The sequence below is a fragment of the Staurois parvus genome, unplaced genomic scaffold, assembly GCF_062004578.1.
Source record: "Staurois parvus isolate SC_StPar_1 unplaced genomic scaffold, SC_StPar_1.0 ptg000276l, whole genome shotgun sequence".
NCBI lineage: Eukaryota > Metazoa > Chordata > Amphibia > Anura > Ranidae > Staurois > Staurois parvus.
The window spans coordinates 6,623,858-6,768,036 of record NW_028318072.1 but is presented as its reverse complement, the minus strand read 5'-3'; positions in this window follow the sequence as shown (position 1 = coordinate 6,768,036).

Below are 144,179 nucleotides of genomic sequence, written 5' to 3'. Positions count from 1 at the left end.
GGCCAAGTAATAAAAGTGTGCATATAGGGTAGTACTCAAGTTGTAGAAGGATTTTTTCATGGTGTTGGTGTATTTCTTTACTTTCGAGGGAATTTGTAATAATGTGTACTAGTCTACTTTTGTACTCACATCACTGGGAGGGGGAAGATATCTGGGGCCCTCCATATTTTAAAGAGACCTCCAGATTCCGCTATGTCCTCCATCACAAATCCCAACATATCGTCTGGGGAGCCAGTTGTGGGGAAGATGCACTTGTTCCTCAACATTGGGAATAGGTGCCATGCAATGGAGGGGAGGATTTATCACATCCTCCATTTGCAAGGTATACTGGCAATGTTATATGGCAAAGACATGTGGCCTGGTATGGTACAGGAAGGGGGGGAGATTCACACTCATTGCCCACCCTTTCCATATCACGAGGGTTACATGGCTGGATAAAGGTCCAGTTGAAATACTAAGGAGAAAAAATCTGAACCCCCAAAAATTAAAAATAAATTAATCAGTCTAGTGATGGGAAGTCTCTTTAAAAAGGTCTGTAATAGTTTTAAAAAAAATCCATAACACTCAAAAACCATTTAAAGCCATTTGTACCAATACGTGTGTAGTTAAAGTGATATTAATTTATTTATTTTTTTAAAGCTGTTATACTTACCTGCTCAGTGCAACAATATTACACAAGGTGGCCACTTACCTCCTGTTCTGGAGTTCTCCTCTGGCACTGTCTGCTCTCCCTTTGCTGCGGGCCTTCAGCAAGCCCTGTGCTAAGAGGACACCTGTGGGGGCCTTCTCTCAAGCTGGGCTGTGTGCATCCATAGACATAAAAGGCATGGCTCAGCCACACCCCATATTCCCTCCTCACATAATTTGACTAACAGCAGCAGGAGCCTATGGCTCCAGCTGCTCTCAGAATCTCCTGTGAGACCAGGAAGAGAGGGAAATGCTGTTGAGGGGAGGAAACAGTCAGTGGGGTGTTTTTTTACCTTAATTCAGGAAATGCATTAAGATTAAAAACAGCTAGCATTTAGAACTAGTGAAGGGCCAAACACCCCGCTGTTCGGTTCGGAGTCGAACATTCAAAAGTTTGACAGCAAACTTCGAACAGAGGGGACAATTCACTAAGCGGTATCTTACTGCGCCTGAGTATACGGTAAGTTACTGCACAGCTACTAAAAACATTCTTTAATGTTTCAGTGGGGTTCCCCACTGACAGCTGAATGTAAAAAGAACTGACGGCATTGTCCGGCAATTAAATTTAGAAAAAGAAAAAAAGCGTGCGCTCCCCCCCATTCATACCAAGCCCTTCGGGTCTGGTATGGATTTTGACGGGAACCCCTATGCCAAAATTTTAAAAAATGGCATGGGAGTCCCCGCAAAATCCATACTAGACCTTATCCGAGCATGCAGCCCGGCAGGTCAGGAAAGGGGGGAATGAGCAAGCTCCCCCCCCTCCTAAACCATACCAAGCCACATGCTCTCAACATAAGGGGGTGCTTTGGGTCAAGGGGAGCTCCCTCCAAAAACACCTTGTCCCCATTGATGGGGTCAAGGGCCTCTTCCCCACAACTGTGGCCAGTGGTTGTGGGGGTCTGTGGGTTTGGAGCTTATCAGAATCTGGAAGCCCCCTTTAACAAGGAGGCCCCCAGATCCCTCCCCCCTCCAATGTGAATGAGTATGGGGTACATGGTGCTGCTACTCATTCACAAAAAAAAGTGTAGTGTAAAACATGACTGAAGACTGTCTTTGACAAGTCCTTTATTAAAAACAAAAATAAAAAAATGTCCCCTGAAGTAAATCCAATGTCAATCGTGATGCCCACCACCACTGCTGACCCGAAAATAGGAAAAAAAAAACATACTCCACTCTCAGCTCTGGCTCCTGTCATCTGACAGCTGCACTGGGATGTGAGGAAGAACAACAAAAAGAAGTGCACCAACCGTGCACATTACCTCAGTAACCAAAATTTATTAAATAAAAGAATGGTACTCACAAACAGCGAATAAAAACAGGCATGTAAGTCCTCAAAGGGACTTTAAAGGCAAGATGCAAATGCGAATCCCATCATGGAGGAAGCCACTTAGTACAGCTGACGCGTTTCGAAGGACAAGCCTTCTTCCTCAGAGCTGACTGGACTGAGAGTGTGTGTTCCCATTTATGCCTCCAGACAGAAATAAGGCCCTCCCCAATGGGTTGGGCTGTCCTGGGCAGGGAGGAGGGGCCCAGGTGTCCACAAAATGCAATAAGTAATCATCAAGGTTACATAGAACCATATAGATAATAGACATAAAAGATAGGATAGAAATACAATGTATATACATATATGGAATCAAATAATGCTAAAAAATGCTAAAAAATTCATTCATTAATAAATGCAGCTTGTAAATGCATGAATAAAAGTTAAAAAGTTTAAAAAATTAACTAATTAATCTCTTAATTAAAAATTATATTGTTATTATTATTGTCATTGCACTAACGGTCAAAATGCATACAATAAATATAGAAAAAGAGAGGAACTCACACAGTTAAATGAGCCATTCATGGCCAATGATGTCAGGATTGTTCCCACAAGGTGGGCAATGCAGCCAAAGTATTTTGCTAAAAATAGTAAGATTAATGGTAACAGTTTGAGGAAAAAGCAATGTTGCTATAAAAATATATAACTGGATATAACTGTAGGAGGAGCTTTTTCTATGGACATACATTCATGTGATCCAGCAGGGGATAACTCTTATGGATGGTAGGGAGGAGACAGTATATTCTAAATGAATCCGTATTACCTGTGTTGTTAGTGGTGTGTGTTGGTTGTTCGGCAGCAGAGGGAGATATTGCTTACATGTAGAGATGAGCAAATCGAACTAGGCGAAGTGGAATTCGCTTCGAATATTAGAAAATAAAATTCGCGCCGAATCCGAAAATAAGCAGACTTTGGATGCGCGAATCGAAGTTTTTCCTAAAATGGCGGTGACATGTGCGGCGACGGAGCGGGGATGTCTGGGAAGGCGCGCAGACAAGGCGCGCTGACCCATAATGCATTCATTCATGACATGTGATCGCATTAGCCAATCAGCAGCCAGCCAGCCAGCACTGTGTAATGGTCGAGCTATAAATGGCGGCCATTTTAGAATTCTCCATTTGCCTCCAGTCATTCAACAGAGGCAGACCTGGCTGTATTCAGGGAGAGAGTTAGGGACACAGAAACGTTACTTAGGGACATAGAAACGTTAGTTAGGGACACAGAAACGTTACTTAGGGACATAGAAACGTTAGTTAGGGACAAAGAAACGTTACTTAGGGCCACAGAAACGTTACTTAGGGCCACAGAAACGTTACTTTGGGACACAGAAACGTTACTTAGGGCCACAGAAACTTTACTTAGGGACACAGAAACGTTACTTAGGGACACAGAAACGTTACTTAGGGCCACAGAATCATTACTTAGGGCCACAGAAACGTTACTTAGGGCCACAGAAACGTTACTTAGGGCCACAGAATCGTTACATAGGGCCACAGAAAAGTTACTTAGGGCCACAGAAACGTTACTTAGGGCCACAGAAACGTTACTTAGGGCCACAGAAACGTTACTTAGGGCCACAGAATTGTTACTTAGGGACAGACACAGAATTGTTACTGAGGGACACAGAATTGTTACTGAGGGCCACAGAACTGTTACTTAGGGCCACAGAAACGTTACTTAGGGCCACAGAATTGTTACTTAGGGACAGACACAGAATTGTTACTGAGGGACACAGAATTGTTACTGAGGGCCACAGAACTGTTACTTAGGGCCACAGAAACGTTACTTAGGGCCACAGAATTGTTACTTAGGGACAGACACAGAATTGCTACTGAGGGACACAGAATTGTTACTGAGGGCCACAGAACTGTTACTTAGGGCCACAGAAACATTACTTAAGGACACAGAATTGTTACTCAGGGACAGACACAGAATTGTTACTTAGGGACAGACACAGAATTGTTACTTAGGGACAGACACAGAATTGTTACTGAGGGACACAGAATTGTTACTGAGGGCCACAGAAACGTTACTTAGGGCCATAGAAACGTTACTTAGGGCCACAGAATTGTTACTTAGGGACAGACACAGAATTGTTACTGAGGGACACAGAATTGTTACTGAGGGCATCAGAACTGTTACTTAGGGCCACAGAAACGTTACTTAGGGACACAGAATTGTTACTCAGGGACAGACACAGAATTGTTACTTAGGGACAGACACAGAATTGTTACTGAGGGACACAGAATCGTTACTTAGGGCCACAGAAACGTTACTTAGGGCCACAGAAACGTTACTTAGGGCCACAGAAACGTTACTTAAGGACACAGAATTGTTACTCAGGGACAGACACAGAATTGTTACTTAGGGACAGACACAGAATTGTTACTGAGGGACACAGAATTGTTACTTAGGGCCACAGAAACGTTACTTAGGGCCACAGAAACGTTACTTAGGGCCACAGAATTGTTACTTAGGGACAGACACAGAATTGTTACTTAGGGACAGACACAGAATTGTTACTGAGGGACACAGAATCGTTACTTAGGGCCACAGAAACGTTACTTAGGGCCACAGAAACGTTACTTAAGGACACAGAATTGTTACTCAGGGACAGACACAGAATTGTTACTCAGGGACAGACACAGAATTGTTACTTAGGGCCACAGAATTGTTACTTAGGGCCACAGAAACGTTACTTAGGGCCACAGAAACGTTACTTAGGGCCACAGAATTGTTACTTAGGGACAGACACAGAATTGTTACTGAGGGACACAGAATTGTTACTGAGGGCCACAGAACTGTTACTTAGGGCCACAGAAACGTTACTTAGGGCCACAGAATTGTTACTCAGGGACAGACACAGAATTGTTACTTAGGGACAGACACAGAATTGTTACTTAGGGACAGACACAGAATTGTTACTTAGGGACAGACACAGAATTGTTACTTAGGGCCACAGAAACGTTACTTAGGGCCACAAAAATGTTACTTAGGGCCACAGAATTGTTACTTAGGGACAGACACAGAATTGTTACTGAGGGACACAGATTTGTTACTGAGGGCCACAGAACCGTTACTTAGGGCCACAGAAACGTTACTTAGGGACACAGAATTGTTACTCAGGGACAGACACAGAATTGTTACTGAGGGACACAGAATTGTTACTGAGGGCCACAGAACTGTTACTGAGGGCCACAGAACCATTACTTAGGGCCACAGAAACGTTACTTAGGGCTACAGAAACGTTACTTAGGGCCACAGAAACGTTACTTAGGGCTACAGTAACGTTACTTAGGGCCACAGAATCGTTACTTAGGGCCACAGAATCGTTACTTAGGGCCACAGAATCGTTACTCAGGGCCACAGAAACGTTACTTAGGGCCACAGAAACGTTACTTAGGGCCACAGAATTGTTACTTAGGGACAGACACAGAATTGTTACTGAGGGACACAGATTTGTTACTGAGGGCCACAGAACCGTTACTTAGGGCCACAGAAACGTTAGTTAGGGACACAGAAGTGTTACTCAGGGACAGACACAGAATTGTTACTGAGGGACACAGAATTGTTACTGAGGGCCACAGAAACGTTACTTAGGGCCACAGAAACGTTACTTAGGGCTACAGAAACGTTACTTAGGGCCACAGAATCATTACTTAGGGCCACAGAATCGTTACTTAGGGCCACAGAATCGTTACTCAGGGCCACAGAAACGTTACTTAGGGCCACAGAAATGTTACTTAGGGCCACAGAATTGTTACTTAGGGACAGACACAGAATTGTTACTGAGGGACACAGATTTGTTACTGAGGGCCACAGAACCGTTACTTAGGGCCACAGAAACGTTACTTAGGGACACAGAATTGTTACTCAGGGACAGACACAGAATTGTTACTGAGGGACACAGAATTGTTACTGAGGGCCACAGAACTGTTACTTAGGGCCACAGAAACGTTACTTAGGGCCACAGAAACGTTACTTAGGGCTACAGAAACGTTACTTAGGGCCACAGAATCGTTACTTAGGGCCACAGAATCATTACTTAGGGCCACAGAAACGTTACTTAGGGCCACAGAAACGTTACTTAGGGCCACAGAATTGTTACTTAGGGACAGACACAGAATTGTTACTGAGGGACACAGATTTGCTACTGAGGGCCACAGAATTGTTACTGAGGGACACAGAATTGTTACTGAGGGACACAGAATTGTTACTGAGGGACACAGAATTGTTACTGAGGGACAGACACAGAATTGTTACTGAGGGACACAGAATTGTTACTGAGGGACACAGAATTGTTACTCAGGGACAGACACAGAATTGTTACTCAGGGACAGACACAGAATTGTTACTGAGGGACACAGAATTGTTACTCAGGGACACAGAATTGTTACTGAGGGACACAGAATTGTTACTGAGGGACACAGAATTGTTACTGAGGGACACAGAATTGTTACTCAGGGACACAGAATTGTTACTCAGGGACACAGAATCGTTTAATTAAAGAGTATGTCAGACAACATGCATAGGAGTGACAGAGGAGGCAATGTTTTAGGAGCGAGCAGACGTGGCAGCAGAGGAAGCGGTCGAGGCAGCACTAGTCGCAGCCAGAGGCCAGTGCTCCCGGTGTCATCCAGCAGTCGTGTCTCCACCGACAACCCTGCCGTCATCGATTGGTTGGCTCGGTCGTCTTCTTCTTCCCAGGTCACTTCTGACACCTACAGCCAACGGTCGGTGGGCAGGGGCAGGTCAAGCCCACTGAAAATCACGTGTCCTCGACCTGCCCCTGTCCTTTGGTGTTCCCTCACCAAGCGAAGTATCGTATGCTGTGGGCTCAGCCCCACTGTACAGTGAGGAAGAGCTAACAGAGGGCGGTCGGGAACGGGGGGAGACATCCGCCTCTTCAGCAGCCAGGCGAAGAAGTAGTGGCGAGGAGAGTGGCTCGGTAGCCGGTCTAGAGACAGGTCTGTCTCCTGACCCACACGCAGCCGAGGGGGCTAGTAGTGAGGCGGAGACCCTAATTGATGATGATGAGGCTGATCGCACTTGGCAGCCTCGTCGTCATCAGGCTATTGCTTCCGCATCATCAGGAGAAGAGGGTGGCAGCTTGGCAGCGAGCAAAACAGTCAGTGGGTTGCCCAGGAGGCAGCAGGGTCGCAGCAGTGTCAGTGGAGGCAAACGGCCACGGAGTAGAGCACCAGCTCCACTGCAGCCTACCACCACGGCCAGTAATGGTGCCGGTGTGCACGGAGGAAGTAGCAGTCAGCCAGTGAGGAGTAGCGGGGGCAAAGTTTCCTACTCGGCGGTGTGGCAATTTTTCGTCAAGCCGCCCGAGGAAGTAAACGTAGCCATATGTCGACTATGTGGCCAGAAAGTCAAGCGTGGCCAGGGGGCCCATGTTGGGACTACAGCGTTGCGGCAGCATATGCAGCGTCGCCATTTGGTGGCCTGGGAAAACCGTGATAAAGATACGGCGGTTCTGCCTGCCCCAGCCCAGGGTTCCCTTTTGTCATAGGGTGCTGGCAGATTACGGGCCTCCCATTGCTGCTGCCAGGCCTTAATCTGCCATGGGCCCCTGTACCGCCTCCTCATGCTGCTGCCAGGTCCACAGTGTCTCATGGGTCCCTGAACCGCCTCCCATTGCTGCTGTCTCCATCGCCACACTCTGCCATGTGCCACTTTCAGGTCTCCTCACACTGCTGGTGTGTTACATTTTTTGTCATAGGGTGCTGGCAGATTACGGGCCTCCCATTGCTGCTGCCAGGCCCGTAATCTGCCATGGGCCCCAGTACCGCCTCCTCATGCTGTTGCCAGGTCCACAGTCTCTCATGGGTCCCTGTACGGCCTCCCATTGCTGCTGTCTCCATCGCCACACTCTGCCATGTGCCACTTTCAGGTCTCCTCACACTGCTGGTGGGTTCCATTTTTTGTCATAGGGTGCTGGCAGATTACGGGCCTCCCATAGCTGCTGCCAGGCCCCTAATCTGCCATGGGCCCCTGTACCGCCTCCTCATGCTGCTGCCAGGTCCAGAGTCTCTCATGGGTCCCTGTACAGCCTCCCATTGCTGCTGTCTCCATCGCCACACTCTGCCATGTGCCACTTTCAGGTCTCCTCACACACTGCTGGTGTGTTCCATTTTTTGTCATAGGGTGCTGGCAGATTACGGGCCTCCCATTGCTGCTGCCAGGCCCGTAATCTGCCATGGGCCCCCGTACCGACTCCTCATGCTGCTTCCAGGCCCGTAATCTGTCATGGGCCCCTGTTGTCGCTTGTTGGCATATTCCGCTCGTTCAGATGCTCCTTCTCCTGCTACTCCTCTTCACGGATTCCGTCAGCAGTCTTTCTTGGAATCCGTTTCCAAGAGACAACAGTTTGCGAGCACGCACCCGACGGTGCAGAAGCTGAACGTCCTCCTGTCCAAGTTGCTGCTGCCAGGCTCGTAATCTGTCATGCGCCCCTGTACCGCCTCCTCATGCTGCTGCCAGGTCCAGAGTGTGTCATGGGCCCCCGTACCGACTCCTCATGCTGCTGCCAGGCCCGTAATCTGTCATGGGCCCCTGTACCGCCTCCTCATGCTGCTGCCAGGTCTAGAGTGTGTCATGGGTCTCTGTACGGCCTCCCATTGCTGCTGCCAGGCCCGTAATCTGCCATGGGCCCCCGTACCAACTCCTCATGCTGCTGCCAGGCCCGTAATCTGTCATGGGCCCCTGTACCGCCTCCTCATGCTGCTGCCAGGTCCAGAGTGTGTCATGGGTCCCTGTACGGCCTCCCATTGCTGCTGTCTCCATCGCCACACTCTGCCATGTGCCACTTTCAGGTCTCCTCACACTGCTGGTGGTTTCCATTTTTGTCATAGGGTGCTGTATGGCCTCCCATTGCTGCTGCCTCCACCGCCACACTGTGGCTCCATACTCTGGTTTTGGCCCCGTGACTGCCCAAATGAGTGAAGTGTGCGGTGATTCTAGATCGACGGCACTCATCTGCATGTCATACTGACTGTCAGTATTATTTCTCTTCCCCAGCAGACTCCAAGGGCATTTAAATTAAAGGTACAGTGTTCTGCACTAATATAAAGGCTCTCTGAAGCCTAGAAACACCCTTTTATAAGTTAAATTCGCAGCGAATATATTCGACTCGAATCAAAATTTTTTCACGAATTCGCCGAATCAGCCGAATCAAATTTTTGAATAATTCGCTCATCTCTACTTACATGATGTAGCTGCAGATGGAATCTGCCTGTGAAACGCACGCCGTAATGGCATGGTAGTAAATGCGCATGCGCCTGCGCACTAGGACGGCAGCAGCGCGATCTCAATGGCACATATCCAATAGCCATTGCGCGCGCAACAGGCAGCGCTGCTACATCACCACAGGGTCCTAGTTTCTCCATCCCCCACTTACTGCTGTCCGATCAAATACATACCAACGGGTTGAATGTGTATGTGTCTCCAAACTACCTATACACAACGAATCGTTGGTGCAAATGCCAACCCCTATAGCTATAATCCCACCATCAAAACTTCTACATGAAGAGTATTTTTCTGAAGTATATATGTATATACATGTGTGTCTCTAAACAATACATGTATACATGCACATGGATATATTAAATCATTAAATAATTAATTAGAAATGTAAAAAATATATATAATAAAAATATATCTATATAAAAAATATATAAAATATATATAATAATAATATATAATAATGATAAAAATAGTAGAACTGGTATAAATGTACACCAATGCACACATATATGAAAAAACCTCTACACCCATATTCACATATACATATATATATATATATATATATATATATATATATACAAATATTGTAAATTGTCCTTTACACATATATACAGTTGTGGCCAAAATTATTCAACCCCCACTGAAATTGAGTGTTTTGGCCAGTTTGACATTGCTTTTGATCATTCAGTCATCTTGCTTACATTTACATTAAAGAGGCACTTGTAGGTCAGACAAATATAACATAACAGTTATAATGAAATAACCACAAATGTCTTTTCTGTGCTCACAGCATTATCAGTTTTATTCAACCCCCAAGTGACATTCAATCTTAGTACTTAGTACAGCATCCTTTTACAGTTATAACAGCTTTTAAACGTGAAGCATAGCTTGACACAAGTGTCTTGCAGCGATCTACGGGTATCTTCGCCCATTCTTCATGGGCAAAGGCCTCCAGTTCAGTCACATTCTTAGGCTTGCGCACTGCAACTGCTTTCTTTAAGTCCCACCAGAGGTTCTCAATCGGATTTAAGTCTGGTGACTGCGATGGCCACTCCAAAATGTTCCAGCCTTTCCTCTGCAACCATGCTCTAGTGGACTTGGAGGTATGCTTGGGATCATTGTCCTGTTGAAAGGTCCAACGTCTCCCAAGCCTCAGGTGTGTGACGGACTGCATCACGTTTCCATCCAATATCTCCTGGTACTGAAGAGAATTCATGGTACCTTGCACACGCTGAAGCTTCCCTGTACCTGCAGAAGCAAAACAGCCCCAAAGCATGATTGACCCTCCACCATGCTTCACAGTAGGCAAGGTGTTCTTTTCATCATAGGCCTTGTTCTTCCTCCTCCAAACATAGCGTTGATCCATGGGCCCAAACAGTTCTAATTTTGTTTCATCAGTCCACAGAACACTATCCCACAACTTTTGTGGTTTGTCCACATGGCTTTTGGCATACTGCAGTCGACTCTTCTTATTCTTTGGAGACAGCAAGGGGGTACGCCTGGGAGTTCTGGCACGGAGGCCTTCATTACGCAGTGTGCGTCTTATTGTCTGGGCTGAAACTTCTGTACCCACATCTGACAAATCTTTTCTCAGTTCCTCAGCAGTCACACGGGGACTTCTCTCCACTCTACGCTTCAGGTAGCGCACAGCAGTCGAAGTCAGCATCTTCTTTCTGCCACGACCAGGTAGCGTTTCAACAGTGCCCTTTGCCTTGAATTTGCGAATGATGCTTCCTAAGGTGTCTCTTGGTATGTTTAACATCTTTGCAATCTTCTTATAGCCATTGCCCTTCCTGTGAAGAGAAATCACCTCTTCTCTTGTCTTCCTGGACCATTCTCTTGCCTTCACCATGTTTGTAACCACACCAGTAAATGTCTAGAAGGAGCTGAGTATCACAGTCATTTTAAAGCTGCCTAATTGGTGCTTATTATGCTTGATTGCTGCTCGGTGACATCCACAGGTGTTTTCAATACCTGATGGAAAGCACCTGTATGAACCTCTGTTCTTCAGAGTGGTAGTCTTTAAGGGGTTGAATAATTGTGGCAATGAAGAAACCACATAAGAACCATTTACTACTGTATTACATAAACAATTGATGTCATTTTAGTTGCATTTGGGTAGTTACAACGTCCTTGTAGGATTTGATTCTGAATACAATTCCAAATGTACACTATAGTCCCTAAACCCCTTTACAGCATTGGGGGTTGAATAATTTTGGACACAACTGTATATATATATATAAAACCAATAAATAATAATTGATATTAATATAACAGGATATACCGGCAAAAAGACATAGAACTATACATACATACATACATACATACATACATACATACATACACATGTATATAGTCCAGTCAGCTCTGAGGAAGAAGGCTTGTCCTTCGAAATGCGGCAGCTGTACTGAGTGGCTTCCTCCATGATGGGATTCGCATTTGCATCTTGCCTTTAAAGTCCCTTTGTGGACTTACATGCCTGTTTTTATTCGCTGTTTGTGAGTACCATTCTTTTATTTAATAAATTTTGGTTACTGAGGTAATGCGCAAGGTTGGTGCGCTTCTTTTTGTTGTTCTTCCTCACAGTTCTGTTTGGGCTTCCCCAGCCTTGGTGTGGAGCTGCACGACCTTGTCTATTTCGGTGGTTCCTTCCTTTTTTGGAGTTTGATTCCATCTACTCACCACCGGTCTGGGTCCCGGAGCGCAGGAGATATCGCATTTAGCTGCACTGGGATGACAGTTCTTAAACAATAGCTCAGCTCCCCACCACCAGCTGTGAGTTGTCAGTGCAGGAAGAGGGAAGGAAAAAAAGTACTTGGAACAACATCTCTGCTTTTATTGTGATTTTTAAAAATTGCTTCACAGTGACCACTACTACGAGGGACCTGTGACTCAAAAACCACACCAAAAATGCAGAACGGGGTGAGTGGAGTGGACCGGTGAACAAAAAGAGTAAAGGGATAGAGAAAGGCTATTTTTTTTTTTGATCATGTGCCCAGCAGCAGATGTCCAGAAGCTGAGCTCCTCCTGCCACTGTTTCCCTGTTGGAAGGCTGGGAAAGAGCTGGATTATATGACAGCTGTATATCGATTAGGAAAAAGGAGAGGAGAGAGTTGGTATTGATACAGCACTTTTGGAGGAACAAGCGGTTACCATTAGCAACACTGTTTTACTGGGATAGTCCCAAAAGCACAAACGACCATCCCAGAGATAGGTGGTCACGAGATGACGGTGAGTGTCAGTCCATGTAGAGCACCATGCTGAGCACAGTGGAGCACCTGTTGTATTGTACAAGGAGTTCACAATCAAGATTTTTGGCACCTTGCACCCTATTTTCACTCATTGGGACTGAATAATCAATATTGTTTTTTATTAATATTGCTTTTCACTTATTGATATAGATATATATATATATATTTATTTTGCACTATTCATGCACGGTCCATATGGTATTTACTTATGAGGTTGTGTGTATAAGTTCATAATTAGGACTGCTGCAAATGGTTATTTGGAATTATTGATTATATCCATAAGCACAGTAACACCTCCTTCTTAGTTCTATGTATGAAGGTAAAATGCCTTCTGTGTGCAGCAACCCCCCAATTCTTACCCGAGCCCCCTCCAGTCCAGTGATGTTCATGAGAGCCTCTGCTCTACGTTGGATTCTCCCTCCTCATTGGCTGAGACATCAGTGGGAACCCATTGGCTTCATTGCTGTCATTCACAGCCACTGATTTTTCAAGGTAACATCTGGGTTTGCAAAAGCATTTGATGCACACAAATTGGATTTATATTTTTGGTAGCTATTGAAGAATATATTTGCATTAAAGTTTTTCTGCCCAGAGTTCAGCTTTAAAGTTAGGTTTACATGTATTCAGATTACAGTTGATCCTCCTTGTAGATCCGCAAGGAGAGAATGAGTGGATACCTGTACAGAGCCCATTCTGGAGTGGAGCCATAGGTGCTGCAGAACCGCCCAGGGGAAGGGGATCCATATCGGTTTATGACCAGACCAGGCTGACTCAGCTCTGAAGGAGATTTTCAGCAGATACCTTGGAGATACACATTTACACATATGCGCTTAAAGCTTGCGCTTCTGGTGAGTGCGTATTCTTTACATTTCTCACAGCACATCACCAGGATATTCACGGAACACTTACCTGAGATTCCACTCAGATGAATTATCACCAATTTACACTTATATGAACTGGCTTTCAGTATACTGCTACTCATAGCATAGTGCTAGTGCTCACCTCTATCACTCATAGAGTTTATGTTTTGCACCTTTGTTACTTTGTATATTTGTGCAATATTTATGCTATAGTTTATTGATCATTTGACATTGTAGCTCTGCACCTTATTTATTTATCCTTGTTTATCTAGAAGATAGTTTTTTTGGTTTACCTTTTGGTGCTTTGGCTGCTTCTTGGACTTTATAGCGCTCACTTTTTTACCTTGACTATATACATGCTAAATGGACTGTAAAGCATTTCTGAAAACTGGAAAACGCACTGAAATCCCCATAAGTGTGAACCTAGGGTAAGTGTGAATGGGCTAAAAAGTCTAATTATGCAAATCACCTCCAGAGTTGATTAAAGCAGCTTGCTCACCTCTTTTGCTAAATCCTTTATAAATAATATATTAGACTGGAGTTCCCCTTTAAACAAAATTTCCAATGTGAGAATTATAATTGATGTAAAAAATCAAACACGCAATGAACATTCAGAATTTCAGTTGTCAGTTTTTCTTTGTTTCAATTGGAAAGACACCGATATGCATATCGAAGGCTTTTAAGTGCCAGAAGCCTACAAAAAGTTGGTGTTTTATGGCTTCCGAGCTCTTTGTTTATGCTGTCTGAGAGTCTTGGCTTGCAGAGCAGATACATGTGCTCTCTCATATTCTGATTGACATTGCAGCAAGAAGCACAGTCCTGTTTCTGCAACAGAGAGCAGTTGCTGCTTTTTTTCAGTATATTGATCAAGTTGTGCAAAGATCTCACTTGGCAGCTTGCCATACTGTACTCCAGTGAATAGTCATGGGAGATCTTAGAACAGCAGTAGCAGACTCCAGTTATCATTCATTGCAGACCAGCCCGTGAGGCAGAGAGATAGCAGGGGAATGGTGCATGCTATACATCACTTATCCTTATTGATTACAGTATCATAAATGGCTGTGATAAGGAGCAGAGCAGACCAAAAAAAGGGACTTTCCAATTGCCGAGAGGGGTAATTGGTCAATGGTGAAAAGGCAGCCCTTCAGATAGGAATATATTAATGGAATGCTATTGGCCACATAGTATAAAACTCCTCTTTGTTTTCATAAATCTGGCTTGAAGTTTTTCATCGATGAGAGCTACTGTGACCATTTCCTAATGGGGCTTCATATGTAGCCTTTAAAAAAATCTCCGCCATAATGAATTCTTTCTCGCCGCCCTATAGCAAAAATACTGCTACAGGGCGGTGGGGTTGCACAAAATCACGTATATATATATATATGATTTCGCATTTCCAGGTAGGGGGCACATGCTCGCCCAACCTGAGCCACCATTGGTGGCCTTGGCTGTCAATCACTGGGTCCCGGTGGGTGATTTCCTCACCAGCACCTGGCAATCACCAAGTATCACTGATGGGGGAGAGACATGTATGTGAACAATGCAGATCTCTCCCCTGTCAGCTTCTGCACATTGCTTTGTATTGCTCTGCAAAGCAATATGCTTACACAGTGAAACAGACACACAGCACACAGAAAACCCTTTGATCGCTCCAGATGTTAACCTTTTCCTGTCCAGTGTCATTAGTACAGTGTCAGTGCTTTTTACTAGCACTGATCACAGTATCAGTGTCACTGGAGATCTCAGTGACAGTCAGTTCCCCCCCAATGCCCGCCGCAGTCCCACTATAAGTCACTGATCTCCGCCATTACTAGTATAAAAAAAAATCCAGTAAAATCCAGTAAATCCACCATTTGTAAGCACTATAACTTTCACGTAGCAAAGACATTAGAGATGAGCGAATTATTCAAAAATTCGATTCGGCTGATTAGCCGAATTCGCGGAATAAATTCGATTTGAGGCGAATATATTCGCTGCGAATTTAACGTGTAAAAAGGGTGTTTCTAGGCTTCAGAGAGCCTTTATATTAGTGCAGAACACTGTACCTTTAATTTAAATGCCCTTGGAGTCTGCTGGGGAAGAGAAATAATACTGACAGTCAGTATGACATGCAGATGAGTGCCGTCGATCTTAGAATCACCGCACACTTCACTCATTTGGGCAGTCACGGGGCCAAAACCAGAGTGTGGAGCCACAGTGTGGCGGTGGAGGCAGCAGCAATGGGAGGCCGTACAGGGACCCATGACACACTCTGGACCTGGCAGCAGCATGAGGAGGCGGTACAGGGGCCCATGACAGATTATGGGCCTGGCAGCAGCATGAGGAGTCGGTACGGGGGCCCATGGCAGATTACGGGCCTGGCAGCAGCAATGGGAGGCCATACAGCACCCTATGACAAAATGGAACCCACCAGCAGTGTGAGGAGACCTGAAAGTGGCACATGGCAGAGTGTGGCGATGGAGACAGCAGCAATGGGAGGCCGTACAGGGACCCATGACACACTCTGGACCTGGCAGCAGCATGAGGAGGCGGTACAGGGGCCCATGACAGATTACGGGCCTGGCAGCAGCATGAGGAGTCGGTACGGGGGCCCATGGCAGATTACGGGCCTGGCAGCAGCAATGGGAGGCCATACAGCACCCTATGACAAAATGGAACCCACCAGCAGTGTGAGGAGACCTGAAAGTGGCACATGGCAGAGTGTGGCGATGGAGACAGCAGCAATGGGAGGCCGTACAGGGACCCATGACACACTCTGGACCTGGCAGCAGCATGAGGAGGCGGTACAGGGGCCCATGACAGATTACGGGCCTGGCAGCAGCATGAGGAGTCGGTACGGGGGCCCATGGCAGATTACGGGCCTGGCAGCAGCATGAGGAGGCGGTACAGGGGCCCATGGCAGAGTGGCGGAGCGTAAGCAGCTAAAATTGAAGGCCATACAGAGGCCTATGTTAAAAAGTCCCCCCAGCAGCAGCGTGGGGAGACGACTATCAAGAGTCCAATGGCAGAGTGTCGGAGCAGAAGCAGCTTCAATTGAAGACCATACACAGGCCTAGGTTTAAAAGTCCCTCACAGTTAATTCCAATAACGAACTCTACTCCTCCGTGCAATCTACTTACGAGACCCTGGGCAGGTCTGGGTCCAATTTGTGGTAGAGACTGGTTTTGTTCAGCCATGCTTGAGCGAGTAATAACAGGTCTGTGCTGCCCTTTGGTGTCTGGCTTAATGCGCACAACACTGAACGTCCCAGCGTTTGTCAACGATTTGCCGTTAAGTGATGCAAACCCGCTGAACCACGTTCATGAGGAGCCGGTACAGGGGGCCATGAATCAGTATGGACCTGGCAGCAGCGTGAGCAGACGACAGAGGCACATGGCGCAGGGTGGCGGTGTAGGCAGCATTATTCTGAAGCCATACACAGGCCTAGGTTAAAAAGCGGAAGCCGTCAGCAGCGTGAGCAGACGACAGAGACACATGGCGCAGGGTGGCGGTGGATGCAGCAGTATTCGGAAGCCAAACACAGGCCTCGGTTAAAAAGCGGAAGCCGTCAGCAGCGTGAGCAGACGACAGAGACACATGGCGCAGGGTGGCGGTGGATGCAGCAGTATTCGGAAGCCAAACACAGGCCTCGGTTAAAAAGCGGAAGCCGTCAGCAGCGTGAGCAGACGACAGAGGCACATGGCGCAGGGTGGCGGTGGAGGCAGCAGCAATGGAAGGCCATACAGCACCCTATCACAAAATGGAACCCACCAACAGTGTAAGGAGACCTGAAAGTGGCACATGGCAGAGTGTGGCGATGGAGACAGCAGCAATGGGAGGCCGTACAGGGACCCATGACACACTCTGGACCTGGCAGCAGCAAGAGGAGGCGGTACAGGGGCCCATGGCAGAGTGGCGAAGCGTAAGCAGCTTAAATTGAAGGCCATACAGAGGCCTATGTTAAAAATAATAACATGTTTGGGGTATGATTCATGGCGGATTTAGTCAGTTGTGTCAGGAACTGGTGGTTTGAAATCCAGACTAATCCACGCCTGATTCATTTTCACAAACGTGAGTCTCTCCACACTTTGGGTGGACTGTCGTGTCCTCCGCGGAGTTACAATACCTCCTGCCGCACTAAACACGCGCTCCGATGCCACGCTACTGGCCGGGCATGACAGGCTTTCAAGGGCAAATTCAGCTAGTTGGGGCCAAATGTCAAGTTTCGTTGCCCAGTAGTCAAGGGGATTGTCTACCTCGGTTGGCAGGGTGCTGTCCAAGTAGGCCCGAGCCTGTTGTTTGAGGTCCTGCTCCAGGTCCACCTGATGCTGCTGCTGCGGCTGGTTAGTAGTTTCCTCACTGCGCTGGTGAAGAAAGCTATTCATCATCGACTGCAGACTGAGGCAGCTGCTGCTGGTGGAGCTGCCACTGCTCCTACCACCCCACCCCTCCCCTGCTGCCATGGCAGCGGAACGCGAGCGCACAGGGCCCACAGTGTCTGAGGATGGACGTTGGCGCAGAAAGGCAGAGACCAACTGACTACATAGGTGGTTTTTATAGTACTTTATTTTGGCCTCCCTCTCAGCAGGTGTGAAAAAGGCCACCATTTTTGAACGGTAGCGAGGGTCCAACAAGGTGGACAGCCAAAAGTCATCCCTCTGTCTGATGGTTATTATTCGGCTGTCGCTACGCAAGCAACCGAGCATGCTATGGGCCATTTGTGCCAAGGAATGCGAGGGACTCCCTGCCTCCATCTCCACAGCATACTGCCACGGTGCGTCTGGGTCCTCTGTCTCCTCCTCCTCCTCCTCTACCAGATGCTCCTGCTCCTCCACTCCTGTCCGCTGAGTGGAAAAACCACCCATTTCACTCAATAATTCCTGAGCACCAATGTCCTCCTCTACCTCCTCCTCTTCTTCCTGTCCTGCCCCCACAGGGGTCATGTGGCGTTGAGATCTGTGCGCCACGTCTACCGCACCCTGACCAGCCATTGTTAACAGCATTTGTTCCAGGACGTGCAACAGAGGAATGACGTCGTTCATCCCATAGTCCTGCCGACTCACGAATAGCGTGGCCTCCTCAAAGGGCCTGAGCAAGCGGCAGGTGTCACGCATGAGCTGCCAATGGCTGACATCGAAGTTACACAGGGGAGTACCTTTATCCGCTTGTAACATCAGGAAATCGGTGATGGCCTTTCGCTGTTCGTAAAGGCGGTCTAACATATGTAGGGTTGAATTCCACCTTGTTGCAACGTCGCAGATCAGGCGATGCTGTGGAATTCCGTTCTGCCGCTGCAGCTCAAGGAGGGTGTGCTTTGCGGTGTAGGAATGGCTGAAATGCATGCAAAGTTTACGTGACATTTTAAGGATGTCTTGCAGTGGGATGGTGGATTTTAGGAACCGCTTGACAACCAGATTGAACACGTGAGCCATGCATGGAGCATGGCACAACCTTCCTTGACGCAGAGCAGACACCATGTTCTTTCCGTTGTCGGTCAACATGGTTCCGATTTTCAGTTTGCGCGGAGACAGCCATCTGTCGATTTCTCTGTTCATTACACTCAGAAGTTCCTCCCCTGTGTGACTACGTTCGCCAAGGCATACCAGGTGCAGCACAGCGTGACACCGTTGCGCCCTGCACATGTGATATGCCGGTCGGGTAATGGGACTTGGCACGGGGGTGGCGGCTGAGGACACGGCGGAAGAAGAGGTGGTAGAGGCGGACATCTTTGCTGGACCAAGGACGTGCAAACGTGGAGGCAAAAGCGGCGTGACCTGTCCAAGTTGCTGGTGCGGCTGTGCCGGCACCACGTTCACCCAGTGGGCCGTAAATGACATGTACTGTCCCTGACCGTAGTTACAGCTCCACACGTCGGCGCTGCCGTGCACTTTGGCAGAGACCGACATGCTCAAAGACTGGCCCACCATCTCTTCTACATGTGAATGCAGGGCTGGCACTGCCTTTTTGGCGAAGAAATGCCGGCTTGGCACTCTCCACCGCGGCTCGGCACATGCCATCATTTCTCGGAAAGGTGCTGAGTCCACCACTTGGAAAGGGAGGGACTGCAGCACCAGCAACTTGGACAAGAGGACGTTCAGCTTCTGCACCGTCGGGTGCGTGCTCGCAAACTGTTGTCTCTTGGAAACGGATTCCAAGAAAGACTGCTGACGGAATCCGTGAAGAGGAGTAGCAGGAGAAGGAGCATCTGAACGAGCGGAAGATGCCAACGAGCGACAACTCCCCTCAGCAGAGGTGTTGGAGCCTTGACTGGCTGATAGAGGGCGATTGACGTCGGGTGACGGAGCAAGTAACGGAGCGGGTGATGGAGCGGGGGCTGGGGTAGGCAGAACCGCCGTATCTTTATCACGGTTTTCCCAGGCCACCGAATGGCGACGCTGCATATGCTGACGCAACGCTGTAGTCCCAACATGGGCCCCCTGGCCACGCTTGACTTTCTGGCCACATAGTCGACATACGGCTACGTTTACTTCCTCGGGCGGCTTGACGAAAAATTGCCACACCGCCGAGTAGGAAACTTTGCCCCCGCTACTCCTCACTGGCTGACTGCTACTTCCTCCGTGCACACCGGCACCACTACTGGCCGTGGTGGTAGGCTGCAGTGGAGCTGGTGCTCTACTCCGTGGCCGTTTGCCTCCACTGACACTGCTGCGACCCTGCTGCCTCCTGGGCAACCCACCGACTGTTTTGCTCGCTGCCAAGCTGCCTCCCTCTTCTCCTGATGATGCGGAAGCAATAGCCTGATGACGACGAGGCTGCCAAGTGCGATCAGCCTCATCATCATCAATTAGGGTCTCCGCGTCACTACTCGCCCCCTCGGCTGCGTGTGGGTCAGGAGACAGACCTGTCTCTAGACCGGCTACTGAGCCACTCTCCTCGCCAGTACTTCTTCGCCTGGCTGCTGAAGAGGCGGATGTCTCCCCCCGTTCCTGACCGCCCTCTGTTAGCTCTTCCTCACTGTACAGTGGGGCTGAGCCCACAGCATGCGATACTTTGCTTGGTGAGGGAACACCAAAGGACAGGGGCAGGTCGAGGACACGTGATTTCAGTGGGCTTGCTCCTGGGCCATGCCAACTAACGGTTGTGTCTGACGTACCCACCGACCGTTGGCTGTAGGTGTCAGAGGTGACCTGGGAAGAGGAAGACGACCGAGTCAACCAATCGATGACGGCAGGGTTGTCGGTGGAGACACGACTGCTGGATGACACCGGGAGCACTGGCCTCTGGCTGCGACTAGTGCTGCCTCGACCCCTTCCTCTGCTGCCACGTCTGCTCGCTCCTGAAACATTGCCTCCTCTGCCACTCCTCTGCGTGTTGTCTGACATACTCTTTAATTCAATAGTGGTTGTGAAGCAGAAAGTAACGATTCTGTGTCCCTGAGTAACAATTCTGTGTCCCTGAGTAACGATTCTGTGTCCCTGAGTAACAATTCTGTGTCCCCGAGTAACAATTCTGTGTCCCCGAGTAACGATTCTGTGTCCCTGAGTAACGATTCTGTGTCCCCGAGTAACGATTCTGTGTCCCTCAGTAATGATTCTGTGTCCCCGAGTAACGATTCTGTGTCCCTGAGTAACGATTCTGTGTCCCCTGAGTAACGATTCTGTGTCCCTGAGTAACGATTCTGTGTCCCTGAGTAACGATTCTGTGTCCCTGAGTAACGATTCTGTGTCCCTGAGTAACGATTCTGTGGCCCTAAAGTCTCTGTGGCCCTAACTCTGTCCCTAATACAGACAGGTCTGTCTCTCTTGAATGACCGGAGGCTAATGGAGAATTCTAAGATGGCCGCAATTTATAGCTCCACCATTACACAGTGCTGGCTGGCTGGCTGCTGATTGGCTAATGCGATCACATGTCATGAATGAATGCATTATGGGTCAGCGCGCCTTGTCTGCACGCCTTCTCAGAGATCCCCGCTCCGTCGCCACACATGTCGCCGCCATTTTTGGGAAAATTCGATTCGTGCATCCGAAGTTTGCTAATTTTCGGATTCGGCGCGAATCTAATTTTTCCTGATCTTCAAAACGAATTCCACTTCGCCATGTTCGATTCGCTCATCTCTAAAAGACATGTAGCAGAATACATTTTGGCCTAAATGTATGATGAAATTTGATTTTTACTGGACATGTTTAAAAGCAAAAAGTCAAACATATTGTTTTTTTTTTTTTTTTCAAAATTGGCAGTCTTTTTTTGTTAATAGCACAAAAAATTAAAAACACAGAGGCGATCAAATACCAGAAAGCTCCATTTGTGGGAAAAAAGGACATAAATTTAATTTGGATGCAGTGGTACATGTCCGCACAATTGTCAGTTAAAGTAGCGCAGCATTGTATCACAAAAAATGGCCTGGTGAGGAAAGGAGGTAAATCCTCTGGAGGGCAAGTGGTTAAACTAGTCATTACTATTGGTGAACTTGTTTTTTCCCATCTAACATACAGTATGATATGCATCACAGTTAATGTCAATGCATACTGCCCTGAAAACTTAATATGACTCTGTTGCTATTTTTTTTAAAAAAAGAAACTAAAATAGAGGACTGCCGGTATAAAAAAATAAAAACAAATCCCACCATCTGCACCATTGATCTTCGTTGTCTTTAACCACTTCAAGTCCGGACACTTTTGCGCCCTTCCTGCCCAGGCCAATTTTCAGCTTTCACTACTGGGATTTTTATTTTTTTTTTGCTATATAAATGAAAAAGGCCAAAAATTTTGAAAAAAAGTTTTTTACTTATTAAATTTTGCAAATAAATAATATTTCATCAGAAATCTTGGCCAAAATTTATTCAGTTATCTTTTTAGCAAAAAAAATAACCCAAATTAGTTTATAACCAAAAATTATAATTTTTTAAAAACATTTTTAATTTTTATTTTAATTTTTTATATTATTATTTATGTTTTTTTTTTTAACATACTGTCACCCTAGCAGTACAGTGTCACCATGGTGTCACTGTACTACTTGTGAGGGTTTTTTTTTTTTTTACACTGATTGCTTTTACACCCATAAAGGCTGTAAAAGCAATCATTTCTCCTTCTCTCTGACTCATTCTTGCAGCCATTGACAAATACTGTGAGAGCTGTGATTGGTCACAGGTTGTGACATGGTACAAGACTGTTGTGAATAGCCTTGTATCATGTGACCTCTGTGATCATTCACAGATTTCACACGTAGTAAGCAATGATGTCAGAAGTGACATCTTGCTTACTACTCTGTATGTGATCACTGATTGACCAATCAGTGATCACATGATCGGGACCTCGCACAGAGGTCCAGTACAACGAATGGAGTTCCACTGTGTCCGGAGGACACAGTTGGCACCGGATCTTGGTGCTGTGCCCTCCCAGGGAGCGCGCACAAGCAGGGGGCGGGGAGGCTGTTTATAAACGGCCACTCGCCCCTGCACTGCCACCGGCCGGACGGAAGTTGGTTAAGCCCTCATGCACACTTGACGTTTTTACAGCTGCTGTTTTTTGTCGTATGATTTTTTTTCAGTCAATAAACCCCCCAGCATGTTATCCTATGTGTCCATGCACAGATAGGATGTAATCAACATTTTTTGGCTTGGATTTTTTTTGGCTTGGATGAAAAAAAAAACAAAACTAGTGGGTTTCTACAGGAGTTTTTTAGCTGTAAAAACGCTCTAATGCTGAAAAACACTGCAAAATGCGTCAAAACGAGATAAAATGCCGCAAACCGGCGTTTTTGGACCTTTTTTGAACAAAAAGTGAAAAAACGCTAAAAAAGGTAATTGTGGGAAAACGCTGCTAATCGTGGCAAAATACCGCTAAACACTAATGCAAAAACGCTAAAAAAAAGCTGAAAAACTCATGTTTTTAAAGTGACTTTATACAGCTAACGTTACAAGCGTTATCAAAACGTCAAGTGTGCACGAGGACTAAGGGATAAGTTTACGGAAAAATCTTCACCAAATGGCACATTCCAGGGTGTGTCAGATTCCTGATCTCCTGCTGCATTCAGCAGTTCCTTACACTAGCCCTATGCCACTATTGTACCTTATAGTGATGTAGGGGCCAGCAGATGAAACCAGTGTAGAGGGGGACTAGGAGTCCAACACTCCTGAAAGTATAACATTCAAGCTTTTCTTTTTAAGTCAGCAAAGATCAATGTCGCATGCAGGGGCGGACTGACAACTCATGGGACCCCCGGGCAATAGGGGAACATGGGGCCCCTGTATCCTTGCCCAAACTCAAAAAAGCCTATGAAAAAGGTACCAGGGGCATCTCATGGGGCCCCTACTGACCCCAGGCCCTCGGGCAGTGCCCGAGTTTCCAAATGGTCAGTCCGCCCCTGGTCGCATGTAGCGGGACAGGTTTGTGCTAATTCTTTTCTTTACAAGCAGGTCTGTATTTTGTTTTTAAGATAGCAACATGCAGTGGTTTTAGTTGAATCAGTCTTCAGACTGGAGGCTGCACTGCTCACGGTTAAAGTAGCAGTTCACCTTAGAAAACCAATTAAAAGGTGAACTAATGCCATATAGCCTCCCCACACCCCTTGTCCCTGCTGTACTTACCTCTGGTGATGCTGAGCTGTCAATGCCCACACAGCAGGTCCACTGGTCCAGGGAATTAAAATACCTGCTCTTCCCTGTGCATCACTTCTGGTGCAGAGCATGGATTTCAGATCTGTAGACTGCTGGACTTGCTGCAGGGGCATTGACAGCTCTTTAACCATGGACAGTGCAGTCTCCAGCCAAGCTGTTAGTTTGGAGAAAGGAGGGAAGAGGAGGAAGGAGTAGCAGGGGAGAGCCTAAGGGGCTGTGTGTTTCTTTTGATGCACACAACTCTAGTCCCTGCATGCAAATAGGATGCTGCAAGAGAAAGGAGCCACCCTGAAACAGGAAACCTAGAGCATCGTTCATGGCATCAGCTTAAAGTGGTTTAAAAGGCTCAAGGTTTTTTATCTTCATACATGAAGCTAAAAACCGTCTGTGTGCAGCAGACCCCCAGCCCCCCCTATACTTACCTGAGCTCCATTGCAATCCAGAAATATGAATGAGAGCCTTGGCTCTCCAGGGACTCTCCTTCCTTATTGTCTGAGACAGTCAATCTCAGATAGTGATCTAATGAGAAGATAAAAGGGGCGAGGTCAAGCCTCAGCTCTATGTGTGAATAGACATGCAGAGCAGCAGCTCGTGAGTGAGCCTGCTCGAGTGCCCCCATAGCAAGCTGCTTGCTCTGGGGGCACTTGGCAATAGGGAGGGATCAGGAGCACCAGCGCGGAACCCAAGGAGAGGAGAATTGGGGTTGTTTTGTGCAAAACCACTGTACAGAGCAGGTAAGTATAACAGGTTTGTTGTTTTTTTTTTTAAATTGCCTTGAATATCATTCTAAACTGGAATATAGGCATGAATTAAAAGATAAAGAAATAAGTGATTAAATAAAACTGCTAGAAGTGCTTAAATAACTGAGGGTTTATTATAATTTTAATAACAATAGCGTATCTTATTTATAGCAGGTTGTGATGTTTAACTGTATAGATTTTGCCCAGCACACCCTTTTTCTGATATTACATTCTTTTATATCCAATTTCTGTCTCCTTTCGAACAAGACTTGGTTATACCTGAAACAAAAATTAATTTAACCAATCACCCAAATACCCTTGACTTGTTCTAGAAACTCCACAAAGATGTTTGAGAATAGAAGCATTCATTTCTCAGGAGAGGAAAATAAAAGTCGCCAGAGAGATAATAGAACAAGAATCAAAATCTTAGAACTGAAATGGAAAAAGTTTTATGTTCCCCTGACTTGGAAAAAAATGGAGGACAGTTAGGAAGTCTTGGTCTTTTAAGTAGTCCAACAGCCAGCTCTAAATAAGAGCATTAAGATGATGGAGGACAGGGAGGGTAATGTCTCGGAGCAGTAATCCGGAAGTATAATATCATTCTGTGTAATGCATCGCTCTGCTCAATGTGTCACAGGGTCTATCTGAGTGACCTTGTGGACACATAATTGTCTTATACGGATCATTTCAATTGAGACACATTAACATAGCAGCTTTTAGGATACTCTCAAGTCATTTAAGAAGAATTACCTGGGTCATGGAAAGGTTGCAACAGAAAGGCATGCTTTTATTTAACCCCTTACAAACCATAGTAGCTGTACACAGAAGAAAAAAATGTTGAATATTTTTCATTTCGAAATCAGTTCTATTGGTAATCAAGACTAAGTGTATGATAACAGACTTAAAGAGTGATAAACAAGCATGTCCAAGTCAAGTTGCCATGTTAAATGTCTTAATAAAAATGTCATTTACTTTTTTTTTCAATTGGTAAATGCAGCTGGTAAAATTAATTCCTGCTAAACCCATAAAAGACAGTGCTGTGGGGGGTGGCAGGAACTGAAGAGGATTTTTACATTATTCAGTAAAGTGGAACTAAACCATCTTATCATTTAGAGCCAAGGAAGCTGCCATCTTAGCCTCTGATTGTTTTGTAGCTGCCATGGTGCTGCACATGTGATCAGTTGTGGCACCAGCCTTTTGATGGCTTGACAGTTCATTGGGAGCACAAGCTACCTGCGGCAGTTATCCTTCATGACATGTCTTTAAGCAGCTATGGTAGCAGGGTGACATTACTGTAGTGAGTTCACTGCAGAAGGAAGAGGCCTGTTACTGTATTAATGGAAGTACATATTCAATGGCTCCACTGGTATGAGCAATGGGTATTTACAGGCCTTACTGGTTTGAACATGTATTCAGTATGATAGATAATCATAGGTGCCACATCACTTAAAATTTCAAAGAACACATTTTCCTTTTTTCTCAGTCTGTGGGATTTTCATTGCTTCTTTATACCACAAAGGCCGAAAAAATATAACTAAATTTATGCTCATATGAAATTTTAATGATTGGACTTACGTTTACTCTAAAAGTAATAAGCTGAATTGTAGGCTCTGCAAATTGCAATTTTTGTAATATATGCAAGAGGATTTGATCTGTCTGTTGCAAATCATGCAATTCAGGAATAGTACCTAGATTCCTGAACTGCAAATCAGACAAACCAACAAAGAAATATTCAAGAGAATCAAAAAGTGAGGAATCTAAAAATGTTATAGATTCAGTCATTACTAGATATAAGTGTAAACCACACTATTGGCTACCAATGTACTCATTTACTGACTTATTGCCATGAACTGTTGGAATGAGATTATATGCTGAACAACACTCATTCTTCTCCAGAGACGCATTGTTCTTGGGCGCCCTCAATAGTAACAGCATTTTCAATTAAAATAACTCAACCCAACTCCAGTGCTGTGATTGCTACAATGTCCCTTGGTTCTCCACTGCTAAAGCTGACCTATACGCCTGGTCTTCTTCCAGGTTTGGTATCTTTGGTCATCTTCACTGACCAGCCCAGCATGGCGTAACTCTTGCTTATGCACATGACAGTTTATTCATCCCAGCACATGGTAGTGGACAGGATTGTACACTGTAAATTCAAGGCTTGTTGTACATTGAAAAAAAAAAACATTGCTGGCAGACAGGTACATATTTTCTTTTGGAGATGAGAAGCGACATGCAGAGTATTTTTCCGCAATAAAAACCTGCATGCCAGCAAATGTATTATAAACTTGAGCTTAGTTCCACTTTAACTTCTATTTCTTTTACTTTGCCTGCTGTTAAGTAATTTACCACCACAAAATGCTGAATCTGTTTATTAAAGATATTATAAACATGATGAAGGGAGTGGTATCTTAAAAACTTTTAACAAATTGAGTCTTTATTTTCTCTATATGTTTTTTTTCTACTACAAAGAGTGTTGAGGACAAGCTAGATTTCCTGCTGACTTAAATGTGAGCTGCTGGGTGTACGTGAAGTTTTGGTATAATGCAGTTTCATGATGGCCCTCTTTGTAGCTTGTCCTTTTTATAAGCTTTCAAAATCGGCAGTAAGACTGCACAATAGTAGAGACAGGGGGCTCCAAACTGTGAATCCATTTATCTTTTGTGCACACGACTACCATATTCAAAGAAATATCCTTTAAAATTCACTATTCGAGGCAACAGTTACAACTAATCATTTTGTCTTTCAAATTTTAAAGGCAAGACTTAAATCTTTCAATTTTTCTTACGAAAAAAAGTACCTTTATATGGATACAGGCACATATTTTAGGAATACAGTTCATGCACATGTTTTTCTTCCTCTTTTTAATTGGATTTCTCTTAAAGAACAGTGGCTAAATGGTTAGCACCTCCGCCTAGCAGTACTAGCGTCATTGGTTTGAATCCCAGCCATGGCACCTCCTGCCTGGAGTTGATATGTTCTCTCTGTGCCTGTGTGGGTTTCCTCCAGGTACTCTGGTTTCCTCCCACACTCCAAAGACATACTGGTAGGTTAACTGGATACTGTGTAAAATTGGCCCTAATATGTGTATGTATGAATGTAAGTTAGGGACCTTAGATTGTACACCCATTGAGGGTTACGAACTGATGTGAATGTACAATATATATATGTAAAGCACTGCATAAAATGACGGCACTATATAAGTACCACACATCTCCTACCCAACAACATACAAAATCCCATTGCTGAAAATTTTTGATGATTGATCATTCTTTCATTTCCAAACAGGGTCATGGATACCATGCAGTGTTGACTTACTTATGGCTAAAATCTAAGAGCCTTTGAGATCATGTTCAGCTCACTTTCAGTGTGTACTGTCACTTTCAGTTCATACTGTTTTGATCTTATGTTCAAAATTCAAACATAGTGATTCACATCCCTCACTTCACAATGTGGTGGTAGATTTATTAATTTAAGCTGGGAACACAAGTGCAGTTGCTCTGTTAAATCGCTAGTTATTGATAAGAGCACTGTGTGATTACTAATGATTATTTGTTACTACATGCTACTTGTAAAAAGAAACCATGCTAGAACCCAAAATTAAATGATGCACAGTAGATAGCACTATACTTCAATACACAGTACTCCAATTTGACATACAAAAGTGCAGCACTAAAAGTTAAATATTAACCAGTTGCTGACCAGCCACAGTACATATACTGCAGCAGAGTGGCACCGCTGCGCAAAATCATATATATATACGTGGTTTTGCATATCGGGTCGGTGATTACCCGCTGGGTCCTGCCAGCAAACACTGACACAGAGCACAGCTGCATTGTTTACAATGCAGCTCTGCTCCCTTTCAGTTTCCAGCACACTGTTCCGGAGAGCAGAGCTTAGCTTTCCGGGACAGCATGTTCCTGTGAAGAACACACCCCCCCACCCCCTAGTGAAACACTCCCCTCACACAGTTAACCTTTTGATTGCCTAAAAATGTTAACCCCTTCCTCCCCAGTGCCATTAGTACAGTGTAAGTGGGTTTTTTTGCACTGATCACTATATTGGTGTCACTGGTTAGTCCCCCCCCCCCCAGTGTCAGAATGTCCGCCGCAGTCTCGCAGTCCTGCCATAAGTCGCTGATCGCTGCTATTATTAGTACAAAAAAAAAAAATTCCAGTATATATACCGCCATTTGTAAACACTATAACTTTCACATAAACCAATTAATTTACACGTATTGGGAATTTTTTTAGCAAAGACATGTCGCAAAATACATTTTGGCAGACATTTATGACAAAATTAGATTTTTCTCAAAATTGACGGTCTTTTTTTTTATAGCGAAAAAATAAAAAAGTAAAGGCAATCAAATACCACCAAAAGAAAACTCAATTTGTGGAGAAAAAAGGATGTAAATTTCATTTGGGTGCAGAGTTGCATGATCGCACAATTGTCAGTTAAAGTAACACAGCGAAGTAACAAACCACTTCTGTAACCGCTTCCTGACTGTCCTATAGCAGAAATACTGCTACAGGGTGGCACAGGTGCGCAAAATCACATATATATACACGTGATTCACACTCCCATGGTTTTCACGCCCCTCTCAGATGGCCTCAAATTGCTCATCAGTACACCAGTAATCCCATTTAACCCCCTGATTGCCAGGAGCATGCTCATATACAATAAACCTCCATTGTTAGTATAGTGTCTGAACGGATCAATATCTTTGATCAGATCAACAGTATATCAGTGTTCACATTAGTCCCCGAAAATGCAGGGATCAGCCCCGGCATCTGCAAGCACCTGCGTTTAGCCCCTTCGCTTACCCCTCCTTCTCCCCAGCAAGTGCAGTGTCAGTAGGTCACTGTCACTTGATACATTGCACACAAAACCGCAGTGTTCGCAGAATCAGTCCTGATCTCTGTTAGCACTTGCAGGCAAATTTTGATGACTCTCATATGCAGAAGAATGCCAGTACTTGTGCCACACTACCTTTTGGTGAATTATCGAGCACTAGTGGACTAGTACGTCCTGGTCTTTCACATACCTCTTAGACTGTAAGCCCAGGACCAGGCCCTCCTAACCTTCTTGTATTGAACTGTATTGTTGCTGTATTGTCTCCCATTATATTGTAAAGCGCTCAGCAAACTGTTGGCGCTATATAAATCCTGTATAATAATAATAATAATACCAGCACTGATATGAATTGGCAACGTGATGAGTCCCATAAGTGCAGTACAAGCTGGTGTGGTGGCGAGCACAAGTATTGTCCTGCAACCACCAAAAGTTTGCACAAAGGCCCATAGAGCCCTTAGTATCCTTCCTTGCAAATCCCGATTGGCAGCCCAAAAATTCTGCAGCTCCCACACTTCCCTTATTCACTGCCCAACCCGAAATTCAGGTGGAAATAGTAAATTTAACTCTTCCCCTTGATTTTTTGGAGCTGTTTTTCACGGAAGATCTGTATGCATTGATTGTGGATCAAAGCAATTTATATGCACAACAATTTATCGCTGCCAACCCAAATTCAAACCTTGCAAGACCATTTGCATGGAAACCCATTACGGTTTCTGAATTAAAATTTTTTTTGGGCCTGACCCTCAACATTGGCATTACTAAAAGAAATGAATTGCGGTTGTATTGGTGCACAGACCCGATTCATCATATGCCCGTGTTCTCTGCTGCCATGGCCAGGCATAGATATGAGAGTATAATGTGTTTTATGCATTTCAATGACAATACACTCTGTCGTCCTCAAGGTGACCCTGAATTTGACCGGCTCCACAAAATTCAGCCCCTCGCAAATCACCTTAACCAAAAATTAGCAGATGTCTATACTCCCAAGCAAAAAAATCTGCATTGATGAGTCCCTCATTAATATTTCTGGCTGCCTTGCATTCAAACAATTTTTGGCCGCCTTGCATTCAAACAATTTCTCCCCAGCAAGCGTGCCAGATATTGGGTCAAGATGTATAAGACCTGTGAGAGGACAACAGGCTATACATAGGAGTTTTGGATTTACGAGGGAAAAGATAGTCACGTGGAGCCCCCCAAATGCCAAAACTTCATGGGGAGTAGTGGCAAGATAGTTTGGGACTTGGTGTTATCCTTTTTCATATGGGGTACCACTTATACGTGGACATTTTTTATTCAAGCGTGCCACTATTTAGACATTTGTACAATCTTGGAACTGGCACATGTGGCAAAGTGTGACCTAATGTGTGCCCACCATTATAAGTGGGTGGATGCAGGGCGGTATATTCCAATGGTGGGCATACCACACACTTTTTCTGGCAGAGATTTCTTCTCTTTTTTTCATTCGGTCCAGAGGCTGCATACTAAAAAAAAAGAACATAGCATATACACTAATACCTCGGTTTACGAATGCCTCTGTTAACGTAATTTTCAGTCTAAGAATGAAAATCCATTGAAAATAAATGCCTCGGTTTACAAATATTTTACAAATTTTTTTCACAATATGAAGTGTATGTCATTGCTGATTTTTAAATGCAACTGCTGTCTTTTTTTGTTCTTCACTATAGCTCACATTAGCTGTCAGTTTCCCCAGAGGTAAAGGAAACATTGTATCTTTTAAGAAACTGAAAGGAAACATTGTATCCTTTAACTTGGGGAAGTAAACTAAAAGAAACTTTCTCTCTTTAGCTGGAGGGGGAAAGTGACTGCTGAATTTCTGAACTACTGTATAATGAATAAAAATAAAAAACAAATGGTAATTACAGTTAAAAACTGGCACCTTGAGTAAATTGCCTGCAATTAAATGTTTTTGTTCTAATTGGCAGCAATTCTTTTACATTCAGCTGTCAATGAGGAACCCTGCTGACAGCTGAAACATTAACACATGGTTGACACTACTAAAATACCGCATGAGTTAATAAAATAACTCCTGCGGTATTTTAGTAGCATTTACTGTTTTTCTGACCTTTGGAAGGGATTAATTGGTTTTCAATGCATTCCTATGGGAAACAATGTTCGGTTTACGAAGTTTTTGCTATACGAAATGCCCTGCAGAATAAATTAAATTCATAAACCGAGGTAATGGTACATCACTGGACTTTGAATGGTTATACCAGGATGATGCCTACAGCTGCAGGCATCATCCTGGGATTGTTTTTTTCAGCCGGCGATCAGCTTTCATATAAAAGCAATCCTAGTGGCTAATTAGCTGCAGGATTGCTTTTACAAGCGGAGGGAGATGATGCCCCCCCTCCCCCACTGCCTTCCACGGTCTTCTTGGGCAGTCCAGTGCCATTGGGGCAACCTAAGAATGCAGCCAGTGTTTCTGCCAGCTGACCATAGAGCTGATTGGAGACCAGAATGGTGCCAATCATCTCTATAGCCTAAGAAATCGGAAGCTATGAGCATTTAATCACTTCAGTTTCACAGGATATAAACAGCGCCATTTGTAAATTGGGAAAGCATTTGATCACACCGATCTTGGTTTGATTAGATAACGTAAGGGCAGAGGAGATATCTAGAGTCTGATAGACCCCAGATTTCTCAAAAAAATATATGACAATGCTCATTGAAGTTATAGGGGATATTTGCATTCCCTGTGATAGCATTAAAGGGTGATAAAAAAAAAAATCTAAATAACTTAAAAAAAAAGTACGCTGCCCCACCCCCCCATGCACGTGTGCATCAAATACGTGAGCGTTGACCCTGTGTCAGTATGTAAACAGCAGTTGCACCATGCATGTGAGGTATCGCCATGAACATCAGATCAAGGGCAGTAATTCTAACAATAGACCTCCTCTGTTAATCTAAAATGGTAGCTTGTAAAGGCTTTTAAAACATTGTGTTTTAAAACTATCGGTATTAAAAACGTATGCAGTTTGTTGCCATTGCAAGAGGCATGCGCAGTTTTAAAGCATGTCATGTTTGGTATCTATTTACTCGGCATACCATCATATTTTATCAAATAATTGGCCAATATTTTTTGTTTTTGTGCATTAAAAGTTAAAAAAAGTGTATTTTTTTTAAAAAAATTGAGTTTGAAAAATCGCTGCGTGAGTACTATGTGACATAAAAAATTGCAGCATCCACCATTTTATTCACTAGGGTGTTTGCTTTAAAAAAATATATAATGTTTGGGGTTTAAATTAATTTCCTAGCAAAAAATACTGATTTTTTTCATGTGAACAAAACGTGTCAGAAAAGGCTTGGTCTTCAGGTGGTTAGAAGAGTGAGTGATTTGTGGCATAACATTCTAATGCTGGACATATAATGCCCCCACTCCCCAAAACGACCCCCTTTTTGGAAAGTAGACACCCCAAACTATTTGCTGAGAGGCATGTTGAATCAATAGAAGAATTTGTCATTTTCCAAAAACTTGTGGTAAAAAAATAAACACATTTTTTTTGTACACAAAATTGTCACTTAAATGATTTATTGCTCACACATGCCATGGGTATATGTGGAATTACTCCCCAAAATACATTCTGCTACTTCTCCCAAGTATGGGGGTACCACATGTGAGAGACGTTTTGGCAGTCTAGCCAAGTACAGGACCGCAAAATCCAATAAGCACCATCAAGCTTTTAAAGGGCTTTATTTCCTCATTACACTTCCAGACTACCTATCACAGTTTCGGAGGCCCTGAAATGCCAAGATAGGACCAACCCCCCCCCCCCCCCATAACCACTTTTTGGAAAGTAGACACCCCAGGGAATTTTATTAGAAGCATGGGAAGTATTTTGCAGATCTCGTTTGTTGCCACAAGTTTTTGAAAATTGAAGAAAAAAAACAAAAACATATTTTTTCTTTTTTTTTTTATATTTCAAAACCTTGTGAGAAAAAATGAGATCTGCAAAATACTCACCATTCCTCTTTTTAAATTTCTTGGGGTGTCTACTTTCCAAAAAGGGGAAATTTGGGAGGTTTGGTGCTATCCTGGCATTTCAGGGCCTCCGAAACTGTGATAGGTAGTGAGGAAATGAAATGAGGAAGTTACACACCTTCAGGCTTTCAAAGTGGCTATTGGATTTCAGGCTCCTGTATGTGGCTAGGCTCCCAAAATGTCTCACACTTGTGGTACCCCCATACTTGGTAGAAGTAGCAGAATGTATTTTGGGGTGTAATTCCACATATACCCATGGCGTGTGTGAGAAATATATCATTTAAATGACAACTTTGTGCAAAAAAAAAAGTTTTTGTCATATTCCAGAAACTTGTGGGAAAAAAATAAATCTTCCATGGACTCAATATGCCTGTCAGCAGATAGCTTAGGGTATCTACTTTCTGAAAAAGGGGTAATTTGGGGGTGTTTGTCCTATCCTGGTATGTTAACACTTCAAGAAATGTGATGGGCAGTCAGAAAGTAAAAGCGGTGTAAATTCCATTATCTATACCATAGTTTGTAGATGCTATAACTTTCACACAAAGCAACAAATATACACTTATTGGGATTTTTTAACCAAAAACATGTAGCAGAATACATTTTGGCCTAAATTTATGATGACATTTTAGTTTTTTTTTTTATATTTTGTATGACAGAAATGAGAAAATATTGTTTAAAAACAAAAAAAAATTCTCAAAATTTTTTTGTTTATAGCACCAAAAATAAAAAGTGCACAGGTGATCAAATGCCACCAAAATAAAGCTCTATTTGTGTGAAAAAAAATTCATAAATTTAATTTATGTACCGTATTGCATGACTACGCAATTATTAGTTAAACTAGTGCAGCACTGTATAGCAAAAAAATGGCTTAAATTGCAGTATCTATACCATAGTTTGTAGATGCTATAACATTCACACAAAGCAATCAATATACACTACAACAAAAATAGAAAAAAGCGCCAATCTATATGTGTCAAAGAAAAATATATAAAACTTGTGTATAAAGCAGCAACACCCCACCAAAAATATAAATAATAAATTTGGCAAATTTAAAAAATATATCATATAGGCATGCGCTAAATATATACAACACCAAATAATTAAGTGTCCATATTAAACTGTGAAAGTCCAAAAAAATCAATTTAAAATTCCATTGTGAACTGTGAATGATCCACCACCAAATGAATTAAATAAACTCACCAGAGCTAAATGCTGATCAGATTATAGACCAGCACCAGCGCTTGTGCTCTGGGAGCGATGAAGGCAACGATTTCCAAATATTAGATGAAGTAAGTAATCAAATCCTGATGATCAATAATGGCAGTCGGCATAAAGAACAGCATATCTCTATCAGAAGCAATACTCTGCAGCCAAAAGGTCTTATATTATATCTCTCCTTTCAACTCCATCTCTCCATAATATATAGGGTGCACTCAGGGACAAAGAGAGAAATATAATGGTGCAATATATTTCATAAAAAGTATATATTTAATAGAATCTCCAATACACTCACAAGAAAGGTGTCCAGACAGACACCAGTTTAAACAGCGATACACAGCAACTGAGGAACGAGGATCTCCGCTCACCACAGATCACCTCCGACACACAATAGGAACAGAACGTCCTGACGTCAGCATCGAGTAGGCCACACCCAATGTGTTTTGTCACCACACCCCTTGATGACGTCGTGGTGACGAAACGCATCGCTCCCAGAGCACAAGCGCTGGTGCTGGTCTATAATCTGATCAGCATTTAGCTCTGGTGAGTTTATTTAATTCATTTGGTGGTGGATCATTCACAGTTCACAATGGAATTTTAAATTGATTTTTTTGGACTTTCACAGTTTAATATGGACACTTAATTATTTGGTGTTGTATATTTTTAGCGCATGCCTATATGATATATTTTTTAATCAATATACACTGATTGGGATTTTTTTTTACCAAAAACATGTAGCAGAATACATTTTGGCCTACATTTATAACTAACTTTGAGTTTACTACATATTTTTTATAGCCGAAAGTAAAAAAAATATTGTCATTCTTCAAAATTTTCGGTCTTTGTTTGTTTATAAAAAATAAAAAGCGCACAGGTGATCAAATACTACCAAAAGAAAGCTCTATTTGTGTGAAAAAAAGGACATAAATTTTGTTTGGGTACAGCATTGCATGACCGTGAAATTATCAGTTGAATTAGTACAGCATCGAGTAGCAAAAAGAGGCCTGGTCATTAAGGGGGGGTAAATCCACTAGAGCAGGGGTGGGCAACTGTGGCCCTCCAGCTTTTGGTGAACTACAAGTCCCATCATGTCTCTGCCTTTGGGAGTCATGCTTGTAACTGTCAGTTTTTCAATGCCTCATGGGACTTGTAGTTCTACAACAGCTGGAGGGCCACAGTTGCCCACCCCTGCTCTAGAGGGCAATTGATTAAACTACCTAAAAGTGAAAATAATCAGTGCTTATATAAGAGTTGTTCAAAACGTTTCCACACATTAAAAAAAAAAAAAAAAAAAAAATATATATATATATATATATATATATATATGTGTGTGTGTGTGTGCAGCAACCTTTTGAAGACCCTCCGTATATGTGAACATATGATCTGTTCCTTACTCCACTAATTCATACAAATAATAATGAGTAAATCATAGACCAAATATTAATTGAAATAAGTAAAACATGTGAGTCCCCATGAAGAGCCAAGGAAAAATGGTGATCTTCATAAAATACAGCAGAAGACAGATGTGAATCCCAAAGGCCTCCCTGTACCCCCAGTCCTAGAACAAACCAGTCTATTGGTGACCTGAACTCTAAGTGACAGTGTGTTGATGTCTGCAAGCCAACATGCTGCCAGAGTGAGGTGATTGCCTGGTGGAACATATTCAGCACTGTTTGACTACCCTTGATTGGGGGTCATTCTATTCTGTTTTATGGGTGGTGTTGATGTGTTGAGATCTGAAGTCCTTTGGGATTCACATCTGTGCTCAGCTGTATTTTATGAAGATCACCATTTTTCTTTGACTCTTCACCAGGGCTCACATTTTTATTTATTTATTTCAAATATTGATTGGTTTATGATTTACACATTAACCGCTTGCCTACCGCCCTATAGCAGAAATACTGCTACAGGGCTGCACAAAATCACATATATATACATGATTTTGCATTTCCGGGTAGGGGGCACACACACGTTGCCAGGGCTTTTTTTCTCAGAGGAAAGGTGGTGGAACTCCCCCACCCAAACCTGGCCACGCCCCCATCAAACCCTAGGACCACCCCTTTAGAGAACAGGAATGCAAGTAAAATTTGGGAGGGGCTTCCGATGACATCATTTCCCGTACATACCATATAAGGGAAATGATGTCATCGGACCCCCGGCTGCCTCTTGCATGATCTGCATGAAACACATGCATAGATATAAAATGACTAATGTACTGACACCAGAAACACATGCATAGATATAAAATGACTAATGTACTGACACCAGAAACACATGCATAGATATAAAATGACTAATGTACTGACACCAGAAACACATGCATAGATATAAAATGAATACCGTACTGACACCAGAAACACACGCATAGATATAAAATCAGTACCGTACTGACACCAGAAACACATGCATAGATATAAAATGACTAATGTACTGACACCAGAAACACATGCATAGATATAAAATCAGTACCGTACTGACACCAGAAACACACGCATAGATATAAAATCAGTACCGTACTGACACCAGAAACACATGCATAGATATAAAATCAGTACCGTACTGACACCAGAAACACACGCATAGATATAAAATCAGTACCGTACTGACACCAGGAACACATGCATAGATATAAAATCATGGCAGGCCGTTTGTAAACGTCCAGCATAGATATAAAATCAGTCTAGCATGCATGTGTACCCTGTCTGGTAGATGTGCCTGCTCCTACAGGCTCCCCTAGGGTTGCCACCTTTTCCTCCAAAAAATACCGTCCATCACTGAATTTATCTTTCCTGTTCCTCATGCACAGGAGGGGCGCTCTCGATCGGCGCCGCTGAGCGCTGAGCAATTGCGTTCTGAAATAGTTTAGGTGGGCTCAGGTGGGTGAGGATAGTTTAGGTGGGCTCAGATAGTTTAGGTGGGCACAGGTGGTTGGGATAGTTTAGGTGGGCACAGGCTGGGGAGAGAGTAAAAATTTAGAGCAATACATGATACTGCAGTCAGTGACAGGGAGCCGAGCGCAGCTTACCTACTCCAAGCTGTACGGCCCCTGCGTCCACGCTGTCACTGCCGTTGATGTCGCCGCGCCGCCCCCGATGTTTACACGCCGGCGGGGGGGGGCGGTGAAGCGTGCATAGTGTCCTCGCCCATCGTCCGCGCCCCCGATGTTTACACGCTGGCGGTAGAGGGGGGGGGGGTGAAGCGTGCATGTCCCCGCTCACCGGCTGTGAGCAGCGGCAGTGACAGGTGCCGGGCACGCGCAAGCATGACATAAACAAGCCGCGTCCGGCACCTGTCACTTTCGCTGCTCTGCATAGCTTGTCAGCTCTGCAGAGGCAGTCGGTGAGCGGGGACAAGAAGAAAAAGGTGGCGGAACGCAGTACCGCCGCGTTCCGGCAGAAAGAAAGCCCTGCACGTTGCACATTAGCAGCTTCAGCTGTCGATCACCGGGCCCGACGGCATCCGGAGATCGCCGTGTTTCATAGCTCCAGCATACTTCTTTGTAATGCTCTGTAAAACACACACACACAGCACAAGTAAAACAGCACACAGTTAACCCCTTCCTGCCCAGTGTCATTAGTACAATGTCCATGTTTTTTATTAGCACTGATCACTATACTAGTGTTAGTGGGGATGTTAGTGACAGTTAGTCAGTTCCCCCCAGTGTCAGAATGCCCGCCTCAGTCCCCCTATAAGTAGCCGATCGCCACCATTACTAGTATAAAAAAAAGTAATAATTCCAGTATATATACCGCCATTTGTAGATGTTATAACTTTCATGTAAACCAATTAATTTACACATATTGTGATTTTTTTTAGCAAAGATATGTAGCAGAATGCATTTTGGCTTAAATTTATGACGAAATTAGATATTTCAATTTTTTTACTGGGCATGTTTATTAGCAAAAAGTCAAAAATATTGGATTTTTTTTTCAAAATTGTCAGTCTTTTTTTGCTTATAGTGCAAAAAAATAAAAAAATCAGTGGCGATCAAATACCACTGAAAGAAAGCTCCATTTGTTGGAAAATAGGTTCATCCTTCCGCCCCGTAAAGACGTTGGATGATGAAACACATAGGGTGGAGCTTCGGACTAATGTCACTATGTTCTGTAAGAGGCTGGCGTGTCCGGCTTTCTGTGATTTTAAGGAAATGTGTTTGTTGCTAGTGTCGGCTATGACACTGTTCCATGTGAGTGGATTATGATGAGTTTTTACGAATAAACATGTCGTACGGTATCACACGATCATTTTCTTTGTTTTTTCTTTCTTTTCTGAGCCTGTGCATGAAGTTCTTGGAATTCGGTGTGGAAGATTTTGCTGATGAGTTTATAGATCTGCAGAGCATTGCTCCCACAGAGGATAAATACGTGTCTGGGTTTCCCTGACCTGCAGAATATTACATCAACAAGCTTAGAGAGGAATAATTTGAAAAGTTGGTCACCGCTGAGTCTGCCTGCAGAGTATTGCTCCCAGAGCAAAAAATTGCAATTGCTGGTTTATAATTTAACTGGCAATTTGCTCTGGTGAGTTTATTCATTTCTGTTGGTGGTGGATTTGCACAAATCTGTTCTTGTGGTAATGAACATTGTTCACTGTTGATAGAAAGAGAAAATTCTTAAAGACAATTTTTGGTCGCATAAAATAATTTTTTCACTGTTTAATTTTACCAATATTTAATTTGTACATTTAATTTGATAGCTCTACCTTTTTTGTTTTATTAATGATTCATTTTGAGTTCAGGATGAACTTTAATCATATATAAAACACCTGCGCTCGGTGCACTACTCTGCCTTTGTTAATATTACACCCAGCTGCTACCAAAAACTGTATTAAACCCACAGTACTCATAAAATTTAATAAATTAATAAAATTAATATATGTGACTTTAAAATACAATGAAATTCATATGTAATAATTCCAAAATCCATACACAAACAAATCCATAAGCTTCAATTCATAATATTGTGTCCATTAAAAAAAGTGTTTTCTTCTAATTGTGCAATTTTTGCAAATACAGTACTTAAATGATGATTAAAGTGCTTTCAAATTGTTCTGTATATCATCATTTCATTGAGTAGGGAGCCATCTATTGGGTGTTCACTGCAACTGCACCTGTTTTTAATATTCCCTTCCACAAGAACAGGAAATGTTTCATGTTTGTTAATAATAAAGATTTTTCATGAACCACTGCAGTCATTTCAGCTTCTATAAAATCACTAGTGAAGGTCTCCTTCATTCTCCCTTTGATACACATATAAATAAAGAAAAGATCAGTGCTAAGACACTAATATAAATAAACAAGCAGCCGCTAAAAACTGTGATACTAGTTAAATAGAATATATAAAACAAAAAGCAGTGCTGAAAATCAATACACGATCAACATACACTTATGTAAAAAAAGTGTAACCAATAATTCATATATACTGTATGAATACACAGTGTGGTCATAAAACAATACAAAAAGTGTCCTATACAAAGAATAGTCTCAAAAACTTCTTCATGTTGTGATCCCTTTTCTCTAAAGGAAATAAGGAAATCCAGTCCACAATGTAAAAGTACCAATAGTGATTTCTGCCTCTGTAGTGCCAAATGATGATCCAAACAGTATTAAAGACTCCACCACCTCCACTACAATGCGAATGGGCCTCTTACCAAACCAGATGGACTATAAAATATAAATGATCATAATGCACTCAGGATATATGTTGTATGGATCCAGCTCCACCACAGCAGAGCGATAATCGCAATCACGGATGACAGCAGCGGATAAAGAACAAAGGTGAATCCATGGTGTAGTATGCTCAAAGGCTTCTTTATTAAAAATTAAATTCCCATCCACAAATAAAAATACACAAATAAAAAAAGGGTTTTGCTTACATAAAAGCAGTGTGGCAAGCTGATGGCTCAGGAATTTAAAAGGCCAAACTCACCCGGCAATCGCACGGACTGACATAACTACGCAATGACGTCACACATGCAAGCCATGCCCCACATGTTTTATCAAACAGATGTCTTTGGAGGATTTGGCTGTCCCACAAAACATGTTGGGCATTGCCTGTATGTGTAACATCATCACCCCATACGTCAGTAAGGGCTGCAGGGATGATAAACAGAGAGAATGATCCCAATTTCAGTGGGTGTAGACAGGAGAGTGCGCTTATGCACAGGTCCTACACCAGGAAGCAGCATACCAGTACGTTGCTGTGGTTGCACAGGCCACTCATCTGCAGTACATTGCAGGAGGGCAGTTCAGAAGGGGCTAAAACAGCACACAGACCTTTACAAAAGTCCCCCGAATATTATGCAGGAGCTCTGTAAGGGTCTGTGTGCAATTTCTTTTTTACATAGAAACCAGAAGGGTTTTTTCCTTTGTAAAAGTCAGTTAAACTCATTGTATCAAAAGGGATTTAAAAAAATTTTTTTTTTGTGCTGGTACATGTTCTCTGGGGCAACCCCCCTCCCCCTCATGCTATTTTTTTAAAACCATTTGCCTATTACCCTAGAACAGGGGTAGGCAACCTGGGAGCCGCGGGACTACAAGTTCCATCATGCCTCTGCAAGTCATAGCTGTAACTGTCAGTTTTGTAATCTTTGCAATGCCTCATGGGAAATGTAGTTCCACAACAGCTAGAGAGCCAGGGGTTGCCTACCCCTGCCCTAGAACATGGGCATTTTTTATTTGAAAGATTAGGCTCCCGTTAACCTCAGTGGGATTTGGTATCCAAAATCCGATGATGTTTGCCAAACCCTGCTCAAACCAAATTCAGGCCAGTTTGGCTCATTGTAGTGAGAGGAGTTGTGGTTCACAAACTTTGCTCTCTCCATTGTCAACTCTGTGACAGAGGTCACCCCTGTCCAAGGTACTTTGTTATAATACAGCTGTTTAAAATCATCATCTACAATGCCATCCTTTTGTTAACATGCAGTGTATAGGATTGCAACAATGCCGTAGATGAGAGGAAAAGTGACAAAAGAGTTTTTTTCCTAACATACATCAAATTACCTGTATATCATCAAAATGAAAGACATAACTTTCATTTATTAAAGCAAATGAGCAGAGAGTGAAATGTGGAATATACAGATAAAAAAAGTCAGGGTATAAAATGAAGTGCTGCTCTCCTGAAGCGCAAAATAGAGTCTGTATCTGAAATGCTAATAGAAATTATTGTACCTTCCCTAAAGAATTAAGGCACGTGACATCAAGCTAGACTAAAACAGATGAAAATAACTTATTGAAAAAAAAAATACATGAGTGAAACAAGTCTACCAACAGAATTTCTAATATTCCATAATTGTCTTCATAACTTCAACTGAATAAGTCAGGTGAAAAAAAGCAGAGACAAAGTAGAATTTACTGCTGCTTTTTTCACATTTGTGCAGTAATTGTCCATTAATTAAATGTTTAAAGACAACACTTTCAATACCTTTTATTTAAATTCTAGACAAGTGCAGAGAGTTACTTAATCACATAAGGATGTATTTATAAAAAAAATTGCAGAGCTATTCGTTCTGCAAATAACATGTTGCTCAGAGCATAAGTATGCTATTATTATTGTTATTATACAGGATTTATATAGCGCCAACAGTTTGCTCAGAGATTTACAATATAAAGGGAGATAATACAGCAACGATACAGTTCAAAACAAAAGGGTTAAGAGGGCCTGGCTCCTTGGAGCTTACAATCTAGGAGGGAGGGGCTAGTGGTACAAAAGGTAATAACTGTGGGGGATGAACTGATAGGAGAAATAGAAGATTTGGTTATTAGCTGAAGGTTATTATTATTGTTATTATACAGAATTTCTATAGATTTGGTTATTAGCTGAAGGCAGGATAGGCTTCCCTTAATAGATAGGTTTTCAGGGATCGCCTAAAAGTGGGCAAAGTAGGTGATAGTTGGATAGATTGAGGTAGAGAGTTCCAGAGGATGGGGAAGGCTCTGGAGAAGTCCTTGAGATGAGCATGGGAGGAGGAGACAAGGGAGCTAGAGAGAAGGAAGTCATGGGAGGAGTGGAGAGAACGGTTTGGGTGATATTTGGAGACAAGATTGGTGATATAATTTGGGGCAGAGTTATAAATGGCTTTATATGTTATTGTTAGTGAATTTTATTTGTTGGGCAATGGGAAGCCAGTGGAGGGATTGGCAGAGAGGAGTGGCAGATACAGAATGGTTAGTAAGGTGGATGAGTCTGACAGCAGTGTTCATGATAGACTGAAGAGGGGATAGCCAGCAATTAGGTAGGCCAATGAGGAGGGAGTTACAATAGTCAAGGTAAGAGATAACAAGATAGTGAATAAGTTGCTTAGTGGTTTCAGAGGTTAAAAACGGGCATATCTTGGAGATGTTACGGAGGTGAAGTCTACAAGATTAGGACAGTGATTGGATTTGGGGCTGAAAGGACAGGTGGGAGTCCAGGATTACATCTAGGACCCTGGCATGAGCGGAGGGACTGATGGTTGTGTTATTGATCTTGATGGAGAAGTCAGGGGAGGGGGCATGGGCTGGAGGGAATAGTATGAGCTCAGTTTTAGAAAGTCTTAGTTTGAGGAAGTGGAGTAACATCTATGCTGATATGTCACTCAGTAAGTTAGTAATGCACTAGGAGGGGGCAAGGTGAGGAGTAAAAAGATAGATTTGTGTGTCATCAGCATAAAGATGGTACTTGAAGCCATGGGAGTTTATCAAGTGAGATGGGATCCAAGGACAGAACCTTGATGGACCCCTACATAAAGAGGACGTGGAGCAGAGGAGACAGAGTTATAGGTAACACTGAATGAGCGCTGCAATAGGTAGGAGGAGAACCAGGAGAGAACAGAGTCTCAGAGGCCAAAAGAGTGGAGTTTTTGAGGAGGAGGGGATGGTCAACAGTATCAAAAGCCGAAGAGAGGTCAAGAAGTAAGAGTATGGAGTAATGTCCAGTGGTTTTAGCAGTTAGTATATCATTGGTGAGTTTTAATAGGGCAGTTTCAGTGGAGTGGAGTGAGAGAAAGCCAGATTGTAAAGGGTCAAGTAGGTTGTTGTCAGTGAGGTATTAGCTCAGGCAATTGTAGAGTTCTAAGAGTATAGAGGTAAATGGGAGCAGGGAGATGGGTCTTAAGTTGTTCCGGTTGGTGGGGTCCAATGAGGGTTTTTAAGTATGGGAGTGATCTGTGCATGCTTTAGAGGGGAGGGAAAGGTATCTGTAGAGAGGGAGAGATTGAAAATGTGAGTGAGGGAGCAAAGGATAGAAGAAGAGGGTGACAGTAGTAGTTGTGAGGGAAGAGGATCCAGGAAGCAGGTGGTGAGATGGGCTTCTGAGAAAACTTTAGTGACCTCTTCAGTAGTAGCAAGGTCAAAAGAGGAAAATGTTGAGGGAGGTTTAGTATAAGGTATGCTAAGTGGGATAGATGTCTGTGTAGTGGAGATGCCCTATGAATTGCATCAATCTTGTTTTTGAAATGATTGACAATCTCATAAGCAGTGAGTGAGTTACTGGGTGGAGGCAGAGGTGGAGAAAGTAGAGAGTTAAAAGTAGAGAAGAAATGATGAGGCCTGAATGACAAGATATTAATAAGAGTGACAAAGTAGGCTTGTTTGGCAGCATTGAGAAAGGAATTGTATTTTAAGAAATCAGATTTACATAAGGTGAATGCTTGCTGGGATTTGGTTTTACGCCACAGTTGGTCCAGTACACGACTATGTCTCTTAAGATTTCTGGTGTAGTCAGTCTGCCACGGTTGTAATGGTCAGGGCCTGATATTTCATGTAGCTAGAGGAGCAAGTGAGTCTAGTGTGAATGAAAGTGAACTGTAGACAGAAGTGTCCAGGTCAGCACAGGACAGGGGAGAGATTCTGTCATAGAGGTGGTCAGTTGCAGAGTATAGAAAAGAAGGTTTAAGTTGTGACGGTTTCTGCGGGTAATTGTTTGCTGCTTGGAGGGATAGGTGTTTGAAGATGAGGATGCTGTAAAGGTGATGAGACTGTGATCAGAGAGAGGAAAGGGGGTGTTTGTGAAGTTGTAGGGAGAGCAAAGATGGGAGAAAACAAGGTCTAATGTATTCCCTTCAGAGTGAGTGGAGGACTGTGTCTATTGTATTAAGGCAAAAGATGAGGTTAGGTTGAAGAGTTGGGATGTAGCCGGGTTGTTCACATTAATGGGGATGTTAAAATCTCCAAGAATGATGGTGGGTATTTCAGAGGAGAGAAAGTAGAGAAGCCAGGCAGACACCAATCCCTTCCTTGTGATCTACTGCTGGTCCCAGCCCAGAAGGCTTCCATCCTCCAGACTACAGACCTACAAGATGTAGGTCAAGAGTAGCTTCTTCCACTGTCTGCCCCTAATGTGTGTCCTAATTTCAAGACATGTTACCTTGTGCATGTAAATCCCAACCTCTTCTTTTTTTTAGTTTTAGTGTAGGGAAGATTTAAAATGTATATAAAGTTATTTTTTGCTGCCTATGTTCAGCTGGGGAGATTTACTATCACTTCTTGTCCTGGAGATGCAACAAAAAATTTCTCCAAAATAAATGAAATTCTGATTTTAAAGAGCTGTCATAGGAACAGGTGTCCCAATTTGAGGTTTTTCCTTTAGATATTGTTTTGTTTATCCTTCACTTTTCAACTAATGAACAATGGCCATAAGTTCAAATAGTGGGGTAAATACTCCCACTGGAGACAAAGGGAGCAAATTAAACTTGACAAAGGGTCTTACCCTTCCCCACACTATCCCAAACTTTTTTTTCCCTTTATATACATTTTAATGAAGGGGCCTCCTGTGAGTGCAGAGACTAGGATTGTCGCTAGTTCCAAATAAAAAGGAATTATTCTGAATCTGAAAGTTAAATGCTCTGCCAGACATGATTTACTATGGTTTTGTTCCATAATTTTAAGTGATCAACGCCTCAAATTCTGGGTGGCCTGCATTGTTTGTAAGCAGTGAGCAACTGATGTTGTTGCTTCACATGACTTGATTCTTGGTTGGCCTGTCTGTCACACTGGATGCCTGGAGAGGAGGAGGGAAGGGAGGAGCACTAGGTGCATATTCCGTTGGTCTGGATGGATTACCTTTTAGCAGTGGAGGCAGTGCATCAGCCAAGGGAAGGAAAGAAAGAGAGATTAAGGTGTCCAGATATTGAAAATGGCACCTCACAGAGGCAAATGTGGGTTTTGGGCTGAATGCTTTGCCTTTTATTCACAAAGAGATCCCAGTGTCTGCACTTGCATGCTATTGCTATCACTAGTAACGCTGTGGGCTATTTTGATACTTCAGCCAGTTACTTACTCTTGACCTCTGGAGTCTCTGCATTGCTTTCTCTTGACCCCTACACTTTTTGCATTACATACTCCTGTGTTCGTTATTTACTCCTGACCTCTGCACTCAATACTTTATTTATTCCTGACCCCTGCAATTTATGTATTACCTACTCCTGACCCTGGAATAAATTCTTTAAAGTGAAGAATTGTTTTAATGCATAAGGTCAAAATCTAAAAAGCCACACATATCCCCCCCCCCCTCCAAAAACATTATAGCCAAGAGTTGGGGCTATTATAGTTAAGAGCATTATAATGCTTTTGATCTTATGCATTTAGAAATCTACATTCATTATTTACTCCTGACTTCTGTGCTCTCTGCATTACCTTCTTGTGATCCCTGTGTTTTGTGCATTGTGCACTCCTATCCCCTGCACCCTGTAAGGGGAATTTATGAAAACTGGAGCATCCAGATGCTGCAGCAGCTGTGCATGCCAACCAATCCATTCATATCTTTTATTTTCAAAGATTAATTGAACTAGCTGAAGATAGAAGCTGCTTGTTTGCCATTCACAGATGCTTCCGATTCTGTCAGGCATCATCCTGATATTGTTTTTATTTAGCTGGTGGTCAGCTTTCATGTAAAAGCAATCCTAGCAGCTAACTAGCTGCTGGATCACTTTTGCAAGCAGCGGGAAGGGACACTCTTGCTTTCTCGGGCTCTCTGGTCCCATGGGGGAACCCGAGAATGCAGCTGGCTGACTATAAATCTGGTTGGAGACCAGAATTACTCCAATCATCTCTATAATCTAAGCAACTGGAAGCAACAAGCATTTAATCATTTCAGTTTTTGCTGGATATAAACAGCACCATTTTTAAATTGGGAAAGCATCTGATCACACTGAACTTGGCGTGATCAGATGTTTAAGGGCAGAGGAGAGATCTTAAGTCTAATAGACCTCAGAAAGGAGTACCTGTCACTGCCTATTGCTATCACAGGAGATATTTACATTCCCTGTGATAATAATAAAAGTGATCAAAAAATAGAAAATGAAAGGGACAGTGTAAAGAAAAAAAAGCAAAATAAATAATTAAAAAAAATATTGTGGTATAAGCTCCTAATGTTGGCCCTGAAATGCCAAGATAGTAGAAGCACACCCCAAATGACCCCTTTTTGAAAAGTAGACAATCCACGATATTTGCTAAGGAGCATGGTGAGTTTTTAGAAAATGAAGAAAGAAAATGAAAATGTATTTTTTCTTTTCTTTTTTCTTTTTAAAAACCTTGTAACAAAAAATATCTGTAAAATAATCATCATGCCTTGAATTTAGTTCCTTGGGGTGTCTACTTCCCAAAAAGGGGTCATTTTGGTGGTGGTGGTGGGGGGTTAGTACTATCCTGGCATTTTAGGGCCTCCAAAACTGTGATAGGCAATGAGGAAATATGCCCTTTGAAAGCCTGAAGGTGGACATTGGATTTTGGGGGCCTGTATGTGGCTAGGCTGCCAAAAAGTCTCTCACATGTGGTATCCTCACACTTGAGAGAGGTATCAGAATGTGTTTTGGGGTGTTTTTTCACATATACCCATGGCATGTGTGAGCAACATATTATTTCAGTGACAGCTTTATGTAAAAAAAAATCTATCATTTTCCAAAATTTTGTGGCAAAAAATAAAATCCATACACTTAACATTCCTCCCTGCAGTTTCCTTGAGATACCTACTTTCCAAAAAGTGGTCATTTGGGGGAGGGGGAGTTGTACTGCCCTGCCATTTTAGCACCTCAAGAAAAGCAATCAGAAGGTAAAAGCTGCGTAAATTCCATTATTAATTACATACCATGCTATAACTTTCACACAAACCAAATAATATACACGTATTGAGATTTTTACTAAAGACATGTTGCAGAATACATTTTGGCTTAAATTTATGACTAAATTCGAGTTTATTGGATACTTTTTATAACAGAAAGTAGAAAATATTGTTTTTTTCCCCAAAACTTTTGGTCTTTTTTCGTTTATATCACAAAAAATAGAAAGCTCATTTGTAATCAAATACCACCAAAAGAAAGCTCTATTTGTGTGAAAAAAAATTATATAAATTTCATATTTTTTCCTAACATTCTTATTTACCCCGCCAGTTTATTATTATATCACTATTATTATACATAATTTATATAGCGCCAACCATTTGCATAGCACTTTACAATATATATTTTAGCTCACTCACAGGGTTTCCTATAGTGGGGTGACAATGCTACCCACAGATTTCTAATGCCATTCATGCATTGACACCCTGCATTGTAACTCCAATATATAGACTACAGCATGCTGTGCCTATTTGTGCAGTGTATTCAATGTTCCATAGGCACTGCACAGTCCAGACCAGTTTGATCGGCACAGTTACCTGGGGCTTGCAGTCAGTAAACTGATAGTGACATCATTGTCTTTTATGACCTGGTTCTGTCTACGGACCTATGTAAGGTGTGGAAGAAAATCATTTTTCATCACCCCACCTCATGGGACTATGGCAGACCTAGTTAAAGTCCTAGGTTTGCTTCCCTTTAAATCTTGACCTACCTGAGGATAATGGTCTTGGCCACAAGGATAACTAGTGTAATGATTTTCTCATGTCAGCTGAAACTTATAAAAGAAAAAGAGACGTGTTATTAGATCAGTTATGGAGGAAGAGCAGCTACAAAAGCATCCTGCACTCCGTTGTTGTAGCACTAATTATGTGGTTGTGTCCTTTTGTTACTGAAGGGGACAGTTCTTTTATTAATAGGTACACTGGTTAGCTCAAGCTGTAATGGCTGTGCTAGGTTTATGGTAAACTTCACAAATTATAAATATATTTGATTTCTTTCTCAAAAATGTAGTTATTAGGTTATCTATAAACCAAGGAACATGGTCAAATTTAAATCCATAAATGTCTGTATCATTGTTTTTCGTTGTTTATTGATATTTATTGGTTCTACCTATGGTCTCAAGTACACTCCCTTTTTATAAGTTCAATACAGCTATCCTGTTTATTTTTAATCACAACTATAAACCTTTTTTTACTTCACCTATTGATCCTGCTAGTTTTCATAATTATTTCCTATAACACGGTGGCAATGCTATCTGTGGTAGCAATTTTACCTCTCCTTGTGCACTCCTGTACATAGACTACAGCATGCCGTTCCTGCACATGCGATTTTTGCAAGGTTCCATTGGCACTGTGCAGCTCAGAAAAGTGTTTGAGTAAGAGACTTGGGACTTGCTATCAGGAACTGAGAGTGACAACTTCAGCTTTCATGATCCTATAATGCCACTGCCCAGACCTGCAGACTGGAGGAATGAAGCGATCACATGATTGCTAACTAAATATGTTAAGCTTTTTCGTTCAATAAAATCACATTTAGGTGTCTGCACTGCATGATGAGTCAAGGGCTCACAGATGCTTTAAGCTGTTAAAAGAGCCGCAAAAAGTTAGCAGATCTGGCAATTGCATAATAAGACCTGCTAGCTATGACAGGAACACACAGCAGGGAAAAACACCCTGTGCTTGTATATTATCAGTACACAAAGTATTAGAGGGTTGCTAGAGATACATCTGCACACGTTCCAAAAAAACTAGCAACCAGATTTTGTTTGTGTGTGTGTTTGGCAGCATCTCAAATCTTGCCATACACAAGCTGCAATTAACACTCCTTCCCTTCTGTGACAAGCATGTATCTTACAAAAAAATTTTTAATGTGATTTTTTTCTTTCAAGTCTATCCCTATGGAACATTTTAATGTTAAGCAAAACACATTGAGAAAGATCAACAGACAACCGCCAGAGATGAATTTCTTACTGCTCATTTGAATAGGACAAGTTGATATTTTCGGCAGCCCATTTACAGCTTATTAAACTCATAAATAAACTGCAGAATCCACAGTTAGGTGGTAAAGCTTGCTGGAATCTCAGTTTTTTGTCTCCGTACACCTTGAAGTTATTTCTAGCATGGTGCCTGAACACACAGCTGTTTCCCCCAGGGACCTTATTTTTTCACATCATTACTTCACCCAATCCCAAACAGCTTCCCCAGCTAATTCTTGCTTGTTGGACTTGTATGATTGTCTTGAGCAGATAATGCAACTCTCCAGGGATAAACAGATCCATGTAATAGCTAGTACTGTATCACTGCTTATCAGGAATTAGAGGCTTCTGTCTGGAGAACATTTTTCTTTGCTGAAAAAGACCCAAAGTATTGATAAAATTAAGTGAAAGCAATTTTTGTATGGTTGTAATGGTAATGGTTTGATATAGCTTTGATGTAGACAATATAAACTTGTAACTTGGGATCCAATGCTATATGTACTGTACAGATATAATTAATCATCCACTTCCTGGTTATATCTTTTCAGCAAAGGGATTCAATAAAAAGAAATCTTGAATTGCAATTGCTTGTGATGCAAGTGTTGTGTTTTAATATAGTTTTAGACTAACACCAAAGCTATTTTGCATCTGAATAAAGTAGCATTTACTAACATATGCGATTCAGGACAAATTATGAGTGCAAAACCATAGAATAACACATGGCTCGAGGTGTATGCTTGTCCTTTCTGGTTTCTTGTTGAGTGGCTGGGTTTTCCAGGATCAATGGGTTTTCTAATATGAAAAAAGGTTCCTGTTTGTCTTTTCTAATTTCTTGTAGAGTGGCTGGGTTTTTTTAGGATCCAAGGCTTCCATGATATAAACATTAAAAATTGTTTTCTGCTAGTCCTTTCTGATTTATTCAAGTGTTTTTTTTAAATATACAACAGTTTATATGGTTTTCAGCTCTGGTCCTCATATTCTCCCATTCCATGAAGATGTCCATCATAATGTTCAATCAATAGCAAGACATGGAAACACAGGCGCTAGTCATTGTTAATATGTCAGATCTCCTCAAAATTTTCTGGATAATTGGATGCATTACAAGCAGTCAAAAATCACTGCAGACAAGTGGAAGCAACTGAGATTCAATCTAGCTAGCAGATTTATAATTTTATTAAGCCATAAGCACATGTTAAGGCATATGAAGCACTACATTGGTGATAGCCATGCATTTGCTCGGTTTCCTCAATGTACAGATCTTTATTTTCTTCACTATGTTGGACTGCACATACCAAGTTACATTACTTGTGTTGGGCCTTTTGAATGTATAAGCTTCTGTCTTCATTTATTATATTGTATTACAAAACAGTTTTGATCTAGTCTCATGGGGGAGGTCACAGACGGGAGGCACAGTCGCAGACAGGGGGGCATTTTTCCTGTGTGAGCACATTTTCTGCTGGAGTGTGAAGCAGCAGTTGAACACAGCAGTTTAACTAAAGCAGGATAACTCAAGCAGCAGGAAAATACAACAAGGAACTCTACTGCACGCTGGATGGACTGCAAGCAAACACCCTGGGAAACATCTCCTACAAGTCTGATTCCCACTCCATCTACCTTTTAATATGCCGTCTCTACTCCTCCTTTTCATATTACTATCCTGTGTTCTCAAAATGTCATTTCTTTACCCCTGTTCTCCACCTAAAAGCTTATACATATCACCCTCACTGCTACAATCTCTCTGCTACTGCTCTCATCACCTCCTGCTGATACTTTACTCACCTGCTGACCAAAAAACCAAGAAAGGAAGGAATGTGCATTCATATACATCCCACTCCTACCTTACTTTCCTCGCCCTCCTCCTAACCTCTGGGGATATCTCCCCAAACCCTGGTACTCCAGTATCTCACCACCGCACCAGGCACCCTCCTTCCACCTGGAATAGCCGCAATCCACTCAATTTAATCTCTATCCTCATGCTCCTAAAAACCACCCTCCCTTTTTCAAGTGCACTCTGGAATGCCCGCTCTGTCTGTATCAAGGTCCTACCTTTCCTCAGGGCTTGTGCTGCTCCATGTGCTGGCATCCATCTTAGGTCTGCAAAGCATTGTGGAATCCTTTATGCTTTCAGCCCTCTGTGGCTCCTCCCAGGAGGTGGCAGCTTATCACATTTAAGTCTGCTGTTTGCAGCTGTTCATTGCATTTGTGTCCTGTCTGTTGCACAGCAGCAAGCTCCTGTTCAGTTAACACTTTGCTCTCCTGGATACCGACTTGGCTTTGGCTAAGACTCTTCCTGGCTTCTGACTCCGGCTCTGGTGACCATTCTTCCTGGCTTCTGACCCCGGCTTTGGCTACGATTCCCGCTGGTTCTCGACTTGATTATCCTGGAAGACGACCTCGGCAGGAGCACTTCTGTCCTACCAAGTCATCCACTGTTGCTGTTGGACTTGCATAGATTCTTGCCTTGTTTCTGTGTAAATAAACCTACCTTTAATTGCACCTCCTTGTGTGTCTGGCTCCTCGCTCCCTGACAGTCTGTAATAAACTCACCTCTGTTAAAGCAGCAGATTCTGCTTCTCCCACAGCAATTTCCTATGGAGGCCTTCTCTGCACTCACTCACCCAGACCTAGTGGTTGGAAATGTCAGGGCAGGAGCGGTGGAATGGACGGGCTGACCTAATGGTAGGGTCCGACAGCCACCACCCACAGACCAGAGTCCCTCAAGAGCTTGCTGCAACACAATCATACAGGACACGAATGCAAAGAGCAAGTGCAGACAACAGGCTTAAATGTGATCAACCGCACCCCTCTGGAGGAGGGATCACAGAGGCCTGAAAGCAAGAAAGGCTCCCACCATGCTTTGCAGAAACCTAAGATGGATGCCAGCACATGGAGCAGCACCAACTCTGAGGAAAGGTAGGACCTTGACAGTATCTCCTCCTCAAGGGCCCCTCCCCCTCCGCGGCTCAACAAAAGGCTTCAGAGGAAAGCGGGCATGAAAAGCATGGAGGAGGGCAGGAGCATGAACATCCGTGGAAGGAACCCAGGAACGCTCCTTGGGACCATAACCGCGCCAATGGACCAGGAACTGCACCCGACCGCACACCAATCAAGAGTCCAGGATGCGGCTCACCTCATACTCCTCATGACCGTCAACCCGGATGGGACGGGGCTAAGGCAGAGAGGTAGTGAAGCGATTACAGACCAGAGGCTTCAACAGGGATACATGGAAGACATTAGAAATACGCATCCCATGAGGAAGGGCAAGGGCATAGGCAACCAATTTCACCTAGCGGGGTATGCGAAAAGGACAAACAAAACGGGGGGCCAGTTTGGGTGCGGGCACCCGAAGATTGAGGTTGTGAGTAGACAACCACACTCAATCTCTGACCTGGTATGAAGGAGCGGGCAGCCGTCTGCGATCAGCCTGGAACTTCTGGCGCTGTGCTAAGTCCCTCAAGAACTTTTGGATCTGCATCCATGAAGAATGCAGGGCAGCAAGATGGTTCTCCACAGCCGGAATGTCCTGTGGTGAGAACCTCTCAGGCAATACCATAGGTTGGAACCCATAGTTGGCCATGAAGGGAGACATCCCGGAAGAGGAGTTGACAGCCGAGTTCCTGGCAAACTACGCCCATGGCAGGAGATCGGCCCAATCTTCCTGATGGTCCAAGATATAGCAGCAAAGGAATTGTTCCAGGGCCTGGTTGGAACACTCCACAGCCCCATTGGACTGCGGGTGGTAGGCCAAAGAGAAGGAGAGCTTGATACCCAACTGGGAGCAGAAGGCACGCCAGAACCTGGACACAAACTGACTCCCACGGTCCGAGACAATCACCCTGGGCAACCCATGCAGGCAAAAAATCTCCCTGGCAAATACCGTGGCCAGTTCTTGCACAGTTGGTAATTTCTTGAGCGGAACACAATGACACATTTTGGGAAAATGATCAATGACCATGAGAATGACCGTATGGCCCCAAGACACAGGGAGGTCTACAATAAAATCCATGCCCAGGTGTGACCAGGGATGCTCCCCATTGGGAATGGGTTGTAGAAGGCCCAATGGAAGATGCCGAGGAGATTTATTCTGGGCACAGACAGAACATGCTGCTACATAAGAGGCGATGTCGGAACGGAGAGATGGCCACCAGAATAAACGAGAGACGACCCAGGACAACTGGTTCCTCCCCGGATGACCGGCAGTCTTGGAGTTATGGTAGGTACGCAGCAGGCGGGTGCGCAATCCCTCAGGTACGAAACATCTACCATCCGGTCTCTCGGGAGGAGCATCAGTTTGAGCCGCCAAAATCTGCTCCCCAAGGGGAGAAGTCAGGCTGGTGCGAATGGCAGCCAGGATCTGATCCGGAGGTATGACCGAGGTCGTCTCCCTGGACAACTCAGAGTATTGCTGCGACAATGCATCAGCCCTGACATTTTTGGAGCCAGGCAAATAGGAAACCACATAGTTGAAATGCGACAAGAACAAGGCCCATCTGGCCTGACGGGGCGTCAATCTCTTGGCCTCCGAGAGATACGTCAGGTTCTTGTGGTTCGCTAAAAATGAGGACACTAGAAATTCTGAAGGACTCTCTGCACACTGGTATATACCCTAATGTTAATATGTGGTTACACTCCTTTAACACCTGATGGATAAATGCATGCACTAGTTGTTGGGATTTGAGCACAGGTATCTCTTGTTAGTTGTATTGTTGGGTCAGTAGCCAGACCTGAACCTTGTAGCTCTCCCCATTGTGTCATTTCCCCTATGCTAGCATTGTGTCCACAGTAGCATTTGCTTAAGCAGAGCAGAGTAGGACTGGCCATAGTGGGATTACTTTGACGCAGTTGGCCAGCTTAAGCATGTATTGCAATATGTGTGAACTAAATATCCCTATTTATTGCATAGTCTGCTTGAAAGTGTATATACCAGTGTGCTGAGGGTCCTTCAGAATCCCTACAACTTCACAAACACCCCCTTTCCTCTCTCTGATCACAATCTCATCACCTTCACAGTGTCCTCGTCTTCAAACACTTATCCCTCCAAGCAGCAAACAATTACCCTCAGAAACCTTCACAACTTAAACCCTTCTCTTTTCCACTCTGCAACTGACCACCTCTGTGACAGAATCTCTCCCCTGTCCTGCCTTGGCCACTGCTCTCTACAACAGTTCACTTTCATCTACTCTAGACTCACTTTCTCCCCTAACTACATAATGTATTAGGCCCCGACCATTACAACCATGACATCGTGCACTGGAGCGATTGTGGCGTAAAACCAAATCTCAGCAAGCTTTCACTCTATATAAATCTGCTTTCTTAATATACAATCCCTCCCTCCATGCTGCCAAACAAGCTTACTTTGTCACTCTTATTAATACCTTGTCATCCAGTCCTCGTCTTCTCTTCTCTACTTTTAACTCTCTACTTTCTACACATCTACCTCCACCCAGTACCTCTCTCACTGATTACGAGATTGCAAATCATTTCAAAAACAAGATTGATGCAATTCGTAGGGGCATCTCCACTGCACAGACATCCATCCCACTTAGCATACCTTATACTAAACCTCCCTCAACACTTTCCTCTTTTGACCTTGCTACTACTGAAGAGGTCACTAAAGTTTTCTCAGAAGCCTGTCTCACCATCTGCCCCCTGGATCCTGTCCCCTCACAACAACTACTGTCACCCTCTTCTTCTATCCTTTGCTTCCTCACTCACATCTTCAATCTCTCCCTCTCTAATGGTGCCTTCCCCTCCCTTTTAAAGCATGCACAGATCACCCCTAAACTTAAAAATCCCCCATTGGACCCCACCAACCTGAACAACTTAAGACCCATCTCCCTGCTCCCATTTACCTCTAAACTCTTAGAACTCTACAACTGCCTGAGCTCCTACCTCACTGACAACAACCTACTTGACACTTTACAGTCTGGCTTTCGCTCACTCCACTCCACTGAAACTGCCCTACTAAAACTCACTAATGATTTACTAACTGCTAAAACCAATGGTTACTACTCTATACTCTTGCTACTTGACCTCTCTGTGGCTTTTGATACTGCTGACCATCCCCTCCTCATCAAAAAACTCCTCTCTTTTGGCCTCCGAGACTCTGCTCTCTCCTGGTTCTCCTCCTACCTATCGCAGCGCTCCTTCAACAATACCTATAAGTCTGTCTCCTCCTCTCCACTTCCTCTTTCTGTAGGGGTCCCTCAAGGTTCTGTTCTTGGACCCCTTCTCTTCTCCATCTACACCTCCTCCCTTGATCACTTGATAAACTCCCACGGCTTTAAGTACCATCTCTATACTGATGACACACAAATCTATCTTTCTACTCATCAACTCAACCCTTCAGTCTCCTCTCGCATTATTAACCTACTAAGTGACATATCGGCATGGATGTCACTCCACTTCCTTAAAATAAATTTTTCGAAAACTGAGCTCATACTATTCCCTCCAGCCCATTCGCCCTCCCCTGAGGTCTCCATCAAGATCAATAATACAACCATCAGTCCCTCCCCTCATGCCATGGTACTAGGTGTAATCCTAGACTCCCATCTGTGCTTTCAGCACCAAATCCAATCACTGTCCAAATCTTTTAGACTTCACTTCCACAACGTCTCCAAGATATGCCCGTTCTTGACCTCAGAAACTACTAAGCAACTTAATCACTCCCTGGTTATCTCTTGCCTACTCTGCCCACTTTTACGTGATCTCTGAAAACCTATCTCTTCAGGGAAGCCTATCCTGCCCTCAGCTAATAACAAAATCTTCTATTCCTCCTACCAGTCCATCCCCCACAGTTATTACCTTTGGTACCACCAGCCCCTCCCTCTTAGATTGTAAGCTCTGAGGAGCAAGGCCCTCCTAACCCTCTTGTATTGAACTATATTGTTGCTGTATTGACTCCCTTTATATTGTAAAGCACTGAGAAAACTGTTGGCGCTATATAAATCCTGTATAATAATAATAATAGTCTAATGCCAACAGCTTGTTCAGTGTATTTGATCTAAAGAATCCACTTGGATGAGTGGTAAAATGTTTTCAACATCACTAAATAGGTCCAGATGAATGAGCATACCTACTACTAGTAATACTATGACCTGCATAATGGAAAACCTTTACATCCTTTACATTGTCTATTAAAGGCATCTAAGTGTAATTGGACATAGGTACTTTCTGACTTTGAGACATACAACGTTCCAAAGTAATAGAAATAATACTCAAGTAAACCATACGCTATTTCCACACTTTTTTATGTATAGATTTAAAGTAACACCTGTAGGGCACATTAACAATGCAGTGAGCCAACTGCTACTGGAAAAGAAGTACACCAAAATGTGTGTGTCTTTGTGCAGAGCTTAATACCTAAAACATATGTATTTAACACAATTTTATTAATAAAACATGGAGTATTTTAACTGCAATTAGAAATAGCAGTGATTAAATGTTCAAATTGCAAGGTAGACATTTTCATTACAACTACACAAAAAGGCTTACTGCTACTTTGCATGTGTTGCTGATCTCATTTTGCGACGCTTTCAGTCAGATAACATGATGCAATATTGTGTGCCTTTTTTAATGCTTGAAGAATCCAAAATAACATAACGACATAAAGAAAGATCCAAATTGATTCGGACCTATTTTTTTTTATTCTAGTGAATGTAGCTTGAATATTCTGATATGTTTCTTTTTGTAATGAGGTTGAACTTGAGACACTATCTATTTAATTTGTATGTGTGCAGCAAAACAAATCATTCTAACATAATGATTATTATAAAATGAAATGATTTACTAAACGAATGAAGCCGAAACAAATTTTTCTGTTGTGCACATCTCTACTCTTAAGCTCACGTGCCTGGGCTTTACCTTTTTTTCATTATTAATGTCAATAAAGTGACTGTACTAACAGGTCATCAGGACTTGTTTTTATATCTAAAAGTACAAAACCCCAGTTCCATGCAAAGTTGTCTTCTGCAAGGGCGCTGACTCAAAGACCATTTAAAATGATTACAGTAAAGCTAACATAAAATGCTGAGGTGGCATAAAAAGATTTATGCAGTCTCTTTCTGCAGAGACTGGATGAAATAATATTGGGATTGTCATAAAAATATGAAATCCATTAATTCTTTCACCCTGCATGCAACTACCATGGTGCCTCATGTTCCAGTATTATCCCTGAGCAGCCTGCTTAAGCAATACTGTGAGGTATGATTGAATGAGGAACCCACAGCACATATACCATGAAAAGCTGGGACCAAGGAAAATCCTGCAATTTCCCATTAAAAGAGAATTCTCACACCACTTCTCAGTGAAATGAAATTCTTCATGGCAATAAGAGAGATGTCAGCCCACAATACTTAAAATCTGACAGATTGGAATGTCTGGAGATTATAAAATAGGAGTTTTATGAGAAAACATACAACAATATTGAGAGCAATATGTTTTGAAGTGAGCAGTGCCTGACTGCATCAAACCACATCCACCTTTCAAGAGACAACCACAGTCAATAGGTTTTATCAATTTACTTCCTAAATGCTTTGCTGTTATAATGAGTAAACTGTAATTTAAAATTTGCCTACTGGAACAATAGGCTAACAATCACAGATGTATGCCCCAATGTAAAGATGTGAAGAGATTTGGTTCCTAAACCTCCAGTCCTTGACTGCCACTTTAAAGTGAAGTGAGGACAGCAAGAGCGAAGCTGATGACAGTCAATATATCTGCTTTGTCAGCAACAAGGCACAAGAAATGTTCCCAATATTTCCACAAAGTACCAGCCTGTTAATCCAAACTATGCAGGTCATATTGTTGACTGGTTAGCACATACTGTATGTCTTCCCATTAATGAAAGGGGGAACATGGTGTAGAACCGCAGGATAATGCAATGTGGCATTTTGACCACAGTAAGGCTAAATCCTCCACCCAAACCTATGTGAGCACTCTCACTCATAAAATGATCATAGACCAGTTTTTCTGTATCTAGGGAAGCAATGTAAGTGAGTGTTAATCTCTACTAATATTACCTTACATTGTTTCCCTGGATAGAGATAGCGGTGTATGATTTTCTTAGAAATAATCAGTAAGCTGGACCTAAGAAGGCAAATGAGCTAGATGAAGGCACCAAACACCGAAAGTATAATAAGGATTGTGAAGCAAGAGATAATGCTGCTTATGAAGAGGACAACATCAAGGGAGTAAAACAAACTGGAGGGGAACTAGGATGGTCACCAAGGTGAGAATGTAATGAAGGATCGGCATCTTGAGGACAAGGCTGACCTGGCAATTATCAGAAAACAACGTGAACTTTCCAGTGGGGGCAGAGAATGCCTTAGACAATTAGGATAATAAGGCAGGATGCATAATTGCTTGTTTATAAACTGACGGGTGTTAAGGCCAGGAGGCAGATGGATTACTACTGGGAAACCATAATGATGATGTTTGTAAAACTGAATTGAAACTTGAGAGTTGACAATGAACAAATTGCCCTGCATCACTGCTGCCAACACAATTAACACTGTAACAAATGCTGAAAACTGATCTGTTACCCTCTGCCCCAAGATATATATATTATATAAGGGGGAAACTCCACACAGAAAAACAACAACACTGTGTGTGTCCCTCACCCAAAAGAAAATAAATAAAGGGGGCCTCAGATATCCACCTCCCTACGTGATTCAATAATTGGTATGTAATCCCTGGTTACCCATTTATCAATTATACATAATAAACTAACATACACACCGCAAATAAAGTCTTTTATTTAAAAAAAAAAATATATATATATATATATATATATATATACATTATTTTTCCACAATGTCCAAAAAATAATGTCTCATGGTGTCCAAAAGATAAACAAATAAGTACAAAGATTTAAAACTGCATTTTAGTAACATGTTAGATTGCCGTGAATAGGATCAGGCCCCCAATTTACGTAATTCTCTTATGAAACAATTTATATTATTTGCTCATCATTAGGCATTATTCTGATTGTGTGTGTCATTTCACAGCAATACAGTTTGCATACATGTGTTTAATGAGCATCTTGTTAGGTAGTGACAACCCATGTTAATATTATTACCAGTTACAGTAATTCATGATGGGGGTTTGTCTACGAAGTAAGGCAGCTGCATGTCAAAAGTAATATCCCATAAAAAGAGTAACCATTATGGCTGTGACGGTTAACATAAATTTTTAAACAGTGTGGACACTAGTAATATCCTGTAATTTTTTTTCTACAAGAAAATTCATGGTGCCACTGATTGTTTTCCACACAGTTTGAATATTTATAATGAATAAATACTATTACTATTAGCTATGGTTCCTAGAGCTATGGTTCATATTTAAAATAAACTTTTTCTCTAACTTAAATTACAATTGCCTTAGTGGCCTCTGATGTTCCTATTATTTATAACTATTTTCAGACGTATGCTCAAATGTTCTAAAGAGTTCTATAAAAAAAGGTTGCTATGGTTGCTGTGGATTACAGCTTATTCAGACACATGTTGCAAATACGCTTTTACTTATTACCTAGGAAGAATCCTATTTTGCTAATTCCAGTGACATTCCTGGACATTCGTCTTCCTTTCATTGTTAAAGTATATGTATTTTGAGAGTGCAGTTTGGATGCAGTATGGATTGGGTACCCTTGTTACCCTGCTCTGAGTGGCTCGGTCCTTGCTAGCAATATCAGCTATGAGTGAATAGCCCTCTCACCAGTCCCAGGGATGCTCCAGTGACCTCTCATTGTAGAAGGGGGGGGAGGAGTGCGCATGCGCGGCCGGCGGGACGGACATGTTTGCCTGACGCTCCATCTCGTCACAGTGAAGAAAGCCACCCGAGCGGAGCTCACGGCCCGCGCCGTATTATAAATGGCTCCGGTTGCCGTAGCAACCCCCCTGCCTCATGCCAGCATGGTCAGGGGAGCGTCCCGGCACCAAGCACAATAAAACCATAAAGGAGGCCCTGGCTCGAGCCTCCTCCAAAACGGCCACTGCACCCTCTCCTGGCAGCAAGAAAGCTGCACAGTCCTATGCAGCCCTGCAGATAGAGCAGCCAAGCCATCCCTGCACATCTGAGGGTGAGTCTGATGCTGTCCCAGAGACCCCCATACACGCTTCTACCCCTGATCTTACTTCTTCTGACCTTCTTATGCGCTTTGAACAAATGCTGCACAAAGCCCTGAAACAAACTTCCGACCGCATCACAGACAAGCTGTCCAGAGAAATCCGCGAACTAGGGCAATGCACTGCTGACCTGGAACAGAGAGTGGATGACCTCGACGTCTCATTTCATACACATGCAGATGACCTTGATCTTCTGCGTGACGAAAACGTGACACTGCAAATGTGCCTTGAGGACTTTGAGAATTGGGCTAGGCGCTCAAATATGCAAATCCGCGGCCTTCCCAAGTCAATCATTGACGCCCAATCTACGGTCGCAGTGTTATTTCAAGAGCTCGCCCCTGCTATCCCGATAGAACACCTGGAAATGGACAGGGTTCATAGGGCATTAGCTCCACGACACAACGATGGTCCACCACGCGATATCATAGCCAAACTCCACTTTTTTGGCACTAAAGAGCAACTCCTACAAGCAGCCTGCAATGCAGAATCCCTCACGTTCTAGGGTCACACATACCAGCTGTTTCAAGACCTCTGCCCCACTACCATTGCCAAACGCAGGGCCATGAAACCGCATCTACAGGCGCTCCAACAACATGGCATACCATATAAATGGAGCTTCCCCTTCACAGTGCATTTCCATTATCAGACCTGAGACTACATCTGCAAGACCCCTGACGAGTTACTGGACACCTTGCGAAACATCCAGCTACACCAACCAACAACACCATTGGAAGGCTCCAGGCGGCGTTCAGCATCCTGCTCACCAAAGAAACCACACCCTCCACACCCCGTTAATGGTCAACTCAACACTTACAAACGAGGGCATTTTTTCATCACCTGCTCCATCTCCACAAGATTCCATGGACTGAAGCTCAACAACCAACTTCCACTCCACCACCTACACACAACAAAGTGGAACTCCGCCACCACAGTAGTTGACACCCATAGTGTCTATTCTCCTCATCTCTCACCCAGTTGTAGATGTTAAGCATCCGTATTCCTATGTTTGCCCCCAGGGCCCATACCGTTATTTTGCTCTTTTTCAACTTTCTTCCTTCTTCTTTCCCCCTTTTTTTTTTCTCTCTCAATGTTTTAATATGTACTGATAGAACTCTTTCCTGTTGTCCCACCAGTTAAAGGTCATCTTTACCTTTCTCTCTCTTCCATTGTTGAAAGCCTGTTGTGCCTTATATGCCACTTGTCGGACTAATTTTTCAATGGTCTTGTTTGTATTTATGTACGGGGACCTCGGTTCTGGCGGCACAGAAAACTATATCCTCTCACCACTACTGGCTAACTTAGATGGCCGGTGCTGCCCGAGCCAAAGACCTCCTGACTCCTCCGTGAGCCTATCTTAATGTTTTTTTTCCCCAGGATCTCGCCGCCGTACATTTGAATACATGCTGTCTCATGCGGCCTGCGTACCTGCGCACCAACTACTAGCCCCTTTGATATCGAATCTTTGATACTATTTGGGCTACTACTGCTCCCTAGACCACCCAATTTTCGGGTGACTTCGGGGACCATCTCCTTGGCCTAGTTTGGCCCCCTACATCCCCCTCCTGACACCCTTTCCTAACTCTATCCTTCCCTCCTCCCCCCTCTGTGACTCCACAATGTTGTGTAACTCCTTATCCCACCCAACTTCCTCCGACTATGACTACCAGATTCCCTCCCAGCTGGTAACACCTTACTAACTGGCTCGCTACACACTCTCCTCATGGGTTCCTTAAATATTCTCACCCTGAATGTTCAGGGCCTTAACATACCACAGAAACTTAACAAGGCATTCCGCTCCTTTGTATCACATAAAGCTCATATAGTCTGCCTTCAAGAGACACACTACACTCTCTCCTCCACTCCCAAATTCTTTGTCCCCCACTACCCACAGGTCTACACAGCCTCCGCCACTACCAAACGTAGAGGGGTACTCATTGCCTTTCACCGAACAACGCCTTTCACACTACATACTGAAATTAAAGATCTCGAAGATCGTTACCTCCTGCTAACCGGGCAACTCCTAGACGTTGATGTTACCATTGCAACATACTACGCCCGGAACCAAGGTCCCTTACCGTTTCTCTCCCACCTGTTATCGGTCATTGACCACCATAAATGTGGTACACTGTTAGTTTGCGGAGATTCAAACTGTACCTTATACCCCTTTCAAGACAAGTCTCCTCAACCCCCCCCCCCAAACCCACCTCCAAACAAACCTTCTGAGCAATACTACAATGTTACTCCATGATAGATACCTGGAGAGAACTTAACCCGATAAAACACCAATATACTTTCTATTTCCACCCTCATAAGACATTCTCGAGAATAGATCACATCTTCATGACTGCTAGCTCTTCCCCTCGATTATTGGCCTCCTAAATCCTCCCAATTCCCTGGTCAGATCACTGTGCTGTACTCACTTCTATTGCCTCTTTGGCCCCATCCCCCCCCCCCCCGGATTTCTCCTGGATCATCAATGGCAACCTCTTAACAAACCTGACACATGGCTTGGGTATTGAAATGGCGCTCAAAAACTACCTATCTCTAAACCATACCCCTGACCTCTCTCCCCTCCTACTTTGGGAAGCACATAAACCTGTACTTTGTGGGTTCTGCATTAGCAAAGCATCCTTCTTAAATAAAGAGAAAAGACAACAGCGCCTTCTCCTTGAACAAACCTATGACCAATCTCATCAAGCTTTCCAGACGACCCCCTCCCCAGCCAACCGAGAAGCCCTGGAACGGGCCAGATTGGCCCTTGATCTTCTCCTCACGGACCAGTCAGTGCTCTCACTTTGCAGGTCCCGGCCTAAGTATTACACAAAAGCCAATAAACCTGGCACATTCTTAGCTCTTTTGCTACGTAGGCTTGATCAGCTCACCAAACCCATTCGATTACACACATCCTCTGGCAACCCCACTAGTAATCCGGAACGCATCCTACAAGTCTTCCACAAACATCTTTCACAACTTTATTCTTCCTCCACACCCTTTGACCCTTCCCAGGCAGACACCCTCTTGGCCCCCCTCGCCTTCCCAAAACTCTCAGAACACCAACTGACAGCACTAGAACGCCCCATCACCTCCACTGAAACCATAAATGCTATCAAATTCTTAAAGCCCCATAAACGCCCAAGACCCGATGGCTTTTCTGCCACATACTACAAAAAATTTGCCCACCTCCTTATGCCTGTTCTTAGTAATGCCTTCAATGCCATATTATCGGGCCAAACCTTTAACCCAGAAACAGTGCAAGCCAACATCTCAATGATCCCAAAACCGAACTCGGACGACACACAATGCTCCAACTATAGGCCAATCTCCCTCCTCAATATAGACATCAAATTACTAGCTAAAATTTGATCCACGTGCCTCAATTCGTGCATAGGATCCTTAATTTATAATGACAAAGTGGGCTTCGTTCCAACCCAACAAGCCGGAGACAATGTCCAACGCGCAACTCTCCTAGCACACATAGCCAAATCTCGCAAAATTCCCGCCTGTTCCTGTCCGTAGACATCCGGAAGGCATTTGGCACAGTCTCGTGGCCATACCTGCACTACATTCTGCGTCGATGGGGCTTTGGCCCTCACTTTTTAACCTGGATGTTCTCTCTCTATCGCGAACCCTCGGCCAGAATCAGGTATCTTCCCAATTTCCCGTGGCACCAGACAGGGTTGCCCCCTGTCCCCTCTTCTCTTCGCCTTGGCCATAGAACCCTTGGCCCTTCTGATTAGGGCTAACCTGGATATTCATGGACTTGAGATAGGAGGCTCCCTTCACAAATTATGTGTATTTGCAGACGACAGTTTACTTTTTCTCACCTCCCCTTTAACTTCTTCCCTCCTCTGGCTCCTCAAGAGGTTTGGCTCACTCTCAGGCCTTCAAATTAATCCCCAAAAATCAATAGCACTCAATATCTCCCTTCCCCCTAAAGACCTGGCCCATTTGAAATTGATACTTCCGTTCTCCTGGTCACAATGTTCTATTCCCTTCCTGGGTATAAAACTGACCCCCAATATCTCAGATCTATACGCCGCCAACTACTCCCCTATGTTAGCCCATCTAACTGCTCTTATGACCAAATGGTCCTCTCTACCACTTGCATGGTTGGGCAGAATAGCAGTCGTGAAAATGTCAATCCTTCCCAAAATTCTATACCTTTTCAGAGTTCTCCCAATCTCGGTACCCGCCCACTACCTTCGCACCTTGCAGCTTCGCATATTTTCCTACATCTGGGGTACGGACCATCGCCTTGTACCCCGCTCAACTCTATATTGCCCCAAACTTAATGGCGGACTAGGTCTTCCAAATATCAGCAAGTATTACCAGCACACTTAGCGCAATTGCCAAAATACCACGCGACCCACGAAATTCCTCAATGGGTCATCCTTGAATCCATAGAATGTGACCCCCTGTCTACTGCTAACCTTCTATGGTTAAGACCTATAGGCCGCCGCTCGATAACTAACCCCAAAACAAAACCTGAATTTTTGCTTGCACATGATTGGATGATAGAAGTCAGCAGAGCTTCTGCTCACTTATTAAGTTTTGGAGCAATTCCACTTGCAGAGTGCAGCTGCACTTTGCAAAGGGCACAGTCTATTTACCTTTAGTAAATCAACCCCTTTATCTTCTTCCTGAATCAAAGGATTACAGAAATTGCATGAGGTGATTGTAGCCATATTAGTGCACTTGTGACAGAAACAATTGAGTACTGTCCATGATACTTTTTTATTTGCACTACCACACAATTTTCAGGACAAACTTTTGGGGTATGTCCCCTTCTTCAAGGTCCAAGGAGAATGTTAAAAGAAACAATCTTTGAGGGAAAGAAATACAAAAAACGCACACAAACAAATGTACACAGCAGTGGTTATAAAACTAGGATTAGACTAGAGATAAAACAGAGCAAAAGAAAAGATTGGGGGGGTTGAGGTTGGGCTGACAGTCACATAAGGGGTCATAACATGTTGGATAATGAGTGAGAAATCCCATATCTAAACTAAAGCCGTTATCTTTTGTTTCAAAAGGTGCATGAAAGAGCTAATCTCAGCAGTAAACTGTATTTGATAAAAAGCTATAGGCAGCCAAGCTGATGAAAGGCCAGGATATACAGGATTACATAAAACACACCCTGGAAATGGTTGAATTCCTGAGAGGTATAGAAGAAGTAAAAGATTTTCCTATTGCAGCACTATTACTTAGTGGTTTACCAGAAAGTTATGAAAATGCTTGTCACAGCGCTTGATGCATTTCCAGATGATGAACTGAAACTGGAATATGTTATATGAAAGCTTATGGATGAATATACTGTAAGTGTAAAACAGAAAGCATTGATATTGTCGCAGAATCTGCTTTAAAGGTGAAAAATAGGAATAAAACAGCAACATGCAAGAAGAAACATGTGAATGTTTGTATGCAAGAAACAAAGCCATTTAAAAGCAGATTGCAGAATCTGGAAAGCTAGAATGCACAAACAAACTAAATTACAAAAGTCCAAAAGTGCGAATAAAGAAACTGATTTTTCTTCAGATAATGAATATGCTTTTCAATCCAAAAGTTGCACATTACCTTTGCAGGCATGGTGCGTTGATTCATGAGCTATGAGTCACGTGACAAATGGCAGAAATTTCTTTATTTACCTTGACCAGAGTAAAACAGAAAAAAATCACCACAGCTAATGAGTAAACAATGTAATCAGAAAGAATAGGATATGGTTTTCTTTACTGTCCTATTTCCAAGAGTGCCTCCAGAAAGATATCTGTGGAAAAATGTCCTGTATGCCCCTGCTTTTAGTAACTACTCTTTTGTCAGTGAAGAAGCTCAGTAAACAAGGCAATGAAGTGACCTTCCAAAATCACAGTTATGCCATCACAAAAGGAGATATCTTACTTGCAAAGGCTAAAATTAGATATGAAACTTCAGTGTGTTCAAAATTTAATGTACTAACAGGGAAATTCCACATCAGTGTCACTGATGATAAGCAACAAAGTGGCAATGAAATAGAAATTAGCACAGGCAATCCAAATATTGTAAAAGAAGACACCAAGCCACAAGAGGCTTCAATCATGAAATCCACCAGAAGCAATAAAGGTATCCCAGCCAAACATCTGTCCTGTGTTGCGTGCGTAGCATTAAACCAGAGTCAGATTCATGGGATAAGATGCAAAAGCGTACAATCTATGAGAAACAGATTTATAGAACTGAGATTAGAAATGGGACTAATATAAGGAGTAGTTGTTGAGTGGGGTTGTTGTAATACAGTGTTCATGTATTTTGCAACAACTACTTCAGTGTACAGTAGAGATATATTCTTCAACCAGTAGCTGGCAGTGTTTATAGGTGTGTAGCTACATCTATGACTATACTCTATGTCTTCTTCCTGAATAAAATAAGCAACACATATGGACTGTGCACTGTTCGTTCTGTGGGGCTATATAAAGAATCACTAACATCTCTGGTGATCAGTGGTGGGAAGCAGAGGGTGAGTGGATGCTCTATTCTCCCTGCAGAAGCAGTGCAGGTGCTGTGATGTGTGTGGTGGTGTGCTGCCCTCAGGTGTCGTCACAATCAGTCTCAGTCTTGGATCTCCACTGGTATTGTCTCCAGCTGGCAAGGAAATATTCAAACAGAGGTAACACCCTTGGTGCTAAGAGGAAGAACTTTCCCAGGTAGTTTAATAAAAACCCTGTCTCCACTACTGAACAGTGCATATTGGGATCTGTAATGTAACCATTATAGTGCAGGCATTATGTGGATGCTGTCTGAAACTACAATTCCCAGGTGCTCTGTATAGAAGTCTATGGATTTGCTTTGCTTTAGCTCTCTCCCTGCTGGCTGGATGAAGAGGGTGCAGCATAACATCAGTATCTCAGTAGAGAGAGAGAAGAATAAAGGGCAATGTCTCCATCTCCATATTGCTGTAGCCCAGCACCTGGATACACGTGACAAAAATGTTCTGGACCTGCCTGAAAACTGAACTGTATTTAAGCAGCACAGTCTGGTCCAGAACACACTATAACTGGACAATGAAGACATACCAGTGCATGATATCATCTGTGTCCTTTCTCTACCTGTAACCATGTTCCCTGTAAGTAATAAAGCTCTAACAGGCTCAGACTGCTCCCTCTTTTCTCCCAGTGTACTGGCCATACCCACATAGATTTTCTAACAGATTCTTCCATCCATGCTACACTATGTGAATGGACAAATTTCCTGCTATAGCCATTTTATTTTAACAGCCAACTGCCAGCTGTCAAAATAACCTGAACAGTGGCTGCATCTGAGTGGATGTAGCTGATGCTAGGCCAACACATTTTCATCTTGCTCCTTTGATTTTTTAATTGAAGGATGTCTGGGAGGAGGCGACCAACAGAGCCACCCATTAAGTGATTTTTAGACAGTAAATCAATTCAAACACTGTATGGCCAGCTTAAGTGCTGCATTGCAGTGGATTACAAGAGACTAATATCAGGTATAATTCTGAACTATGTAAAAATAAATGTAATAATATTATGAATATATAATTGGAGTGTATTTTTGTATCTGCCTTGGTTCATATTTGAAACCCAATTGAACAATTAGTTTAAATCACTTAATCACTTGTTCCAGAACATCGCTGTGAACAGTGTTCAAAGCCTCCTAGTTATTTTTCTTTACAAAACAGCTACAGCCCAAATAAAAGGTCTGTCTGCTGCCAGCATGCTGTAGAAATACACCCTTGATCTTTATGTGGAAGTAGTGGTCTCTGTTGAGTCAGACCTATACCTATACAATAGGCAAATCTTATCCCTCCTGATTTGACAGCTCTAGCTGACTTAGCAAGGGGTGTTTGGACTTGCAAAGAGATAACTCAAACACAAAGAGTAAAGCTGAGTATACACTAGAAAAATTTCACTATTTATTTATTTTTTAAGAAAACGCGTTTGATTTTTTAATCATTATTGGGGTCAAATTGAAGTTCCTTTTTGACCAAGGTGATGATAAAATTTTTGCTCAGTCCATTAATTCCTAATTCAGATGTTATGGGTAAACAAAATTTTTAAGTACTTTCAAATGAAATTTGTCAAGCCACTGAATGAGCTAACTTTCATATGAATTTTTGTTTTGTCTAAAGCCTAATAATGCACAGACAGCTTAAGGATCCTTTTATGCATCATGTTGGAAGGTTCTGAGTATGCAGTTACTCACATAGACAAACCTAAAATGCTAAACAGAAGGTTGCAGGGTATGAAAGAAAAGAACTCCTAAAAATCAAGGATAAAAGAGAATCTGTAGATGAGCCTAGTCCCATTGGATTAATAACTCAGTTTGGGCCCCAATGGGGTTTTGTGCGTAAGACTCTCCAAAAACATTGGAAAATCCTGACCAATTGCTCTAGAATAGCTAATATTGTTGGTCCCTCTCTAAAATGGGTAGCTCGGCGAACATGAAATTTAGGTATACACTCCGAGTTGCAAAAGAACCAGTAGAGACCTGGCTTTCTCAATATCCCATATCCAAAGGGATGTTCCCATGTGGGTGATGCCAAATGTGCCCCTACGTGGATTTAACTGTCATCTTCTTTAACCGCTTCCCCACCGCCCTATAGCAGCAATACTGCTACAGGACGGCATAGGTGTGCAAAATTACTTGCTTGTGATTACTTGTGATTTTGAGGTTCCGGGTAGGGGGTAAGCGCGCCCTACACACACCGCCATTCGTGTTCTTGGCTGTCAATCACAAAGCCATAAAAAGCAGAGTGCTTACAGTGGAAAGCACACACACCACACAGTGAAACAGCACACAGTTTGATTACCCCACATGTTAACCCCTTCCTGTCCAGTGCCATTAGTACACTGTCAGTGCTTTTTATTAGCACTGATCACTGTATTGGTGTCGCTGGGGATGTCAGTGACACCAAGTCAGTTCCCCCTAGTGTCAGAATGCTTGCCGCAGTCCTGCAGTCCTTCTAGAAGTCACTGATCACTGCCATTACTAGTAAAAAAAAAAAAACATTCCAGTATATATACCGCCATTTGTAAACTTTATAACTTTCACGCAAACCAATTAAATTACATGTATTGGGATCTTTTTTTAGAAAAGACATGTACTAGAATACATTTTGGCCTGAATTTATGATGAAAATAGTTTTTTAATATTTTTTTTGCTGCTCATGTTTAATAGTAAAAAGTCAAAAATATTGTTTTTTTTCTCAACATTGTCAGTCTTTTTTTGTTTATAGCGCAAAAAAATAAAAAAACGCAGAGGCGATCAAATACCACCAAAAGAAAGCTCAATTTGTGCGAAAAAAGGACATAAATTTAATTTGGGTGCAGCGTTGTATGACCACATAATCAGATAAAGTAATGTAGTGCTGTATCACAAAAAATGGCCTGGTCAGGATGGGGGTAAATCTTCTGGAAGTGGTTAATGCACGGGGAGAAAAGAGCTTTCAAATTAGAGATCTAATCAATTGCTCTACGCCCCGGTAATTTACATGTTGGCCTGTCCATGTAACAAATATTATATAGGTAAAACCAAGCAAAATTCTGATAGGGGAACATATGACAGAAATAAAAGAAAATAATTTGGAGAAACCATTAGCAAAGCATTTTGCATCACATCATGGGGCAACTTGTAAGCATGAAAGTAAAAGGCATTTACGTACTCAAATTGCCTCCAAGGAGAGGAAATTTTAATTCAATTGTGCTCCAGAAAGAAAAAGCCTGGATATAGATTCAAAACCTTTGTTCCAGGGGGCTTGAATACTGAGATGAATTTACAGGTCTTCTTGGAAGCATAAAATAGCCAGATTTTACTTGTGTTTTGGGTTGTGAAAGGGTGTTTTTCCTCTCTCTTCTTACAGTAAAGTTCTGTAGAACTGTTGACTATTATCTACAGTGTACCTACTCAATCTAGACCATAGGATAAGTGATTTTTTAAAATTGTTATTAGGTACCTTGTGATGAATAGATAGATGGTCTCCTTTCTTCTCTTTTCTCTTTCTTTATGTTTTTTAATTAGATTGTAAAGCCATAAAAGTATCATCAAGTTGTCAGATTGTTGAGGGAACATAGAACACTTTTATTGAGATGGCAAACAAATTAGACTTTGTCCCTTTAAGAATGTTTATGGGTCAGCGTACCCATGGCACATGAACATTTAAAAGAGACATTTGGGAGGCCGTCCCTTGTCCAGATGAAGCTCCGCTACGTTCTACTGAAACACGTTGATGTCACTTCCTTGTCACATGGCACCCTTGGAAGCCAATGCAGCAGTAGGTGGACCCTTCAATAACGGTTACATAAGGACATGATGCAGAGTGCGGAAAAGTATACCCACAAATGTGTCCAACTGACAGAATAAGAGAAGATATGCTGTGCATTGTGAAAGTGAAGTCTGCAGCATGTGACGGCAGTTGATGAAGAGGCAGTGCATACACGAACCATGAGTGTGAGGAGATTAGGATGGACATTAATAGCCTGCAATTATGGCAGGGCTGTTTTCAGTTGTTGGACTCAATGTACTAAGTAGCAGCAGGAGCAATTTCATCATTTGCGTTGTCAGCACTAACCATTCCATCCACTCAAATGTTTTGCTTCTCCTCTCTTACAATCAGCAATCTTATTACTGCTGCTTGACCTTTAACCTTCTACCTAGCCTCTCTTTATATCTGGATGCTACTATGACCTAAATGCCTTCAACTCTTTCAACACTTGAATTCTGCTAGGGCATCATTTTATACTGAATAGGGTCATTTTGCAATATCATACAAAGACTGGATTTGTATTACCCATATCTATGGGTCCCTTTATTTACTCCTTTTTAGGTGCCCGTCCCCAGTTTTTTGATGGTCGCAGTCTAGTAACTGGTATTTATACCTAGGATATCCTTGATTGACTACCTGACATTATTAGTCTATTTAAGGCTACTTTCTTAGGCTCCTAGTTTGAGCTCCCAAGTGATCTGCACACAGGTGATAATACCATAGTCACTAGATTTTGCTTCAATGCACCATTGCAACGTGTTACAGGGGTATATCCTTGTGTGTACTGACACTTGGCATCCTGACAATTTTAGTTTTTGTCTGTTTGTCTGTAATGCATGTTTGTCATTCGTTTTTGCAATATTGTGTTTTCCTATTTAGTTGGGTATCCTAATTTTGACACAGTGGTATTTTTGTCTAATTAATATTTCATATATTTAATAAAGACTTTTTGTATATGATTAGACCCAGCCACATTCTTTGTCACTGCAGTAACCACTTTTTTCCCAGGGAATCTTTATTTCCAGGGGCTTTTTCATATGTTTACGTTTTTGGTTAAGGTGACAACATGTACTTGATGAGAGGAAATTTTGGGTCATTGTTTCATTCAGCCAAATGACTTACCATTAATATTGTTTTAAACTTAAGGATTCTTTTCTGCATCATGCTGGCAGGGGACAGGCTTTTCTATTCTGAATGTGGCTGTATTCTAAAGAAAATGAACTGTAAGACTTTGCACAGATTTTGTTTTGGTGCATCTGGAATGTTTTTAGCTGATTTAAAATGAAAGTTTACTTGGACTTTAATGCAATCAGTGTAGACAAATAAGAAAAACAAGCAAAAATAATGCTGATACTTTGTGACCAGCTTTCACACTCTTAGGCTGCCCATAGATGTTTTTTTTTTGATCAGCCAGTGGGAATCCCTCAGCCACAAAAGGATGGGGGAAACCCCCCACACACACACCTGTTCTATTGTATTCTGAGAACAGGGACTCCTCTACTGTCAGAATGCACTGATCAGCATCGTAGCTGGTTGGCTGCAGCCGCTGATGGAATAAACATTTTCCAACATCCTTGTTTGACAGAAGTTGATTGTTAGATCAACTTCTGTCATGCAGGAATGACCATAGAAAGATCATTATTTTTGGATACCTATATGCAAACTATTTAACATGAATAAAAAAACCTCAAAATTCAGCTGATCCCTGCTTAACCAACCAGATTTCAATCCATCAATGGCCAGTTTTACTGGTTGTTTATGCATCAGAAAATGTATATTTTATTTATGTTTGTTTATAGACAAAGTATTATACACCTGAAAGCCCCTTTCATTTTGGTGCTTCAAATCCTATGATGATATCATTTGTGTGAAAGATGCATTTTTCATCTCTTGAAACTTTTCTCATAAAAAGCCACATACGAACTTGACATGAGAGGGAATTACAGTGGATTACCAAATGAAAGACAAAAGCTCTTACCAGCATGGAGCAAATAAATATTGGCAAGCTGACATATCATCTTAAGAAAATGACATTCATTATAGGTGGCCCTTAGTAAAGAGTACCCTGTCATGACATGCTTGAGCCAACTCTGATATTCAGGACTGTAACGGCTGAGCAGATAATTAGGATATATTTCTTATCTAGACAAATTTTCTTCATAAGACATTGTAATAAAAGGCCCAGGTGTTTAGGGCTTCTAAAAAAAAACCTTAAGCAAATGAAGATTGATATTTTCCAATTAAATCCAGCATTTCTTGGCTTGTCAAGCCATACTTAACTTATGTTATCTACCTACATTGAAAGAAAGGACAGTGTTGTGTCACCTCACTTGCTCTTATCTTCAAGTGAGAAAGTACAGACTGTCGCACTGACTGGAAACCGATCATGAGAAAAACACGGAGGCTGCCATTGTTGACCTCCTCTCTTAAAAAATACTAATTGCCTGGCTCTCATTGTGTCCCTTTGTTTTAATAGTTTAAGCTATTAACCCAATGCAGCACTGCCCCCTTAGGAGTTGCTGATTAATTGGATCCCCCTATAGTCCTGCACAGCCAGGCATCACACATCTTCACACAGACTTGCATCCAGAGTCAGAGATCAGTCCTTGAGCTTTTGTTTTGTTGTTTTATTGAGGGGATTTTTAACTGGGATAGGGTTAGGGGTGTACAGGATGCCCAAAGGTAACAATAAACTGGACAACTTCCTGGAACTATTTGCACGCCTTCTCTGCTAATCTGGTTCCCCCCCAGAGTGCTCCTTCCCCTATCCTCCCAGGGGGTGTAGGTGTACCCACTCATGACCTCTCCTGTACTCCTTACGGGATGGCTGCTGCTACCAGGCCTATCAGCTGGGCTGCTCCTTCCCTGCCATTCAGGTGGTCCTCTCTCAGGGGGCCAGTGAGTTCCAAGCTTTCTGCCTTTCCAGCTCCAGGCTTGCAGGCAGGTCCCATCCTACTAGGCCTCCTGACAGTCTCCTTCCTCACAGCCTCACATCTTCCTCTCATCTTCTTCCACATGACTCCTCTCCCACACTCCAGCCAATGAGCAGGTTCCAACACTTTTTAAGGTTATCCAGCCCCTTGCCAACCGCTTGTTGGGGATTGGCTAGGAGCCCTCAAGAGTGCAGCCAGCCACTCCTCAGATCCACCCACTCTAAGGCCTTCCTCCAAAAGCCCTAGAGCAGGAGGACATTCCAGAGGGGCTGGCCTGCAGAACCTCTCAGCCCTGACCACAATGTGACCCCTCTCTGGCTATTACACCTAGGCTGCTGCTCAGCCCCTGTCTAACCTTTGGAGTCTTGCTCCCCCTAGATAAACTAGGAGGGTGCTACACCAAAAAAGTATTATGATTAGAATTTCCTGCTTTACTTTGACATTCATAATCTGCACACTTTTTCCTTTAGTGACTTGATTGGAATTGAAGCCATATAGTCATCATAGCAGAACTAGCATTTTCAGAAGAGTACAACATTTCAGTGGTAATGAGAGACCTGTCAACTGAAGAGCCTGCAGGGCCACATGTAAAGTGAAAGGGGAACTATTACACACAAATCTTCAAAGCTTATACCACTCTCATAACACTGGAAGTTTCCTGGTCACTTCACTCAGTCATTGCTCCCAAGCTACATTCTGCAGCACTCAACAGGCTCTCTAAGTAGGGATGACTCAACCCTATCCCTCTGCAGACATAAAACAACCTTCATCTCTGGGTCTTACAGCTTAATCCAGAAGGTCTTACAAATGTTCATCTACAGGCTTCACAATACTCTTAGGCTCGTTTTTAGGGCCCAAAACCAATGAGACACTTGCTCTTCCAGAAATTATTACATACTTGCTCTTTCTAGAAATGATTGTATACTTACATTGGTTCAGCTTTGCAAAATGTAAGTATGCTTACCTCATACATGATAAGATGCCAAGGGAAGCTGAAAAACATTGTAGTATTTGGTACTACTACAGTGATAGCTGCTGTCTTCTGGGTCCTGCTGGGGTTCTTTACAAGTAGCTTTCCCTCTGCACATTGCATACAAGCGGGTCACTCTCTCAGCACTGTCACCATTAACTACTTTACCTCCTTCATGACCAGGGCATTTCTTTTGCTATTTGCTATTTATTGTGATTCTTTAACTGGCAATTGTTTGGTCATGCAACACTGTACCCAAATTAAATTTTTATCATTTTTTTAACTCAAATATAGCTTTATTTGGTGGTATTTAAGCCACACTATTATATAAACCATAATTATATAAGCAAAAAAAGATTGAAAATTAAAAAAAACCTTTGTTATAACACATATACAATAAAAAACAATTTAAAAAAATCAAACTTCTTCATACATTTAGGCCAAAATATATTTTGCTACATGTATTTGATAAAAAGAAAAAAATACCAATAAATGTGTATGAATTAGTTTTTGTGAAAGTTAGTGTCTCTACAAACTCTTTTATATACTGTTTATACTGGAATTTACGCAGCTATAGATGCTATACTTGTAATGGCACTGATTGGCGACTTATAGTGTGACTGCGATAGTGTGGCGGGCAATCTGGCCTTAAAAGACACTGGCTGGGAGGGACACTAACTGACTAACTGACATTGAATTCATTAGTGACACTAGCACAGTGATCAGATATAATACTGTACACTGTACTAATGACACTGGCTGGGATGGGGTTAACATCAAGGGCAATCAAAGGGTTAACTGAGTGTCTAACAAGTGTAATGTGTACTGATTTTACTCACAGTTCTGGCTGTTTTTTCTCCCTGATTTTCAGGGAGAAGAAACAGCCAGATCGCTGTTCTTTGTGTTTGTAAATACAGAACTTTGTGCTGTGACTGGACACAGCCGATCAACAGGTTTCAAGAAAAATTATTGGCTAAAACCTGCTGAAAAACCCCTGCTGTGTCCTATCACCCAAAAACCTAGAAGCAGACAGGACATACCTGTATGTTTCCGAGCTTGGACCTGCCACCTGCTTCACAGAAATGTGCTGTGAGCGGGTGGCAGTGGATAATAGCTTGTGTTTTTTTTAATAGATATTGTGACCTTCTTTCTACCTCATCCAAATAGAGAATGCCTTGTATTCTTTGAAAAAATACAAGGTTCTTCATGAATGGTGGCAGTGCTGAGTGAGTGATCTATCTGGGTAGAGGAGAAGCTACTCCCACAGAGTTGTTCTCCAATGGGGTACCACCACAAACTCACATGACTAGTATTGTTAGATCCCTTAATTCCAAAGGAGATTCTTGCTCCTAACCTTCCACCACCAAATTTCCTTTATACATCAAGAACTAACCAGAGAAATGTCCCCTGTTACCATACTACGAAAGGAAAGTAAGATAAAAAAAAATCTTAAAGACCTTGTTATATCCCATTGTAAGGGCAGTAATGTCAGGCTGTATATTTCTTTTATGGAAATTTCCTATACATAGGTGGACTTTTCTTCAACTGCCGTTATGCAGCACAACCTGGTCACTTTCTACCCACAGACTGTGACTGGACAATGCAGAATGAGCAGAAAAAGAAGAGGTCATCTCTCACCATTCTCCATCTGTCAGCATGTTCCTTCTCAGAACATGTGTATGCAGCACACCTGATTGGCTCCTAATGCTGACTTGCACACTCCCAATCTGATAGCTGCTGTGCAAGGAATGGTGGGAAGTTGATAAAATGTCAAAGCCCAAGCTTGTGCTATTTGCATTTAAGAATACATCTAATGATTTATGAGCACATGACTTTAATTGTTTTTTTTATATCTGATTGGATTTCAGCCACAATAAACCACTATTTTCTTCCCCTACACCTCTGCATATGCTCACCTACTATACATTTCACCAACACTACACTGGGCTGCCAGAGCCAGGTATTAAAAGCTCTCCATGACCTGATCAGAGATTGACTAAAGACTGATGGGCAAAAAAGTGTTGGCAAATTTCTGGCTATTTTATCTCCAGTTATGAATAAGGATGATACATTTTTAGCTGTACCTATGGTGCTCACCTTTGCTATTTGGGCTGATCAGAGCTTACATTAGGCTCATGAGCATCTCTCTAACCCTATATCACAATTCTTGGCTTGCCTGGTCAATGTCATTCCACTGTGCATCATGAGAGAAAGCAAAGAAGTTCATGTGCTCACACTTGTCCCCAGATGCACCTTGGAAGGCAAGCGAGTAGTAGAGGAGGAATTGCAAAGTGAGTATAAGTAGAATGTGGAGGTATCAATTGAACCCTAAGGGAAAAGTATGTTTATTTAAGAGCACTCTCTTATTTTATTCAGTTCTGTGTATGATATGATTTTTATATAACTATTCATAATCTCCATATTACTTCATGATATGTTGCACTTGTGACTCAGATGGCACAGGTAGAGGATATGATGTTCTGACCTATGGATCATCCTTTTTTTTTTTTCACTCAGCACCCACAAGTCAATGATATCTGGAGGAGGGGGTAACAATCTCACTCTTGCTTCCCCCCTCCATCCCAAAACAATAAGCCCAGTGTTAAAGCAGACATATATTGGTATGATAGCCACCCATTTGGCAGTCAGCATTGGACTGGTTCCTTCAGGACAGAACACCCCCAAGTCAAGCAGAATATAATTCAAATAAATGGATGATGACCCACCAGCACAATAATGCAACATCTCCACTCAGTCCTTTCATCCTCACACATTTTCATTCACACAAGCATTTAATCATGTGATAACGTCTCAAGGAAGTACAATCTCATTTACTACATCCTGTTTAAATATTTACAGCATGTAGTATATGAGATGGCATTTCTATGATGTATAAAAACTGGGTAGAGGTTGCTTCCTAGGAGTAAGGAGGAGCTTGGATGATTTAAGTAGTAACTTTGATTTCAAGTAAACACTCTATAGTTAAATGGCTGTGTGTGTAAAACTTGTAGGAGATCTTGTTCCCTGGTATACCTGTTTTTATAGACTGAATAAAGAAATTGTATTTATGTGCTGTGTGTCATCATCCCTTCATTCTAAGTGTGGACTGACCTGGAGCTGTACTCCTTGCACATATATTGTGCAAGTAGAGCTTTGGCATGTGGTTTTTCCACCAGAGTTCTGAGAGATTTTACATGCCTTATGCCTAAGATGTAAAGTTTTGGGTCAGTTTACTCTGATTTGGAAATATTTATAAAATACTTGACTTAGAAAATGTGAATTCATTCAGAGTGGGGAGCAAGGGAAAGTGCAATCCTCAAATTCTTTTTTCAAAATAATTGGAGTTCAAGACCACTGTGATAGAGGAAAATGTGACACAGGATTCACATTTAGAGGTTATGCGAAGTTCCAGATTGCTGTTTTGAGCAGAAAAAGCTGTGTTTTTGGCTTTCTCTGGATTCTGTGATTCTGGATCGAATGATCTCAGGACTGTGGCCAGTTTGGAGCCCACTCCCAGTGTGGGATACAGAAGGTCTTAACCCAGGGTCAGGGAGCCACTGCCAGGAGCCAGGAGACAGAGGGTCTCAACCAGGGATCAGAGGTGCAGCATCCTGAAGCCAAGAGACAATGAATCTTATAGAGGGGTCAGAGGTGCCCCAGCCAGAAGCCAGGGGACAGCAGGTCTCAAATCCAGGAGTCAAGTCAGTTACTATCAGGGTGTCAGGAGAACTCTAATCCATAGGCAAGAGGTGGGCCATGCAGCAGGGTGCTGCGACTAAATGCTAGAGAGCCAAGTGTTCCAGGAGAGCTGGACAACACTGTCAAATGGACTGGTGAGAAAAGCAGCAGTACTGCTAACAATTGAGTCAGGTGGCTCAGTATTTTCGTTTGTGCATATGGTGTGGAAGAAACCCCTGTAAGGGCAACTGATGTGTTTGTGAATTTTCCATTTATTTGAATAAAATTGGGCTGCCATTCACTAAAATTCAGTTTTTAACTGGTGCAACTTGTTATAAACGCACCTTCAGCTTGAGTTTAGTTATCCCAATCCCACACCACTCAAACCTCTTACTTTACCCACTGGCCTCCTCACCCCTTTGTTCTCTTCTATATTTTGGAGAGCAGCATAATACGATGCTATTAACAATGAAAAACTCCAAAACAAGTGCAAAAATACAATTCATCCCATTTATCCAAAATGTATTTTATAACAACTGTGTGTATTGACCACACTACGTTTCCTGTGCATTTAATAATGACACCCAGAATGTCTTAACATTTAGGGAATCCAATAGCAGGTTTTGGAATCCCATGTCTTGAGCTATTCATTTGGGTGTGCACATCCTATTGACACTTCTGCAGTTTTTTGTTGACTGCACTGTTTAAAAAATATATATTTTAGCACGTTTGGCTTAGGACATAAAAAATATTACATGAATATTAATATATATATATAAATTATTTTTTCAAGAAAGAATTCCCCAGGCAATGCTTGAAGGGAGGCTACTATTAAAGAATATTTTTTTTGCTTTTATCTGATGTAGTATATACACCATAGTGAGATTTCTGCAGGGGTTTTGAGAGAGTTTGTTACTTTTGTCTGCAATCTTCAGCTCGTTTTTCTATTTACTGTGTTATTTCTACTACAACCACGCATGCAGGCATATGCCTGCAGGCTTATATAATCTATGTGCATACCAATCCCTTTGTGATTCATTAAATGGCTCTATTAATAAACCTTTTCACTTTTCAAACTCCATATAATGGAAAAATGGAATATTGTTTTAAAATAAGTTACTGATAATATTAATAAATCAGCTAACATTTTTACTTCCTTTCCATGTTAATGGAAAAATCACAGGGGCCCAAAGCAAACTTTTGATGGGACCTCCCACCACTTGGTGCATCTCCTCCCTCCCCCTTTGCAGTGAAATTTTTGTGGCATCTGACATTTTTATATGAACAAGTCTCTTTATCGTGGTGATCAGTGGTTTATATTGCACATACCTACTACTTACTAATGGCCTGTGAACCATATCTATTTTTATACCTTTCTCATAGTCAATTAGCATCTCCTCAGCCTTAATAAACCTTTCAATGTGCATTAGTGGTGAATGAGTGGACAGTATCCCCTAATAAAAGCCATTAGTGGTCAGTATACTGTACTGTACCTGCAGCCTTTACATTAGTATAACTATCCCTGTTATATTGGTTGTGTATGTAGAATTGATTGAAAGCTCACTAAACTGATTGAATGGAGGTTCTTTCGTTCAAAATTTTCATTTAATCTAATCATATTAGTCACACTGAATGATCAATTGTATGATAATATTGATACATGCATGGAGATCTTTAGATTGATGGTCAGTGGGAACACAAATACCCTTTTAAATTAACAGACATTTAGTAAAAGAATGTCCACTTACAATGGTGGCCATGTACAATGGTTAGAAGAATGCCTCTTTACATTGGTGATTAGCGGTCAGAAAAATGCTCTCTTAGAGCTATCAAATGGAAGGATATGAACCTAAAGTACATAGCAGAACATGGTCTTCAGCCCAAAAGAATATAAGAGAAGAGCAGCTCTCCCCATGAAATCTGCAGGGTTGGTCTTTCAGTTTGCTAGACAGGTCATACTTTGTGTCCATCGGTGCTTCTTTCTGAAGAAGTTGTTAGAAGAATGCTGCTTATATTGGTGGCCAGTCAAAAGAAGAATGGCCCTTTATTTGCGGTCAGTTGGAAGAAGAATGCCTGTTTACATTAAAGGTCAATGGAAAGAAGAATGCCTCTTACATTGGTGGTTAGTGGGAAACAGAATGTCCACTTACATTCGTGGTCAATGGCAGGAAAACAAAAGCACCCTTAGATTGATGATCAGCTGGAAGATAAATGTGCTTATGAGACTTAGATCAAAACTGGTCTTCTGAGGTAATGTCCAAGGTCCAATCCATGGGGCTGGGTTAATTGTGAGAACCATATATTACACTGGCAGAGTTATTATTTGTGTCCATAGGGGATTCTCTTCAGTTGCTGTGTGGTCACCAAGACAGGTAGTAGTTGGCTAAATCTTCTCAGCATGAATAATAATAAGACTAACTAAGATGCATATCGATCCGCACCAAAAGCCACCTGGACAAGCTTTAACTTTTATTAATTAATTTAAAGTATGTAATATCACCACAAATGTAAATACCTATTGGGGGAAGTGACAATAAATATATCAATCCTTTTACAAACCTGGAGGGTAACATATACCTATGTGGATATTAAATGTAAGATGCCAAGTTTACATCGATCAGATGGCATGTCATTATGAGGAAAATGCTGCTCTCCATCCTCAAACACTTCATATCAGAAGATGGTATATACATTTTTGAAACTTGAAGCCAAATGGATTTTCTGTTTGAATTTACGTTCCCCCTCTCCTGTGACTATACTATTTGCCTCATATAATTGTATGTTACTCTGTATGTTAATAATATGTTAATTTTGTTAATCATAATTGCACTGAACAATAGGAGATACGTTTAGGATCCAATTATTAGAATTAGGAAAAAGTTACATCAGATGTAATGAGTAATTAAAGTAGGCAGTAATGCCGATCATTTTCTCTGATGTCCACAAGGTGGTGATCCATGATGCCTTCAACTGAGCATGTGCAGGGCTATAGGTGTTTAGATGGAACATGCAGAATGACTTGATGATGTAATGACGCACGTAATAACATCATAATGCACATGGTGATGTCATCATGTCACGTGTGTAGTGGCCATTTTAATTGGCCAGTCTATAAATAGGAGGAAAACAAACAAATGGATGCCATTGCCATTCACCATGTGACTTCACCTTTTCTTTTGCTCACCATTTTTTTCACCTCTGAAGAGGTGTGGAACATGTTAGGTTCTTTTAGAGTTGGGAGCACTTCCTCTTGCAATCACATGTATTTTTCTTTTCCTACCCTAATATATTTTTTCTGGGGTGAGGATTACTCATTTATAATGGGATATAGATGTGATTATCCCTAGAGAGGCATTTTTGTGGATATGTGGAATATGGAGCCTGTCCAGTAGTGGTGTGTTGTATCTACATGGATAGGTGTACTCTCATTACATGTTATAGACAGATTGACCTCACGTCCTGAGATTATTAGAGAGATAGGATACAACTGAAGTGAGAAAGAGATTAGTATACCATCTTCTGATATGAAGTGTTTGAGGATGAAGAGCGGCATGTTACCCTCCAGGTTTATAAAAGTGTTATATTTATTGTCATCTCACCCTATAGGTATTCACTTTTGTGGTGATATTACCTACTTTTTTACATTAGTTATTAAACGTTATATTTTATCCTGGAGGCTTTTTGGTGGAGGGATACGCACCCTCATTCAGTCTTAATATTTCATTGCCATATAGGATTTATGATTAGTGCATCTTGGCTAAGTTTATTTGTTTATATTTTACAGCATGAACACTAACACTAGTATAAAGGTAACCCTATAACCCACTGTACTTTAAAAACAAAAAAACAATTATGTTGGTGTGTTCCTTTTGGAGAGATTCTGATTATTTCCTGCTTCAATGTATACACAAAAAGTGATTTGGGCCTTGACTCGATGTTAATCTCTGATTCTGATATCTTCAACTCCCTCCTGCCTTAGCTACTATAGTATTGTTTCAATGTTAGTATATGGTTCTTTATAATAACATTTTTATTCTCAATATGATTATTTCAGTGTTTTTCAACCATATGGGTAGTGTGCCTGGTAATCGTGCGTACAGTCTTGCCCCCCCATCCGCCATAGGGGAGGAATGTTGGTGCCCCTGTTTGGCCCTTTGTCAGCATAAGTCCACATTGGTAAGAAATCTGTTCATTAATTTAAATGTATCACCCTATGCAGTAGTGTATATTTCTTTATGATATGTTGTTTTTCTAATTTTATGATTTTTTTTCAAAGTATATCTTGACTTTTCCACCTGTAGAAGCAGATTATTTCTGAGCAACATGTAGAGGAGTCAACATCACTCCTCATGGTCATATCATCTTAGAGGGCAAAGCTACAATAATTATGATTTATGTAATTTGTTATACCATGCTGTTAAATCATATGGTTTTAAATATGAATTCATGTACATGTTTGACAAATTTTTTATTTTTTGTATCAATAAAAATATTGATACAATATTGTAAGCTCCATGTAGCAGGGCCCTCCTAACCCTCTTGTATTGAACTGTATTGTTGCTGTATTGTCTCCCGTTATATTGTAAAGCGCTGAGCAAACTATTGGTGCTATATAAATCCTGAATAATAATAAAAAAATAATAATAATATTTTTATATTATTTTGTTGTTAATTGGTACCGAGATAGTCCAATCATTCAAATTTTGAGGTATTCCCCTTTAACTTCTATATAGTCATTTTGGACAATGGTACCCTTATTTCCCTTTATGTAGTTGTTAATAACTTTTGAGGCCTTTCATTTAATTATGCACAAAAAGTGGGAGAACAGCAAAAATTCCACTACCTGACCAATTTTCTAACTCTTCTACGCAAACGTTTCTACTAGAACTCTCCATTTTGCATTTTTATATATTCACAAAATAGATTCGGTTCAATGTTCTAAAAGGCTTTTTTCTGCAAAAAGCATATAAATATACTTTAGTAATTAAACACAGGAAATAATATTTACCCGCAGGACAGTGCTATGATGTATAAAGAGAGCTGCTATAGACAGACTAAAGGGTAAACACTTTCATAAGGTTCTGTCATTCTTAGCTCAGCTCATCCAATCTGCCCCATCCACCTTCTTAATTAATTTTTGAAGCTTTTAATTAAAGTATGTTTGTAATCAGCAGAGGAATTTTTATGTTGGATAAAGGGAGTGGGAACAGATAATTAATAGACAAACAGCTTACAATACCCCCTTGCGAGATAAACAGAACAATGGCGAATGTACGTCTTCAGCTTGTGTTACTGTGACATATGCTGGGGGGTTGGCAGGTTTTGTTTGCATCTCCAGACTAAACAGAATGTGTTGTGAGGTGTGTAGTGGTTCTGAGAGTTTCTTATAACTGCACTTATCACCAGAACACTTCATGTTCCATTGGACTGTTAAGATTTATTTCTGTATTACTTATCCAGTGTTTAGGTTCCAGAACAAATTGCTTGATCTAGTTTTGTAAATAAAACCATCATTTAAAGGACATGCTCTAGTTTTCTTGGTTTCTTGGTTTTAAAGGATAATTTCACCTTTTTTCATGTTCACGTTTTTAGGGCCATGGAGTGCCATGGTAGTTCATTTAAGCTTCCTGTCAGAATATCTGCTTGGCCATACAGCCCTCACTTTGAAGAGATTACCTCTAGCATCTTGTTGAAACCCTAGGGCATAAAAGTAAAGAGAAATCTCCCTACAGGACATATAAAAAACTACAGTGCATGGGGTATGGGTTTTTACCACTTTTTTCCAAAACTAAAATACAGCATTTTGGCTATACATATGTTTTAAAGTGTTGTAAAGGTTAAGGTTGCCCCTGCCACCTCTTACCTCTTGCACCTACTTAGTGGTCACTAACATTGCCTATTGTAATAAAGAACCAATATGGTGGTTAAAGGGCCAGACCAAGTTAGAACTTACATGGATGCTGAAATTGCCTCCAGGTCTACAACAACAGGTCATTTTGACATGCAGTTTTCAATGTGGGTTGCTTCTGATATGCATTTTGACATCATATGCTGTTTGTATTATCCAGGTTTGTGATTGCTTTACTTTCTTGAGTTATTCCTAAATTTTCTCAAAGCAATATTAAACCCAAAACCAAAGATACATTATACCAATCATTAGATGTGGTGTCAGCTTTCTCTTCTTTGGCTTTTTCCTTCTCTTTTCACCTGGTGATCTAGCCTGTAACACACCTCCTGTATTAGTGAGACACCACTTTGGAGGAATGGACACAGGGCACATCAGGCAGCAGTATTGTCAGTCTGGGGACATGGCAGTGTTGAATGTATTAGCAGAATTGAATACAATAGCAAACAAGCAAAACTCCAGCTCATGCTTTATAATTAGTTACAGAAAATATTTTTTTTCTTTTTGGGATAAAGATTTTACATGAATAAATAAAAGCTGATCATTTTAATCACCCGTCAGTCAGTGGTAAATGGATTGTCACATCCATGTAAACTGATACATTCTGCTGAAGAGCTTGAACTTCTGAATAAAGCAGAGTTGCTGGCTGAATCATCAGATATAAATAGAAGAAAGACTAAAAAAGAAAACTAATACAGCCATTACAACTAAGAATTGGTAAGCTGCAATAGAATAAATGTTTGCTATTGCGTTTGGTACTGCTTTAAGTTTTCTTTCTTTACCAACTAAAAGGGCTAAGACAGTTGAGGGTATAAAAACTACCAAAAATATCAAATCTCTCCATCTGTAGCCAGGAAGGACATATTTAAAAATGTATAAATACTATTCTTTTTAAAACAGAGTTCTTTAAAAGAGAATTATGGGGTTGTGAAAAAAAATTATGCTAATTTCGGTTGGATGTGGCATTCGTTCAATTCTGCATCTGTCCCCTGCTGCTTCTAAGACTGAGAACTGAGCGATAAAAAAAAGCTATTCGCATGGTTCTCATTCTTCAGTCTGCAGAGAACTGGTGACTGTAAGTCACCGGTTCTCTTTTCTGCCCCTTCAGTGCTCTCTAATGTGCTGGGCTGTGGAGGGGATGGGAGAGGCTGACACAGGCTTTTAGATGAATGCTGAGAGGATGAACCAGCTGCCAGTCAGGCTTCTTGGCAGATCCTGACCTTATTGTCGGGATCTTTCCAGGGCCTGGGCTGGCTCTGTGACATCAGCTGACAACTGGCTTTAGCCCATTGTTGGCTGAAAATGGGTCAAATGAGTGCAGAACGACTTGCAAAATAGCTTTGGCTATACTTTTCCTATAATGGTTTTTAAAAGACACATTATGCATAAGCAATGGACATAAACTGTACTGGAAAATGAAAGAAAAGTAAAACAACTTTTCAAAGTGTGGAAAGCTATATTATAGTCGGACTCCAGCAAAAACTTTTTTTTTTTTTTTTTTTTTTTAGTTTGGTTAGCACGTAGAGGGGTTAGAGCTTCTATTAAGGTTTTTTGTTGCTTGTGTCTTGTAGGGGAGAATTACCATCACTTCCTGTCATTGGGACAGAGCAAATTTGTCACTGAAACATGGGTAAGGAAATATCTCAACAGAGACATCTGTGCCTTGGACAACTTTCTAATTGTGAATGTCCCCTCACTTTCTAAATACTAAAACAATCTATACAGACACAGCAGTGTCCAAAACAAAAAAACGTTTTCTGCAGAGTTCCACGTTACATTGTAAGACAGAATCTAGAACACTGATGCTAAAATGGCCACAAAGGGGCAGGCAGGGCAGCTGCTGGCAACAATCACTAGATATTCACTAGCAGTTCTAAATTCTACCTGCACACACTGTGTGAACAGCATGTCTGCTGAGGTTTGGCAATACAAAACTGGCCACAGCTAATCCGCCAATTCTTGTGCGGCCATAGCACATAGTGTTGTTGTGTCTAGAGGTAGCATTTAGCCACTTCTGAATGCAGGAAACTATCTGTCTTTAATATTTCTTGTTCAAACAATGAATTAGAATACATTTTTAGGAAAGAAAACCAAACCTGAAAAATAAAGAAGGCAAAATACAGCCAATGGGTTGAATTATAATGTTTTTTCTAAGTATATTATTCTGTCTTTTGTGGGTTATATCACATTATTATAGTGTAATCTGAAGAACATCTTTTACAGTTTATTATGGAACTAATGGAAACTAATTTATTGATTCAAAGTCTATTTGTCTTATTTTTTATATACTTTGTGTATATTTCTGTTTATTGTGACATTGTAAACAATGGTAGTATAATTAGAATATCTCTCACAATGCTTTGTAAAAAACAGTTTAATATTTATATTCACTAATTCATAGCCTTGTTGTTAGGGATGTGTAACCAAGTGCTCGCTATGTCACTATGCAGTTCAGGGACACTTACAGGCTGGGCTACGATTAAGCCTTTTCCCCTGGTACCAAGTACTGAGACAACTACATCACATCCTGTTAGTAGAGCAGAGCCAATTCTCTTGGACATCCTACATCCAATACTGCATATAGCCATACTGTATTCCTGAGTTCTGACTCAACTACCAATACAAGAGAGATGGCAAACCAGATGGATTTTGGGAGAGAAGATATATTCTACTGCATGTGGTCGATGCTTCTCTAGGCGCTGGATTTGGAGCTGGTTGCAGAGAGGCTGCCATTCTTCTCAAAAGAGAGATTGCGAGTCAGTGGCCATGGGACTTTGAGCAGTGGATCTACATTGCTGGGATGCCGATTACCACACCAGGATTTCATCAGTTCTTCTCTGCATTGGGAGTGCCACTGTCTGGCCCCACACAGCCATTACTGTTCACAGTACACACACAAATATAGAGGTGTTACTAAAGAATTGTGTCTCTTGCATTATTATCCTATATTGCTGAAATATGTCTGAACCCAAAGTGTCAGAGGTGTCGGGAGGCTTGCAAGGTCAGGGCAACCACTGGGAACAAGCATCATTGAGCAGCCCCTATGAGGGCAATGCCATAGATGAACACAAGATTTGGCCTGATCTTTGGCTGTTCTGATGTTCATCTGAATGCAGGACTTTTTGCTCATTCATAATATATGGTAATGGTATTTCTACCACTACTATATATGACAGTTTCTTTCCTGTCAATGGTTAAAGTGGTTGTAAAGGCGCAAGGTTTTTTATCTGCATGCATTCTATGCATGAAGGTTAAAAACCTTCTGTGTGCAGCAGTGCCCCCAGCCCCCTCAATACTTTCCTGAGCCTCGTCGATCCAGCGATGTGAATGACATTCCCCCCCCCAGCCCCGGGTCTCTGTGCCTCCTCATTAGCCGAGACAGCAAGTGGGAGCCATTGGCTCCTGCTGTTGTCAATCACAGCCAGTCAGCCAATAAGGAGAGGGGGGTCGAGGCTGGACACACGAAGCAGTGGGTGCCCCCATAGCAAGCTGCTTGCTGTGGGGGCACCCAGCATGAGGGAGGGGCCAGGACATTCAGGTGGGGACCAAGAAGAGGAGGATCCAGGCTGCTCTGTGGAAAACCACTGCACACAGCAGGTAAGTATAGACATGTTTCTTATTTTCCTCCCCGAAAAAATGAACCTTTAGAATCGCTTTAAGGAAGGCGAGAGTGACAGCACCAGTTGCAGCCTTAGCAACCAGTAATGTCAGCCAACTCCATTCAATTATTGGCCGTCACTCATTGACCACGTAAACAAACAGGGTTAGGATAGTACTGGCATCACTGATCAAACATGTCCATGGTCATTTTTGTTAATGACATCACCTCAGAGACCCTATTCCTTTTTTTTACTGTTAGCTGCAGGCTTAGTGGGGTGCACACTCACTTTACACCCCCTGCCATCCAGGTTTCACTCTTGGATGAGGGTGTGGTATGGATTTTTGTAAAGGACCTCATTTTTTTTGGAATTTGGTGGAACCTTGCACCATTTATTTTGCACGCTGTCCCCTTTGACATCCATAATTAAGGACGAGGGTCTGGTATGCATTTTCAGGGGATACCCCATGCTGTTTTTTGTGGGGTTCTCCATTAACATTTATATCAGACCATCATCTAGATTATGGATCAAGTGTAGATGAAGGGAATCCCTGGCCGCTTTGTTCACAAAGAGAACAACGTTAGACACTTTTACAAGCATCAGGCATTTTTTCTGCCAGAACTCTGCTGCTAAGAGGTGAAGCTATTTTAAAATGTCCTGTGTGCATGAGGACTTATCTGTTACTACCCCCCCCCCCCAAAAAAAAAAAAAATTGGGGTAGAATATAAAAAATCACACTTTAACATAGTATGATTACAACTGTGCCTTCTGCTTATCTTGCTTTGGCACTATAAAGCATGGAGTCCCTTTTCATTTTACTGAATGAGAGAATGAAATGCTGCCAGAAAGAGAGCCTGATTGCACAACCTCTCATAGTCATGTGACTGAACTATCCTCCTATCACAGTTATAGTTATAGAAGGAGTGTTATGCAGAGAACACTTTGATAAATACCCCAGGCTCCACACCACGGCATACATTTTATAAATGTGTTGTAAAATGCAATTTCATTGTGAAGTAAACATGAGCAGTCCAGTAGATAGTGGTTTCCACTGTTTTAAATCATTAAAAAGCTATAATCTGTGAAATCGAGATATCTCTAATATGGAAAAAATTACATGTTTTGTGAGGGTTGTGAAAAACGGTTCCAAAGCTGGCCATAGATGATTTTTTTTTTTCGAGCAGCCAGCCAGCTGATCAAAAAAAAAAAAAATTCCCCTATCCACATATTGTGTCATTGTATTCTGACAGCAGGACTCCCGGAATACACTTATCAGCATTGCAGCCAATTGGCTGCATGCACTGATCGAACACAACTTTTCCAACAATCCCATTTGAGGGGGGGTTGATCACCAGATCACCAAAAGGTGTTTTGAACAGGAAAGGCCATCAATGAATTGAAATTTGGCCGATCCTTGCTGGACAGGACATATTTTGATCTATCTATAGCCAGTAATAGAGTACAATGGTTAAATAGTAATGAGAAGATAACATAAAAATAAAAAATAAAAAAAAACATTTGTCTGTAGGTTGTCAAATATCATGCATTTTCATGCATGTTTAGCAGTAAGATAAAAAAGTTAAACATTTTGCATACATAAAAATACCTCATACTTAACAACTCGCAAGCAACTTCTGATATTTTTTTTCTTTTGTATCTGTTTATCCCACTGGTATTGAACCATTTCCATCTTAAATCCTTTTCCATTCTCCCCCACTTAAGTAGAGAGCATGTACAGTATTATTTTTTCAGAGATGTCTTAGATTCACAGTTAATAGCTTTATAACTATTGTAATCACTATCTGCCAGATCCATCTGCATGTAGTAATGTGCTTTAGAAAATGACCTCGCTGTTTATGCAAAGATATGAATGGGCTTTTAGCTTGTGAAGCGCACAAATGCACTATGGTTGTACCTGTAAAGATTTATGTTGTTTGGTTTGTACCTATACATTCAGCAAAATAACTGCATTGTCTGAGATGATGACATCAGTCTGATGCTGGAAGGATTTTCTCAGTTTCTTCCTCCCCAGTAATCAGAAAGTGAAAGGCTGCAACAAGAAGCCCAAAACAAAAATGCAATGCATTTCAGATTACCAATTAGTGATGGGCCGAACACCCCCCTGGCCCTGTTCATCTCGCGGTTGAACATTCGAACCTACCGAAAGTTCGACCACAAATTATGAACAGGGACAATTTACTGAGCAGTATCTTACTGTATGTGTCTGAGTATGCGGTAAGATACCACTCAGCTACTAAAATACTGCATATTATTATTATACAGCATTTATATAGTGCCAACAGTTTGCGCAGCGCTTTACAATATAAGGGAGATAGTACAATACATTTCAGTACAGAGGGTCCTGGTCGTGGAGCTTACAATCTAAAGGAAGGGGGAGGTGATACAAAAGGTGATAGCTGAGGGGGATGATCTGGTGGAGGTGATTCAAGTACAGTTCTTAGGTGGAGGTGGGGTAGGCTTCCCTGAAGAAGTGAGTTTTCAAAGATCGCCTAAAGGCAGACAGGGTGGGGGCTGACCGGACATGCTGTGGTAGGGAGGATGGGAGAGGCTCTGGAGAAGTCCTGAAGGCGAGCATGGGAGGAGGTGATGAGGGAGCTAGAGAAGAGGATATCATGGGAGGAGTGGAATGGGCGATTTGGGCGGTATCTGTGGATGAGGTTGGCGATGTAGCTAGGGGCAGTGTTGTGGATGGCTTTGTAAGCTGTGGTTAGTATTTTGAATTTTATACGTTGGGTTAGTGGAAGCCAGTGAAGGGATTGGCAGAGAGGGGCAGCAGTCACTGATTGGTTGGTAAGGTGTATGAGTCTAGCAGCAGCATTCATAATAGACTGAAGGGGGGATAGCCTGTGTAACGGTAGACCATTGAGGAGGGAGTTGCGGTAATCGAGGCGGGATATAACCAAGGCATGGGTAAGTTGTCTTGTGGTGTCATTGGTCAGGAAGGGGTGGATTTTGGAAATGTTCCAGAGGTTGAGGCAGCAGGATTTAGCCAGTGAGTGGATGTGGGGCCCAAAGGAGAGGTCAGAGTCTAGGATTACGCCTAGCACCCTGGCATGAGGGGAAAGACCAATAATGAAGTGGGCCTTGGAAAGGAGTTCGGTAACTTCATTGGTGGTAACATGGTCGAAGGAGGAGAGTGTTGAGTTTGGTGTTGGGCCTGGTATGTTGGTTAGAGGAGGAAGCTTGACCCTGGAGATCTCATCACGAATTGTGTTGATCTTCTTGAAGTGACCGGCAATCTCCTGTGCAGTAAGTAAGTTGGTGGGTGAAGGCAGTGGGGGGGGGGGTGGAGAAAGGAATTAAGGGTAGAGAAGAGTTGACGAGGATTGGATGAGAGGGTCTTGATGAGAGTGTTATAGTAGGTTTGCTTAGCAGCATGGAGGCTGGAGTTGTATTTGAATACATAAGTTATATTATTAAGTTATGAGGTATTTTAGTAGTGAAACATTCTTTTAGTAGTGAAACTGTGAGCCACAGTGACAGTTCTTAAATACTGTGATGACATCACAAGGGGGTGGGTTTACCCCCTGCCCTTGTGACGTCATCATGTACTGTGCTCAGGTGCATTGCTTTGGCCAATCACAATGCAATGTCAGGCCCATGTTCGAGTTGAAGTTACGTTCGACTTCAACATAAAGCTATCACTATTATTATTACTATTACCAATCATTAGATGTGGTGGCTGCATTCATTTTTTTTCAGGCTTTCCCCCTCTTTTTGACATGTTGAGTACCTCCACTGTGGAAGAAGTAGTACAGGGGACAGCAGCATTATCAGTCTGGGGGGAGGGTAGATGTACTAGCAGATTTAGATACACTAACAAATTGATGCCATCCTCCAGCTCTTTCTGAAGTTACAGGAAGCTGTTTTTTTTTTCTGTTGGGATAAATATCTTACATAAATAAATACAAGATGATCACTGTAAGCACCCCTGTCAGTGGGGAATTGTTTGACTCAACACTCTTAACTGATATATTTGCAGGACAGCTTGTTCTTTTGAAAAACAACAAACTTACTGGCCAAATAACCAGACAAAAAATTAGGAAAGAAAGCCTAGAAAGAGTCTGAATGCAGCCATCATATCTAAGAATTGGTAAGCTGCAATATAATAAATGGTTGCTTGTGGGTTTAATACCACGTTAAAAACAGAGGTTTTAGTTGTACAGCATTTGCAGATATATATGGAAGCAGCACTGCCTTGTCAAGGTCCCTCTGTATAGTGGGGTCCTTATTCCAAAAGCACCCTTTTTCTGTGTTCAAGCACTGCTTTATGCATTGACATACACTATATTGCCAAAAGTATTGGGCCCGCCCTCTAAATCATTGGATTCAGGTGTTCCAATTACCTCCATGGACACAGGTATATGAAATAAAGCACCTAGGCATGCAGACTACCTCTACAAACATTTTCGGAAAAAATGGGTCACTCTCAGGAGCTCAGTGAATTCAAGCGTGGTACCGTGATAGGTTGCCACCTGTGCAATAAGTCTATCTGTGAAATTACCTTGCTACTAAATATTTCACGGCCAACTGTTAGTTTCATTATAACAAAGTGGAAGCAACTGGGAATAACTCAGCATGAAGTGGTAGGCCACGTAATATGACAAAGCGGGGTCAGTGCATGCTGAAGCACAGTGCACAGAAGTAGCCAACTGTCTGCAGAGTCAATAGCTAAAGACCTCCAAACTTTGCGTGACCTTCAGATTAGCACAACAACAGTGTGTAGAGAGCTTCAGGGAATGGGTTTCCATGGTCGAGCAGCCGCATTCAAGCTTTACCAAGTGCATTGCAAAGCGTTGGATGCAGTGGTGTAAATCACGCCACCACTGGACTCTAGAGCAGTGGCGATGTGTTTTCTGGAGTGATGAATCACATTTTTCTGCCTGGCAATCCAATGCAAGTGTCTGGGTTTGGCAGATTCCAGGAGAACTGTACTGTTTGACTGCATTGGGCCAAGTGTAAAGTTTGGTGGAGGGGAGATTATGATGTGGGTTGTTCTTCAGGGTTGGAGTTGGCCCCTAAGTTCCAGTGAAGGGAACTCTTAAAGCGTTGGCATACCAAAACATTTTGGACAATTTCATGCTCCCAACTTTGTGGGAACAGTTTGGGGATGGCCCCTTCCTGTTCCAACATGACTGTGCACCAGTGCACAAAGTAAGGTCCATAAAGACATGGATAAGTGAGTTTGGGGTGGAGGAACTTGACTGGCCTGCACAGAGTCCTGACCTCAACCCCATAGAACACCTTTGGGATTAACTAGAGTGAAGACTACAAGCCAAACCTTCTCATCAGAAATCAGTGCCTGACCTCAAAAATGCACTTCTGGAAGAATGGCCAAACTTTCCCATAGACACACTCCAAAACCTTGTAGAGAGCCTTTCCAGAAGAGTTGAAGCTGTTATAGATGCAAAGGGTGGGCCAACTCAATATTGAACCCTAAGACTGGGATGCTATTAAAGTTCATATGTGTGTAAAGGCAGGCATCCCAATACTTTTGCCAATATAGTATACTTCATTTAGAGCTCGATCCATCCGGCCACTATGATGACCTGCTGAATAAGCACCCTCCAGACAACTCAATTCTCCAATAAGACATAACAGTTTAATTCAACATGCTGTAGTTTTACTACAAGCATGCAGGTAACCTGGATTGTAACACTTCAGAATACAGTAAAAACTATATAAATTGTAGTTACATTAGATTTCCATGGGACGTCATGTGAAAATGTCATTATATATTATAAATCGGTAGCTATTTACTAAAATTGGAGAGTGCAAAATCTGGTGCCACTCTGCATAGGAACCAATCTTCTTCCAGGTTTTATTTCCAAAGCTTAATTGATCAAGCTTAAATTAGAAGCTGATTGGCTACCATGCACAACTGCACCAGATTCTGATTGCACCAGTTTTAGTAAATATACCCCATAGAGTCCAATGCAAAGGTGATCAATATAACACTGCTTATTGGCCTATATAAGTCTGCTGCTCATATTTCAAAGGTCCTTGAGTGCATTATGATTCAAAAAATATAATTCCCAGGTGAATTCAGGCATAGATTTGTCAAGACAGTATATTTGGAATATGCAGGGGTTAGACTTCAGCTGCAGTAGAGAAAATTCAGGTCTCCAGGCCAGCTCTTTTGTAAATCTCAGAACAACATGGACAGAAATACAAATCATTTTTCTGGTAAAACAACTCTCATATGTGTACTTCATATGTGTTTTAGTTGTTAGCCTGTTAGTCAAATCCTAAAAGACTTCACTTTTTTTAACTGTTGTGCCAATCTTTTTTTGACAATACCCTGGGTAGTAATAGACAAGCCTCCAGGATGAGATGTTGTAAAGGAACTGGTTGCCTTTCTTACAATTACTGTTGGAAACTAGATATTTTGGGGCAGAAAATCCAAAACTAGCTGCATGTGATGTAGGAAAGTTGCATTAGACCTAAAACATGTTGTCTAATACTGAAAGATGTTTCTCCAGAGGATGATCATATAAATAAGCGTAAAAGCCTAACAAAATTTATAAAAGTGGGGCTGATAATAGTTAAGAATAAAAGTGATCTGAAGGTGTTTATTCAGTATGCAAAACTGCAGGAACTTTTCAGGAGTTTAGAAAATGGGATTATTAAGACAGGTGACTATGAGATATGTCAAAAGCAGCCATTCTCTTGCTTGACAACTTAAATGAGAGTGCCGAGTTGCTCCATGCAGAAAGACTTGGCCAGAATGACTTTGTTAGGTATTTTTAAAATCTAGAATAGTTTGAAAACGTTTAGCAATCTTCTGCTCCAAAACTTCGCCTACAGATTTAAATTTGAGAAAACTCCACTAAATATTTGATTGTGTACACAGCATGTCTATTATTATTATTATTATTATTATTGTTGTTAGTATTATTATTATTATTATTTTATTATTATTTTTAATTTCTTACCTTAATATGTTTCTCAGGAGGAGGTGTCATAGCTGACTGCAAAGTTTTGTGAACATGGTTAGAGTGAGCGTGTCCCAAGTCTGTCCTCTTTGGCTTGCAATGCAAGAACCTTTAACCCTTTATTGGGACAGTCAGTGTTAAAATCTAGTTTCAACTAATAATGAAGATCTGCCTGCAAAGTACAGACAGTGTTAATTAAGGAAAACACAACTGTCCAACCCCCCTAATAAACAATGAGAATTACCTAGGATTTATTCTTGCTGTAGGGTCCAGAATTGAGCATCTGTCCTCCATATATCCCCCATGGAGGTGTCCAGCTATTCTTACCCTTTTTTTAACAATATCTTGCAGATTAGCTGAGAAAAGGCAGGAAAAAAAAGTTTGCTCCCATAGACTTCAGGGAGGTTTTGCCCTATGTCTGGTGTTTGCAAACTCCCACTGGTTTGTTAAACATCGTGCGAACCAAACTTGGTTCACTTAACACTACTCATAAGTGACAAAAGCCGTGGCCTGACAGTAAATGAATACGGATCAAATTCAAAATCCTAACACTGACATACAAAGCTGTCTACCATACTGCCCCGAACTACATCACTAACCTAATATCCAAGTACCGCCCAGCACGCACACTCTGCTCCTCACAAGACCTCCTTCTCTCTAGTTCCCTGGTCTCTTCCCACGCCCGCCTCCAGGACTTCTCCAGGGTGTCACCCATCCTCTGGAACTCCCTGCCCCAACCCATCAGATTACCACCTACTCTCCTCTCCTTTAGGCACACCCTGAAAACCCACCTCTTCAGGGAAGCCTACCACACCCCCTGCTAACTTGCCAACCTCCTCCATTCTTTCTACCACTCCATCCCCCACAGCTATCTCCTCCTGTGCCACCATCCCCTCCCTCCTAGATTGTAAGCTCGAAAGAGCAGGGCCCTCAATTCCCTCATGTTTTGCATTGTATTGGTATTGTTCTGTCCCCCTTTGTAATGTACAGCGCTGAGCGAACTATTGGCGCTTTATAAATACTGTATAATAATAATAATAATAATAGTACCCAGATGTCCAAATGTAGTACTATTCAGACAGGTCCTTATTGTTGCTTTCCATACACATGCTATGTATTTTTTTAGGTAAAAGAGTACATTGTCCTTACAGTTTGTCCACTTTGGATATGTATGCCTAAAACCAGGCCCAACTTCATTTTTAGATATAGCAAACCTGTTCCTATAGACAAATAGACTTTTCCTTGAATAACTGTTGAGTACACATTATTACCCATCGAAACATATATATTGTATACAGTCTTCTCATCTTATTTATCAAAATATTCTAAGCTTCAAATTGAAAATGTGTTGTATGGTCCTATCAAAAGGGTGTTGCCTACAGCTAAATTGAGCAAACTGTCCACTCTTCAAAACGTCAGTCTCTATTTGACTTTCAATCCCCAATACTGAGGATGCAGAAGGAGGGCCCAGCTAACCTAGGGGGGTATAAAGTATAAATCCAGTCTAGGGTAATTCATTACTGAATTTGAATTGAACCTGTGGTTTTACCATCTAGGGCAAAGCTATACTGTAGTTTTAATTTAACACACACACCCAACAGCACATTCTCACTTGTTCTTTGCTTCCCCACCACCTCATTCAGAGGTCGTCTCCCTGTGTAGGCTATGAGTAGATCAAGTCATAGCCTACACAGAGCTATAGACTTTCCCCATATGACAATGCTGTGATTGGCCCAGCTCTGTCACATGGAACGTGTCACAAGAGTTGCGATATGTTTCTTCACTCCCAGCAGCTCAATGAAACGATGAGGGAAGTAAAGGAAAGATACATATATGGTGCTGGGAAAGGGAAATAAAGTAAAACTTCCCTGCATGGGCAAAAGACAGGTTTGCTTTAAAGCCCAACTCCAACTGACTCCCCCCCCCCACACACATTCCTTCTTTCCCCCTGTAGACCCCACCAGCATTTTTTCATACTTTTGTGTTTAGGCTGGTCAAGTGATGTGCAGGATCCTACTTTTTGGTGCTGTGTTATCCACAGTAATGCAAACTGTTTCAGTAATGTAAAGACGGCAGTGTTACTATCTGCATCATTTTGTGTGATTACAGTGGACCTTGGTGACGCTGCCCAGATAAAAGGTTTAATTATACTGGGCATCATTCAACACAGAGGAGAACTAACACTATGTCACAGAATAGATGAATCTAGTTTTTTTTTTGGGGGGGGGGTCACCAAAGAGGAGGTAAGTATGCCAGCCATTTCTGTTTTTTTAATTTTTACCACACTTGGACTACTGTGTTTACTTAATTATTACTGTATATTATCTTTACTATAATTGGGGCTATTTTACTTATTAAACATTTGTATGTACTAGACCTTGCCTATTGTTGTGACAGGGTCTTGTACAGTAATTAGGAACCCTGGTCTTTTAGATGCAGTTTGTAAATTTTTATTTCATTCTTTTGTTGGGTTAATTTAATTTTGCAAAACCCTAGTCCCTCCCTGGTTTCCCTAATATAGTGTTGAATTATCCACTGCACGTTTGTAGCTGAAATATTATTCCATAGCCTCATGCTTACGTCTTAATCTTCTGATTATACGATTGACTTATTCGCATTTTCTGACAACTACAAATATAAAAGGCACAATTCATTGTGAATTGGGCACTGCGGGTGCCTTGCTATCTGTTTATATTGCTAATAAATTATACAGAGCACTTATAAAAGGAGAGAAAAAAAAAACACAGCACACAGTTCCATCTATGAAATCATGATGGAAAAGAAGTTACATTTAATTAGTCATCATAAATTTACTCTCTTATATTGCTGCCCAACAATTTTATTGATCTTTTATTCATGTAATCTGCTCTACAATTTATTAGGCTTTTTTATAATGGGATAATAATTAACCTTTTTCTTTATTCACTCTCAGAGAAAAAGAGGAACAAAAGAGGTGAGAGAATGCAAGAAAAAATGTTACTGCTTGAAAAGGAATATTATTCTGAAAGAGATATAAAAAAAAGAAAGGGTATTGTGCAATTCTTTTTTGTGTTGTTCAGTTTAGGTGGATGCCAGTAAACGGAAGCATGTGTTCGCTACCCTATACTTCAAGCCTGATTCACTGAAGGTTGTTTACCAGCAAGGTGATTTGCAATGAAGAAACAAGAGGTACTGAATAAAATGCTAGCTTAGGAAATGTGTTTGCATATTGTATACATACAGAAAGACTAACATTATCAACAAAAGAACTTAAAGTGGAATTCCAGACTATACTTAATGAATCCCAAAAAAGCTCCATACCTATTCTGACTAATCTGTGTGAGCAAAATGTATATACTTATCTATTTTCAGACTGATCAGGTCAGACGGTCACGTCATGTGAGAGGAGGGAACACTGACAATGGATGGGCCATAGTAAGCCTATGGACAACGCCATCACTCCAAGGCATCGCCATCCATTGTCAAGCTTTCAGCTGACACAGGGGATCATGTGACCAGAATGATATGGGCTGAATATAGATAGGTATGTATAATGGCGGACTGACAACTCATGGGGCCCCTGTGTCCTTGCCCACACTCAAAGCACATCCAAAAAAGCCTATAAAAGGTACAAGGGGCCTCTTCCTGCCCAGTGTCATTAGTACAGTGTCAGTGCTTTTTATTGCACTGATCACTGTATTAGTGTCAGTGGGGATGTCATTGGCAGTTAGTCAGTTCCCCAGTGTCAGAATGCCCGCCACAGTCCCGCATTCCCACTATAAGTCACTGATCACCACCATTACTAGTATATAAAAAAATATATATACCGCCATTTGTAGACGCTATAACTTTCACATAAACCAATTAATTTACACGTATTGGGATTTTTTTTTAGCAAAAACATGTAGCAAAATACATTTTGGCATAAATTTATGATAAAATTTGATTTTTTTTACATTTTTTTCTGGACAAGTTTTATAGCAAAAAGTCAAAAATATTGTTTTTTTTTTTCAAAATTGTCAGGTTTTTTTTGTTTATAGCACAAACAATAAAAACTGCAGAGGCAATCAAATGCCGCCAAAAGAAAGCTCCATTTATGGGAAAAAAAGGACATAAATTTAATTTGGGTGCAGCATGGCATGACCGCGCAATTGATAGTTAAACTAATGCAGCGCTATATCGCAAAAAAATTACCTGGTCAGGAAGGGGGGTAAAATCTCTGGAGGGCAAATGGTTAAGAGCATTTACTACTAAATTTGTGTGTGTCTATTTACAGCCAGGTTAAAAGTATTTTATAGTTGTGTAATTATCCATGCTTGCAGTGAATTTTAGTCAACCAGGTGTGTCAGAGGGGCCAAGGTGTTCTTTGGAGTAGAGTCACAGAACAGAGAACCCAAAGTTACTAAGTGGCTCCTTCAGGGGTGGCACTACAATAGTAATAATAATGATTTGGGGTGTAGCCACCCTGTCGTCAGTGATTTCTAATACATTTAGCTCTGCTGGCCAGTTTGCTAAGGACAATTTGTAGTTTTTCTCATTTAGTTTCTCCCCTAGGTTTAGTATTGCTGCAGTTCCCTACTGCCATCACTGGATATCACTGACAAGGTAATTATTATGCAGGAGGTGTCAGTGTTGTGCTATTAGGCATTTATGTCCTCTCCAGTAACCACTAGGTTTCAGAGGTGCATGCTGACTGGGTTATAAAAGCTTGGGGAGTGGCCTGGCAAGCTCTTCTTCCTCCCAGGCTGCAGCCTGAGGAGGTGCATGCAAGTGTTTGTGCTGTGTAGGTCTGGAACCTTTAAGGCATGGGTGTCCAAACTATGGTTCTCCAGGTGTTGAGGAACTGCAAGTCCCATAATGCCTTGAAAGACTCTGACATCCACAGGCAAGACACCCAGAGGCAGAGGAATGATGGGACATGTAGTACTTCAGCTGAAGGGCCGTAGTTTGGACACCCCTACTTTAAGGGATCTAGCACAGAACTCCTCAGCTAATTTACCTGGTTGAGGATGGTATAGCTTTTAAGGTGGCAAAGCCCAATAGAAGTCCTACTGGAGGGGGATCAATGTCCACCCTCAGAGGATCCTGACACTCCTGTCGTACAGAGGAAGCTGTTTGAAAAAAAAAACACTATTTGTCTGTGAAGTTCTAAAGACAGTGCTGATTGTGATTTCCTGTAGGTCCTTACTTTACACTGTGGTTCTCATTGTGCACTGTAAAGGCAGCAGTGTGATGGAGTCTGGAAGTCCTGTTGCTATTGAAGACTTATAACCTAACCCTTTCTCCCTGTGAGCTGGAGCAATACAAATTGGAGTAGGCAAAAGGGACTGGCACCATAGTGTGACAGTCTCCATTATGGCCGTGTATCCATCCTGTGGTAATGTCGGCTTTCTCCCTGCTCCGGAGGTAAATTCACCCTCTATCCTGGCCAGGAGAGGCACTACAGGAGAATGATTCATTATGAAGGACTTTTTCTGACTGTGGTGTATATTTTTTAACCGTTTCATATTAACTTTTCTCATGCACATCTTATTTCCGTTATTTCATGGCAACCTGTATATTAATCCTGTCACCTCCCTTATCCTGCACATCTGCACAATTACCACTTCATCTCCATCATGTCACTGTATATGACCTGTGCATTACCCCTTCACTTCCTCCTTCTCCCTCTGTGTATGACCTATACTGTACATTAAAAATATCTAGTGCACTTTTACCAAACTTCATGTTTTAACCACTTCAATACAACCATCTGAAAAAACTTCACCTTGGGGTTTTTACTTTCCAAAATTGGGTCATTTGTGGGGTTTTCAACTGTCGTTGTATATTTATTTGATATGTTTTGTAGCAAAAAGTAAAGAAACTGTTTTTTTTTTCAAAATGTTTGCCCCCCCCCCCCTTCTTTTTAATAGTAAAAATAAAAAATCTATTCGTGTACAATGTTGCACAGGAAATTGTCAGTCAAAATATCAAAGCACTGAAACCTGAAAAATGGCATGAATATGAAGAGGTTATAGGTACACAATTCTTGGATCAGCAACCAGAACAGAAGAAAAACACAAATGGGATTACTGAATATATATATATATATATATATATTGTTTTGACGTGTTCAAAATAAAAAATAGCAAAAACTCTAAAGAACGCATATTTCCTTGGGTACTGTATTGTGTGTGCTCATCACAATAAATGTAGTCTGAATTACATAGTAATGTCCCTATGAATCCACAGTGCAAATGCTTTTAGTAATATAATTTTTCTCTACATTCACATAAGTGTCAGTTTAGTAATGTGCATTTCCAAACAGCTCACCTGCCTTCCCTAGTGGGAACTTTTGTAAACATGTTGAAGAAATTGGACTGCATGCACAGCAATATCTGGTGAATAATTACTGATAGAGCTTGCATTTCTTCCAGTATGCTTTTTCTTTCTCTGTGTAGTTTAAATAGGCCATATAGCAGGTATATTTTAAAGCAAACTTGTCAGTTGGAAAAAGATTTCAGCTGAAAGATCCTTGCCAATGTAGCCAGGTACTTGGGTATGACAAACAAGTTATAACAGTTTGCAGCAGCTCTATGCTGATTCATCTTACTGCCTTCCCCCCACCAGCAGGGGGAGCCGGGAATTCAAGGAGCTCTATAGACTTCTATGCTGGCTGCAGTGGAATGTGGGAAATGAAGTTCAGGAAGGGAGCCATACAGTGGAATTCTATTGACCATTGAACTGCATTTCCCATAGGAAGATTGCCATGATGAGGGAAAAGAGTCTCTGTCCAGTGTGCACCACCACTGCTGCATAAAGGCAGCCTGAGCAGAATCTAGGGCATTGAGTCCAGATGTGGTGACAGCCAATCACCTGGGTGCAAAGCAGAAGGTGGACTAATTGCTGTGTGTGACTGGATGGTGAGCTGCAATATCACTGGGACTGGTGAACTGCTGCTCTGGGGATTTACTATCTGCTGCTAGAGAGATCTTGAGACCTTTAGGAACTGACCATACAGCCATCTAGTAACCTTACTGCTGCCTGCAGGCTTGTCTGGGATTTTTCTTGTATACACCAACTGTACAATTGGGCTGCTATGCAAAAGTGAAGAGTTGAAGAGTTAGGACTAAATACTGTTCCTTTACAGCTGCCCCCCTATACTGTTCCCTGCTGACCCACCTATACTGTTCCCTCCTGGCTCTCCTATACTGTTCCCTCCTGCTCCCCCTATACTAGTCTCTCCTGTCCCTCCCCTGTACGTTTCCCTCCTGCTCCCCTGTGCAGTTCTCTCCTGGCCTCCCTGTGCAGTTCTCTTTTGGCCCCCATATACTGTTCTCTCCTGCCCCCCTGCATTGTTCCCTCCTGCTCCCCCTATACTAGTCTCTCCTCTCCCTCCCCTGTACTTTTCTCTCCTGCTCCCCTATACAGTTCTCTCCTAGCCTCCCTGTGCAGTTCTCTCTTGGCCACCATATACTGTTCTCTCCTGGCCCCCCTGCATTGTTTCTTCCTGGATCCCCTGTGCTCTGCCCTGCTGACCTCCTGTACACTGCTTGTCTCAAGTTTGCCCCCGAACTGAGCATCTGAGCTGTACATATAAAAATTATTTCAGGAGTTCCCCAAGATCTCAGACTTTTTTACAGGGGTATCTCAAAGGTAAAAAGGTTGAGAAAACCTGATCTAATGTTTGGTAACATTTCCATGGCTTCAATTTTCAGTGTAACAAACTTACTTTCGATGTATAAGACTATTCCACACTTGATTTTTTTTTTCCGGAAACAAAACAGGGAAGAAAAGAAGTTTTTTTTCTTATGGCTTCAACATTTCCAGAAATGTTACTTCTCTAGTTAGGCATGCACTGGTTAGGCCTATATCCCTGTTTAAAACTATCTTGCTGCTGACTACTGTTACAATGTTGTGTCCTTAATTATTGCAGTAAAATCCCAACCTATGGTCTTTGTCTTTATTAAAGTTAGCCCTAGCTTTGCTACTTAAAACTGTCTTGTTGCTGGCCAATTTTACACTGCCAGCATTAAAAAGACCTATTACCACATAAAAAAAAAGCCTGTGTCCATGCTACAACTACCTATAAAAGCTTTTTTTCCAGACTAAAATGAATCATATTGTTGGAATATTATTATTATATTATTGGAATGTTGCTGCTGTATGTAAATCATGCTAATTTTAGAAAGAAAAATAATTTCCATTTCTAAACATGTGCTGCAAGCGTATGCTGTCATTGTGACTGTTCAAGAAAACTGTACTGTTCAGTAACACCACATACATTTTTTTTTTAATTGGGTTTTCATCAATACAAAAACCAAGAGAAAGAAAATACAGGCGACTTGTACATTATGTATTAGTACAGAGTATGGGCGTGGTTCATAACAGTAAAAACATAAACCATGAAAAGGAATCTTGTAACTTTGTTACTGTGATGAGCATAAGGCAATCTATACCTGGCATGGAGGTGGGAATTTTAAACATATGTGATAACAGCTTGTTGCCAATGAGGTATCTGAACTATATCAACCATTGAGAGGTATAGTGATAAGTAGAAAACTGAGAAAGGAAGAGAAGAAACAGGTAGGAGGTAAAGATGGAAAATAGAAGGAGAGAAGAATACTGACAGAACCTAAAGGAGCCAGTGTTTTTGAGTACTTGGGGATAATATTTAGTAAACAGCCGAGGGAGAGGTTGTGTCGTGCTGTATGGGAAACCTTGGATAGACTGGGTGTACAGCAGCGTAAGGGAGCCAGTGGACATGTAACCAAGTAGGAGGAACCATAAAACAACATATTGCTAACACTGCAATAGAATAGTCATGTTGTACAATTAAGACTTGTGGTTGGTGGATAGAGATGTAGGATCAACTATCATCACTCATTAATCATTAATCATGTGAGGAGCTCTTGTTGTTCTGATATAGAGAATGTTCTGGAAATGTATTGATGCCATTTGCAGAAAAATTAGTCTGTATATCAAGGACAGGTTAGTTGTAGATCCAAATTCTCCTTGCGAAGGAGACTGTTGAGATTTTGTTTGATGTCAGAAATTGTCGGTGGAGTGGATGAAATCCATTTCTTCAAAATGGCTCTCCTTGCTGATAGCAGGTTGCCAGCCATGGCTTATTTCTTCTGATGAGCATAAAATGCGGGTTGAGGAGGTCGAAGGTGATGTGTTCTAGATTGAAAAAAGAAGGTGAAGATAATTTTTTGAGAGCTGCAGTCCAGTGATGAATTCTGCGAAGCAGTTTACTTGGTCCCAGAACCTGGATATAGGAGGGCATAGCCATAACCTATGCTTAAGGGAAGGCTTATGAAAGTTGCAAAGCGGACAGCTTGGTGCGATCATTGGAGATTTTTTAAAATACATAGCATATAGGCACTATGCATTATCCTGAGTTGTTGTTCGCGCCAGAACTCGTTTGATATGAAAGTGCAAGTGGTGTTGAAATCTGTCAGTATTTGCTCTACTGTGACCATATTTTGAAAGTCTTTGACCCATGAGACTGTTGACAAGAGTTCTAAGGGCTTAGAAAAGTGTAAGCTAAGTGTGGTGTAAATGTCTGAGATCTTGAACTTTTGGCGTTGCATAAGTGTATCGATTGGCGAAGTACGAAATCTAACGAATTTATCAAGAACGAGGTTTTTCACATAGTTCAGGACTTGTAGAACGTATATAAAGGAGTGGGAAGGCAGGTTTAGTTTTTTCATAATGTGTTGGAATGGCATAAGTGATCCTGAAGAAGCATCAAACAACTGCACAATGTCTACAAGGCCATGAGTAATCCAGACAGCATACGCTGCATTTTTCTGCGATGGAGGGAATGAAGGATTATTCTCAATCGAAAGGTAACAGCAGCACATACAGTTTTAAGGCATCCCCAAGCATGTTATTTAATTGATTCATGTACTCTCAATCTTTACCTTCGTGTTGCTTTTTTTTCCATTTGTACATATCCCGTATGGCTGTGCCCAGCCTCCCATGCCTTCTTTTGACAGTAGCCAGAATTTACTAACCAGGTTTGCCCTCTTCATTGCAAAATCAAGGTTTACCAAATTTCAATCAGGATGAACAAAAATCTTGGTGAGTCAAACCAGGGAAGATTAGGTAATCCCTACTAAAGATATTTGACTATAAGTGTAAAGTAAGGCCATGCCTTTTTTTTTTTTGGTTTTGGATAGAGTAGGGGATGATAAAAACACCTTACTTTTTTGTCTGTGTCCCATTGGGAATATTTCCCTTGTCGATTTTCACAACAGAAAGTAAGAGAAAATATCTTTAAAGTAAGGGAAATCCTCTCTTATACAGTTGTGGCCAGGACAAGATTTTCCTTTGAAAGATGTTCCCTCTATTCCTGACCCAGTGACAATTTGAACATTTTAAAATGTTAGATTGTGTCACATTTTCTGTCTCTAAGAAAATTGGTACTGGGGCAAGTAGAGACAGTCAATCTCACCAGTTCATACACAAAAACAATAACCTTGCAAGGTTTCTAGCCCATTGTGTTCTTTTTCCAAAAAAATTACTTAAAATTATATCTTAAGCCAAAACTTTTTTTTTCTTTTTGAATAGTGCTGTCAGTATTTTTTCCGGTCTGTGTCTCATAAGGGATGTTTCCCTTCACTTCTTTTCCTGTTGAGACTCAACAGAAAGTAAGAGGATATTTTTCCATTGTGGGAAGAGTCTTCTTCTAGGCAGATGTCTCAGTATCAAGTGTCCTCATTGTAAGATTTCCCCTCTGTTCTTGTTGGGGTTGTCATGAAGGGGCTGTCAAATATGGCTGGGATTGTGGACCTTTGGTGCATCTTGAAGGCTGGATGATGGTGTGTTCAGAGAGCACACTCAAGCACAAAAAAGCTGACCTGGTACAGGGAAGCACTATAGACAAGGATCTGGGAAAGCACAGCATACAGGACTTATCAGAATGGTAGGAGTATAGTGCAGCACTGGGGTGATGGTCTTACAGGCAGGCATGGCATGGAATACTAGTAAGAGACACTTACAGCACTCAGGGTGATGGTCTCAAAAGGAGACAGGGTTACAGGAGTATCTTACATTGCTGAAATGCTGAGTTTACAGGAACACTGGTGTAATGGCATATATGAGAGACACAAATTTGCACAAGGGTGACAAGGAGTGCAGGTTCACAGGATACAGCTGAGGTACCCGAGGAGTCTAGGACAAGGAGGATACGTATTGGTACCAACAGAGGAGTACCCAGGCTGCAGGCACATACAGGGGCCAAGGCTCAGTGTCTAAGTACTGCCTTGGCTATTCCAGAGCTGCTGAAGGTGGCGATGGGTTTTGCTGCAGACTATTCCCAGGTCGTGGTTCTCTAACTCTAGTTCTCTGACTGCCAAGCTGGCAGGGCTGATAACAAGATAAAAATCGCTATTACAGTTCAGTAGGTAGCACAGCCCAAGCTGGCAGGAATGCACAGAAATACACAAAAGCACTGGGGAGGGAAGTAGGACAGAGACAGACAGGATCATTAGGAGTGATTAACAATGCACAGGGACAAGCAAGAATCATAAAAGCAGTCAGAAGACACAGGGACATTGAGCAGGAAATAGATTAGGAATACACAGGGAGACACTGAGGCATGCTGAAGACATAGGGGAAGATAATGAAAGGTAGGCTGAAAGCTGGCAAAAGCATACAAGGGAAACAGGATCATAAGGCACTGGAATGCTCAGAAAACATAACAGATGCCAGGATACAGATAGCAGGCAAGAACACACAAAGTCATTGCGGACAGCTTGGAAGCTGGTGGGAACACTGGGGTACAGAGGACACACTGGAAGATGCTGAGAGACATAGCTAACAGTCACTAGGAACAAGGGGGACTGACTACAAGATCACTAGGCATCTCTGGGTTACAACGTATTACTCAGAAATTAGGACACTATGGGGTTTATTTACTAAAGCTGGAGAGTCCAAAATCAGACTCCCTTCTGCATAGAAACCAATTAGCTTCCAGGTTTCATTGCTAAAGCTTAATTGAACAAGCTGAGGTTAGAAGCTGATTGGTTTCTATGCAGAAGGGAGTCTGATTTTGGATTCTCCAGCTTTAGTAAATAAACCCCTATGAGTCCAGGGGTCACCTTATTATATTATTATTATATAGGATTTATAGTTTACACAGCGCTTTATAGCATAAGGGCAGACAGTACAATTACAATACAAATTAATACAGGAGGAATCAAAGGGCCCTGCTCGTCAGAGCTTACAATCTACTCAGGATCAGGAATAAAGGGGCACAAGAAGGCATTGGGGGTCAATATGGCCACAAAAAAGGACTGGAGATTACTAGGAATCTTCTTCATAGTGAAACACTAGGAATGCTTTTGGAAATACAAAACCATAGAGAAACACTAGGGGACCTGGCACTGGGAACACTAGCTGCTGCTAAGGCAATGGTAAGGAATGAGCCCAACTTAAAAAGAAAGGGAGATGGCCCGACTAGACTAGGTGCAAAGCTAATTGAATCAAAAGCAGGTGAATAACCAGTCTTGAATGCAAATCTCTTGGGATAACAGGTAATAGCAGGACTTTTCAAGTTAAACACCCCTTTAATACAGCTCCACTGCTGTTTCCCTGCAGTGTGGGTGTAGCACAGCATACCCATGGTTTTTGTGCAGTTACCAACATTTTCCTATAGACTTCAATTATATCTGGCATTTTGGTGTGTTTTCTAAAATTGCACCAAAAGTACTGCATGTTGCATTTTTGGTGCACTTTCAGCATTAAAAACATCCAGTCTAATAGAGGTCTATGGGAAAGTGGGGATAATCTTCACAAAACCGTGGGTACACTGCGCTGCATCCATGCTGCAGGGAAACTGCAGCAGAGCAGTGTGAATGGGGCTAAAGTTATGGAACTACATGTACCAGCATGCCTGGTGGACTTTGAGAATAGAGGAGACACATCAGCAGCAAAGGTGCAGATCTGTAACAGCGGAGGCACCTTAAAATTTGTATTTATTTTCACTTTCATTCCCAGTGACATTGGTGATCAGCACAAATAGAGAGGTAAATTTCCATAATTGAGACAGCAAAAAAAACCTGACCAAGGTTCTAATTCTTCACCACTCTATGTAAATCAATAAAGAAGTTTTGTTTTTAGATACAGTATATTTTAAATACATTTTAAAACTGATACTGTAAGAGCAATATGTTACTAAACTTAACATTCTTTAACACCTTAGAACAACTTCACTTTTCTGACAACTTTGATATTTCAAAGTAGGGCAGTGAAATCATCTATGTTGTAGAAAGTGTTTATCATGTATCGTGTTCCATTAACTGCAGGCTTTAAAAACATCTACTGCATCAAACATCAAATAAAAAAATTGTTCAGTACTTGGTCGTTGTGAGGAGGAATTGTAAACAAATCTGCCTCTAGACTTGTACTGTTGTCTATAGAATGCTGAGTGTAACAACAGAATGCTGTTGATTGAATGTACTCAAGCACTCTTCAAGTACTCTCTGCCCACATTAACCTAGCCTGAAAAACAGGAAAGCTTCGCATGGCATAAAATATCTTTTAAAATACCTTTTTTTCTATAAGATCTTCAATATATATATTTCCAAAAGCTTAATACTTACTTATTTTCATAAACAATCTTTCATTTAGACAGCAAATACATTTTATGGTCAAATAGATTTGTATACATTATAATACAGAGTTTAAAAAAAAAATTATATATATATATATATATATACAGTGGATATAAAAAGGATATAAAAAGCAGCCTACACACCCCTGTTAAAATGTCAGGTTTCTGTGATGTAAAAAAAAATGAGACAAAGATAAATCATTTCAGAACTTTTTCCACCTTTGTTGTAACCTGTAAACTGTACAACTCAATTGAACAGCAAACTGAAAACTTTTAGGTGGAGTGAAGTAAAAATAAAAAACTAAAATAATATGGTTGCATAACACTCTTAAACTAATACTTTGTTGAAGCACCTTTTGATTTTATTACAGCACTCATTCTATTTTGGATATGAGTCTATCAGCATGACACATCTTGATTGATATTTGCCCACTCTTCCTTGCATAAACACTCCAAATCTGTCATTGCGAGGGCATCGTCTGTGCACAGCCCTCTTCACATCACCTCACAGATTTTTTATTGGATTCAGGTCTGGGCTCTGGCTGGGCCATTCCTAAACTTTAATCTTCTTCTGGTGAAGCCATTCCTTTGTTGATTTTGATGTATGCTTTGGATCGTTGTCATGCTGAAAGATGAACTTCCTCTTCATGTTCAGCTTTCTAGCAGAAGCCTGAAGTTTTTGTGCCAATATTGACTGGTATTTGGAACTATTCATAATTCCCTCTACTAAGGTCCCAGTTCCAGCTGAAGAAAAATAGCCCCAAAGCATGATGCTGCCACCACCATGCTTCGCTGTGGGTATGGTATTCTTTTGGTGATGTGCAGTGTTGTTTTTGCACCAAACATATCTTTTGGAATTTTGGACTATAATTTCAGACCATAACACATTTTCCCACATGCTTTTGGGAGACTTCAGATGTTTTTTTGCAAAATGTAGCTAGGCTTGGATATTTTTCTTTGTAAGAAAAGGCTTCTGTCTTGTCACTCTACCCCTTAGCCCAGACATGAAGAAAGGGAGATTGTTGTCACACGTACCACACAGCCAGTACTTGCCAAATATTCCTGCAGCTCCTTTAATGTTGCTGTAGGCCTCTTGGCAGCCTCCCAGACCAGTTTCTTCTCGTACTTTCATAAATTTTTGAGGGACGTCGAGTTCTTGCTATTGTCACTATTGCGCCATATTTTCTCCACTTAATGATGACTGTCTTCACTATGTTCCATGGTATATCTAATGCCTTGGAAATTATTTTGTACCCTTCTCCTGAATGATACCTTTTAACAATGAGATCCCTCTGATGCTTTGGAAATTCTCTGTGGACCATGGCTTTAGCTCTAGGATGCAACTAAGAAAATTGTAATTTGGAGTAAGAGCCAGGAATTTTAATTTGAGTAAGAGTCAGAAGCACATCATATCAGCGATGGGCATGCTTTGTTTAGGCTGATCGGAAGGCATCACTTATGGTAATTGATGTAGGCTTCCAGATTCTGATCAATTTCCTCCACCCATAAAAACAACACATGTAAATGGCGCTGAGAGGTGACAATGAGTCGTAACATTAAAATACAATATAAAAAAACATAGAATTCATGAAATTAGCACTATATTGTGGCCCTTCACAAGCCCCCCCCCCCCCCTTCCCTCCTGAACTATATAGGCTTTATGCCCTTAACATGGGGAGGTTTCCTGGGAAGATTTTCTTGTCAGGGCCTAGGTATGGGAGGAAGAAATAAGAAGGGGAACAAAAGGGAGTGGCAGCCTAAAGACAGTATTAAAAGACAAGTTTATTAACATTAGCCAAATTACTACTCACAACTGAAGTAAGTATATGGGTATTTTTGGGTCCCAGAAGGACATAATGCAGGAGCTGGTGTGAGTCCACTGGAGCTCAGACACAGGGGATTAGATGAGAACATGGGCCAACAGCCGAGGACACCGTACCCACCGCAGAATGCACAGAAGAATGGACCGGAGGCAATATCCAATGAGAACGCGAGGATAAGTCAAATGATGCGTTTCAAAGCTTCCGCTATTTCTAGACCTTATAGGATGGCACAGTTGTCACTCTTTATAAGGAATCACACAAAAAAAGAGGGAAGGAAAGGGGGGCGGAGCGTGATATCAAGTATACGACCAGAGAAATGCACATAATAGAGGGAACGACATAAATATATATATATATATATATATATATATATATATACAGTCATGGCCGAAATTGTTGGCACCCTTGATATTTCTCCAGGAAATCATGTATTTCTCACGAAACGTATTGCATTAACACATGTTTTGCTATACACATGTTTATTCCCTTTGTGTGTATTGGGACAAAACAAAAAAAGGGAGGAAAGAAAGCAAATTCGACATAATGTCACACAAACCTCCAAAAATGGGCTGGACAAAAGTATTGGCACCCTTTCACAACTGCGGATAAATAAGAATGTTACAAGCATGTGATGCTCCTGTAAACTCACCTGGGGCAAGTAACAGGTGTGGGCAATATAGAAATCACACCTGAAAGCAGATAAAAAGGAGAGACGTTCACTTAACCTTTGCATTGTGTGTCTGTCTGTGCCACACTAAGCATGGACAACAGAAAGAGGAGACGAGAACTGTCTGAGGACCTGAGAACCAAAATTGTGGCAAAATATCAACAATCTCAAGGTTACAAGTCCATCTCCAGAGAACTAGATTTGCCTTTGTCCACAGTGCGCAACATTATCAAGAAGTTTGCAACCCATGGCACTGTAGCTAATCTCCCTGGTCGTGGACGGATGAGGAAAATTGATGAAAGATTGCAACGCAGAATAGTCCGGATGGTGGATAAGCAGCCCCAAACATGTTCCAAAGACATTCAAGCTGTCCTGCAGGCTCAGGGAGCATCAGTGTCAGCGCGAACTATCCGTCGACATTTAAATGAAATGAAACGCTATGGCAGGAGACCCAGGAGGACCCCACTGCTGACACAGAGACATAAAAAAGCAAGACTACAGTTTGCCAAAATGTACTTGAGTAAGCCAAAAGCCTTCTGGGAAAACGTCTTGTGGACAGATGAGACCAAGATAGAGCTTTTCGGTAAAGCACATCATTCTACTGTTTACCGAAAACGGAATGAGGCCTACAAAGAACAAAACACAGTACCTACGGTAAAATATGGTGGAGGTTCAATGATGTTTTGGGGTTGTTTTGCTGCCTCTGGCACTGGGTGCCTTGACTGTGTGCAAGGCATCATGAAATCTGAGGATTACCAAAGGATTTTGGGTCGCACTGTAGGGCCCAGTGTCAGAAAGCTGGGTTTGCGTCCAAGATCCTGGGTCTTCCAGCAGGACAATGACCCCAAACATACGTCAAAAAGCACTCAGAAATGGATGGCAAAGAAGCGCTGGAGAGTTCTGAAGTGGCCAGCAATGAGCCCAGATCTAAATCCCATTGAACACCTGTGGAGAGATCTTAAAATTGCTGTTGGGAAAAGGTGTCCTTCCAATAAGAGAGACCTGGAGCTGTTTGCAAAGGAAGAGTGGTCCAAAATTCCGGGTGAGAGGTGTCAGAAGCTTATTGATGGTTATAGGAAGCGACTGATTTCAGTTATGTTTTCCAAAGGGTGTGCAACCAAATATTAAGTTAAGGGTGCCAATACTTTTGTCCAGCCCATTTTTGGGGTTTTGTGTGACATTATGTCATATTTGCTTTTCTGCCTCTGTTTTATATTTGTTCCAATACATACAAAGGGAATAAACATGTGTATAGCAAAACATGTGTTAATGCAATACCTTTTTTGTGTGAAATACTTGATTTTCAGGAAAAATATCAAGGGTGCCAACAATTTCGGCCATGACTGTATATGTATATAAATCAAACAGAATTCTGATACATACACATTATAATGTAAAATACATATAAAAAATAGTAATAATATTGGGTAAGTAATAATTAATCGTCAGTAATACAATAATACAAATTATTCTGCAAGTAGATACCTAAATATAGCAAAAACTACACTCAGAAACGTAAATTACTCTTTTTTATATTTATATATATATATATAAAAATGTATATATATGTATATTTATATATATATATATATATATATATATATATATACATATATGAGACATGTATAAATAAATATGATATAGAATTAAAAGTGGATTCTCAGAAATATCTGTAATTATAGATGCCTAGACACTCTATTAACTATGCTGTCAGATGTGTTAATACAATAATTATAAGAGTTCTGTCAGACTACAAGCTGATTTTTTATAAAATGATATGAACCTCAATCTTCTCATTTAGGCCTTTAGGGACTAACATGTCCAAAGTATATATCCAGAAAGTTTCTTGCTTACATAAGCATTGGAATCTTTCAGCTGGTGAATATTATTCTGATATAGAATCAATTATCCACACTTGGAGATCAGAGATGGATTTCTAGTGGTACTTGGAAAAATTACTATGTTTTGGGTTGCCATCCTGCACAAAACCTCAATGCTCTCCAAACCTTTTACAGAGTGTTCTGATGGTTTGGCCTTTGTTCAACAAACCACAAGGACAGGAGAGTCAATACACCACATAGTGCGAGGAGCAATTGTAAAAGGAACTGATCGCAAAAGTTATACCATTTGAATGAAACATTTTTTACCATGAGGAACATGTGCACAAGTTAAACACAATGATTTATTGCATCGGAAGATACCTAGCAATGGAATTAAAGTAAGTTGCCTTAAGCAACTTATTTGAGATGGTATGCATCTTCTCGAACTACCTTTAGTAAGAGTTTTAATTTTACTTGGTGCAATTTTGTTCTTACCACTTGGTGCCCTTCTGTAGGCAAATTTTGGTATGGGAGGAATGTCAAATGTGGGTCCTGGGACAAGATTGACCAATGTTTTTTAAAAACATTTTTCATTTTCCGGTATACGGAATGGTACTGAGTTACAAATCTGATAGTGGATTTGTGGGCCTTTTTAGAAGCAGGTGGTTGGTCTGTTAAATAAAAAGAATAGGCTTCATCAATTAAATTGGAAGGGTACCCTTTATCAAAAAATGTGGGTAATACTTTGCTGTATATAATCATCTAGTCTCGTACAGTTCCACCTTCACCGATGGAATTGGCTAGAGAAATGGAGATAAGAACTACCCGCTGTGGGGTTATTATAATTTTTTGCAATAATGGTAGAATCTAGTGTGAGTTCCAAATCTAAAAAACACAAGGAGATGGGGTCCACCACAGAGGTGAAGGTTAAACCAAAAGTGTTAGAAAAACAAACAAAATCTTGTACCAAAGTCTGGGGGCCATCTTAAATGATGATAACATCATCAATATATCGGACACAGAAGACCAGGTGTTTAGTAAAGGGATTTCCAGATATATTGGTTCTCTCAGAAACCCATTGTAAAATTAGCATAACTGGAAGCGAAATTTGCTCCCTTGGCTATGCCTTGCTTTTGTAAATAGTAATCTCCCTCAAAAAGGAAATAGTTATGTTCCAGGCAAAACTTGGTAGCAGTAAGGATGAAATTGATTTGTTTGGTGTTAAGATGGGGATTATTCATTAAAAAATGTGAAACAGCTAGAAAGCCCACCTCATGAGGAATTGATGTATACAATGAGCAAACATCTAATGAAACCCATAAATGGGAAGATTCCCAGGAATAGGACCTAAGAAGTTCGAGAAGATGCATACCATCTCAAATATAAGAAGGCAATGCTTGGGCTAACGGCTGAAGAAAATTGTCAATATAGAGAGAGTAACTGGTAGTAATACTGGTCAGTTGATCTCATCAGTTAAGTAGCAGAGGTGGTTGGTAATTAGTTTCAGCTGCTTTGGTGTTAATAAAATTAACAACAGGAGCAATAGATGGGCAACAATGAGACAACCCCCCAAACAGGAATGGTTTTACAGGTGGAGGCCACTGACATTTTTTTCCTACTTCTCTTTTCTGACTGTTTTTACTAGTTTTGCATTTGGCTAGGGTCAGTGTCACTACTGGTAGCATGAGGCGATACCTGGACCCTACAGAGGTTAAGGCAGGTACTTCAGGAAAGCTGGGTAGGGCTGTAAAAGGTCCTTAACCCATCAGCAGGACTGGTATCTGCTCCTTTGTGCAAGGAGCATGCTCCTAATCAGATGATGGATGGTGTCCTGGGGTATTTCCTCCCAGATCTGGACCAGGGCATCCCAGAGGTGTTTTTTTATTTAGGTCAGGCGAGCATGGGGGACATTCAATGGTATCAATTCCCTCATCCTCCAGGAACTACCTGCATACTCTCGCCACATGAGGCCGGGAATTGTCGTGCACTAGGAAGAATCCAGGACCCACTGTAGCAGCTTAAGGTCTGACAATGGGTCCAAGGATTTCATCCTGATACCTAATGGCAGTCAGGGTGCCATTGTATAGCCTGTAGAAGTCTGTGCATCCCTCCATGGATATGCTTTCCCAGACCATCACTGACCCATCACCAAAATGGTCATGCTGAACGATGTTACAGGCAGCATAACATTCTCCATGGCTTCTCCAGACCCTTTCACGTCTGTCACATGTGCTCAGCGTGAACCTGCTCTCATCTGTGAAAAGCACAGGGTGCTAGTGGCGAACCTGCCAATTCTGGTGTTGAAATGTCAATCGACCTCTATGGTGTCAGGCAGTGAGCACAGGGCCCACTAGAAGATGTCGGGCCCTCAGGCCACCCTCATGAAATCTGTTTTTGATTGTTTGTTCAAAAACATTCACACCAGTGGCCTGTTGGAGGTCATTTTGTAGGGCTCTGACAGTGCTAATCTTGTTCCTCCTTGTACAAAGAAGCAGATACCGGTCCTGCTGATGGGTTAAGGACCTTCTACAGCCCTGTCCAGCTCTCCCAGAGTAACTGCCTGCCTCTTGGACTCTCCTCCATGCTCTTGAGACACTGTGCTGGGAGACACAGCAAACCTTTTGGCAATGGCACGTATTGATGTACCATTCTGGAAGAGTTTTACTGCCTATGCAACCTCTGTAGGGTCTAGGTATCGCCTCATGCTACCAGTAGTGAGACTGATCCTAGACAAATGAAAATCTAGTAAAAAACAATCAGAAAAGATGAATAGGGAAAAAAATGTCAGTGGCCTCCACCTATAAAACCATTCCTGTATTGGTTGTCATTTCATTGTTGCCCATCTAGTGCACCTGTTAATTTCATTAACACCAAAGCAGCTGAAACTGATTAACAACCCCCTCTGCAACTTAACTGACCAGATCAGTACCCCAGGAGTTTAATTGACTTCATGCTATACTCTTAAAAAGTGTTCCTTTAATTTTTTTGAGCAGTGTACATGGGATACATTTGTCATTGCTATCAAAAGCCTCCAACTTCAACCTCTTAATCACTTGACTTCCTGCATCTGAACTGCACATGCTAAATTGTATCAAAGTGTGACTATGGGAAGAAAAAAATACATTTGATACAGTCTGTTAATAGGGAATCCCCCATAACATTTTTGGACAATTTAACCAACCTTTAAATAGATACTTTAATTGGACTTTATGAAACTTTTTTTTTAAATTTAAACCAGTTTAAAAAACCTGACTTTTGTAAGTACCCCCAGGCAGTGTTATATGGTTTGCCACAACTGAAACTGACACTTTTTGCTGGACAATTTGCCATTACAGGAAGTGAAAAATGACAGATTACAGATACTGACAGGTTCAACAGAGATAAACTGTGTTACAAGGGGGGGGGCTAAAAAAAAACCCCAAAAACTGCTGTGGTAATGCTGTTTGAAGACTGCATCATATATGCAATTTTTTTTACTAAGCTCATAGTTCTACTTTAAGTTCTCTCCCTAGAAATGTATTAATGATGTTTGGGGTAATATAGACCTGTACCTGGTAGAAAAAAAAATTACCCTTACTTATCATTAAGGCCAGTTTTATTATTATATTATATTATTATTATTATTATTATTATACAGGATTTATAAAGCTCCAACAGTTTGCTCAGCGCTTTACAATATAGTTTTACATTAGTGTGATGCAGTAATGGATGTTAATATGAATTGTGTTAAAGCAGCCTTTTCATTTGAAATCGGCTGCTAAAGCATAATTTTAGGATAAAAAATGCATCTGATACCTTTTCAGGAACACAGTGCATGGTGGTCTATTGCTGTTATTTGTGACATGCCGCATTTAAAATAAATGGCCCCCTGGCACATTGACACACATAAAATGTAAACTGGCCCTACAGGGCAAGTGCTGATTGGATAAATCCATATTTAAAGTAGAAAACCCATTTACCAGGTCTGTAATAGCAGATCAGACATTAAAGGGTGTCTTTTTAAAGTCTTCTGATATTTCCCACACTTCATTTTTCGAAAAGTTCACAAATTTTATGCCTCTCCCACCTAGCAGGTGAGGTGTTCTGACAACTGATAATAATGCAGAGCTATTCCGCTTGCCTTTGATGTACTGTCTTTCTGGATATTCTTTGAAGTTCAGTGGAATACATGAATAGATGGACAATCTCTGGCCCATTCCTCAGGTGTATGGAGTTCCATATGCAAGTAGGGAAATAGATTTGATGTCCCTGAAAATGCACTACATTCTACAGATACTTGGTATACATCTTCACACATGGCTTTTACACTCTAAAGTATTAAGTGGCTGAAATTCTGAGTGCATTAAAACAAGTGGTTCCAAGAAGTAGAAAATGTATCCATGTGTTTTCTGCTATATATGCACTTACTTAGAACATCTGGAAAAAAAGATGTTAATTAATAATAACAATGTGAAGAAATACTTTTCTGACATATTTCATTTAGTAAAGCAGAACTGTGAAATAGTCAATGTAAAGTAGTTTGCATTTTATTTTTTGTTGTATTTCTGTTTTTACAGCATCTATTGTGTCAAATAATAAATGTTTAGCATTGGCTGGTTTCCATGGTGTAAATAGAAACAAATCTGTCAATAGTTATCTCATGTTGTCTATAGAATACTGTCATCAACACAGCATTTCACTTAACCAGACAATCCCATAGGTAACATAATAAAAGTAAAGCTTTGGGAGGGTAGAAGTGTCTACCCCCATGCTCAGGTCATACCAGAGACCAGCAGGCTGAGTGTGCAGGTGTGCACATTCATTGTAAATATGGGTTTAGATATACTTCAGGGCTTTATCTGGGAGACAGTAGGTGCTCTGCCCAGGACAGGATGTGGGACAGGGCTACGAGGGCTGCAAGAGGTTGCACAGGAGTACAGAAATGCTGTGAGTTGGAATGCAAAATGCAAGTACAACCGCCTTCTTCTTTCTTGTACATTGAAAGTTGACATTGCAGGGCCAGGTTAGTGGAAATATTTATTGATTACTTTCATACTTGCTTTAGTTGAGTCCTTCATTTGGGTACACCAACATTTCTTTGATTACTTTCATGCTGGCTTTAGTTAAGTCCTTCATTTGGGTACACCAACATTTCATTGATTACTTTCATGCTGGCTTTAGTTAAGTCCTTCATTTGGGAACACCCTTTAACATGTGAGCTGTCAGAAGAAATAGGCACATACAATATCTCATAACGACTGTCAATGTAGGCATCATTTTTGTACACTTTTTTGTGCTTGTAAACTAAGTATTAAAGGAAAATTATTCCAAACTCAAGGACTTCCAAGGACAAGATATAACGTATGATTCTTAAGCCAATAGCTGTGTGGGCAAAGGCACTTTAATCTACTGTCATATTCATCATCTAATGAAAAACATTCAAAAAGGAACTTCAAACGCAAAAATATAACTACAGTAAAGATTTATTTACTTATTTAAAAATTTATAGGACAACTGAAGAGGGAAAAAACATGAAGTGAAATGAGGAAATAGCCAGCCTGGGATGAGGTTTATATTAAGTGAAATGTCCTGGGTGATTGGAGAATTTCTCTTTAATGTGGGATGTCAGGCAACAGAGAGTACCACACTGCCCTGACCTTCATATTTTTTTTTTTACCTGAACTTCAATCCTAGCAACCTAAATTGCAGAGAAAAGTAAATTGGATGACAACCTATATACAGAATATTGAAAAGGTCAAAAGAAATGTCACAAACAGGCTAGAGATTATGGACTACATCCATCATTAATGACAACTGATAAGTTTATTTTACTGTTACAGAGGGAATTGGACTGCATGTGTAGGGAACTTAAACCCAACATACATGTTAAAACGGTAACATCTTACCACTTTGGCTTTTTCCCATTAAGTTCCTCTTATTTATCATTTACAATGCCCAAGCTGAAAAGTGTGTTAAAAGTCTTTGTATTCTTCTTAAAGCAGAATCTGCAATACAGTGCTTAGAATAAGTTAAAGTGCATCTAAACCTTAACTGAATGACATGTTGTTTGCTATAGTACTGTGTATTATAAACAATTGACATTTTTCTTTTCCCCATAAAGCTGTCTGATTGGCTATCACAGTGATCATTCATGTTGCAGCCCACCCCCGTGTTGTTTTCTCCTCTTGAATGGAGAAATACATTGTGTGTGTGATACAAGTGTGTTTTAAAAAAAAAGATTATAAAAAGATAAAATGGCTAAATTAGTCTTTGATCTAGGTCAGGGTTAGAGCTAGAATCAAATAATGGTAAAGACCAGAGTCAAAGGTCAGTGTATTTTAGGCAGGATTAACCCTTTCACTGCCAGGCCCTGCACTCTACTGTTTGAACTCGCATGGCCAGACTACTTTTGAAATTTTTCCTTTGCTCTTCTTTTTCTTCCTTACAGCTTTTAGAGTTTGTAAAAGCCCCCCCCCCAAAAAAAACAAACAAATATACATTTTCTGAAAGCACATGGCCAGTATAATAAAAAGAAGGTGCTACTGAATTTAAGGCCCTGTGATATTTGGATTAATGTTTATCAAAAATATTTTCATTAAAAATACACTAAAATCATTATTAGCAGGTGCACACACAACAAATTTTAATACAAATTTATGCAAAATTCCTACTAAATATAAAAGCTAAACCTGTATTGAGTTAATAAATAGAAAATGCTTGTAAATTTTAAAGTGTGCCTTTTTTGTGAAATGGTGAATGCCAAAGATACACAAAGGTGGAGGTTTTTATTTTTCTCTTACAGCTGTCAGAGTTTGTAAAAGACCTGCCAAACTATACATTTTCTGAAAACATAGAACTAGATGAATAAAAGGAAGGTGCTACTATTTTTTTATGCCCCATAATAGCTGTGCAAATGTTTATCACATTACGATTTTCACTAAAAAAAAAACCCACTAAAAAGCCTTGTTTACAAACATAAACACAACATATCTTACATAATCACTGCTAAGAACTCATTTACATGGGGTGTACTAAAGCATACACTTATATAGGGCCGTGTTTACCTGTACAGAGATGCACAGGTGTTCTGAGCATCCATGTACAGGCAGTCCCGTTCATGTCAATTGAGGTGCAAGGACAGACAGACAGCTGCTGAATCCCAAATGACATCAATGAGACTGTCTGAATGGGGATGCCCAGAAAACCTGTGCATCCCTGTGCAGCTAAACAAGACCTTGCTGTAATATGCTCCATGTGTAGGAGGCCTTACTATGTTTTTGTTTGTTTTTTTATTATTTTAAAATATATTTGTATTTAACAATTTTTGTTTGTAATATTTTTTAGACTTTTTTTGGGGGGGGGGGGGGGTGAGGGGCTTTGGTGAGATATCTGAGGTCTAAACAGACCTCTAATGTGTCTTTATGAGAGACAGAGAAAGGGACTGAAGACAGTCTCTTTCTCTACAGCCTCAGCTGCACTGTAGATGAATGAATAGAAGTCTGTAGAGACTCCTGTCCATTCACAAATTGAAGCATAGTAAACAAAGAGGGCAGGACAGTGGATAAATGGTTAGTGCATCTGCCTGGAAGTAATATGGTCATTGGTTCAAATCCCAGCCACAGCACCACCTGCCTGGAGTTTGCATGTTCTGTGCCTGCGTGGGTTTCCTCCCACACTCCAAAGACATGCTGGTAAGTTAATTGGATCCTGTCTAAATTGACCCTAGTATGTGAGTTAGGGATCTTAGATTGTATTCCCCTTGAGGATTGTGGACTGATGTGAATGTAAAATATATATATGTGTAAAGTGCTGAGTAAATTGATGGCACTATATAAGTTCCTGAAATAAATAATAATGATAAATGAACACAGAGGAGACCGGTACCAATCATTCACTGTGTGCATTCAGGAAAGCAAGGAGGCTGATAACCACATGGGGGATGTATTTATGATACTTTCATCCCCTGTGGCTCCCCTGCAGTACATAAAGCTGGCAAAAGGGAAGAGGAGGAGAAGCCAGGAATCTGTGCTGCAGGGGATAGGTGCGGTGGAGGAGGGGAGGGTTCCATTTTAGGTGAATAGCTCTGATCAGAGGCTTGTCAGCCACTAATCACAGCTATCGGTTTGTTCAGCAGAGTCTATAAGCTCATGGTCACTGAAGTGGTGCTGTAGGTCTATGCCCTGTACAGGCCTACCAGTGAAAGGGTTAAAGAAAAGCATTTGTAAATTAATAGCAGTGCTAGGTAGTGTCAGTGTGTAGCATAGAAAAGAAAAATGTAAACTATTGTTTCTGGGACCTACTACAGGTATAAATAACAAATAACATGCAAACATGTAGTACCACTGCAATTTTAATGAGTAGGCAAATTTATTTTGGGTAGTTTTTTGGTGGTAGGTAATGATAATACTGAAGCCCCCTCAACACTCCGCACCTTTGACCTTACTACCATCGAGGAAGTCTCCAAGGTCCTCTCTGATGCCCGCCTCACCACCTGCCCCCTCGACCCTATCCCCTCACAATTCCTACAACCTCCTTCCCTCTCCATCCTATGCTCCCTCACCCACATATTTAATCTCTCCCTCTCCTCCGGCACTTTTCTCTCCCCTCTGAAGCAGCACACATCACCCCCACACTTAAAAAGCCCTCCCTGGACCCCAATGACCCGAACAACCTCAGACCCATCTCCCTGCTCTCATTCACATCCAAACTCCGTGAGCCCCTAGTCTACACCCTCCTAAGCTCTCACCTCAACAACAACAACCTCCTTGATCCCCTTCAGTCCGGCTTCCGTCCCCTACACTCCACCGAAACTGCCTTACTCAAACTCTCCAACGACCTGCTAACCGCCAAAGCTAATGGCCACTATTCAGTGCTCCTACTCCTTGACCTCTCCGCGGCCTTCGACATGGTCGACCACCCCCTCCTACTCGAAAAACTACACTCCCTCGGCCTCAGAGATTCTGCTCTTTCCTGGCTCTCATCCTACCTGTCACAACGCTCTTTCAGCGTTACCTATAATGCTACCACCTCCCCCTCACTCCCCCTCTCTGTTGGGGTCCCTCAAGGCTCCGTCCTCGGGCCCCTTCTCTTCTCCATCTACACCTCCTCCCTTGGCCAACTCATACACTCTCATGGCTTCAACTACCACCTATATGCCAACGACACACAAATCTATCTCTCAACCCCCCACCTCACCCCCTCAGTCTCCGTCCGAATCACACACCTACTGAGCGACATATCAGACTGGATGTCGCTCCACTTCCTTAAACTGAACCTCTCCAAAACCGAGTTTCTTGTCTTCCCCCAGCCCGGACCCCACCACCCATTGACTTCTCCATCATGTCCAACAACGCCACCATCAAACCCGCCCCGCAGGCCAGAGTACTTGGTGTCATTCTGGACTCCAACCTATCCTTCCAGCCCCAAGTCCAATCTTTAACAAACTCATGCAGACTCCACCTCCACAACATCGCCAAAATACGCACGTTCCTAACCCCAGAAACCACTAAACAGCTCATCCACTCCCTCATCATATTACGACTCGATTACTGCAACTCCCTCCTTACTGGCCTGCCTCGCTGCTGGCTATCCCCGCTTTAGTCGATCCTGAATATGGCTTCCAGACTCATTCACCTTTCCAACCGCTCCGTTTCCGCCACCCCCCTCTGCCAATCCCTCCACTGGCTTCCGATTGCGCAACGGATCAAATTCAAAATCCTAACACTGACGTACAACCACCATACTGCCCCAAACTACATCACCGACCTAATATCCAAGTACCACCCAGCACGCACACTCCGCTCCTCACAAGACCTCCTTCTCTCTAGTTCCCTGGTCTCCTCCTCCCATGCCCACCTCCAGGACTTCTCCAGGGTGTCACCCATCCTCTGGAACTCCCTGCCCCAACCCATCAGATTATCACCTACTCTTCTCTCCTTTAGGCACACCCTAAAAACCCACCTCTTCAGGGAAGCCTACCCCACCCCTGCTAACTTGCCGACCTCCTCCATTCTTCCTACCACTCCGTCCCCCACAGCTTTCTCCTCCTGTGCCACCATCCCCTCCCTCCTAGATTGTAAGCTCGAAAGAGCAGGGCCCTCGATCCCCTCATGTTTTGCATTGTATTGTTATTGTTCTGTCACATGTTCTGTTCCCCTTTGTAATGTACAGCGGTGAGCGAACTATTGGCGCTTTATAAATACTGTATAATAATAATAATAAAAAATAATAGCAAAAAATATGCAGTAATTATATATGGGGGCGTATTTACCACAAGGCAAACAAGGCATTTTCCTAGGGTGGCATTCTTTAGGGGGCATCACTGCCCCCTGAAAGAAGGGACATATGCTGCATGGGGACCAGGTGGGACCAAGAGAGGATGCGGGCTGCTTGATCGTGTATGCAGAGCCTAATTGTCATTCCCGGGGATGTCGAGAGTGGTGAAGGCGAGCCTCTTTCTCTCTGTCGCAGTGGGGTGGGGGTGGGTGTTAGTGGAAGGCTTTCTTGGGTGGGTGGGAGGGCTGGTGTTGGTCAATGTCAGACTCTCTCCACTGGGGAGGGCGTCCAATTTTTGTGTTGCCTAGGGCAGCACAAATCTTAAAATACACCACTGTATATATATATTGTGTATATATATATATATATATATATATATATATATATATATACAGTGAAGGAAATAAGTATTTGATCCCCTGCTGATTTTGAATGTTTTCCCACTCAAAAAGAAATGATCAGTCTAAAAATCGAATGGTAGGTGTGCTGTAACACTGAGAGACAGAATAGCAACAAAAAATTCAAAAGAAATGTATGTCAGCCACCAAACCTTAATGACTTGGAGAGGATCTGCCAAGAGTAGTGGGCCAAAATCCCTCCTGAGATGTGTGCAAACCTGGTGGCCAACTACTGGAAACGTCCGACTTCTGTGATTGCCAACAAGGGATTTGCCACCAAGTACTAAGTCATATTTTGTGAAGGGGATCAAATACTTATTTCCCTCATGAACATGCAAATCAGTGCATAATTTGTTAGACATGCATTTCTTTTGAATTCTTTGTTATTATTCTGTCTCTCAGTGTTACAATACACCTACCATTCAATTTTTAGACTGATCATTTCTTTGTGAGTGGGCAAACATTCAAAATCACCAGGTGATCAAATACTTATTTCCTTCAGTATATATATATATATATATATATATATATATATTTATTTTATTTTTTTTAATTTACCTGCTTGTGTTTTGCTATTACCATGACCTACCACTGGGGTGAGCTGATAAGCCAACAAGCCTTTTCTTCCCACTCTTGTTGCTGCAATTAAATGGTTGATGCTTACTACTCATGACTGTATAATCTGTTAAATGTTGCTAATTGATTATTTCTATTTTACCAGCATTCTACTTTTATGTGTTAACTGGAGTGGTATGTCCTAAGCCCATTATTTCTGTGGCCTACTCTTTGAACAAGTTTAGATATGGAGGTGTTACTAAAGATTTCTGTCCCTTACATTGTTATATTATACTGTTGAACTATGTCTGAACCCAGAGTGTCAGGGGTGTTGGGAGGCTTGTAAGGTCAAGGCAATCATTGGGTACTAGCATTATCAAGCAGCCCCTGCGGGGGTAGCGGTACATACAGTTTTGCTAACACATGCCAAAGTTGCAAAACTGTTCAGGCATTAGTATTTCTTTTACCTTCATCATGAAGGGGTTAACAATGATGGCAGGCTCACCAGTTGTTCTCTTAATAAAAAGCTGTGTATTATAAAAAGATTAAAAGCAGCATTCAAAATTACTTTAACATGTTGATGGTAGTATGAGACTTAAATGGATGGGTTTAGACCTTTAAAACTCCATTAAAAATAAGAAAATGTGTTATATATTCCATATATCACATAGACCACATAGGGATCTTTGCATAGATAATTGAAGAATCTGTTTCACATCAGCTGCTTTGACTACTGACTGGATTTATTTTATTATTTATTTATTTATCGAGTTTATATAGCGCCAAAGGGTTTGCTCAGCGCTGTACAATAGAGGGGGGACAATACATGAAACAGTACAGTAACATCAAACAGCACACAAGGGGTAAGAGGGCCCTACTCTTTCGAGCTTACAATCTAGGAGGGAGGGGGTAGAGGTACAGGAGGAAATGGCTGTGGGGGATGGAGTGGTAGGAGGAGGGAAGGGCAGCGGCTGTTAGGTGAGGGTGGGGTAGGCTTCCCTGAAGAGGTGGGTTTTCAGGGAGCGCCTGAAGGTGAGGAGGGAAGATGACAGTCTGATGGATTGGGGTAGTGAGTTCCAGAGGATGGGGGAGGACCTGGAGAAGTCTTGCAGTCGTGCGTGGGAGGAGGAGACCAGGGAGCAAGATAGAAGGAGGTCCTGTGAAGAGCGAAGGGTACGGGTAGGGTGGTACTTGGGAATCAGGTCGGTGAGGTAGTTAGGGGCAGTGTTGTGAATGGCTTTATAGGTCAGAGTGAGCAGTTTGAATTTAATGCGTTGGGCAATGGGGAGCCAGTGGAGAGGGAGGCAGAGGGGGGTGGCAGAGGTGGAGCGGCTGGTGAGGTGGATGAGTCTGGCAGCTGAGTTCAGGATGGTCTGAAGCGGGGAGAGTTTGCACTGGGGTAGGCCGATGAGGAGGGAGTTGCAGTAGTCAAGGCGTGAGATAATCAGGGAGTGAACGAGTAGTTTAGTGGTGTCTGGGGTAAGGAAGGAGCGTATTTTGGCGATGTTGCGAAGGTGGAGCCTGCATGTATTTGTGAGTGATTTGACATGAGGTTGGAAGGAAAGGTTTGAGTCCAGAATGACGCCAAGGACCTTGGATACCGACATTTACCTGCATGTTAATGTAGTTAATGGGGTTGATTCACAAAAGACTAATAAATGTTCACTTAGCAATGGGGCAGCTACTTTATGTTAACTTTGGATACCGAATTATGTGCATGGAAAATAAAAAATAAAAAGGGTTGTACATAGCATAACAAGGATGTTTCAAGTGAACACTTTATTGATATTGATAACTGAAAATTCTTTACTTCTTTAGTAAATCAACACCTTTGATATCTTATTTAAACAGTAAACAATTCATGGTCCTGATGGTGCAAATATTCTTTTTTTTTTTGTCCAAAAAGCAAATATTCTTACATACCTAATGATAATGTTATTAGGAAAAGGCCAGTAAAATAACAATTTCAATTTTAAGCCTAGTTATGCAGACAGGAAACAGCCTACCAGTCAAGAGGGTTGATTTACTAAAACTGGAGAGTGCAAAATCTAGTGCAACTCTGCATAGAAACCAATCAGCTTCCAGGTTTTATTGTCAAAGCTTAATTGAACAAGCTGATGTTAAAAGCAGATTGGCTACCATGCACAGCTGCATCAGATTATGCATTCTCTAGTTTTAATAAATCAACCCAAAGGTGTTTTTGTTTTCATTGACAGTTCTGCACTACTCAACCCCCTTCCTTATGGAGAAGAAACATTTTCTAACCTAGCATACTCATCGCTGGAATAGAAATCCTGTTTTAAGATGTTGATACTAAGAAACTTCTCACAACTATGATCACATTTACATCTGCTTTGGAAGTTTGAATCTGATTGCTCATAAAACAAGAAGAGAGGGATGACATTACACAGCACAGATTACAGAAAACAAGAATACCCATCCCATATGTAAGGAGTTGTATTTTTGGCTTCCTGTCCTGAAGAAAGCAAGGTGTCACAAAGTAATTGGAACTTTCTCCCATAAAGATAGAGATATAATCAAACACATATGTAAAAACATGCTAAGTGTGTGTAGAGCTACCCCTGCAAGGGCTGCTTGGTAATTTTGGTTCTCTGTTCTGCGCCTCAACTCTAAAAACAACCTCAGTCCCTCTGACATACCTGGTTAAATGAAAGTTATGACAAGCACCTAAAAGAACACAAATATGGATATGTTTAACTGTTGAAATAGCACCAGGAAAAAGATACAAGACTGTTTAGTGGTAAATTAACCTAATGTATTAGTATGGGTTAGATTAAATGGTGGTTTTTGCATAAACAAACACACAGAAGGTAGATGAAGATACAGTTCTCTAGACAGTATAATCACAATGCCAAGGTAACCTAGAATAGAGCTCTGTAACATTAGACTGGGGTCAGCTCATGAATCAGCAAAGTCAGCAATGTTCCCTGCGTCTTATCATAAGCAGTCAGTAAAGGTTTCTATGTAGCATCTGAAAAGGGACAGTCTTTAGTCTTATGCCAGTTAGGGTTGTGGCCCAGTTGTACCCTTAGTTCACATGGAAATAGTCCCAATGAAGCCTGCAGGCAGTAGTAAGGCTACTAGATGGCTGTATGGTCAGTTCCTAAAGAAAGCAGCGGATAGAGCATTCCCACAGTGGCACCTCATTAATCTCAGTGATATTGAAGCTCACCATATAGTCACACACAGTGATTAGTCCACTCTGCTCGGCACCCAGGTGACTCTGGCTGTCGGCACCACCAAACTCAATGCTCTGGTATGCAGCAGTGATGGTGCACACTGGATAGCGGGGTGTACTCTCTGGTCTCCCTCATAGCAAGAGGAAGCTGTGTCTTGTAAAGCTTGAGAAAATGCAGCTCCTTTTCCTCCTCATGGCAATCTCTCTCTGGGAAATGCAGTTCAAAAGCTCTTAATTACAGCAGAGTCTCTCTCCTCTGGACTACAATACCCACAGTGCAGTGCTGCCTGACTCATTCTATTGAACTTTTCCTGCTCAGCAGCTCCCTCCACTTGCTGATATAGCTATTAACTAGCTCAGCACTGCAGGGGAGCAGCTACGGAGAGCAGATGCAGCAAGTGTTTCATTCTCCATTCCTATCCAAACAGCTGGCTACATTTGCAAGATATTGATCCCAGTTAGGTTTTCATTGCTGCATGCGTATTCTTATGGCATGTATTCCCTTTTTTCCCAGTCCTGGTGCTGTAGGAACACAACATGAAAGGATATCTCCCACTGAGGTCACAGACAGAAGTGAGAACCTGACAAAAGGTCTAACTTTTCATTCAGTCTACTAAAATAATTTTACAATTGAATTTGAATTTACATCAGCCTTCGATTGATATCTTCTCTATTCAAATGAATCGGTTAACCCCTTGGTGCCTCCTGGCCCTTTAAGGGTTTCAAAAGCTGGGAGGCGGGGCAGGGTTTTAGGGTCATGTGACCACTGTGATTCGCTGTCGCGGTGGTCACATGATCAGGAAAGGTCCCAATCAAAAGAGGAGATCGGGACCTTTCTGTGAGTACCAGACGTGTGCTGGGAGCGAGTTTCTGAATCCAAACCCTGTTAAAGTCAAAGGAAGATGAAATGAAATGCCCATTTTTTTTAAATTAACAGGCCAGGGATTGTGAAACAAATGGGGGAGGGGGTTGGGCATTGCCATGAAGAACCTTATTAACATCATTCAGCCTGTTCTGGGTTAGAGGCATGCATGCCTACACTAAGTGCTAACTCCCCTGTCGCGGGATTCTGTCAGCAGGTCTCGGCCAATGGTTTATGGCTGAGACCTACTCATCAGTTGTAGCCAATCACAGCACAGAGCCATGTGCTTTGAAGTCTTCCACAATTTCCAAGTTGCTTTGGGTCTGGTATGGGTTTTAAGGGGGAACCCCACACAAAAAAAGCAAGAAAAAAGTGTGAGCGACTGCCAGAATCCCTTATCCAAATATGTAGCCTGGCAGGAATAAGGCAAGCTGGTCATATTTACATTTGGTCAATAATGTTACCTGGGATACCTGCCCTTTTGTTTACATTTTATTTTGGGGACCAGGAACTGTCATTTGTAGTGAATGAGTTGTAAGGGGTTGGATATGTCAGACGTTTGGCAGGTTTTAACTTTTGGCAGGTCAACAGATGTCATTCTTTCTGTTTGGCATAGATCTGCATGCCTGGAAGGCATGAATGATGATGGATTTACATAGGCAGATTTTATTTTTATTATTTAATAAATGACTTGCGTGAACTGTATGTTTCTAGTTACAACTTAGGTTATTTATTTTTTTATGATTGAGTAGGGATGCTATGTCCCACCTACTCATGTACATAAGGAGGTGGTATCTGGAGGCCTTCTTATTTTTAAAGGGACTTTTAGATTCTAATAAGCCTCCTGATCACAGACTCACACAATCACCCAGTTTTAAAAGATAAGTTGACCTTTTTACAAAAAATAATAAATGCCCATTTTTTTGTAGGTAAAAAAAATATGCATTTATTATTTTTTGTTTTTGGAGCCTCTAAAGAATTTCACCAGAATCAAATCATCAGATTGCTGATGCAATGCAGTTTACTGAGAACTACAAGCCGACAGCCACAAAGGCTGTCAGGACTTGTAGTGCATTTATTCACAGAACACAGTGAATGAATGACGCAGCCATGTGGGCAGAGCCCAGCACAACTACATTTTTGTAAAAATTGTGACAGCTAGCGGGGAGGAGAAAATCCCCTGCTAGCTGTCACAATGGGGAGAGGAGAGGAGAGGAGAGGAGAGGGGGGAGGTCCATTCATAACATGTTACATGTTACACCCTGAATATGGGTGTAACATTTAGCATGCTACAAAAGGTGAACTTATCCTTTAAAGAAGAGGGCTTGACCTCATCAACATAGGGACAAGGTGCATTGCCTGTGGCAGCCCTCCCCATGTAGAGGGAATGTAGCCTGACATGGTTCAAGAAAGGGGGTGCACACTAGTTCCTCTCCTTTTTTGGCCTACTAGGCTGCATGCTTGGATATGGGTCTGGTATGGATTTTGGGAGATATCCTACACATTTTTTTTATTTTTTGCATATGGCTCCCACTTAAAAATTCATACCAGACCTGAAAGGTCTATAATAAACCTAAAGGGTCTACACCAAAGAGCAATACTTCTGCTACATATCTCACTTCCCTGTGCAGCCAGTGCTTTGGCTTGGCAAAACACCCATTTACTTTGACTGTTCATTGAACCTCAGAATAAGCACAATTCAGTCAAAACCCAGGTTTTAACCAAACCAACAACTCATCCCTAACATATCACTAAGCACATGATAAACTGACAGATGTACTGTAAACAGGCAGACACAGAATGTGATGAATGATCGTAAGACACACTGATAGACATGTTGTGACTGCTGGCTCTGCTCACTGTCCCTTACCGTGCCAACCTCAACCAAACTTCACACAAAATAATAGGCAAGAGTTGATAGGACTATTCAGCAATTACTGGAGCTTGCCACTTTATGGAATGGCTACTTTGAAATTTAAGAACTCTAAATTACATGGTGGTAATAAATGGTGGATATATGCTCATGAGAGAAGAGATGATGATATGTTCCTTATGCAGTATATGTGGTATTCATGTTGCTAATGTGACATATAAGTTATTTATAGTGATGGGCAGAACACCCCCTGTTTGGTACGTGACCAAACTTTTGAACCTAAAAACAATTCGACCACAAACTTTGAACAGGGACAATTTACTATGCGGTATCTTACCGCATCTGAGTATGCAGAAAGATATTGCTCAGTTACTAAAATACTGGATGAGTTATATTGTTAAGTCCTGTGGTATTTTAGTAGTGAAACATTCTTTAATTTTTCAGTTGTCAGTGGGATTCCCACTGCAGCTGAATGTCAAAAGAACTGTCAGCAATACCCAACAATTGAAAAAAAAATAGCGTGGGGTCCCTTCCCCCATCCATACTAAGCCTTTCGGGTCTGGTATAGATTTTGAGAGGAACTCCCCACACCAAAATTAAAAAAAAATGGCATAGGGGTCCCCTCAAAATCCATATCAGACCTTTATTTGAGCATGCAGCCCAGCAGGTCAGGAAAGAGGGGGGGACGAGCGAGCCCCCCCCCCTCCTGAACCATACCAGGCCACATGCCCTCAACATGGGGGGACAAAGCACCTTGTCCCCATATTGATGGGTACAAGGGCCTCTTCCCCACAACCCTTGCTGGTGGTTGTGGGGCTCTGTGGGGGGGCTTATCAGAATCTGGAATCCCCTTTTACCACTACCCATTCACAAAAAAAAGTGTAGTGTAAAAAAAACAGGAGACAGTGTTTGACAAGTCCTTTATTAAAATCAAAAATAAAAAAATTTTCCCCCGAAGTAGATCCAACATCAATTAAGATGCCTGCACCACCGCCGCTGCTGCCGACCCCAAAAAAAGATAAATCAGCTCCTCCCTTGACGCTGGTTCCTGCTGTCTTAAGTAGGGTGATGACAGTTCTTTAATAGTTCTTAAATAGGGTGATGACATTACAAGTAGAAGGGATCACCCCACGCCTTGTGACATCATCACGCCCTGTGATTGACCAAAGCATTGCACCTGACCTGTTAATGCTTTGGCCAATCACAATGCACTGTCAGGGCTCAGTGCATTGTGTAGCAAAAAGGGCGAACAGACTCGAATATGCAGCCCATCACTAGTTATTCATACTGCAGGCACTGGAGATATTGTGGTAGCTATGAATGATCCTGCAACTCAAGGCAAATTAGAGGTGTTCCAAGATAACAAGGAATAGACAATGCCCGTTTTGTCATTTTTCACAGGCAGTGCCATTGCTTACTAAAATTAGTGGATATACTCCCAGTTTTTTATGATAGCCTATGGGGTTGATTTACTAAAATTGGAGAGTGCAAAATCTGGTGCAGCTGTGTAAAGAAACCAATCAGCTTCTAGTTTATTTTGTCAAAGCGTAACTTACCAAGCTGAAGTTAGAAGCTAATTGGCTACCATGCACAGCTGAACCAGATTTTGCACTCTCCAGTAAATTAACCCCTCTGTAACCATTTTATTTTAGTAAGAGTGATGCAAATTGATTGCATGTTATTACAGCTGTCCTATAGACTACAATTGTGGGAAATGATCATGGAATGCAGATTTTCCGCACTTGTTCTGGTGTGAACTGACTATAAAATACCAGCTACCTGGCTATCTAAGGCTCCATTGCTTTCAGCACCTTTAGTCTAGAGTATTAAAATGTCAAAGCGCAGACAAAACACCATACAGTAGTTGCATATTTGTACCGGGTGAGTGAACTTGAAAGTATTGCTAAGTAATGCAGCCATTAAATTAGAAAAATGATCAGTCAGCAACAATTTTAAAAGGAGAGGTCAGCGCAGGCAGTCTACATGCTCTCTCAATACAGTTTTCTCTGTATATACTGATGAGGGGGCCACTGGTCGTTGTTATAATTGAGGATTGGAGCTGTCTCTGGTGCTGAATCCAGGTCTATGATGGGGGCTGAGTATGGTCCTACTGCTGGAACTAATTATTGTGCTGCAGATGTAGAAGAGAGGAAAGGAAGCTAAGAGCACGTAAAGGATGTAAAAGAGGAGATTGTAACAGGAGATATTATTTTTATCATTTATTACAGGTATTTATATATTGCCGACAACTTACACAGTGCTTTACATATTGTACATTCACATCAGTCCCTGCTTTTAAGGGGCTTACAATCTAACAAGTTGCAAACTTTCAGTTGTATGTTCTTAAAGTATCTTCTTTTTCACTGGCTCTTCTACTGACAGAAATACGTGAAAGAGCTTTATATATTTAATTTTTCTATTCTTTGGAATACTGAATTCACCTTGTGACACAAATAAAGGAGTCCTCTCCATGAAAAAATCTGGGTAACAGATTTTTCATCATTTGCTTATTTTTATACTGTAGTCCACTCCTACTTATCATACCAAAGCTAAGTAGAGTTGTGCCAGCAAAATCATAGTTGTTACCATGATGCAATGTAAAGTTTAAGTACTTTCCAATATACAAGTTGTGCTTTCAATCCTCATGATGCCCTGGAGGGGGGGTTGACACAGACACATCAGAAACTGAAATGTAAATAGCTACATAGCCAGTCTGGATGAAAAGAGATAAAAGTCCATCCAAAAATATCCCATAGAAAGGAAAAGGGAGAATTGCAGTTATTTTGCTTTATTCAGTAATTTAAAGTTGAATACTAGGGAAAACTACCCTTATATCCCCCCCCATGAAACATGAAAACACACACTGCAGGGCTAAATACTTATTTGTCTTGTGTGCCATTAAAAAACAATTTTACTTACATTACTCCTCTCTCACATGCCAGATGACTCCCTCCTTTTTCCTCCAGCACTCTGGCTTGTTGACCAGGACTGTTGGTGATGGTGACATCAGAATGTGACCTATGGACAGATAAGTAAGATAAGAAGTGATGGTAAGGTCAAATTGATTAAACTGCCTACAACCCTATATGTCCCATCGGATTTTTAGGTGTTACTAAACTCCTGACCCTTCATTCACTATATCTGGTCTCCCACAGTACACAGAACATGGAAATGCAATTATTTTAGTAAATATAAACAGCTAAAATACCTTTTCTCATCAGCAGTATACAGCAGTCTTGTGACTTCTATCATTGTCCGGCTGAGCATGAGTTAAAGCTTGTAGGAGATGTTTTCGTTCTGCTCTGACTGTCCTTTGAGGCTGCAAGATCCCTGACCCTCTGTCTGGACAGTGCTAATTGGTTCTGTACCAATCACATGCACCCTCCCAAATAATATTTTAAAAAAAACCTCTCTAGCAATGCCCACCAAACTGAGCATGTGCAGAGTGTCTCCTAAGGTTCTGTACTATCAGCAGATGGTTTGGGTACAGTAGAAGAAGGGGAGGGTCAGAGAAGACAGGACAAACAGCCTTTGTACGCAGTGTTGAGGATTAACCCCTTGGGTTCCATACAGACTGCATATACAGACTGATTTTACTGTTGTGGGTTTAGTAACACTTTAACAAGCAGTATCCATAATAGTATAAAACAGCTAACAAAACTTTATTTCACACAATCAATAAAAGAAGAAATTTGATATGTACATAATACAACATGTTGAAAATATACACAGACAAGCCCCACCACAGGCAAAACATTACAAAGACTTTAATAGACTACTGCTTGTTAAAGTCCCATGGGACATATACATTGACGGTGATCTATGGAGAAATTATGAACTGAATCAAATGTTCAGGAGCAAAGGATAATGTAAGTGACTGGATTTAAATGGTGTCCAAGACAAAAACAGGCATTTAACCATTGCTGTGTGGGGGCAGCCAATCTGAAATAGTATTTTTGAAAATTTTCCTGGAGTTCAGAGTTAACAACCATATAATTTATGTGTTTGTGTATTTCCTTTTGCATAGAACACAGAGCAAGGAGTCACATAATGTACATGACAATTGCATAGTAAATGAACAACTGTCCAAGAGGGGATACAAGTTAATTTAGTTGAAACTTGTAGCAAAGATTACTAAAACATATTAATTAAGAAAATGTATTGTATAATGTATGTTCTTTTTCTACATAATTCTTTTCAACCACACAGTAGAATGAGTAGGTCACACTCTTCACAGCATGGCAAAGAAAACGAATTAGAATTTTTATTAAAATTATTAGAAATTCTCACAATAACCTGAATCTAGAATGAAATAGCAGACCAATTGCATTATATATATATATATATATATACAGTTGCAAGAAAAAGTATGTGAACCCCTTGGGATTACGTGGAGTTTTGCATGAATTGGGCATAAAATGTGCTCTGAACGTCATCTAAGTCACAACAATAGAAGAACACAGTCTGCTAAACATAATACTACACAAACATTAGATGTTGCCATGGTTTAATTGCACATAACATGTAAACATTCACAGTGCAGGGAGGAAAAAGTATGTGAGGTCCTAGCTTAATGACTTCTCCCAGAACTAATTGGAGCCAGGAGTGAGCCAAACTTGACTCCAATCAGTGTGATGATATTGGATGTGTTTCTGACAGCTGTCCTGACCTTAAAAAACACACACCTGTTTTGGGTTTACTGGTTTCAAGAAGCACTGTCTGATGTGAACCATGCCTCGCAGAAAAGAGCTCTCAGAAGACCTACGATCAAGAATTGTTGACTTGCATGAAGCTGGAAAGGGTTACAAAAGTATCTCCAAAAGCCTTGATGTTCATGTGTCCACGGTAAGACAGACTGTCTACAAATGGAGAAAGTTTAGCACTGTTGCTACTCACCCTAGGCGTGGTCATCCTGTAAAACTGACTGCAAGAGCACAGCGCAGAATGCTGCATGAGGTAAAGAAGAATCCCAGAGTGTCAGCTAAAGACCTACAGAAATCTCTGGCACATGCTAACATTTTTGTTGACACATCTACAATAAGGAAAACATTAAACAAGAATGGAGTACATTGGTGGACACCACGGAGGAAGCCATTGCTGTCCAAAAAGAATATTGCAGCACGTTTGAAGTTTGCAAAAGAGCACCTGGATGTTCCACAGCACTACTAGCAAAATATACTGTGGACAGATGAAGCCAAGATTGAGTTGTTTGGGAAGAACACACAACACTATGTGTGGAGAAAAAAAGGCACAGCACACCAACATCAAAACCTCATCCCACTGTAAAACATGGCGGAGGGAGCATCATGGTTTGAGGCTGCTTTGCTGCCTCAGGGCCTGGACGGATTGTTGTCATTGATGGGAAAATGAATTCCAGAGTTTATCAAGACATTTTGCAGGAAAACGTACGACCATCTGTCCGCCAACTGAAGCTCAGCAGAGGATGGGTGATGCAACAGGACAATGACCCAAAGCATACAAGTAATTCAACAAAACAATGGCTGCAACAGCACAGAATACGCCTTGCGGAGGGGTCCAGTCAGAGTCCTGCCCTCAACCTGATTGAAATGCTGTGGCATGACCTGTTGTGGCATGACACCAGACATCCCAAGAATATTGCTACACTGAAACAGTTTTGTGAAGAGGAGTGGTCCAAAATTACTCCAGATCGTTGTGCAGGTCTGATCTGCAACTACAGGAAACGTTTGGTTGAGGTTATTGCTGCCAAAGGAGGGTCAACCAGTTATTAAGTCCAAAGGTTCACATACTTTTTCCTCCCTGCACTGTGAATGTTTACATGTTATGTGCAATTAAACCATGGCAACATCTAATGTTTGTGTAGTATTATGTTCAGCACACTTTTTCTTGCAACTGTATATATATATATATATATATATATATATATATATACATATATATATATATATATATATATATATATATATATAGTATCTCCCAGAAGTGAGTCCACCCCTCACATTTTTGTAAATATTTTATTATATCTTTTCATGTAGCAACAATGAAGAAATTACACTTTGCTACAATATAAAGTAGTGAGTGTACAGCTTGAATAACAGTGTAAATTTGCTGTCCCCTCAAAATAACTCAACACGCAGTCATTAATGTCTAAACCGCTGGCAACAAAAGTGAGTACACCCCTAAGTGAAAATGTCCAAATTGGGCCCAAAGTGTCAACATTTTGTGTGGCCACCATTATTTTCCAGCCTTGCCTTAACCCTCTTGGGCATGGAGTTCACCGGAGCTTCACAGGCTGCCACTGGAGTCCTTTTCCACTCCTCTATGATGACATCACAGAGCTGGTAGATGTTAGAAACCTTGCTCTCCTCCACCTTCCATTTAAGGATGCCTCACAGATGCTCAATAGGGTTTAGGTCTGGAGACGTGCTTGGCCAGTCCATCACCTTTACCCTCATCTTCTTTAGCAAGGCAGTGGTCGTCTTGGAGGTGTGTTTGGAGTCATTATCATGTTGGAATACTGCCCTGCGGCCCAGTCTCCGAAGGGTGGGGATCATGCTCTGCTTCAGTATGTCACAGTACATGTTGGCAATCATGTTTCCCTTAAATCCCTGCACTCATGCAGCCCCAGACCATGACACTCCCACCACCATGCTTGACTGTAGGCAAGACACACTTGTCTTTGTACTCCTCACCTGGTTGCTGCCACACATGCTTGACACCATCTGAACCAAATCAGTTTATCTTGGTCTCATCAGACCACAGGACATGGTTCCAGTAATCCATGTCCTTAGTCTGCTTGTCTTCAGAAAACTGTGGGCTTTCTTGTGCATCATCTTCAGAAGAGGCTTCCTTCTGGGACAACAGCCATGCAGACCAATTTGATGCAGTGTGCGGCGTGTGGTCTGAGCACTGACAGGCTGACCCCCCACCCCTTCAACCTTTGCAGCAATGCTGGCAGCACTCATATGTCTATTTCCCAGAGACAACCTCTGGATATGACGCTGAGCACGTGCACTCTACTTCTCTGGTCAACCATGGCAAGGCCTTTTCTGAGTGGAACCTCTCCTGTTAAACCGCTGTATGGTCTTGGCCACCATGCTGCAGCTCAGTTTCAGGGTCTTGGCAATCTTCTTAAAGCTTAGGCCATCTTTATGTAGAGCAACAATTCTTTTTTTTCAGATCCTCAGAAAGTTATTTGCCATGAGGTGCCATATTGAACTTCCAGTGACCAGTATGAGAGAGTAAGAGCGATAACACCAAATTTAACACACCTGCTCCCTATTCACACCTGAGACCTTATAACACTAACAAGTCACATGATACCGGGCAGGGAAAATGGCTAATTGGGCCCAATTTGGACATTTTCACTTAGAGGTGTACTCACTTTTGTTGCAGCGGTTTAGACATTAATGGCTGTGTGTTGAGTTATTTTAAGGGGACAACAAATTTACACTGTTATACAAGCTGTACACTCACTACTTTACAATGTAGCAATGTCTCATTTCTTCAGTGTTATCACATGGAGAGGTATAATAAAATATTTACAAAAATGTGAGGGGTGTACTCACTTCTGTGAGATACTGTAAATATACACTATATTGCTAAAAGTATTGGGGCACCCCTCCAAATCATTGGATTCAAGTGTTTCAATCACCTCCATGACCACAGGTATATAAAATCAAGCACCTAGACATGCAGACTGCTTCAACAAACATTTGTGAAAGAATGGGTCGCTCTCGGGAGCTCAGTAAATTCAAGCGTGGTACCGTGATAGGTTGCCACCTGTGCAATAAGTCCATCTGTGAAATTTCCAGTTTCCTTGCTACTAAATATTCCATGGTCAACTGTTAGTCTCATGGAATGGGTCTCCATGGCCGAGCAGCTGCATCCAAGCCTTACAGCACCAAGAGCAATGCATAGCGTCAGATGCAGTGGTGTAAAGCATGGAGCCACTATACTCTAGAGTAGTGGAGATGTGTTCTGTGGAGTGATGAATCACTCTTCTCTGTCTGGCAATCTGATGGATGTGTCTGGGTTTGGCAGTTGCCAGGAAAATGGTACTCGCCTGACTGCATTGTGCCAATTGTAAAGTTTGGTGAAGGGGGAATTATGCTGTAGGGTTGTTTTTTAGGGGTTGGGCTTGGCCCCTTATTTCTAGTAAAGGAAACTCTTAAAACATCAGCATACCAAGACATTTTGGACAATTTCATGCTCCCAATTTTGTGGGAACAGTTTGGGGATGTCCCCTTCTTGTTCCAACATGACTGCACACCAGTGCAGAAAGCAGGTTCCATAAAGACATGGATGAGCGAGTTTGGTGTGGAGGAACTTGACTGGGCTGCACAGAGTCCTGACTTCAACCTGATAGAACACATTTGGGATGAATAGAGCAGAGACTGGAAGCCAGGCCTTCTTGTCCAACATCAGTGCCTAACCTCACAATTGTGCTTCTGGAAGAATGGTCAAACATTCCCATAGACACACTCCTAAACCTTGTGGACAGCCTTCCCAGACAAGTTGAAGCTGTTATAGCTGCATAGGGTGGGCCAACTCAATATTGAACCCTACGGACTAAGACTGGAATGCCATTAAAGTTCATGTGCGTGTAAAGGCAGGTGTCCCAATACTTTGGCAATATAGTGTATATACATATATACTGCATATATTACCTCTTGGAACAATCAGCAGTTTACATATTTTCTCTCAATCTTTACAGTGACAATGAATAAAAGGTGGAACGTTATTGGAAGGGGTGTTGCATACTGGAAATAAGACTGTCACCTATCTCATTGAAGACTAAGCAGATGGCCTCTTTTGCTTGTCCTGCTCATTCGAGTATGGTAGTAGCAAAAGGTGCATAAGGACAACGGAGCAACACAAGTGCTGATAGTTGCAAATGTGTTGGAACTACTGTATTGGACATCGTAGCAGGATCTGGTCACAAAGAAGAATGTAATGGACAGCAGGGCCAAAACGTATATGGCAGGAAACAGCAGGTGAATACAAGTATAAAAACAGGCAAGGTCGGTTTCAGATGAGTATTAAAGGAACCAAAGAAGCATGCAAAGGCAAGGTCAGATGGGAAGCCAAGGACAAAAACAGTTGTGCAGCGCAGAATAGAATCTGCAGGCAGAAAAAAAGTCAGCTCAGAGTCAGCAACAGGAACCAAACATTGAGCAGAAGAATAACCCAACAGGTCATGAACACTTATTCCCATGGCACACAGGTCAGATCAAGCAGATACACAGCTGATCAAAGATGCCAAGAGTAGTGATGACCTACCTGGGTGCAATTCAGTGGAGGCTCAGTGATTTCTGTTTGAAATTTGTAGAACTTAAACTTAGCAGAGAATCCAGTAAATTCTATAGAGGACACATCTTGTTTCGTGCTTACCCTCGAGAAAGCCACTTGTTGTTTCAAGTTCTTTGTTCTTGTGCCCATGACTCTGCTAACAGCTCTGTACTTTTTGACATACCCAATTGTAGACATGTATGATTTGTTTCATTTTGCTGAAGAAAACAATCATTTTCGGAGATGTGGATGTATCCAAATCTCTGAATGGACACAGAAACAAATAGCAATGAATCAAAAAAAAAAGTTATAACAAAATTAACAAAGGCATTAATTTAGTTTATTCTGATGACGTTACATGATGCAATAGAATTTCAGGCCCATGTGGTAGTTAATTTGATTTTCAAATTTGTTTGGTAATTCAGATTTGGATAACAAATGGATCTGAATTTCATTCCATTTGTTAATTCAAATGCATATGACTCCAGTCAATATTGTCCAGTCAGCTCATGCCATTTCTCTTGGTGGGTTGGACTAGTGCCCAAAAAACTCAAATCCATCTGATTCGAATCTGTCTGATTTGGTAATATATTAAATATATAGCAATCTTCCAGAAAAACTGAAACATTTTTCGATTTGACTTGGACCAATGAATATACAAAATGTACTGTATGCTGAAGATACAAAACAAATTCCAAAAATAAATCAGTTCAGCATAACAAATATGATGAAACAAATTTCATCCAGCTGAACCTTCCGATCTCACACCTGCGCAGTAATGACACTGCATGGTGCAGTTTGTTGATTAAAGGTTGTCATAGCAATGGTGGCATTGGTGGACGTTCCCACCCTGTTGTTATAGCAACCTGTCAATCAGAAGACCCAGAAGTCAGATGCGTTCCGGGAAATAATGCAAGATTTTATTATTAGTTGATTCTCTTGGACTCCTGGGAGAGATGATGCTGATATATCAGGAGTCCAAGGGAATCGCATTATGATGACATAGCCTAGGTGGCCGTATCAGAAGTGACACACACAAATACACAGATAAAAATAGGGTATTTAGACATAAAAAAAAATATTATTATCCATTTAGGAATACACTGCGGGTGGGAATGTAGATGAAAGCAACTTTTAAAAATGGGTGCAACTTTGCTTTAATAATCCACCTCTTTCCTTAACCTACACAGGGTGGCCTAGCAAATGAGAGTGGAGAGAACCTACAGGTGGTTACTGCAGCAACAGTCAGTTGTAAACTCTACTAAACCTTCTGCTGGTCATCTTATTGGGGCCCAAAGCCTTGCATTTCAGCACTCTGAGTAGTTTCCCTTTAAGAGTTGATATATGAAAATGAAAGTGTTCCTAGCTTACAGGTCTGTAGTTCTGTTAGGCTGCAGTGTGTGGTTGGTCAGCAGCTGCTCACCAGTCCTGTATAAGCAGAGGCTTTCTGTATCAGTACCAGGCACAAAGTCTTTCCTCTTTCTCTCCCGTGGTATCCTCAGTCTTTGATTCTTTACTGCACAGCAGGCTCCCTACAGGCCAGGTCACTTCTGAGGCTCAAGGATAGCATCTGATCTGCTTCCACTGCTTTCAGATAAAGATGTACCACTCACTGCTCTTACTGCACTTGGTAGTCTGTCTATTTCTCTCCATCCAGTTCTAAAATTTAGACATCTCTGCCAGACATCACAGCCCTGTCTGGCATGGCACAAAACCTGATTTTCAATCAAAGAAGTGGCAGACTGATGAGCTAATTTCTTATCACTCTGCATTCTTCTCCTTCTAGCATCCTCCTTTTAGTGCAACACAACTGATTGGAGTCCAGGGCTGCTGCTGCCTTCTACTTCAGTCTTTTTGAACTCTGCTGTGCAATGGAAGAGGCTCTTATCAAGTCATATTCAGGTATTTACCCTGCTTGCATTAAAGAATAATTAACTTAAAACAGTATTAAACACCCCAAACAAAAATTTATTACATTGCCGCTTACCATTTTATAGATATGGTGGCTGCATTAGTTTTCTTTTTCTCTTTTTAAGGCTTTTTCTAGTAAGTCTATTATTTTTCAACTTACTTTAACAGGCCAAGTTATCTATACAAGGCAGCAGTTAGAGGGTTGAGACAAAGCATTTAACACTAACAGGGATGCTTACAATGGTCATCTTGTTTTCATTTATGTAAAATCTTTATTCCAAAAGGACAAAAACTGTGTGCTATAACAGCAATGTGTTAGTTGGAGTTTAATTTCAGCAACTGCTATTCCACCTCCACCTCTGCTAAGGTAAGCCCAGATCTGCTTTATAACAGTCCTGACCATCTGTGCACTCACACAGGCTGTAGGCAATTAGCAAACCCTGGACACAGTACTGAAGACTCTGTCCCACCCAATGCTCTTTGGAGTCTTCAAGCTTCCAGCCCCGATCCGGAATTACAAAATCCTTGGAAAACTTAAAACATAGTTTTATCTGCTCACAAATCTTCTGTTGGAGCTTCTTAAACTGACTGTTTGAGAGTCCTGTGTCCATCCTAAACCCATTTCAATAGTGTCAATAAGTCTCCATGTCACATACCCCACCTTTGTTTCGGTCTGGAGGGAGGGAAACCTACTCCCACCATCACAGTTGGGACACCTCTGTGCCGGCTGTTAGCCAGGTGGTACCAACCCCTTTTCTGGGTGTGCTTCCAGGTACGCCCTACTGTGAATTTCCACGAGGTCCTACTAATTTCTATTCTAAGCTTTCTTCCTCTTCTAGGGTTCTTGGGCTTATTTGCCTTTCTTGGGGAAACTCTGCCTTCCCTGATACCCTCACCTTCCTGACATAGGGATCCTGCTCCTAATCTTTCACCTGACAGGGAACCACCTTTTCCCTCACTGGTACCAGTTTTACCCATCACAATAAATCTTTTAAGTTCAACAATTCATCAACTTTTCTCCGGTTACCCAAGGCAACCAAACCTTTGGTTAGCAGTGCCAGCCATTGACAGATCACATATTTCACTGTCATAGGGATTCTCCAGGTCACACTAGTTATGAGTACCAACCTGCCCCCCACTCCCCTACTGCCAATCTGACAAAAGCTATGGAGGAAGTGCCTGATTCATAGCTGCATGATTCACAGCAGCCTGATTCAAGCTTTATTCATAGTTTCAGCTTGTCTTGGCCTTAAACCCTTTCCTGACACAAGCAACGGCAAGAGGAATGCAGAGGGAAGTTGGAAGTGTCATCCTATGTATTCCTCATGCTGTTGCTTGTCTCAGGAAAGTGTTCAAAGATGAGAAAAGCTGCCACAATGAATAAGGCAACTCCTTTATAGCTATTGTCAAATCATCCATAGCAGGAGGGGAAAGGGGCAAGTCAGTACTCATAACTAAGCAGTTTAAAAGCAGTTAGAAACATGAGAAAAAGTAGGTGGACAGAAATGTAAACTAAAATTCAAACGATAGATCTTCTTTAATTTTTGTCACATTAAAAAATGTTGAAAGTTATTTACTGTACATATCAAAATAATAAAAAGCTGAATATGACAACATGAATATACTCTATGCAGATTGTGAAATCTGAAACCAGGGTCCTGGTGCTATAAGGCAAGAGTGTTAAGGGCCTAATTTATGGAGGGCACTCTGGAGAGTTATATTCTTTCTATAACCAATATCCAACCAATATACTGTATGATTCAATTTCTTTATTATTCAATCAGAGGGTTGAACAAAAAAAAATGACTCAATCTCCCCTCCTCCCCACCATCAGAGCACACTGAACAGCAATGCTGGCTATAGCCTGCAGCACTGATCAAGCAGAATTTATCACAGGGTGGTTGTACAGAAGCTGATCGGTACAACCAGGGTCCCTGCTGAACCAGCCGAGGTTTGATCCATGTGTGGCCAGCTTTAGACACTAAAATATTAATGATGGTAGCATGGTGTATTCAGCCATCAATAATTAATCAATAATTTACCTATAAATTAGGCATTACATAGGCATAAGACACTGCATGCTGGTCGAAATATATTTTGAAAAAAAGGCTGCTTCCCTTTTGCAGAGGTCACATGTACACATTACAGCTGGTTTATATTTAACCTCACATCACCACCATTTCCAGTCCACAATTCATTAGACATGTGAGAGATGGATTATTAAGCAGTCAAGAAAATATCCTGAGATTTTATTTGACATTATCCTAATATGTCCTGCTTAGCATATTAAAATGTATGATGACAATCTATTTACATAATAATGCTGAGCAGCGCCTACAATTATTACATATATTTTTTCAGATGTCTCTTATAATTTAAACAGAAATTTTGAAAAATTATGGCCACAAAAGGATGCCATTAAATCACATGTCCTGACCTTGTTTCTCAATTCTTAAGAATATATATCTCCTGTGCGTCTCCAGCAACTCAACTCATACAAATAGCATAGCAATGCCTTCCAAGAAATAGATATGATGCTATTAATTCCTCTATGATTGCAGTGCCTGGCTCAAGGCAAGTGGAAAAGCATATCAAATGTATGACAGGTGTCCTTTAATGATGGGTGAATTACTGGGGCACACTCCTTTTGCTCAGAAAGTAATTTAATCCGTGGTCCATGGAGCTTTGTGACAGCAGTGATTCTGTAGCAGATCTGAGGATTGCTGTGCACACGTCCTCCAAGGT